Below are 122,963 nucleotides of genomic sequence, written 5' to 3' on the forward strand. Positions count from 1 at the left end.
GTGATTGGCAGGCAATTGAGCCAATGGTGTTAGCGGGTTGAGTGACAGCCGGGTGGCAGCTGAAGGCCCGGACCGTCACTAAGGGTCACGGTCAGAGGTAGCAACAGCACTCGGCGCTGCTCGGCCGCCTCGACGAGATGAATATTAAACATAAAGTTTACATTAACGTAAAACATTCGGACTAAACGCTCTGTAAACTGACCATTCACATGCAAGAATCCTTTAAAAAAAAAATTAATTAAATTAAATTCCTCTCATTTTTATTTTGCATCTTGTTAGGTTTTGTAGTTGTTTTTTCTTGAACACATTTGTTGTTGTTGTTGTTGGAGTAAAGCACCTGGCTCTGGTTTTTAAGGCCATATTGCCCTGAACCGTGATCTTAATGTTCATATAATTAATTCTAAATTAAGTTAAGAATAAGAATAAAGATAAGAATAAGAAATGGAACAACTTTATTTATCCCAAAGGAAATTACAAGAAGGAAGTAACAAGGAAGTAACAAGAAAAACATAACAATAATAAATTATAGTAGAAAATTGTACAGACAGTAAAAAAAAGGGGTGGAGAATAAGAAATACAAATAAACTATAAAGTGTCTAAGTAACAAGTCAAGGCTATAAAGTGTCTTATGGTCTTGAGTACCAGGTGAAAAATAAGGAGTGCATAAGAGTATGAAAAAATATTGTACATGAAGCTGTTATGAAATGAAATATTGCACAGTTATGAATATATATAGAGACGTTAGTTGTTACAGATGTTAGTTGTGTTTCACCTGAACTTTGCAAAATGATTATATTATAGCAGGTCACTAATGGTGGGGTTTATTTTGATGCTTGTTTTCTGTGTGATTTTGGGGTTCCTGGGAATGATGTGGGCATGGTTTTGGTTTTAGCTGTAACAATTAGTCATATTGCAGGCTCGTGTGGCGTGGCTGTGGCCGACAACAGCTATTGCTCATTAAACTGATGTTTTACCGTCACCCGGGTGTTTCCCTGACTAAAACGCTACATTATTTATTTTTTATTCCACATAAACTGCAATGCATACTCTGAAAACTCTAGTTCTTTATGCCAAGAGCCAATCCACAACTGTGAAATAATTTTCTCCAAGACCTTGAGAACGCGATATATTCTGAGGTAATGATATGTAGGTCATGCACAGATATTTTATTTTTATTTTTACATCTTAAATATCACTATCATACTCGCCTTTTTTCTGAACCTCTTAACTTATCTGTCTTTCTTATGAGAAAGCAAGAGGGTATCTAAAAAGTAACAGATACATTTTCCAAAGATCTGGTCATGACATTTTTTCCCCCCCAAAGAGATTAGCATTATTTTTATGAAATACTGAAAAAAGAAAACTAGAAAAGCCAGACTACTCAAACAAGTGACAAGCCCAAAATTCTAAAAAGGAAAAAACATGGATGACAACATACCTGTATAATTGAATAACTACCAACAAAGGGTTTAAGTGACTATCTTGTAAAAAATATATCAAACGGCATCTAGTTGCGGGCGGTCATAAAGAAACTGCCACAAGTAAAATCCCTTCCCTATTATGTGAATGCCACGATGTACTGTTTTCCTGTCATAACAAATTATTTTCCTTTCTTGCAATCTCAACATTATCATACAATTATTTCAAAACAGTAACAATAGTTTATGATAACTGGATGGTAACTAAATTGAGAAAATAAAACTACAGAAACCCCACAAAGCTTTGTAGTTATACATTTCCCTACATATATCCATTACATAATATAGATAGATAGATAGATAGATAGATAGATAGATAGATAGATAGATAGATAGATAGATAGATAGATAGATAGATAGATAGATAGATAGATAGATAGATAGATAGATAGATAGATAGATAGATAGATAGATAGATAGATAGATAGATAGATAGATAGATAGATGGATGGATGAGGGGTTTGGAGGATCCCAAACTTTCTTGTTCTTATTTTCCAGTGGTAATTACAATTAATATGTACAATAGTGTACAATCAACGCTATAAGTGTGCATATCAGCTTTTGTTATGTGTAACTAAACAATGTCAAAGATGACACAATTATTCATTGTGTACAAAGACGATTCATACCAATATCTTATGCCTCAATCCATGTATGTTTATATTGCTGGGCTGTATATACATAATAACTTTGTTTTCTTAGTATTTCATAATTAATGATGTCGTTACCTCAGGGAAAAATGTGAGTGTAGGATGACCTTCTAAACCTTTAAATAGCTTACAATGAAATCATTAGAAAATCTGCAATATAACAAGGACGTACTGATGAGAAAACTTTCTAATCACTAAACTTTCATTGTAAAATGTTGGCTTAGAAAAAAAAGGCATTGTCAGTTTTTCTGGATACAGAAAAAAAAACAAAAATGTATTGTTTAGCCTAATTAATATATTTCTTTTCAGGGGCTTTGTGAAACCTTGCTGTCACAGCTCAAACATCTCTTTTGGAGATGCTGCAACAGGTTCTGTTATTTCAGCTGCATCTTTTGTGTCACATACAAATACTTGAGAAATACTTTAATTAAAATTGTCCTGCACACAAGGCTGTGGAGCCAAACCTAGCTGCCATTTGGCTAAAGATGAAGCACATTCTGGAACCATGAAGATATAAAACTATTTAATCTCTTATTTACACCTACAGACACCTTGTCTGAAGCTTCTATTGAGAGGAGATGGAGAAGCCGAAGAGAAGACACACATGCATTCCAACACTACGCCATCAAGTCACCCTCAAATGCCATCGCTGAAGATATATGATTACATTTAGTATCCAACATATTTTGTAAACGTGCAGTTATAGTTAAGCTCCCGATGTATTGCTTATGAATGTCAAATATGTCATACATTAACCTTTACAACTAACTGTGAAAAAATGCTCATGCAAAGTGTATTCCTGATCAGATTTATGCAAGAATGACATTAAGTGTGCCTTCGGTATTACGAAGACAAAAGGAGGTGACCTCACAGGGCTTAGAGGCAGAGATAAGCCCTACGATGCCAAATACAGGCACCAATGGTAGGTTGTGGTTATATTCTACATCAGTAAAGTCACCTAGTATTTTTACCTCGTTATTTCATTTGTCTGTCTTTAACAGATAAATTGAACTTTTTTTTTTTTTCCTGTTCTCGTGAAACCGCTTCCCTGCAGGATCAAGGTAGTATGACATCTGCTCTCATGCAAGACTGGGTGAAACAAAAGTCACGTTGCCCGTTGGTAGTTCACTTTCTTGGCTGTGTGCGGATATTTGCGATTTTGTCTTAGGTCCAAACTAGAAAGGGCTGTTCTCTTCCCTCCCACTAAGCTAATTTCCCTGCCAGCACTGCCTTTCTGCAGGCAGCATGCTGTGGGCAACAGCCTCTGGGATTAGAAACAGGGATGAAGCTTCTGATCCCATAAAACATTGGAGCAGAGCAGCTCCCATCTCTGTCCCAAACTGGCATCAGAGACATCGACACATCAATGAGCTTCTGAACTGGGTGACAAGTTCATAAAAGTTAGCTTTTTTCGGTCTCCATCCGACATTCAGCATCCTGTCTCACAAGATCATTTGTATTCTTCTGCAGTCGAATGTAGTTCCAAATGAAAGTGCTCCACTTTCTCATTTTATTCTTTCAGTCTTAGGTGAAATTACGCTGTCCAAGTATTTCAGAAAACATAACTAAAATCAACAAAGTATAAAAAGGGTAGTTTTTTTTTTATCATTATTTTTTAAAATCACAAAGTATTTATAGTCCATGGATGTGTGATGATATGTATGTATGTGTTTGTATAGCATAACAATTCTTTCGTTTTATGTGTGTGTGTGTGTGTGTGTGTGCATGAAAATTAATAACAGGTTCCAAAGGAGCCCGAAAAAAACAACATTGGAAACAAAATGTGTGATCATTGAAATTACGAATTTAGACATCCTTTTTTTCTGCCTTTTATATATATGTATATATATATATATATGGGGAATAAATGACTGTCATTGTGACCAGTGATGTGTCAGCCAATAGCCTGTACATGATAAATACACTCATCGATGATAGTGTGTATTATATTTGAATGAATTCGTATAATTTTAATGGATTAACATTAAATGTTGTTTACATTTAGCTTTATTTTGAAGGCCAGTCCCGGCAGCGTCTTGGATTACCCTCGGACTTGATGATGTGTTTCAAAGTGTGCCCTCACAGACTGCCACGTCAAGCTGCTCGAGAAACATTCAGTAAGTTTAGCTTTTCCAAAATAACTTTTTACGTGTTTCTGTGTTTTTTTTTTTAATTTTTTATTCTTGTAAAACATTTGACGTCTGGGACTCCGGCACCGAGCGAGCGGAGCGCTTTCACCCGAGGAACTCGTCCCCGACTGCGGCTCCTCCTGTAAGGCTAGAACTCCTACCGAACTCCTTTCCTGACTCAGCACTCTTCCGTTAAAGCTGTACAAAACTAAACCCCGCTGCTTTTTCGAAGTAAAAAAAAAATACAAGGTGACTTTTTTTTGGGGGGGGGGGGCTATTTTAATTTTTCTCGGGCTTCCCAAAACCTTTTGAAAAGCGTTACGGAACCAACCGTGTGAGTAAGTTTACTAGCTAATTCGAGCTAGCTTGGTGCCGGTCTGACGGTTAAAGAAGCACCGGATCGGTGTCGTGTCTCGTTGCGTGACGTGACGTGAACGTTAGCCTGACAGCTGCTGGGCCGCGGCGCTGTCCCGCACACGCCGCTCCGTGGATGCACGTCACGGATGATCCACGCTGGAAAGAAACCCGTGTAAATAAAATTAGATGAAATGTTGACCGCTACGAGGTGTTAAGGCCCGTCTGTCCCGCTTTAAGTTGTTTTGTTTTGTTTACGGTGCTTTGTGAAGTTTAGCACATACGAGTTAACATGTGTAATATTTTGTCCTCGCTGTCCTAAAACGATCATTTATTGATTACATATCGTAACACTTATGCTGTTATGTTTGCACAAAATAATTCATGATCAATTCATTGACAGATGTCAGGTATTGATGAACTAAAATGCCTTATCTAAATACCAAAAGTGTGATCATTTTAATGTCTACATCCAAAGTAATTGGATTCTGGGTTGTTTCAAGTGGTTGCTATTCTGCTTTTTAGTGGTTTTTTTTTTCTGGAAATACATGCATTTTTTTTAAGAAGAAAGCTTTTAGTTGCAGTGAGTTCCTTACAGACAGTTAACTTGCTATGGATGAACCGTGAGCAGCACTGGGTTCGGGGTCAGAACGCCCTCTGCTGGACAAAACCTATAACCTGCACAGATAATGCGTGCAAATGACTGTCCAGCTGTGTGTGTGTGTGTGTGTGTGTGTAAAAGTGACCTCTGAATTTGTTTGAATTAAAATTTATTTAGAGAGTATACATGATATATCCTAGTGGGTGTCAGGTGTTTACTGCAGCAGCCTGTGTACACATCTGTTTTAGGGCTGAAGTTCAATATCACTATTATTGATTATTTCAAAATACACACACACACATGCTATATATTTGATTCATGATGACATTTAATCAGTATTATAGCCATTTATTATATTTTCAAAGTCTTGGCTATTTATTCACCCAGACTAAAGGCAAATGTATTTTGGAATACACCTGCATGAATTTGTAGACTGTATTCATAAAATTACACAATCTTTTGTTCTTTTGTCCGAATCAACCCCCTCCTTCATTCTGGCTAATAGTCTTCAATCTCAAAGCATCCCTGACACTTTTCTCCACCCATTCCAACCTGCTTGAACCCATCTCTTCACCTCTTTTTTCACACCCTTTGTTGCTCTGGACTGTTGTCTCTTAAGTATGTAAAATCCTCCACCTTCTTTATCTCCACTCCCTGTAGCCCCACCGCTCTACCGGGGTTTCTTTCATTCACACACATATATTCTGTCTTGAGTTAACTAACCTTCATTCCTCTCCTTTCCAGAGAATATCTTCATCTCTGGAGATTTTCCTCCACCTGCTCCATTTGCAAACATGATGATCTATGGAGATTCTTATCTAAACTCATCTGTCAGCCTGTCCATCACCACAGTAAACAGGAAGGGGCTCAGGGTTACCCCCCGATGTAATCCCACCTCTACCTTGAACCTCTGTCACATCTACAGCATAACTCACCACTGTCTCACGGCTCTTACATACTTCTCTGTCACTCCAGACATCCTCATACAGTACCATAGTTCCTTTCTCGACACCTTGTCATATTCTTTTTCTAGGTCTACAAAGGTACAATGCAGCTCCCCTGACCTTCTCTGCACTTCTGTATCAACATTCTTAAAGCAAGTACTGCATCTATAGTACTTTTTCTAGGTATGAAGCCACACTGCTGCTCACAAATGCTGACATCTGCTCTCAGTCTAGTTTCAACTACTTTTTCCCATCACTTCATTGTATGGCTCATCAATGTTATCCCTCTATAGTTACCCTAAATTCTGCACATCTCCCTTGTTCTTAAAACCGGGCCCTATCACACTTCTTCTTCATTCCTCAGGCATCTTCTTACTCTCAAAGATCCTGTTGAATAATCTAATGAGAAACTCTACTGCTGCCATCTCTGCTTCTTAGTGGTCTACATCAGTCACCTCTTCTACCCTTTGCTCTCTTTCATTTTCCTCATTCATCATCTCTCCAAAGTTCTCTTTCCATCTTCCCATCATTCTTCAAGCATCTGTATATACATTTTCCTCCCTATCCTTATTCACCCAAACCTGCGGCAAGATTACATCATCTATACGAGATGTAGTCTACCTGTGTGCTCCTCTCCCAGCTCTTATAAGATAAGACATGAGATATAATAAGATAGGTATCAAAAGACATTAAGGTTAATTAATAGACAGATACATTAAATAGGACAGAGATGACAACAACAATAAAAAGAAGGATGAAAATAGGCCCGAAACTGCTACATGAGAACAGGAGCAAAATGACAGTTGCAGGTATTAGCCAGTGGTACAGATTTGACTCCGGCCGGTCTGAGTTTTGTGCTGTCCAGACTGATGTCGCATAATCTGATAGCAATGGACACAAAGGAGCACAAGTCGAGTAGAAGTTACCCTATGTTCCTGCTTTTTCTGGAAAAAAGTATTCACCACAGCCATTTCCATCTTTTTTTGCCACCGAAGTCTTCCACCATTTGTCCCTCTGCGTTCCTTTCCTGGATGCCAAAACAGCCCATCGCTTCTTCGAGACCTCTGTTTCCTGCACCAACATGCCAGCTGAAGTCTGCACCAGTCACTTCTATCCGCTCCTGGGAATATTCCGCATCATTTTATCTCACGCCAGAATTTCTCCATCTCCTCTTACTCACATCCCATCTGTGGGAATAGCCACTAACCACATTGAGCATCCCACCTTTCACTTTCTCCTGGACACACATTATATCCACCTTCCTTCTCTGCATCTTGACAACCAACTCTGCCTTTTCCTGTCATCGTCCCAATATTCAAAGTCCTTACTCTCGGCCCCGGACTCTCGCCTTTCCTCTTTCTCTCTCTGCTTCCAAAACAGCCTTCCTCCTCTCCTTCTTTGACCTGCAGAAGCCCAATTTCCACTGGTACCCTGTAGATTATCTTCAGGGTGGTCATTGTTAACCCGGGCCTCGACCGACGTGGTATGTTTGATTCACATCGTTATTTTCGGCATATGTTTTACTCTGAATGCGTTTATCCGGGCTGGGGGTGGGCTCAGAGAGACCCTGGCTTGTCTGCCCCTCAGGCTGCATTAAAGAACTTACTGTGCTGAGAGTGCCAAAAATCAAGTTAAAGGAACTGTTATGTGATTTTAACGGGAGCAATAAAAACGGTCAGTGAATCAAGAGGGACAATAGTCACTATAAATTATAATTATTGTGTTTCAAACTCACAAATGAAAAGTTTTATAACACTTAATAAAAGAATATGATATGTGACTCTATTATCTTTAGAATGTTATAAATAATGTTACATGAGTAAAATGAATAATGCATTGTGTTGTATACTTTCAATAAGTGATCATACATTAGAGTTATTAGTATTTTGCGGTATCTTTGTGTTTCATCATTTTATCAGCACAGAGACAAAAATATTCAGATAACATGGTGGACTGACATGAAAAAGTTGATCATCAGATCTTTTTAAGGTTAAGGTTCTATTCAAAGTGTTGGTACTGACAAGAAAAGAAGGTCTTGTGGATAAAAAAAATATTATGGGGGTGGGCACCTGAAAAAATCCTGAGGTTGACAATATTTGATTTATATAGTTGCCTTTTTCTTGTCAGCATTTTAACTTGTTGACTTTCTCTGTGTCTGCAGTGTCCTGTAGCTGTGTGAGGGCAGATTCTGAGGGCTGAGACGCATCATGAGGCAGCTCAAAGGGAAGCCCAAGAAGGAAACCTCCAGGGACAAGAAGGAACGGAAGCAGGCAATGCAGGAGGCTCGGCAGCAGGTGGCAACTGTGGTGCTTCCCACGCTGGCGGTTGTTGTTCTACTCATTGTCCTCTTCGTGTACGTGGCTACCAGGCCTGAGGCTATTGAGTAGAAGTTGAAGACATGGATGCCTGGCATGACAGGGGTTGAACTAACTGATTATGGGTTTTCTACCATCACCATCTAACCCCTGAGGACCCTCTTCTCTCTCAGGGCCACCCGTCTCAACCTCGATCCCGCCTTAATGGAAGCTTCATCCAAAGTGCCTTTCTTTTGCTTTAGGCAGAAAAAAAAAAGGAGAAACAAGAGTGAACAGAGATCACATTGCTGTTGCAGGTAATGAAGACTCATGTCGGCATTAATGATCCAATATCCTCTTTACCAAAGGACTCGTGCACAGCTGTCTAGTTTGACCCCAGGGTTTACATATTTAAGGTGAATGCAACATGAGCCTGCTCTCAGACCTGTTGGTGGTCTCAGAAGTGACCACTTTCAGGAAGCATGTGAAGTACTGAATGTGTCCTGTTGTCTGTTACCCTGTGAGTTAGGCACTGCCTCTCTGCTGATCTGTGATGTAATAATGTGCCTTAACATATCCAAAACTGTATTATTTCAGTTCAATAAAGGGATTTTTTTTTTTATTTTCCCGTGTCGATTTGACAAGTAAGGTTTGGATTTATCCATGACCATATCGCTGCTGTTTCATGGTGCCCATATATACACTCAGTGGTTCCATTGGGGAGGTAGTTAACCTAAGTTAGATAGTCCTTCCTCGTACCCTATTGAACCCCTAGTTGATCTCAAAACTATTCAGAAAAAAATTAGATTATTTGAACTTTGCTATTCCGTGCCTCATCCTGCTTACAGTATCCAATGGAGGATGGATGCAGTTGTTGTAATCAATTGGACATTGGTAGCATTGGAACAATTCTGAATTAGTTTTAAGGAGCTAAATGTGCCAAGAAAACGTTCTCATCTCATCACACTACTTCCACTAGCCTCATTTGTTGATAAAAGACAGGATGGATTCAAATTTTCTCTTTGGCTAAATAATATCACAACCCACAGAATGTCACAGCACAATGACACCAGTCAGCACGCAATGGTTTTTATCTCTTGTAGAGTATGAATTTGGAGATATGATAAAAGGGGATGAAGGAGGTCATCAGATCTCCTCAGAGTTTGTCATGCTGTGAATTTCGCGGCGTAATCTTAACATTTGCAACTCCTGAATATCAGCTTTTAGCTTCACCATGCAATATTTGGTATGAGCCCTGAACATCACCCTATTGAAGAAAGTATTAAAAGCCTGCATTTGAAGAAAGTTTGTGGTTCTGTGGTTCTGGGATGCATCGTAGCTGTCAGTGTCTCTGAAATTTCATCCCTGAGCGATATCTAAAAGTCAAATTTAAGTTGTATTATTAAAAAGTTGAAGTAGTAAGGAACAACAGCAACTCAACAGCGACTTTACAGGCTGTGATGCATTTTGGGTAAATGCTAACAACACTATTGACTCAATAGCTGCAAAGTTCCACAGTTACACGAACATCAGCAAGAGTAATGTGCACTCGGACCTTCACATGGAGAGACTGTCCCCGGTGGAGCTGGTGCATATAAGTATCTCATCACCAAACATAATGCCAAGCATGGGATGAAGGGATGTAAGTGAAATGTCACTAGGATTCATTGAAAACAACCAATCATGCTTCTCTGTCAGTCCGACTTGTGCACACATAGGTTTTTTATATTATTTCTTCCCCACAAAAATATTAAGTTAAAACGAAGACCTTAAAAACACAAAAAACTGATTCCCAAAAAATACCCAAGAATATAAAAAAGAAAATCTAATCTTTCTGAAATCACTTATAAATGACAAGCAAAATGTGCAAACATGGATGTCAAATTACCTAAAGTTCAATTAAGAATAACCTGAATGAAATTACCCAAATAACAGCCAGAATAAATCATGATATCAAGAACATATGACCTTGTTAGGCGCCAGTTCCAGCTGTCAGTCATTTGACCAGCACTATCTTACACCCTGGACAAGTTGCTACATGCTGACAGAGCCTCCCTCATTCAAATCTCTGGACAATATAACAGTTCAAATAACTTCTGCCTTGTTTTTAGACTGCAGGAAGCAGGGGAATGTGAATAGCACCCGAACAGATATGGGGTAACCTGCATGATCCACATGGGAAGGCCCCAGTGGCTTCAACCTTGGAATCATCTGGGCATTAGACACATGAGTGCAGCACTGTACTATCCCAGGAAAACATCCAAAAATCCAAATTGTTTGATGAAAAGTTATGGAGGCTTAAAGCTGGAATGTTAGGACCAACTCCACACTAATGCCTATGGCGCTAAAGAAAGATGTAAAATGAAAATGATCACTTAAGATAAGACAAATAATGACAGAGACAGGTCTGTTTTTTTTCTTGTTAAAACATGGCACATAATTGATATAATAGACAAACCTTCACTTATTATTTGCAAAGCAGTTGTTTTGTAATGCAAAAGTACATATTATACCAATAATTTTTATAATGGAATTTGATAAATTATCTGAATCAGAAATACTGTATTGATTCTGGAGGAAACTGAGTGGTCTCAGATGCTCCATACAGTAAGAGATTAAATCAATACATAGGAGGAGATTAGCAGGAATAAATGAATAAAGGTTATAAAGATAATAGAATAAAGATAATAAAATATATTTAAGATAAATTACTTACAAACACATGGAGCCAGATGGATAGTGAGATAAGAAAAGGACCGAGTTTTACAGTCTGATCGCCATTGGCAAGAATGACCTCACTATTAATGAACCAAATGTGAAGGAAAATGTCAATGTTAAATTTAATTACTATATACTTCTTAATTTCACAACTGGTCCTACAATGCATTCATTAAGGAAAACAAATATTCCAATAACATACTTTCTTATATTAATAGTTTAGAATGTGACACATTTTGTGAATTTTTATTTTGTGCAATGATACATTATTGTTATTGTATTCAACATACAAGAATTAAATAACATAGTACAAAGAAAAATCACAAGATTCAAGCACTTGATTTTGGCATATGATACATGTGGTTGCTAAACACCATCATATTAGGAATCAGAATCTGAGAAACTTTATTTGTCTCTGAGGGGCAATTGGAGGAAATACAGCTTTTTGTCATGTTAAATACGTCCTGTTGTGACGCTAAACTTTTCAAGTCCTGATCTAGTATTGATCCTTACTTGTGGCAGAACAATCAAGACACGAAAATTAGTTGCTATTATTATAAAATCCTTACCTAAACAGCAACACAGCTTAGTAATAATGGTTTTAACTGTACAGCTGAATATTCATAAAAATACATCGACAGACAAAGTCAGATAATGTTTTATATTCTTTATCTACATCCAAAGACAAAAATCTTATTTCAGTTTGAACAATTTAGTGTTTTTTTTCCTCATTTTTTCCCCCCACATCTCAATTAACAAACAAATAAACAAATAGGAAAATACTAAAAGAAAAAAAATCCACATGAACAGTGCAATAGTTCAGTGCTAGTGCAAAAAGATATTTTTTAAGAGAGGGAAAGCAGAGCATTGGAGTTGCTTCTTTATTGCTGGTATGAGTGTAAAGTGTAACTATTTTTTGAGTAATCCTGTAAAAATGGTTAATGACAACAATAAAGTCCACTCAGTTTTGAGAACCTTCTGATAGGCCTGAATGGAGTTGACGCATGCGCTCTCGGGGAAATGCGGTTGTGCCAGCTTTTAAGCGGAAGTAGGAATAATTTCACTTCAAAATAAGACACAGGAGAAAACTTGGGATTTGTTGGGCAAAAGTACAGCATTGGGTGGGTTTATATCTGTGAATCCAGGGTTTAGATCATAAAGGTTTTGTCCTCCCCTTCGCAGGTTTAATTATTGCAGATGACGCTAATGCACAGCGTACAGGCGTAGAAAAAGCCAGCTAGGTATTTATTGATCTCTCACTGAAAACGTCGGAGCTCAAATGACCCAACAGCGCTTAGTTTACAAAAAAACACCCAGTCTCACCTCTGGGTTGGTATTTATTTAGTCGACAAACATTTCGTGAGCCGGTGTGTTACTTTGAAGCCTGGAATTGGAAGTGTTCTTTTTTAACGCGAGCTAGCTTGATCCAGCTCTCCAACACCTCCCATCAATTTCTCTGAAGAAGACTTCCGGTGGTCTTTCATGGCGGTGGCATGGTGAATCCTACAGAAAGGGAAAATACTCGCCCCTTTCGTCCTCTCCCATCGATTCAGGGCACATGTTTATGCATATTTAAGCCTGTCAACTCCGGCCTCACACCTTGGATTTAGCCGCACAGCGCTGCGGTGTCCCTCCACCCGGCCATGGCGGCTCACAAACCAGTGGAATGGGTCCAGGCCGTGATTACTAGATTTGATGAGCAGGTAAGATGGGCTAATATGATTCAGTGGATGGGTGTCGCAAGCTGTAGTAGTCTGGAGGCCCCGCCAGTCTGTTTAACGTTACACTGACTTCGGTTGTATTAATTCCAAGCAGCAAATATGCTTTTCCCGTCTGGAATAGTTTCGCGTCTGAATTGTAGACTGCATTGCTGTCCCCGGCTGCAAAACAGTGAAGATGAGCTCTTTCTAGCTAGCGCCGTCTCCTCACCATCAGTTAGCAGATTGTTTCTTTGCCTTGCTCGCACCGTCCCGGTTAACTACATAACAACATGTTACACACAGCGAAGCAAACGTGTCAGGGGCGTCCGATCTCGACCCAAAGCGTTTGCGTTTAAAGTTCCACGCCGAAGGCTTGCTGTGTTGGAGCTAGGTGAGCTAACACTAGCGGGCCTAGCTATCTAATGTAAACAAATAAGATGTGACAGGTTTAGCACGCTGCCGTCATACAAGCTAACGAAGAAGCTGCACACAAATAACTTGTCACAACAGAGAGGCAAAACTGATCTTCCTGCGATATTTACGACCCCTCCATTCATGTCAAATGCCATTCGAAACTCCTTTGAAAACCACAATACCAACACATGCAGTTGTGAATCCTAAAACCCAGACATTACAAAACATTTCGGACACATGAATATGCATATATTTTGACTTGGACGCGGAGTCGTTCTGAGCACAAGATGTCTTCTGGCAGTAATCAAATTTTGCCTTGCTGGAGAAGCTAAACTCCTACCTGATTTTTCTGCTTGACAGTGCAGGTGAAACATTGTTAGATTTCAGTTTTATTTGTCACCAGCTTCCGTTAAGTGCACCCCAAATATGTTTTAACATGACTGCAATGCATTTGAATTTTTACCATTTGTGCTTTAACATCTCAATATAGACAATTCAATGTTCATACTCTTGTGATGGAAATGGTGTCGCTAATCAGTCAAACATTGCGTCAGATCTAGTGTTTATGCATGAAGAATCTTGCGTCATGAATAAAAAGATAATTGTATACAAGTATCTGTCTGTCAACCCTGTTTATTCAGATCAAGTGTCTCTGTTGTTGGAGGGGAAATCTGACAGCCACTTTATGTTGGGAGGGGAAAAAAAGCAGTGCTTGCCATTTAAAAGTAATTTGGCTCTGTTTAGTCTCCAGCAGCCTCTGCGCCTGGTGTTAGCTGCCACTGATCATGGATTCTAGCTGGGTTTAGCAGCTCAGCTTGGATTATTACAGTTGGAAGAAAGTGGCTTTTGGTCTTATATCTGCTTCTTGGTTATTGTTATCCTAAGCCTTGGCTAAAGCAAGCCCGTCAGTTTACATTAGGGCTTGTCCCCATAAAGCCACCCTTTTTCGATAAACTAATGCCCTTGTTAATTATCTGGGCATCATCTAGTTTCATGTGCTTGCTGAACAGCAGTGACATAGTGGAGGCAGTATATCGAAATTCCTAATAGCCTTTTGAGCTTGGACATAGAAGACTCAAGTCTTTTATTTCCCAATGTCCCGAAGTGGACAAAGCTACTTCATCTGCTGTTATGTGTTCTTAAATTGTACACCTCATCTGTGTGTATTTAATCTATAGATGTAAAGCAAGGAACCCTCAGTTCTGATATAACTGGCTACTCCCAGACTAAGGTTTTTCAGCGAGTCATGACATTTTAAATGTTTGATAACTTTAATGCGGGCTAATTCAGTTTCACTTGTAACATGTATTCTTACTACCCTGGAGCATCCTCTGAAAGACGTCTGTCTTAACTGACAGGTGTGCAACATGGAGAAGATTTGGTGTTCCAGACAGTTTGTTGGAGGGAGGTGTCTGTCCCACTACCCTGTTCTTCCTAAACTCTGCGTGTTTAATGTGTGCAGGACGTGGGTTCGGATTAAAATCGGTGAAACATGATGGCAGTCGTCTAGAGAAGCTGTCTTCTGCTTCTCTTTGTTTTTTACTGAAAGAAAACACATTTGCCTAAAGTCCATCTAGTTTTGGCCATCAATTTTTGCACCACAGAAGTGACGTGGGAGCTCTCTACCCGTGCAGACAGTTACTTTTGGACTTACGGGTGTCAATGTTTCGGATGGTCCATTTCCTTTTGACAAAGTCAAGTTTCAGCATGTGTGGCTAGAACTCCATCATACCATCTGGTGAGTGCGAGGTCCCCGAAGTTCACAAAGTTCAGCCCGTAGACTTGGCCAATTGAGTAATTCATGGAATGTAGACTTAATTATGGACTGAAATGTCACATGTTTTTATAAAAATCCTCAAGGTAGATTTTGGAGATTGAAATATCCAAATGGCTTCTGAATTGTTTGTGGAAAAGTGTTATCATTCAAGTGATTTTCTTACATATTGTTCTGCAAGCCTTGGCAAACCATTGTTCTGACAAAATATACGGTAACCCTCCTCTGGATTCTTGTTTTCTGCCAAATCATCATTATAGTAACCACTTACTGTGAAAATGTCCCGTTTTACAGTGCTGTAAGTCAAAGTACATCTTCCATTGTGCATCATAAAGCTTTACAGATCAATATATTGTTTGAGGAAAATAATTAGCGGTTTATAGGCAGTCTTCCGATTAAATCTGGTGACGTGACGATCGACTGTCGGCTGTACATCATTGTCAGTGCTATGGTTAATGTCATGTCGTGAGTTTACTTGAACAGAAATACAACTGCAAGCAACTGTAGGCTATCTAACACCTCTGCGCAATCCAACGGCAGGCTTTTCGAGCTCGAGAACCGCCACCACACAGGGAATCGGTCCTTCAAGCACAGTCGCTCAATGGAATAGCAGAATGCTATGCTGCTACAGAGCACCCGGGCTTCCTCATCTGCTCTTTCACCCACTTTCCGCTCTAATGTGATTGGCTATCGTCATGTGCAGTTGGGCTGTATACATCGAAAGATGACTCCGTTTCAACGTATTATTTTGAACCCTTTGTGGCTCTTCCCACCAAACAACTCAAACTGACTTAGAAGCGGAGAATCTTCTGTTTGGCCACATGGACGAATTTGGTCTGAATGGAGCCTGACTAACGTCTTAAAGCCAAAAGCAGGTCGTGACACCAACTGATCACCATTTATTCATTTCAAGGTGTTTTAATGCAAAAAGTTTGATCTGCTGTTTTTTAATGTTGTCCCTTATGTAAATATTCCAACAGTCCACAATTAAACATTGACATACAAATTTACAAATAAATCCCGCTGGCTTCTATTTGGCAACTTTTTTTAACTGAAATTGACATTTACTGTCGCCGGGCGTTGAAGACGTTTCCAATAGGACAATTTGTTGGACCCCCTTCTTATGTCCCTACGCTGGCTCCCGGTAGCCTCCCGCATCAAGTTCAAGACCCTGGTGCTCGCCTACCGGGCAGTGAATGGGACGCCCCCGTCTTATCTCCAGGATATGGTCGAGCCACGTGTCCCTACCCGTCCCCTCCGATCTGCAACCTCTCTGGAACCGTCACTCAGAGCCCCAAGCTGCCGACCGAACCGGTCTCGGTTCTTCTCGGTCTCGGCTCCTCGGCGGTGGAACGAACTCCCGAAAAAGCTCAGAACAACGGGGTCGCTGCCTATCTTTCGCCGTGAGCTGAAAACATACCTCTTCACCAAGCACTACCCCACTGATCGCACTTAGCCTCCAACCCCCCCCCCCCCCTGGAAAAAAAAAGGATGAAATGAATGTATGTATGCGTATGGTTCTGAGATGGCTATTTGGTAGAGTGGTCACTTCTGACTTCCGACTACTGGTACGTCGGATCTTTGATGACTGAATTGCACTTTTTGTAAGTCGCTTTGGATAAAAGCGCCTGCCAAATGACTGGAATGTAATGTTGGTTCAACAATGACGATTTGAATGCTACATGAACATCAGATTATTTTTTTTCAAGAGGTTAACGAATATGTTTGCTTTAGCACATATTGCTTAAGAAGTACAGAAATGTGCAGAATACATAAATAATATTTGACCAAGTGAAATTGGAACTTTTTTACTCAAATCGATGTTTAGCGACCGATCGACTGAACTTTTCCAAAGCTTCCGATAACCGAATTACAGGGGCTCTCCCCGTGACGTAGGGCATGCTCCTATTTATGTGATGATTCGTTTTGTTTTGGGCTGTTCACCTGCCCATAACACGTAATTTCGATCCGATTCAAGCAAGAGACGTCTCACAATTCGCCGATAACATTTCATTGTCATTGAAATAATCACCGTACATTCAGTTTATTGATGCCTACCAAACCCTTCACTGATATTAAATAAACGTGGACTCGAATGACTTGTATTACTTTAACACGGTGCTATTCATAATGCTGTACATCACATGTAGCCATCAAACATCTCTGAGCACCAGGATAAGAGCACTGAACATTCAACTGCCTTTTTGGCTCAAGAGGCTTTAAAAATGCAGGCAGGTGGTGACGGCCGCCTACACGGGTCTAGGTCTTCCGCTCGTCCACGTCCAAATGTACATTCAGTAGATGCTGTTGTGTCCTCGAGCTGAGATGAGCAGCTTATGGGAAAGATATGTGTGACCTTTGGAAGAATGGCTGGGCCCGGCTGTTTGAGACAAAGAGCTCACTGACCGCGCTGGAAGGCAGACAGAGGCGAGGCCTGTTTTACATTGTGTGTTATGTGCATGTGATGGTGTGACAGGCTGACTATATTGAGTTCCTCTTCCCAAGACTTCCCATCAGGAGCCCGAGTTTTAGCCCTCATACAGAGGAGAATTGTTGGAAAGTCCTTGGTGAATTCCAGATAAATTTTAAGATTTTTTTTTTTTTTTTTTTTTGGAGGATACTGGTGGTCATATTATATAATGAAAAAATCTAAGTAGGTAAATAAAATATGCATGTGAATAAATGGTATTTATTAGGTTTGACTGATGATGGCCTTAAAGAGTGAAAAGCTATTGGGGATTTAATAGAAAATTCCTTTATAGGTCAGTCAATTCAATTTGTATTTGTAAGGTAAAATTTGCTAATCAGTGCTTCATGATAACTATTTCTTTCTTAACTGATATTCTTTAGCAGCATTTATTTCTTGCCATACTTTTGTTTTCTTAATTTCAACACATGATGGTTAATTCATTTTCAGAGATGCTGTGATTTTAGATATGACTGATGGCAATATATTGACAAAGACATTATATTTTTTTATGTTGATGTCAAAATTTAACTCTGGATTTTCAACAGTACATGAAATAACATCATCATTTTTAAACGTGTTTACAGAAAGTTAGAAGGTGTTTTTTGTGAATTAGCAATAAAACTCAAAATAAAGCAACAGTTTCTAAATCAGTTGGCTGGTACGGATATCCTAAAAGTGATGTCACGTATTCAGCCAAATATCCATATTAGTTGTGGGAAATATGCTGGGAATAGAAACTGCACAATAGTCAAATATTCTCTCAATCAGTATTTTGTGGTGAATCTTAAATTCGTCAACATGTACATCCGTGCAATGTCATTTTTTTTACCGGATCAGTCAGATGGTTTTTAGGAAAGTATTGAGAAAAATGCCCATAGTACGTCAGCTGCCTCACACTATTTTAATCTGGATGTGCAGATCTGTCATGGAGAAGTCTCTAGCTCAACACTGGACATCCCATTATTCCATTGAGTATGAAAAGCTAAATTTCAGGAGTGTGCGAAGTACGTGCCAAGACTGCTGAGCTTCATTTTTTTTTTTTCGAGCTGACAAAGTCGTCCATTAAACTGTATCTGACACTCCGCACCGATATCTGCTGTCAGACCTCCGCTTGCATTTTCCCCCAAACTCTGAACCCGCAGCAGACCTGGTTATCGTTGCTCAAGTTGGACCGAAGGGTCGCGCTGAAAGGATGAGTCAACAAGATGAAACTGAAAATAACGCTGAATTTTTCCCCCAAAAAATCAATCTCAAAATGGCAAATTTACAAGTTAAAGCTTGAATTTCCCTTCTTTTATTCCATTTCCATTTGTTATCCTTGTTATGCAAATGAGAGGACATGGTTTAACTACTGCAGCGAGTTGGAAAGGGCTTCTCCGTAGTGGCACTTAATGTCTCCGTTGGGAGAATGGCTGTTTAAGAGTTTACCAAAGGATTCAAAAGTACAGGAAGAAGTTTTTTTTTTTTTCTTTTTTTTTTTTTTTAATTTTCTTTTCTTTTCGAGGACCGTGTTCTGCTATTGCAGTTGACCGCACCATCGTCAGCTGAACATCTATAATCCTTGCCCCTGTCACCAAATTCTGTGCGGATTTGTTGATTAAAACAAATTTTGGCCTGGCTTCCACATGCTTGTGGTGGCATCTATCCATCTTTGGTTTTAAAAGGATTAACACTTGTTGTGAGGCCTTTATTGGACTCGGAGTAGCATAAGTAGTTGTTGTCACACACAAATGTGCTGAGGAGAGAGAAGAGAGAGAACAGAACTGAACTTCTGAAGCCTCTCAGATGAAATAGTTTGAAAAATCCGAACGAGTCGAGTCGCTACGACAAGATTTGACGACGAAAACCGAAGCCTGAATGACGGAGAAGCGTAACAGACAGACAGTGAGTGTGATTTTTATATGAAAGCAGCAAACGCGCTGTCATGATGCAGGGAAATAAGATTAAATTCCTGATGGTTAAACCTGCTGGGCTGCCAGGCTGGCTGGCAGTTCGCTTCCCTGGATGCTGCAAAAAAAAAAAAAAAAAAAAAAAAAAATTGTAATCTATCGCTGACCCAGTCAGAAAGCTTTTTGACATCATCCAGATCACTCCCCAGGAAATCCATTTAATTGATTTCAAAGTAACTGGAAAATCCCTTAAGTGAATTGTTATTTCTAAAAAATCAGCAAGAATGACACAAGAAAATGAAATAACTGAAAGTTTTCTTGACATGATCTCAAAATCCGCAAAAGAAGTTAACAAAATCAGGAGAAAAAATATTTAAGTACTGGGAAAAAGTTATCACAATCTCAAGTCAAGAAAATGACCTTTTGAGGACAAGAGCACTTTACTTTTATGTCGTACTTTTCTTTACTGCTAAGAAGAAGAAAAAAAATTAAGGGCGAACCGTAACAAGTAGAAGAATAAAAAAATGAAACCTCTTCAGATCTTTGTCCGTGGAGGTTCTCAGTCCTCAATGTTGAATTCTTGTCGTAACAACCGGACTTGAATTTGTTCACTCGAAGACGTTCCAGCCTTCATCCGAGAGGCGTCTCCAGTTCCAGTGGCCTGTGGGGAGAAGCTCGGCCTCAGGAGGTTGTCGTGCCGATGGACGTGCCGTTCATTGGGACAAAAGAGCGAGTTTTCTTGGATTACGTGGGTTGGAACGTGAAAAAGTAAAGCTAAACAAAGGAGCGAAACCTGTTGGATCACATGAACGGAGGCTCACGCGCATCACAACCCCCTTAGACCGAGTTTCTGCCGATCGACCCTACATTTACATAACAAGCCGCTGTAACTTAGACCCGCGCTTATATCGGGACTCCCGTAAGGCCGTTAGAACCGAGGAAGCCTCTCGGATGAGGGCTGAAACGTCCTCAAGTGAAGAAATTCAAGTCCAGTTGTCACGACAAGAAGATTTCGACAAGAATTCTTCAGATCTCTCTGTTTTCATTTGTTATTTGTCATATACATTGGGAGATATTTAAACCACACGCCTCTTGTCAATCGATCCGAATCAGGGTTTCACCCCCTACAATATTATGTGCATTAATATTTGAAAGGCGTTTTTTTTTTTTTTTTTTTTTTCCAGACACTGTAATACGAGCTGAACTTGTAATGATCACTAAGGTGACCACATCCTCATTCTCCCCCGTGTTTGCTTCCAGCTTCCCATCAAAGTGGGACACCAGAACACTCACACCAAAGTCAGCACAGAGCACAACAAAGAATGTCTGATCAACATCTCCAAGTACAAGTTCTCCCTCGTCATCAGCGGCCTCACCACCATCCTCAAAAATGTCAATAACATGGTAAGTCGGGGTGGGCGACTGAGCGGGAGGAGCTGGAGGAACCTCGGACAGACGCTTCCTTATTATGACAAAGTGTAATTTGATTGTGGGACTCACATCCGGGGACATCAAACTCTTCAAGTCACGTAAGGCACATTGAAAGTATAAAGCTGGAATTAAGTCATTTTATATTTAAATCTCATGGCTTTATGTGCTCATTTAGTTTTCTTCATGAAAATAAATGGGAGGTAGCTTGTTATTGTCAGGATGAAACCAAAATTAAGAGGAATTTCCCCCCGAATTACAAAGCAAACGATGGAAAACACCCTCTGCTCCGGGAGGAGAGATTTTATTATAAATAATTGCAAAAAAGTATGCATATGTGCATATATAAATGACCAATAAAAAACAGCTATTTGTTTTTCTGAATAGAGCCTCATCATTTTGAGCATTTACTGAATACGTGTGCTGTTGTAATTTATTTGTTAGACATTTAAGTTTCACCCAATTTAAGAGGTTTTATGGTACATATCTATCATCAATGTGGATTATGAAAAAAATGATCGGCGTCACTCCGACTTACCTAGAATGTAAAATTTTCGCTCGTGCTACCTAATGATAGAAAAAAAAACGCAATACTGCTTTTCATCCATCCAATTTCTGATATTGTGTGTTTTAACATCTGGATTGATATTCAGCCAAAATAATGGGGTCCACAACTTATTGAGATTCAATCTAGGACATGAAAAAGGTGGAGAAGCCCCACCTAAAGAGCCGGCATCGGTGCTTTGACCTCAAGTATGAGGTGTTAAAACAAATAATAGCAACACCGCATGGGGTGACTAATGTTTGGATGGTGCTTGTTTCCTCAGCGAATATTTGGAGAAACATCTGAGAAAAACCTCTACCTCTCCCAGCTCATCATCCTGGACACATTGGACAAGTGCCTGGCCGGGGTGAGTTTCCTCCCTTCCTCCGCTGCTGAAAACAAGCCTGGTTTCTCAAAGTACAATATCAAGTTTCCATTTGGATCAATTTGATGATCAATTCTGTATTCCAGCTCTGACTGCCTTTTTTTTTTTTTTTTTTTTTTTGGGCTACTTTTAATATTTTGGAATCTTAAATTTCTAAAAAAAAAAAAATAACTGAACATGTGAAATAACGAAAAAAAAAATGGCAATTTATAATTCTAAAGTATTAAAAGAAAACATAATGACAGAATCAGAAAAAATAAAACTAAGAAGCAAAATAATATTATTTCTAAAAAGAATAATTGAAATGGAAAAACAACAATGGACACATCTATCTATTTTACATCTCTATTTAGAAAAGATGGACACATTTTTTAATTTCTTGGAAATGCTTGCTGTTTCCTCAAGTTGTGGGGTCCTTGTTCATTCTCTAGTAATTTCTTTTTTTTTTTAATAAGGAAAATCTGCAAATAACTGCAGGGTTTTCTTACAAACGCTTGCATAATGTTGTCCTCTTGTTTCTTAATTTCTCCGTGATTTTACTGTTATTGAGCTGCAATAAATGGGAAAAAATATGCAAAGAACAGAAAAGCATCATTTATTTTCTGAACCAGATAGTTAAAAATTACAGCACAAGCTTTTGATACAAAATAAAAATCAGCAAATCTATTTACTGTTATGCAATATGCAATATTTGGTGTATCCGATAAGTAACCCTGTCTGGCCTGTGAATGTATTGGAAGGGTTTTAGAAATATATTTGAAATTCCATTTATCAGGATAGGTCATGTTTTATTTAAAAAAAAAATGTGCACTGTAAACTCAACTGAAATGCTACTTAAAATATAGTGTATTTGAAGCCCAGGACCTCCTGAGCTGATAATCCTTGGCCACGGTTCATATTTGAATCATAAAGCACAGATGAACGTATTCCTCTGCTTTCTCAATCGCATTTGAGTCTCCACATCCTCAAGTTTGGCAAGTTTTGGAACGTGGCTGTGTAGGAAGACGCGTAGGACACCACCAGTTGGGAAAAAAAAAAATCCCCATTCTTCATTTCCAGCAACTGACTTCCTTTTTTCACAGATTTGGCAGAGTCTACTACTACCTCCCTGTTCTGATTAGCAGTATCCACAGCACCACATGCACATCACAAAACTCATGTTTTCTATTTCACAAAAAAAACAAAAAAAAAAAAAAATTGCATAGATTTGAGAGCTAGGCTTTACATACTACTCATGTTTCCAGGTTGTTTGCTACCACTGCATGGGGCAAAATCAGCAGCGCTTTAGACACCCCGGTCCTAAATGAGCGCTTCTCTTTCAGCGCTGGATAAACTACGTTCTCTTGATTGGCAGGTTAACTCCGGACGGACGGGTTCTCTGGCTCTTTAGCTCTGATTGACACGCTCACTTCCCTTGTTTTTCTACGAGGACACCCGTCGAGAGCTGTAGGCGGCTTGAAATTTGCCTTTGGCGGTCGCCTTGTAGTTCTCCATACAAGAAAGGAATGTTGCCCAGCTGCAGCTGCAACAAGCTGCCAGAATACGGACCCTGAAGTTTGCGCGGCAACGCGGAGGGAGGATTTTTTTCATTATTTTTTTTTTTTTATTGTTCATTGTCTCGTGTAGCCCCCAGTGTCATTAATGACACACATCTGGTTGAAAGTTTGAGTTTAACGGCCGAGAGCGCGGGCTTCTCGGAAATAAGTCCTCCCTGTCAAGATGAGCCAATCGACACCTGAAGCTTAAATTGCGAGTCACCTGTCTGCGCTCCGCACTTCGTTCGCATTACCATCGAATCAAAAGCCACCGCATTTACGCTCGCCCGGGCTCGAACCTCTGCGGATGCACTTATCCGGCATCAATCTCTCTCCGCTCGCCTTCGGAAGGCACCGGGTCCGTCCTGCGGCCTGGATTACATTTGCAGGCGTTTCCTTCGCAGGTTTTTGTCATTAGCCTTTACAGTCAACTGGCAACAGCCACCTCTGTGTTCGTGGTCAAGGTAATGGTTCTGGACTGCCGCTGGTCCAGAACCACAAATTTTCAGTTTTGGGAACTTTAGAGGGAAAGAGAAATGACTCATGCAGCTTTTCCATCCACACGTTACGTCCAGCTTTTGCTCCATTAATAGTCAATACTCTGAAATGATTTGAAACAGCCTTTCAGTGCAGATCAACAGGATTTTCAGCAGAAGAGCGGTAACGTTCATTGCCTGAGTGTCTTTTCGGACGTTGTCTGGATCCAGGAATATAGCTGATCCTCACTCACACAAAGAGCTTCACTGGAAAACAAAAAAAAAAAAGAAAATTAGTGTGATTCAGAAAACAGTGACGTTAAGCCCCCTTTAACAGAGAGGAAATTATTTTCTGCTCACCGTCGATCGACCTGCGCACACGTGTAAAATATCACGTGTGGAGAGGACGTTGGGCTTTAGATGCTATAAACTGATCAGATGTTTCCCATAAAGAGCAACAAAAGCAAATATCATGGTTAAACTCATCTGAATGATGAACGTGTCATTTTGGTTAACATTAATAAATGATATTTTGTCCTGTTGGAATCCTCTATAGTGTAAAATACAATCAAACTTCTTTTGCCGGAGGGTTCCAACTTACATTCATTCACTTGAAACATGATATTGATATTATTGCTGTCAGGTTTATTTTATTGTCATCAAGTGGTAAACCATATTCAATACGAATTTTTCAAATCTCCGGCCAACCGTTGATGTTTAGACGTCCCCGAAATGTGCGATCGGCTCCCGGATTCCACCTCTGACCGCTTTCTTTGTTTTCCCCTCAGCAATCCAAGGACTGTCTGCGCCTGGATGAGACCATGCTGGTCAAACAGCTTTTGCCAGAGATCTGCCATTTCATCCACACGTACCGCGAGGGCCACCAGCACGCCGCTGAGCTCCGGGCCTCCGCCTCGGCCGTCCTCTTCTCCCTGAGCTGCAACAACTTCAACGCCGTCTTCAGCCGCATCTCCACCAGGTAGGCGCTCCCTCAGCCCAGCCCAGCCCAGCCCATCAAGGCCTTTTTTTTTTTTTTTTTTTATCCCACGGGAGCCGCGCTTTTCTTTTTTTATAGTTTGCAACGCGATAGAGCGGGGCACTAAATCGATATCATCTAAATGTGAGGTTATGATGTCATGGTATTGATTCGGGTAAATAATGTGATACATTATTCTACCGTCCAAATCCAGAGCCGGCGCTCATCTCTTTTCCCCTTTGTGCATTGACTAGGTTTTTCAAAATAAAGAGGAAATGTAAAGTCGTAGTCAGACTGCTTTGAAACAAATAAAACAAAAAAAAAAAAGAACACATTAGTCATTACCTGAAAGTTAAGATCTGGTCTGAAAATCCGCAAGCTGTATTTCAGTTTGTTAACTAGCACTGGGATGTGGGCACTGGGACTTTTTAATTCCTCTTCCCTCAGCCGCAGGGAATCTTCAAATCTTTGCAGTTACAGGTAACAGTTAAGACAATTTATATTTCATTGTATTCTTAGTCTTCCTCCTTTCTACTATTATCTATTACTGTTATGTTTTTTACTTGAAACTCTGGCACAACAATTTCCTTCGGGATAAATAAAGTTGATCTCATCTCATCTCATCTCATGTACACAGAGATGATAGATATGACGTGATATTCTACTCAAATATCGGGAATCGTGCTTGAATAATTGAATAAAAACCTGACACACGTGTGTGTTCTCAGGCTGCAGGAGCTGACGGTGTGCTTGGAGGACAATGTGGACGTCCATGACATCGAGCTGATGCAGTACATCAATGTGGACTGTTCCAAGCTGAAGAGGCTGCTACAAGGTTCCCTCACCTTCCCTTAACCCCCTGTTGTATCCTTGTTTCAAGCCATGCCTGCTGCAATTTTATCTTCCTTCTTTCAGAAACAGTCCTCAAGTTCCGAGCCCTAAAGAAACCCGCCCAGCTCGCCGTCATTAACAGTTTAGAAAAGGTCGGTAGTGACCGTTTTAAAATCCACCGCTTTTTGTTTTGTCTTCATCATGGTGGATGTCTTCAGTTTCACACTCGGAGGTCATCACAACACTGTCGTTTCAGTCTCTGCATAAAGCAGAAGTGTAGCTTTAAATCATCAAAACAGCTTCCGCACTTGACTGAATTCTCTTATTTTAAAAGTGTAAAAATTCATCTTGTCCGGCAGCATCATTGACCTTACTATTTTTTTGTTTAATGAAGTAATTTAGTAATAAAAAGTAATTTATTTCCCAAAGGGGATTTTTTTTTTTTCCTATTGATATACAATCTGTTTCCTTTTAACCATTTTCCCCTTGCAATCAGGGTTTTTTAATTCAATTTTTATTTCAATACATTAGAATTCTTAATGAAAACAATTAATGAGTTGTCATTGAAAGGTATGTCTTGCAATGTTTTTTTTATTTAGATTTATAGACCAATATTTTAGTAGTGTTTTTCTTAAACATTTTACACTTTTTATTGATATGGAAATCTTTTCCATCAAATTAAAATCTTAATAGATTTTTTTCTATCTTAATAGAGCACTTTTATACAAATCTAATGGGCCTCATCAAGCAAAAAAAAAAAAGAAGAACATTCTTTAAGTTTTCAATGTTGCATCTCCTTATATTCAATAAAATATTGGAATTTAATTCATTTGATTTCACTTTCCATTTTTCTGTTTAATCCCATAAGCCTGGGTCCTTTTTTTTTTTTTTTTTTTTTTTTTTTTTTTTTTTGGAAATGCACCATGACAAAGGATCCCTACCGATCAATAATACACTTCCCATGTTCTCTCAGGCGTTTTGGAACTGGGTGGAGAATTACCCGGATGAATTCACAATGCTCTACCAGCGGCCACAAGCAGACATGGCAGGTAGGAGGAGAAAGGGAAATGTGACACAGTGCTGTGTTGGACAAAGTCCAACTAAAATAGGTCACGTAGCGAATTACACAGTAGCTGTCAGATATATTAATTTTCAGATCGGTTATTGGCCCATGTTAACGCTGTGTGTGAGGTCCCGCTGCGTATGAACCGCGTGTGTTTACATAGAAGCTGCAGAGAAGCTTTTCGACCTGGTGGACAGCTTCGCCGAGAGCGCCAAGAGAAAAGCGGCGGTGTGGCCGCTGCAGATCATCCTCCTCATCCTCTGCCCTGAGATCACACACACCATCTCCAAAGACACTGTGGAAGACAGCAAGGCCAACAAGGTGGGAGGGGGGAGGAGAGGCACGCTCGCTCGCACACACACACACACACTCCGACCCGCCGACCGAATCCCCTCCCTTGCTCTGTCCGTCTGCAGAAGCTGTTCCTGGACAGTTTACGGAAAGCTTTAGCGGGTCAAGGGGGCAGCAAGCAGCTGATGGAGAGCGCCGCCATCGCCTGTGTCAAACTATGTAAAGCCTCCACCTACATCAACTGGGAAGATCACTCTACTATCTTCTTGCTCGTGCAGTCCATTGTCATGGACCTCAAGGTCTGTGCTTGGCAATTTAAGCCGACAATTTTATGTCAAATTGTAATGTACACCGTATATACACTGCTCAAAAAAATAAAGGGAACACTTAAAAAACACATCCTAGATCTAAATGAATGAAATATTCTTATGAAATACTTTGCTCTTTACACAGTTGAATGTGCTGACGACAAAATCACACAAAAATGATCAATGGAAATCAAATGTATTAACCCATGGAGGTCTGGATTAGGAATCACACTCAAAATTAAAGTGTAAAAACACACTTCAGGCTGATCCAACTTTGATGTAATGTCCTTAAAACAAGTCAAAATGAATCTGTGTTGCTTCCTGAGTGGACACTATGATTTCACACAAGTGGGATTGACTTGGAGTTACATTGTGTTGTTCAAGTGTTCCCTTTATTTTTTTGAGCAGTATATATATATATATGTCTAAAATGTTCCTGTTGTTGAGTTTTTGAGTTTGTCACAGCAGAAACGAAAAAATCCAACTCATTCTTTATTTCTTTTAGCATATTAAATACTAAAATTAGGTGATCGCCGTATTGCTCTTTAATTACCTAATTAGCTGTCTGTTAGGGTGTAAGTGTGTTTAATTTTAAACAAACAGCGTTCGGTTTATTTGTCCTTTACTAGCTCAGTTTGGTGTTCCTAGTTTTTGCAGTTCATCGCAACTGGGATAATTTTGTGATCAAGTTGATATTTTAGAAATTCTGTTTCGTAAACAGAATTTAGAAGGAAATTCGATTGATACGACTGAGTTAAAGTGACGCCCTTGATTATGGCGTTGACTATTTGGCTCCAAATGTAGCTTAGCATGTGCATCCTATCACAAGTGAATTACTTGTACTATGGTGGAAATATAAAAATGGTGTCAATTGGGCTTTTTGATTTCTGTTATCCTCCTACGTTACTAATCCCTAATTTTGATGAATTTCTCAATTGACTAATGCTCTCACCAATCTTTTCGGATATTTCTGAAAAGATTGGTGACTAGCATTGCCGGCTAGCATTCTACGAATAAAATTGTATCGCGACACAGAAAAAAAGCATCTTTATCAGCTAAAGCATCGGGTTGTATTTTTTACCCCTTATTTAGTTTTTTCATTTAGTTGTCCAAGAGTTATTACACCTGGGAATGACAGTGTGACATTTTTTTACAGAAAAAACACAAATATGTACTCCGGTTGTCAGACAAAACACATTTTCTGATTTTGTGAAGGATTTCTTTCTTTCCCCGATGCAGAGTGAACCTGAAAACAAGCATTTTAAAGTCTAAAATCAGCATACGTTTTTCTCACTCTACTCGGCTGACATGTCGGACCCAGAGAATTGTCAAGCAAAAATTGTCGGTATTTTCGAAGACATTGATTTTGGTCCGGTCTTGAAATTTGGTTTGGAATATGCTTCAGACAAATATCAAACATTGATTTTTCTGGATTCCTGGTAATTATAAACACTTCAGTGAATGGGCAAATCATTTTTTTTTTTTTTATAGAAAAAAACAATGATGGACGTTTGTATGTTCACGTTTTTTTTTTTTTTTTTTTTTTTTTGAATAATCATTTGATGGGGGGAAAAGTAAGCATGTAAGGTAATGCTAAATTGGTTAATTTATTCGATTACTGACAGACAATAAAGATTAACTGAACAACTCAACGGGGGTACCAATCTCATTAAATGCCACTGATTATCTTTAAGTATTTTGGTCATTATTTCATATTCACCCTTCCTGTTCCATCAGGCGTTGTTGTTCAACCCAGCCAAACCCTTTTGGAGGGGAGCGGGCAGCCAGAACGCCGACGTGGAGCTCATGATGGACTGCTTTGTCTCCTGTTTCCGCATCAACCCTCACAACAACCAGCACTTTAAGGTGAGCCCAACACCAGTCACGCTAGCCAGTTTGCTTCCACGGTCGCAAATCCCATGTTGTCACCCAGCGGACAGAACTCTGACTTGGCTTGTGTTTGTGCTAAAGGTCTGTTTGGCCACTTCCTCCCCTTCCACCTTTCACTTCGTCCTGGTCAACTCCCTGCACAGAATAATCACCAATGTAAGTCCAGGGAGCGTCTAGGTCCGGGGTGGGCAATTATTTTGACGGGCGGGCCACATTTCTTATTTGATTTTTATATGCGGGCCACCTGGGTGTAAATTGTAATATGAAAAAAATTAAAATTGCAATTAAAAAAAAATTAATTTTTTGACACTTTATTTTTACTTTAAAATCATTGATGATCATATACATGTATATACATGTACTGATATTATTTTGTATAAAATCATCCACACAAAATTAAACAAAAGGAAAAAATAAGGTGTTTCTAAATTCAGTATTGATTAAAAATACTAAAAATATTCAAAGAAAATAGCTTGGCGGGCCGGATAAAAAAGCAAAACGGGCCGCATGTGGCCCGCGGGCCGTAAAATGCCCAGGTCTGGTCTAGGTTGTGGATCAGATTGTTTTTTTTTTTGTCTTTTCTCACGCCGACTTTTGTGCTCAGTCTCACCTGGACTGGTGGCCGAAGATCGACGCGGTGTATTGCTACTCCGGCGAGCTGCGGTCCATGTTCTCAGAGACCCTCAACCGGGTGGTGCAAGGCATCGGCACCCATGCTCCGCTGCGCATGACGTCGGTGAGACAACCACTACGATTCATGTGATTTGTTGTGACTGAAGGTACACGTGTTTGTTAAATCTGCCTTTTATTAATTTTCCTCAGTTGGTTCAGTCATAATGGACAACTCAGTTTCAACATGATGATAAACCCAAAATAGAATTAATATGGTCTGCTGACTTCTTTCCTTAAAAGTGGATGGTAAACTAGTTTAACGAGAGCGCAGTTTTAAAACCCTGAAGCACTTGTTGTGACATTCTGGGCCATTCAGATCTTTGATGTGGGATCATTTTGGCTGTTTTTAGTGCATGTATTTTTTTTTCTAAACTCCCCTTAACTCTTGTGACCCTGGGTCCTCACATGAGGGCATTGCATTTTGATCATTACTTTGACTTTCTGTCCTCCATGTTTAGTTTTTTTTTTTTTTTTAATTTTACGTCCTTGAGAAAGTTAGAAACGCACACTTGACCAATGGTAAATGTGTTTCCCCTTTTTTGGATTTTTTTTTTTTTTTTAATTCATTTTGCTGATATTCAAATATTACAAAATTTCAATTACAAATAGCTTACATTTAATCTGTTTGTAACAAGAGTGATTGTTAACACAGAGTGCAATTTAAAATGCAAAAAGGCATTGCTCAATCTTCACAAAAAGATAACTTTGACAGTATATAGATAAAAATCCTACACTCATTTTATGAGGGTGTTTTTTCTTTTCCTTTTTTTTGAGAAATAGTATTTTGGTCAAACAGAACTCAAAAAATAAACATTTGTTTCTAGATAGTCACTTTTAATATATTTAGTATATGGAGCTATACTTGTCAATGCTAGGAATATTATATTTTAGATCTAAAACGTTGCTTTTAACTTTCTTCAGTTTTATGATATTCTTTGTAATTGAAAATAAATGCAAAACTTTGCACATATTCTGGCAGGATTCATCATTAAAACTTTTTCAGATGTAATTCATTAGTTATTGCATTAAGTGTTAAAAAGATTGTGATTGAAGGAATATCATGAAAATTAATTCACACTTATATCACTACGTCATCTAATAGTTTCATATTGAATTTAGAGCAGATCATTAATCTTATGGAATAAAAATCGGAGTATATTAGTGGTTTTAAGATAATTTTGGTTTCAAGGTAGTGTGTATGTATGTATGTATGTATGCGCAAACGTAACATAATTATATAAGAATATTTCAAAGTCAGAAGAGTTTGCTTATTTCATTTCAAACAATTTTGATAAACAGCTAAATTTCAAGTTTTTTCACATTTTTTTCACAGAATTAAAGATATGTATTCCACAAGTGTCAATCCTAAAATGTCGTTCGAATTAATCTGCGTTTTCCCCGACCCTCGACCGTTTTCGCTCAGAGTCTGACCTTCAAGATGACCACCAGCCTTAAGTTCAAAGAGAAAGCCACAGAACTGGACACCCGCAGTTGCAAGTTGCTCCTCCTCGCTCTGGTCAAACTCATCCATGCCGACCCCAAGCTCATGTTGCATGTGAGTCCCAACACATCTTCAACCAGATGGGAGCCGCTACCGGTGATGACTCTTTGCTTCAGTCCCACATAGACTTGCGTTCACGTTTGCATTTTACGCCGGTGATCCAGTCTTTTGGTTTTCATGTGTATTTTCTAGAGGAGGTCACGGATCATTTGTTTTGTTCTGTGCGTTGTTGTTGTTGTTTTGTGGTAGAACCCGGTGAAGCAGGCTCCAGACATGCAGAGCAGCACGGCGGAGCTCATCACCGGCCTGGTGCAGCTGGTGCATCTCACCAACACCACCCAACTCTCGCAAGAAGCCATGGAGGTCTGAGACGGGGGGGGAAAAAAAAACCCACTACTTGTGTTCATATAAATAATATGAACGTTTGGATTAAACTTGCTTATTGTCCGGATAATAGAATTCAGTTCTTGAAAAGTGATATTTTTAAACGTCTCCAAATATTCAAAACAGACAGGACAATTCGCAATATTCTGACAATATGTCCAGACTCTGTTTCACATCAAAAACCAAGCAGAAACATCAGTGAAGCCCATCTGGAGTTAAATCCTGTTGTACGTCTTGACACCAGTGGGGTACCATAAGAATCCAAGGTCCAAACTTCTATAAATAAATCCTACATCTGTATATCTGTATAGTGAGGCTCAAGTTTGACTCCTCTGCTTAAGCCTCCCAGATGTATTTTTTTTTAATTTTTTTTTATAAAATCTGTCTATGATGAATGTGTAGTAGCTCACCATGTGTTTGTCTCCAGGCCCTGTTGGTTCTTCACCAGCCAGAGACCATTGAACTGTGGAATCCTGACACTCCCATCGAGACCTTCTGGGACATCAGGTGCTTCTGTCCGCTGCCTTTATAAACAAACGACATCGGTGGAAACAGACTGGCCGACCTTTTGCCTAAAATCAAGTTTTTGTTCGATTTGAGCAATGTCATGCTTTCTCAGTTGGGGGTTTGTGTTGTAGTTGGTTCACGTTGACTAAAAGACTGGATAGTATTTTAGCTGTTTAAGGTAAAGGCAAATGTGACCGTATAAAACATAATTGTTGAGATCATTTTTGGTTCATTTTGTGTAATGATGACAGCATTCAACACAAGGAAAAAGTCATTTTGGACTCATTTCATCGATGCAGAGTCAAGGTTTATCATGTAAAATGTTTTTTGTCTCTGGAACCATGATCGTTTGGGATTTCCTCAAACAAGTGCCCAAATGTTGACACAAACTAGCTTCAGCAGTCATGTAGGATGTCGTTAAGTCACATAAAATAATTATTTTTACTGAATTCACTTAATTTTACAGGAATGGCATGAAATGTTGTCATCTTATATACAGAAAGTCAAAGGTATCTTTACTTTGTTAGACAATTTTCTTTGCCATCCAAGTAATTATCTGAAGAAAACCAGATCATCCATTCACTCATAAAAGACACTTAAAACCTTCGATTGAATTTTTCTTAAGAGTGGATAATATGTCCGAACGCACAAGGACACCAAGTTCCCAATTTGACCCAAACTCCTGTTGCTTTGCCATTCAGTTCACAGGTGCTCTTTCTCATCTGCCGCAAACTGATTGGCCAGCAGATGGTCAACGGAACGGAAGTTCTCAAATGGCTGAGAGAGACCCTCAACCGCAGGAACAAATTTCTCCTCAAAAACAAGGTACGGCGCTGTTTCTTCTGATGAGGCCCGTAGATCTATCGCCTAGAAAACACTAAGATGAAGTGAGAAAAAGCAAGGTGGCCCTAGAGATTATTTTGTTTCCTGACATTTTGTGGTATAGCAGGTCACGCTATTTTGATTTTAACATAAAGTTACCAAGTGCATCAGAAAGAGAATGTATGCGGTACATTCATCGCAGCATTCAAAGGGAAAAGTACTTGAAAATTGGATTAAAAAATAGAGTAAATTAGAGTAAATTTTGACTAATACTAAGGTCATTTATTTCCAATGTCGCATTCTTTCTAATAATAATAATAACAACATATATGTAATTGGTGGAATAGAAAAAGTAGACCCTTTAATGCCCCCAATAACTAATTTAATTCCTGGGAATTAGGGAATCTTCAAATGTTGTACTTTATATTTTATTGTATTTCTTATTCTCCCTCCTTAAAACACTTGATAGCCTTGACCTTGACAATTTATATTTTATTGTCTTTCTTATTCTCCTTCCTTCCTACTATTATCTATTATTGTTATGTTTTTGCTTGAAACTCTGGCACAACAATTTCCTGTTGTTGTTGATGGTAGCCTGAGAACCCTGACAAATCATTGCCAGGTCAATAAAAGAAAAAAAGGGAAAAAAATGCAATGTCCAAAACTGAGACTGTCTCATACATTTTGCGCTTGCATGACTTATCAAGCAAGCATTACGCATTCAAGTTGCTCTCACCATCTTCACGTGACTCTTTGTTCCTTCTGCAGGAGTTCGCCACAAAGGGCAGCGCCATCCCAATGTGCCGGCAGGCCCAGACCAAGCTGGAAGTGTGTCTCTACATGTTCCTGTGGAGCCCCGACACCGAAGCGGTGCTGGTCGCCATGTCGTGTTTCCGCCACCTCTGCGAGGAGGCCGACATCCGCAGCGCCGCCGACGAGGTCCCCGTCCAGACCATTCTGCCAAACTACGCCACCTTCAGCGAACTGGCATCTGTCAGCAACATGATGGGGACAGGTCCGAAAATTAACAGCAGCACCGCATTTCACAATACGGACGTCGGCAACCGAAACATGCAAACAGAAACTTTCCGGTCTCCCTTGTCTCAGGCCGTTCCACCCTGCAGAAGAGAGTCATGGCCTTGCTGAGGAGGATAGAACACCCAACACCTGGAAACATCGAGGTAATACTTAATTGACATCTTTTGTGACATCCAGACGCTTTTCTAAAGGCTATTCTGGCCTCCCCACTGAACCGGATACCCCCTTTAATTTGGTATATTCGTTGGCTTGAATTTTTTAATTCAAACAAACTGATTTTTATTATTAATGGTCAAAATTCAAGTTTACTCTTACCCAATGTTCCCTCTAATTTTTCATATATCTGGGCATATCTGAGCACACTGAGGACCGCTGTGAGCACGTTAGATGTGCACGCTGAGGCCACACATCAGTATAACACCTGGGATCATGGCTTCCATTTAGTCCATATTTTTCCATCCGAAAACTCACTCACTTCTTTAACTTCGCTGCATGTTTTGCAGAGCAGACCTTTCTCACCTGAAAAAGAAAAAAATCTCACCCGACTCCACCGCTTGTTCTTCTATTTGCGCGTACTCCGACAGCCGTTCCGACTTAAGAGAACCGCATTTCTTTTTTTACTTTGGTTTGGTGAGTGGACTTCTTACATTCACTGCCTGCTTGTTTTGCCATGATAAGGGGTTAGCATGTTAGCATTAGCATCACTTAACTCCGCCTCAGTTTTTATTGTTATATAGCGTGTATGGGCAGAGCACGTGCGCAAGTACAGTCCATGCCGTGATTGGCTGCGTCGTGTAATTGCATTGCATCGCGTGATTGGCTGGACACCTGTCACTCCCTGAGCTACACAGCAAAATTATACGGAAAAAATGTACAGAAAAAAAAATTATACAGAAAAAAAGTGTGCAATTGTGCAGTTGCACAGCTTAGAGGGAACATTACTCTAAGCTCACTAAAATGTTTTCGGACCTTTTTTTATCATTGTTTTTTTTTCCCCTAAAAATTTGCGACATATCCTCACTTGGTTCGGTTCACTTTTCTTTTTTTAATTGCACACCCAATGAAATTGAAATATGAAATTGCTCTCTGACAAAAATCTTGCATCCAAAGGTTCACCAAAACATTTTCTATTTAAGCTTCACCTCAAATCTGGCACACGGGTTTACTAAAACTCAAAGACTTGAGTGCAGTGGTTGATCAAAGTACATGATAACCTTTGCTTGGATATTACAATATTCTCACTTTAACCTTTTATTTACAATCCAAGGAATAAAAATTATTTGTATCTCACCAAACCTCCAGAGGGCTGGATTGGTTGGTGCGGCAGACCACAATAAGGATCTTATCTTAGACCTAGCTTTTTTTCCTCTGTGTAGGTTGAGATTACTGGCAAAATACTTGAAAGGTATATGAGAATCCAAAACTGATTATATTGCTATGGAAATTTGTGACCAAATCCCAAGTTTTTTCTAACCATTGCACTTCACAAATGCATTCAAACTAATGTTCATGTTGTTTGTGTGTGTGCTTACTCAGGCTTGGGAAGACACTTATGCTAAATGGGATCAGGCCACCAAACAGATCCTCAACTTCCCCAAAAACAAGGCAGATGATGGGCAGGTAAGCGTGCTACTGAAGGGTTCCTCTGTCTCCACTCTCATTTCCCCCTCATTTGCGAGGATTATTTTTTTCTGATTTCTGGTACATTTAAATTCTTTACATCTTACCTTATTCAATCAAAAATCCAATTCCTAAACCTCTTTAGGAATAATAGCTTTTACCGTAACCGTATGGTTTTACCGTGACCGAGTAGTTTGGTCCTCCTAGTTTTTCCACGGCTGCCACCAGCTTCCTATCACAGCCCATATTGTTTATTTTCGCAGATCTTTATCATGCCCTGCAGGCCTGCAATTGCACTGCAACGTTTTATTGCCCCGCCATTGTTTAGCAGCAGGCGGTCTATTAATGGAACCGGGATGAGCAGTCGCCATTTGCCAGATACCGCGGTCAATAGGGAATGACTGACCCCGTGTAATACTGACCGGCAAACAAAAGCACTCACATTATATGGACACGCTAGTGCAGGGGTGGGCAATTATTTCGGCGATAGGGGCCACATTTTATATTTAACTTCTATATCATGTAAATTGAACAATATAAAAACTGTAATTTAAATATTTACATTTTTCGGCATTTTATTTCAACTTAATCATTAACGATCATATAAATGCACCGACATTATTTTGAGTGCAATCATCCATACAAAATCAAACAAAAGGAAAAATATAGGGAGTTTCTGAATTTATCATTGATTGAAAATATTTGTTAAAAATATTCAAAGAAAATTGTTTGGCGGGCCGGATGTGGCCCGCGGGCCGTTAAGTGCCCAGGTCTGCGCCAGTGTGACATCTTCTCCTCAGACGTGTAAGAACTTACAGATATGGTTAGAAGTTGATTGATTGAAAAACATTTATTTTTGATCAAGTTACTGACGTAGTTACTAAGATGGGTTACCATGTAGCGTATATTTTATTTGATCGTTTATTTTTCTCGTTTGGTTTTTGATGTATCAAAAAAGTGCTTTGAAAAAGAAAGAACTTCACAAAAAAAAATGCACCAATCCCAGTCAGTCAGACCAATGTTATCGTACCAGTGTTCGACCCTCGTTTTGGTCCGTATCGGGCTAATTGCTCAATACACATTAATCCAGGTCACAAAACCTGATTTGACCTAGAAGCTGGAAAATTAGTATTTTCCATGCCATCGGGGGGGACAGTCAGAAAGCAGCTACTCGGTATGAGACGCCATTGTCTTCGTTGCACACATTGGAGCTGATGCCCATTCAAAAGAAGTCACTATAAAATAGTATTTATTTCTGATTGTTACTTAACTATTCTCTGCTTTAATGAGATGAGATGAGAACAACTTTATTCATCCCGAAGGAAATTGTTGTGCCAGAGTTTCAAGCAAAAACATAACAGTAATAGATAATAGTAGGAAGGAGGGAGAATAAGAAATACAGTAAAATATAAATTGTCAAGGTTAAGGCTATCAAGTGTTTTAAGGTCTTAAGTACAAAGATTTGAAGATTCCCTGCGGCTGGGGGAAGAGGAATCGAGGGAAATCGCCTAAAAGAGGTGGTATTGTGTTTTGATTTGTTTGTAGTAAAGAGTAAATATAAGGAATCTTTATCTTGTGGGCTTATATGCAATAAATAAATTGAAGATTACAAATTGTACTATTGCTTTGACTCAAAGAAAAAAAAAACAAAAAACATTAACCCAAGCTTACTGTTCTGTATATTTCCTGTGCATCGTGTATTTGCAGGTGTATTTGCTGTCCCTGTGTCCTCTATTGTAAGTCACTTTGGATAAAAGCGTTTGCAAAATGTAATGTAATGTAAAAAGAAGGACCTAAACAATGTTGACACACAGCGGAACTGTGACGACGTCTCGCATCATTTCCACTTGTTTCTGACCGATAATAAGCATCCGGTCGTTCTTCCCCTGGGTCTGCTGAGGAGATTCAAATTAGTCTTAGCGCTCGGTTCCTCGCAGTACATCGATAAATGCACCGCCGTTTTGTAAGCCAGTGTATCTGCCACTAAGTGTGTGTCTCCCTCAAACAGCAGGAGTGGATCAACATGACCGGATTCTTGTGCGCTCTGGGAGGTGTGTGTCTGCAGCAGCGCAGCACCCCCGGCCCTGCCACCTACAGCCCGCCCATGGGCTCCGTAAACGAACGCAAGCATTCCATGGTCTCCATCGGACCCTGCGAGGCGTCCAACCCGATAGCCGCCGCCTCATCCTGCTCGTCGTCGGCCTCGAGCGAGACGCCGGTAAGCCGCTTCGTCGACCGGTTGCTGGCCCTGCTGGTTTGCGGCCACGACCGCGTCGGCCTGCACGTCCGCACCAACGTCAAAGACCTTCTGGGGCTGGAGCTCAGCCCGGCCCTCTACCCCATGCTCTTCAACAAGCTGAGGAACAGCATCGGCAAATTCTTCGACACCCAGGGACCGGTGAGTTATACCTTTCTGAACAAACCCGCATCTGTCCGTCACATTAGTGGCTCCACAGCACTTAACTTTACATTAGATATCCAGACTTGTTCTGGGTTCCAGCGCTTTCTGGAAAAAGATGGGAAAACAGTTGACATGTTTTTGAATCATGTAAAATATGTGGAAAATGGCTGGAAAAGTCTTGGAAATCTGGTTATGTCCCAGTAAATGAAAACATTGTGTTTTCCTACTAAAGACTCCCCAAGATGCACCATCTGGATGGGCTTACTTGTATTTTATGAATATTATTATTATTATTTTTTTTTTTTTTTTTAAGATGTCCCTTATTTTCTTGAAGGGATGGTTGAAAGCGGACGTTCGCATGTTCTCCCCGTGTCTGCGTGGGTTTCTTCCGGGTTCTCTGGTTTCTTCCCACGGTCCAAAAACGTGCAGAGGCTTAATTGGGAAAAAATAAGGAAAATGGCCGAGTGTGTGAACGGGAGAATGAACGGTTGCTTGTCTTTATGCAGCCCGGCGTTCGACTGACGCCAAGTCCTGGTTGTATCTCGTATAAATACTTTGCGTGCACGCGTGCCTGTGTGTACTCATATACATACACACACACACACTAAGGGAATAATGTTAATAAGAAGTAGAGAACGCTTTTGTTGAATCTGTCATTTTTATAAAACCAGATAAAAACATTAAGAATTCTATTTTATTATTATACCGAATTAACACTTTGCAAGAAAACAAAGCATTGGCAATTACAAAGAAAGAGTTTTATAAAAAAAAAAAAAAAGACCATTTGTTCTAAAATAATGACCAAGTCTTTTGCTAATGCAATTTATTTTACATTTCTGGATGATGAATGAAGGGAAGCATTCATGGATAATAGTGAAATGATGGCTACGGGATGTTTAAAGGATTTTAACAAATAAAGAAAGGGGGCAAAAGAAAATTATGCAGAGCAAAAACTGTTTTATGAGTAGAGCGAGAGGGGGAGCTACAGAGTATTGGATTTATTTGTTTGTTTGTTTGTTTAGAAGTTTATTAGGACAGTGTACAAATACATAAAGCACAGAGGCAGAGATGTTTGCTCCAGATTATAGCTCATAGCTAATTTTCATCTGTAGTCCTGGACAATACAAATATAAAGCTGTATAAAATAGACAATATATATAAAATATACAGATAGGCAATAAAATAACTGTACAATATATAAACAGGCAATAAAATATGTATTTTGCAAGTTGAAAGTTTGCAAGTTTTAAATTCAAAAAATGTAACTTCTATCATAACCGCTTTTCATCGCATCATCACTGGATATGTGAAACATTGTCATCTCTAGGTTCCAATCAATGACACAAACACCCAGTTCGTGGAGCAAACCATCGCCATCATGAAGAATCTGCTGGACAACCACACGGAGGGCAGCTCTGAACATCTGGGACAGGCCAGCATCGAAACCATGATGCTCAACCTGGTCAGGTAAGCTCTGCCGGTGAAGGTCACGTGGCGATACGGCGCCTAGGACCCCTACAGATGTCACAAATATTCAAGAAAGAGCTGCATTAATGCCCACCAACCCCAAAAACCGACAGGTACGTGCGCATCCTGAGCAACGTGGTGCACGCCATCCAGATCAAGACCAAGCTGTGCCAGCTGGTGGAGGTGATGATGGAGAGACGAGACGACCTGTCCTTCTGCCAGGAGATGAAGTTCCGGTTCGAGAAACGCCTTCTATTAAAATAGTTGCCCATCCCTGAAAAAGCCTCATTTTACCTTTTTCGTCCCTTCCTTTTTTTTTTTTCAGGAACAAGATGGTGGAGTATTTGACCGATTGGGTTATGGGAACCTCCAACCAAGCTGCGGATGATGACATCAAGTGTCTTACAAGGTATGACCCCAGAGCTGTGTTCTACCCCTGAAACAGATGTTTCCTCACTCATCTGTCTGTGTGTGTGTGTGTGTGTGTGTGTGCAGGGACTTGGATCAGGCCAGTATGGAGGCCGTCGTGTCCCTTCTTGCTGGGCTTCCTTTGCAGCCTGAGGAAGGAGACGGCGTGGAGCTGATGGAGGCCAAGTCTCAGCTCTTCCTCAAGTAAGCATCCATGTCTCAACTCCTTCCAGCGTCATTCAAGACATTTTGGCAAAGCTCTATTTCTAACAAAATGTAAATCATTGTGCAGTCCTCTGCGTGCAGTGGTCACAGTTTAATCTTCCAAATAGCAATTATTAGCGAGTTTCTATATATTACGACGCTTTTATCCAAAGTGACTTACAATAGAGGACATAAGGACTGCAAATAACACTTGCAAATACAAGATGCAGCCTAGACTTGATGCTATGTAGACTTGTCGTGGAGGTGTTTTAAATCTACTTTATGAGTTTTTAATGTTTTGGTGATCACCTCTGAATGTTTTGTAGACGATACGCTATTTTAATTACCTAGTGCTAATTCTAGAATATCTGTTGACACTTTCTATAATTTTTTTTTTTTTTTAATACAAAAGATTGTGAGTTACAGCCCAACTGATCTTTCAACACTTCAGAATATTCAGTTCTACCATATACAAACACAAAATGTAAAGTCCAACAACTTTTTATCGCGCTTATGTCAGCACTTTTGGGTTATAAGAAATCTGAATAACCTAGTTTCATTCTTAAAATGTCAGTGAAATTGAACTTGCACTTTAAAATGATTGTTTACATATATTTTATTATCCAACTGTGATCTGATATTTTGGATTTTATTTTGTGTACCATCATGTCTTGACCATAAGCTGCTGTTTTTTTCACACGGTTTGAAGACTGCAGCTCAAACACTGATAATTTATGGATTTTTTGGGGGGCTAACGAACTTCATGCCGCCAAAACATTTAGCCTCGTCACACCGGACCGATTAAATTTCGGTGAATTTCTGACGCCGTTCAATTCCGGCACCAAAGAAGACGATTTTAACGGTTTTAGTGCGCAGGAGGAAGACAAAGATATCGATCAGCTTGAGTGGGACAAAGAGGGCGTAAAAAAATGGATGGACTTTTCCTTGAGTTATTTATCATTAGTCTTTTCCATCAGTGGTGTTACAGGCACTGTTCGGAAAAAAAAACATTTTCAGTGCATTTCTGTGGATGTTACTGGTATGTATTTAATTAGGTAAAAAATAAAAAACAAAACACATTTTATTTATTTTCAGCTGGTGGGGCTTATATTCAGGTTTGTTCAATTGTCCCGAAATTACGGTCTAAATAATTGTGATCCATAAAATCCATGTCTACGCGCAGACTCGGATCACAATTTCTTGTTTTTCCTCGATATAGTCACTCGATTTTAATGATAGGAGATGTATTTAGAAAAGTATATGACCATTTTTCTTTGTCGCAATTGTTTGTGTTGTGGCGCAGGTACTTCACCCTCTTCATGAACTTACTGAATGACTGCAGCGAAGTGGAAGACGAGGGCCAGGCGGTCGGGGGGCGAAAGAGAGGCATGTCCCGTCGTTTGGCATCTTTACGTCACTGCACCGTCCTGGCCATGTCCAACCTGCTCAACGCAAATGTCGACAGCGGCTTGATGCACTCAATCGGTCAGAATCACGAGCAAATATTTACAGTCTGTGATCGATTTGAGGAGTTTTCAAACAACCGCACCTCCTCAGGTCTGGGTTATCACAAGGATCTGCAGACCAGAGCCACATTCATGGAGGTGCTGACCAAAATCCTGCAGCAGGGGACGGAGTTCGACACGCTGGCTGAGACTGTGCTGGCCGACCGCTTCGAGAGATTAGTGGAGCTGGTCACCATGATGGGGGACCAAGGAGAGCTTCCCATCGCCATGGCGCTGGCCAATGTGGTGCCAGGTTCCCAATGGGTGAGTCCGCCCTCCTGATTCTGCACAGGTTTATGTACAGATATACAAATATTCATTCATTTGCTTGACGGGGATAAACATTTTCGGTCAGGCCGGTCGTCTCTTTTATCGTTTATCGTGTTTCGTCAGTTTTCTTTTGAAACCGGAGCTGTTTTTTTCAATATGCATCCTAAACGTTTGACAACAAACCAGGATCATTTTATGTTTCGAAAAAAAAACCAACATTTTCTTTCTTTGTTGCTATATTCCTTGTGATCTGTAAACAAGACATCCAGGGCTTTGTAATAGACATTGTATACGCTACGGAGTCTCAAACAAAATGCAACGCCCTGCAGTCTCAGAGAGGACTTAGGGTTTCTGCTACTTTTGAATGGTCGAGGTTTTTAGCTACCACAACCAAGCGATGCCATGCTAAACAGACATTTAGCTAGCTTAATTGACCAAAAATTAGGCTGACAGTGAAGAAATGTTTTGCCTCCATTTGCTCTAAATCTTCTGGAAGTGTGTCCTTTTCATGAAGAAAAAAATGAGTTTCAAGAGCTGAGAGACCTGCAGACAAGGGCGGTCAATGTGTTGTTTGTTGACCTGGAAACAAAGCGGCAGGATAAACCGTGCTCTAAATCAGGGGTGCCCTTTATGCAAAAATTAAGCACTTGTAGCGGATGAATTTCCTCGCTTTTCAAGCATATACGTTTGTTTGCATGTGTGCAGGATGAGCTGGCTCGGGTCCTGGTGACGCTGTTCGACTCCCGCCACCTCCTCTACCAGCTACTCTGGAACATGTTCTCCAAAGAGGTGGAGCTGGCCGACTCCATGCAGACGCTCTTCAGAGGAAACAGCCTGGCCAGCAAGATCATGACATTCTGTTTTAAGGTAGAAAGTGGACAATGTCTTCATGAACGTATCGTGTGTGTGTGTGTGTACGTGCGTGTACGTGCATCACGAGAAGCTGCAAAGTCCTTCCTTGATGCCATGATCATATCCCACATTTTATATTGCATATCATCCTGGTCTCAGGCTAACCTAACAACCCTAAAATCTCTGAGATCTTTAGCCTTCTGGTAAAGCCTTCTGGGTAACATCTGAAGGCCCCCGGATGACCAAAGTAACAATACCACAACAATAGCACTTTCAACTTGCAAAATACATATTTTATTGCCTGTTTATATATTGTATAGTTATTTTATTGCCTATCTGTATATTTTATATCTATTGTCTATTTTATACAGTTTTATATTTGTATTGTCCAGGACTACAGATGGAAATTAGCTATGAGCTATAATCTGGTACAAACATCTCTGCCTCTGTCCTTAATGTATTTGTACACCGTCCTTGTAAACTTCTAAAACAAACAAACAAACAAACAAACGTGTACCCTCACTAATGTAGTGACCCTGCATATCTCTGTGGATGTGTCGTCTCCCAGGTTTACGGTGCAGCCTACTTGCAGAAGCTGCTTGAACCGTTACTAAAAGGGGTCATCACCACCCCGGAGCACATCAGTTTTGAGGTGGACCCCACCAGGTGAGCCCACTGGGTCCCTCTCTGACGACGTTTTCTATTTATATAGTTTCATTTCTCAAACCAGAGTGAATAAGAGAACAACCCGGGACAGTTTTTCCTCAAAAATAATAGTGCTGCAGACTTGATGATCCGCGCACAAACACAAACTGAGTTTTCGACGTGATTATCTTTAGCACCAATTTTTTTTTTTTTTTTTTTTTTTTTAATTTTCATCTTTTTTAAAATGAATGACAAATTCACCAGTCATGGAATTTATCGCTCGTTGTTTCTCTCCGCAGACTGGAACAAGGTGAGAACCTGGAGGAGAACCAGAGGAACCTGCTGCAGATCACAGAGCGCTTCTTCCACGCCATCATCGGCTCATCCAGCGAGTTCCCCCCGCAGCTGCGCAGTGTCTGCCACTGCCTTTACCAGGTAAGACCACCACTTTCCCTCCAGCCACAACTCTATCATGGCCCCCCAGCTGCTCACCTGCCCTCTTCCTGTCTGTGTGTAGCGTCACGTGCACATTTCAAGCTCCAGCCTCTCCACTCTTTGAGTTTCCGGACGCTGCACAACTCTCTCGCTCTCCGCACCACACGCATCGCCGCGCAGCCGGACACAACCGGCAGAAATGTCTTCTTATCATGGACCAGGGGTTTTAACCCGAGGGTTTCAAATTCAATGAGTTAAGGCATCGCGGGACTCTAAAAACACGCACTTTATTTGAAAGCAGGGCCTTATTCTCATGATTTTTTTCGGCATTACGACGCTGAATTATTTACACTTCCCTGTCCATGAACAGAATGATGCTTCCCAGTAACTTCCTCAAAAATCTGCTCGTAGGAATTAAAAGCAAATCAGGGTTAAAGACCTTTAATTTAGGGCACCTGAAGCTGCATGACATGAGTAAGATGTTGCAAGGAGCGAAGAATCCAGCACTTGTGATGACAGCCAGCCGAGCTGCTTATTATTCCTAATTGTATTACTGTCTGCATAGCTTTAATTTGTTTTGAAAATTTGATTTGAAAAATCTGACCAGTCTGATTATTGTCTGGGGCAGAAATAGTGACACTTAAAAATCAAATTATTTCAAAGAATGATCATAACTAAGTTGCACTGATTCCCCCTCCTGACATTTTATGAATCAGTGTCATAGCAGTTGCTGGAAAACGGCCAGTCGGAGAGGTACCCTTAATAAAATCAATTGTTTCTGCTGAAATCCTGTGACGGATGGGAAAATCTACACAGATGAAGGGCTGCTTGAAGAGACTAAGACAATAATAGAAGAATTATGATTCTCCTTAAAATACAAGTTAAAGCAAGAACAAACATACGATGATTCCGAGGCTGTGATCACACCTACCATATTTTTTATTTTATTTATACACGTGAAAGGGAAATGACCTCCTCAGCGCGAGTATCCAGCAGCATTTGCTAGCATTCAACAAAATGCCATTTATCTGCAATTACTTAGTTTAAAAAAGTGCAGAAAAATTGCAATTAAATACCAATTTGCATAAAGTAATAAAGAAGGGGGAGCCCAATCTATACATGCCATTTAAATCCGTGTCCTATTAAGTATTTAGTGCATCCATGTACCATTTTGAAATAGATTTATCCAGTCGACATATTTTTTGGGTGTCACTGTATCCAGCTCATGTCATGTTTTGTAGCAGACAAGCGCAGTTCTGTGGGTTTTCTAAAAACCCTTTTACATTCACCCTTTTGGGTGAATCTTTTTTTTTTTTTTTTTTACTAGATATTTAGCATTCAATTATGGGATCCGCTGCAAACTCTTCAGTTTAATATCAAGTCCAAACAGGGTATTTGTGAGATCTGACTCCAATCAGTCCAGTAAAAAAAAAGGAAAAAAGAAAAAAAGCCTTGTTTCAGATTAACAGTAACTTTGTCAGACTGTCCCTCAATATTTTTAAAGTTCGATGTGTGTAAATTCATGCTGTCCTTTAATTTATATAACTGGAAATTTACATTCACCATTGGAAATGTTCATCTTCGAGATCTATCTCCTGAAACATTTTTCCTCATTTTAAGAAAAACAAAACAAAAAAAGAAAGTACTCGGTTTGAAGAAAGCGGAAATAACAGAGTTCTAAGCTTTTCGGTTTTTACCCGCATGTACGTGGGTAATAGGTGTCATCACAGCACCAGGGTGATATCTGACCGGGCAGCGTTGCCAAATAATAAAAACCTGACATCCTGTTCACACCCCAGCACACATGTTCCTCTTCTACAGCGTGACTTTGCTTTCTTTCGCACCTAAAAACGAAGGAAACTTCCTGCTGCCAAGCCGTCTTGGCTCCGAATAGGAAGTTCTACTTCTCTGCGCTCACTCAACAACCCAATGAATAGGCCCCGTTGTTGATGTGGTCAATTTGCTACTAATGTCAAATGCTTTCGATTCCAACACCTGAGGTGGGAGGAGGGGAGGGGGGGGGGGCGTTACGGGTTTCTGATTCTCGGATTGAATTTAACTTTCTGGCAACGACTTTGACTTGGAGTTTGCCATTTTGGATTTTCCTTTTTTTTTTCAGCTTTTGAGCAAAACCTGATTGAAGCGAGCGGGCTAAACTCAAACCACAGCCATGCATGCATGGACACGCTTCCAGCCACCCAAACAGTCATCCTTTAACAGCAGTTCTGACTCATTTTTCTGTGTTTTGCTAAGTTATGTTTATAACTTGAGTGGTTGCGTTAGGGCTGTGCTACTGTGTGAGCGCTAGTTTGTGCGTTCGTGTGTGTGTGTGTGTGTGAACGTGCGTGCGCGCATGTGTACATGTGTGTTTGCGTATGTGTAGCTGGTGCTGTGACCATGATTGTGCTCATCTCTGTTCTGTAGGCTACTTGCCACTCTCTACTGAATAAGGCAACAGTTAAAGAAAAAAAGGAAAACAAAAAAGCAGTAAGTTTGGTGAATCTATTTTCCCTCAGACACTTTTCCCCCCTAAAGCAAAAAAAGTATTTTTTGCATTTAAGTCATTTGATTTTTTTTTTTTTTTTTTTTTTTTTTTTTTCCTCCTTCATTTTTATTTATTTATTTATCTATTCTTATTTTTGATTTTGATTTGGTGTTTCTCTGGAAATGTTGTATTCTTTTTTCCATTTTCAACTTTGTGTACGACCCTCTTTTGAAATCATTTTACTAATATTGGCGCCATTTTATGTACTTTCAATTAACAATTCTTAGGAAACAGTGGCATTCTGTCTTCTCTTTTCTCTTGGGACTCACCGTTTGCGCTTATGGGGAGATTTTCTCGGAACATCAAATCTACAATTCAATCATGTTCCTCTTCACCTCTTGCGAATCATCTTACGGCAAGACACTACAGGCTTAAATGTTTTTATCCGCTCAGGTCAGATGTGAGATTTTGGTGTTGTTTCAGATTACCTGACACGTCCAAAATACCATTTTCTAATATTCCTTAACTGGGAATATTCCATGGCGATGAGTTTGATTTTTGTTTTTGTTTTTTTTCTACTGTTGTTACTTTTCTTTTTTTTTCTTTTTGATTATCCTGCAGTGATAATTTTGTGCTAAAAATTGTAATTCAGTTTCTGTGCATATCTTTGCATAGATCATCCTGTGAGACAATTAATTCATGTTCACAGACATGTGATGAGCTAAATGTCTGTTTGCTTATTCAACCTTTACGTGTAAACTTATACACAATTTTATTCTAAGAAAGGTGTTGGTTAAAAAATGATTATTTAAAACCTGACATCTGGATGATTTCCTTTAAATATCCTGATAAATCGTGAAATCCTCCCAATATCCCTGTTGAGTTTAAGTTACACATAGTTCACATAAGGATTTGCAAAACTGAAAACTGATGGCATGCAAACCCCATTTGAGAAACAGTGGTAGAAGATTCAGTCATAATGTGAAATACCTAAATAATACATGCTACTAACATTGAATACATCGTATATTACGAAACCATATTTAATGAATCATCTGCATAGCACTAAAATATCGGCCAATGTTATCGCTTGCATTGTTGCAAAAAAAACAACAAAAAAACAGGACATTAAGATCAACATAGATATTAGAAAAATTGACTTTGTCCAGTTTCTCGATAGACCAAGACCTGGATGACTGAGAGTCTTCTGAGGCTCGTAGAAACCAGAGGTTTCACTGTGTAGTGAGCAAAAACATCCTCCAAGTGGCAGCACCTACAGGCCTAAAAGGCTGAAACTTTTAAATTTTGGTGCAAGTTTCACATGGAAGGCCGCTTAGCTGTTCATAGTATCATATTCAAAACAACATGTAACAACACAAAATGAACACAGGCCAATGCACCCATTTTTAATTGAACGATGCAAATATAAACATTACAAACAATGAATCCAACAATTAATACCTGTAGTGTCTCGCCAGAATATTTTCAACCGACACACATCTGCACGCTTCACCTGCCTCTGCCCAGATGGCTTTGGATGAAATCTCGTGAAAAAACTGTCCTTCCACTGTCATCTGTTGGATTCCACAGATGTTTATTGCTGTTCTTCCTCGCATATTAGAGCGTAATTTGAGAAGATGATTTCCTTCATTCATTTTCTCCCGTGCTGACATGACCCGCTAACTCTTAAATATAATGTACGCCGCTTTGCTCTTCTTCTCGCTTTGAAATATGCCACTCAAACATTTTGATTTTGTGCTCACGTTTTAAAAAAAGACAATGCACAGTTATGCTCAAATGTTTGGAAACGGTATATTTTCTCCATAGGGTAATACAAGGTAACTGCTTTGTATTTGTGCTGAAAAGACCATGTTCATTGACCCATGTAAGCGGAAATAAAGTAAAATTGAAATTACAGGCCCAGTCCAAATAGAGTTTGGGTCTGAAAACATGTTGCGCGTAAGCATTTGGCAGTTTGTTTTTTTTTATCCGGTGTTTTTATTTGGCATACAATGGCAGTAGTGTGAATTACTTCTCACTCTTACCTCGATAGGTCAAGGTTAAACTGTAGAGGTCCAATGTGGCACTCGGGACTTTTTTGGCCAACGCTTCGTTCACCATTACGTGCACGTATTCAAACGTAAGGCTTGAACCAGGTTAGATGTGACACCGATCACCAAATCTGTGGACAAATCTGTTAATAAGAATAGTGTGTTAAGTACTGTCCAAAGGCTTGTACGGATTAAATGTCTTATTTGGTGTCTTGAGTTAAGTTGCCTTTAATTGGGTGGATTCTGGAATTAGATTTAGTTTATTGTCTCCTAGTAAGTTATTGGATGTTAAAAAAAAACCCTTTCAAATCATTTGATGTGTAGCCGAGCCCAGAGGTGTAGGTCTTAGTTGGTCAAATTTTAAAAATTTTAGAGAAAAACAAACTACCGGTATGTTTTATCAGCAAGTGATGGCAGGAGTTCACCATATTTCGATATCGTATTTACCATTAATTTAAAACCTACCGTATATGATGTATTGGTCGAAATGTTAATGCAATAATATGTCAACTCTAGCATAAAAGTGCTATGATATAATTATTTTGTATGACCATGGAATTAGAAAATGTAACTTCCTGGCAGGTATGGTACTTCCGGTACTTTGTTATAAAAACCGGACAACAGTTCTAATAGACGTAGCCTGAAGCTTGTGCTTCTGAATGTCATAGTAAGCGGTCTGTAACTATATTTATGAGGATTTTACTTTTTGTCCAACTGTCAACTTGTCTGCAATGTTACCGGTGCTGCTGTTGTGAAGCAAAAGTTTTGCAGTGCCCTTTAAACCCCGTGTCACTGTGACATGTTTGCTGTTAATTTTATGATGAATCATTTGTCTGATACAGAAATACATTTATTGTTCAATGGCGGTGGTGATTTTTGCAGCAGCGTCTGCTTTGAATAACCGTGAATGAGAAAAATAGTCACGCGCGGTATTTAAAGGATCGTCAAGAATCCAGCTGTGATCAGATGAGATTAAAAGGAAAAAATCATGAAGGAACTCTTTAGTCATTATTAAAATATATTTTTGGGATGCCTTGCTATAAACCACTGCCTGCCTCGTTTCCCTTAATGGCCTGTGGGTATCATATGGAGCGTCCATGGACTCGAACTTATAAGTATGTTAATGCTTTGCCTTGAGGCGTTGATTTTAATGCTCTCACAATCCTTATGTGTCTCGTGTACTTATAAATCTAGACGTTTCTCAATAAATAGCACTTTAAGACTTTATTGGAAGGCCAGGTGAGAGTTTCACTTAACAACGTTTTGCTCGTTTATCCTTCATTTACTCCGGATTAAATCATCGCATAGTAGTCTAAATATAAAAATGTAATGTCATTTGGGATCATTTATTTTACCTTAATCAATAAGATTTTTTAATGGTACCAGTTCACAATAGTTTTAACTTGTAAACCATTTGCCACATAAAAGTTAATCTGTGTTTGGGAAAAATGGAAATCAATTGACTACATTTGGAAACCAAATTGAAAATGAGAGGGGAGCAATAATGGCAAGGTTTGTTCAAGGACAAACTTCTAATATACTATATTTTCAGCAAAAGATGCCCTTGCCAGATTGCTTGGCTTCCAATTTGGTTCTTTCTTTTAACTATTGGGATTCACATTTAAACAAAAATTAAACCTTTTTTTTTAATCAAATAGATTACCAGCAGAATATTGTATTTCAAATATATATTCATTTCAGATATCACAACCGCAACAAATCTGGCAGCATACTACCTTGCCATTACAGCTTCCAACTAACATTAAACTCATTCATATATTAATATGGGAACATTAAATTTTAATTATATCGTGACTAAATTCTAGAGCCGTCTTTTCTTCTTAGTAAAGTCCACTGACAGGCTCTCATACCATTTTACATCTTTGTAGAATCCATCTCCATCCTGTTTGACTGGCAGAAATGTTATGTTTGTCCAACTTAAGGGAAAAATCCCTGGCGTAGTCACAGCTGTCGGTGTTCTCACTTCGTCCCATGTATGCTGTCCATTTTTCTTCAAAAACCTCATCTGCGCCTGCATTTTTGACAGCAAAGACAGGTGGCCGGCGTCCCCCGTCCACGTCTCAGGGCTGCCACCAATTTAGTCTCCAAGAACAAGTCGGTCTCTAAATGCTGTCATTCCGTCGCCATTGTTTTCAAAAATGACTTGGAAAAACGTCAGTAATTGGGCTGTCACTCCAATTCTTCCTGCTGTCATGCCGCACATTTTGTCAGGGAAAAGGAAAAGATTGAATTTAGTCTTTATCAAGACCGTCCTCTGCACAGTGATTTGCTAAATGCTGCATCTTTTTTGGTCATAGGGTAAGGCTAACCATCTCGGGACGGTTTTAACCGGGTGATAACTGCGTTGATAACGATTATAGATTTGTTTTGCATCGTTATGCTTCTCATTAGCCTCGACTCAAACTGTAAAACCCCCTGATAAAATGATAATTTGTAGTATAGAGGTTTATTTGTTCCGCGGAATGACCGCAATCTTGAGCAGGGTCAGATTTCAAATCTCAGCAGAACTTTACTGTCATCCATCCTGGAACATGTGACATGAACATATGGCATTACAAAAGCGCTTTGCCCGGAAGCCACGCGTGAAGTGCTGTTGTGTCGTTTCTGGATCGATCGTCCACCTGCTCGCCATCGAAACTCATGGCTCCACAGCTGTCGTCTTTTGGCCCCCCGTTTTCTGTTTTGTATTGCAGTTTATGTTCTTCAGGATGTTTTTTTTCTCAACAGAGAAAAGGCAGTTGGGTTCTCTTTCTCTCTCTATCCTTTCTTTCTTTATTTCTTTCTTGTTCCTCTGGCTTTAAGTGGAGTGAGATGCTCTCCTGCTCTAGTTAAAGCCCGGCATGAATTGGGATTATTTGTCAGTGTCTTCATATGTCCTCCTCCTCTCCTCCACCTCCTGAACCCACCATTTTTGGTCACGGCTCACCTCACTCTGCTCTTTCACCTATTTATACTTATTGATATATGGATTTTTTTTTTTTTTTTTTATTCTCATCATTTCTTCATCTGTGCTCCTTAATTTATGGAAATTCATATTCAATATTTTCTCCTTCCCTTTGCCTAAACCCGAACCCGCACTCAAACCTCCTCTCTGTTCATTTGTTCCACATTTCCCTTTTGTTTTTTCCTCTTATGTCACTCCCCTGCCCTTTCCAACATCCCTCATACAGGTGGTGAGCCAGCGCTTTCCCCAGAACAGCATCGGTGCCGTTGGCAGCGCCATGTTTCTGCGTTTTGTCAATCCAGCTATTGTGTCTCCCTATGAAGCCGGTATCTTGGATAAGAAGCCCCTGCCGAGGATAGAGCGGGGTCTGAAACTCATGTCCAAGGTAGGATATGATGTAGCCTATCTTAAAATAATAAAAAAAAAAACAAATAATAATAAAATGTAAAATAATAAAATAATATAAGATATAAAATAATAAAAAAAAACAAATGCTCACAAACCTGTTAGGAAGCGTTTTCTGTTGGTAGCCATATAAATATATGGCGCATGAATAATTGGTAAAGCAACAGCATAGGCAAAAGGAAAACACACTGCAAACTAAATTTGAAAAATTGCATAAAAAAAAAACAAGACCTGATTGGGATGGAAGGTCATTAAAATAGAAACAGCAAGAAATTAAAAAAACAAAAAAAACACATCACATATTCTGCCTCATTGTTGTATGAAGCCGGTATCTTGGATAAGAAGCCCCTGCCGAGGATAGAGCTGGGTCTGAAACTCATGTCCAAGGTAGGATATGATGTAGCCTATCTTAAAATAATTAAAAAAAAAAAACCAAATAATAATAAAATGTAAAATAATAAAATAATATAAGATATAAAATAATAAAAAAAACAAATGCTCACAAACCTGTTAGGAAGCGTTTTCTGTTGGTAGCCATATAAATATATGGCGCATGAATAATTGGTAAAGCAACAGCATAGGCAAAAGGAAAACACACTGCAAACTAAATTTGAAAAATTGCATTAAAAAAAAACAAGACCTGATTGGGATGGAAGGTCATTAAAATAGAAACAGTAAGAAATTTAAAAAACAAAAAAAAACACATCACATATTCTGACTCATTGTTGTAATATTTGCTCTGACATTAAGACAAATCTACTGCTCTAAGAACGGCAGCTGAAATGCGTCAACTATTTTTTTGTTATCAGCATATTAATGTAGAAATTTCTATGAAAATGTGTCCTGTCTGCAAGTCTAGTCACACAACCGGCTCTGTTTCTAAACCACTTAATTATGAGATTGCGAAATGATTATTATGTTTAATTACCATTTATCCCTAATCAATCGACCCCACCTGACACTAGACAAGAAAAAACTCAAATTGCACAGTCTGTCGGAGTTGAAAAGGGAAGATGTCAAGACAGAAGTATCGCGTTTGCAGATGCAACATCTAAAAAAAGCAATCAGGAACTTATTTGAGTGTTGCCTGCAGATCACAAATTATGGCCTTTTGTTTCTGAAGTGCTTTGAGACGTAGATTCGTCGCACTCCCAAAATAGTGAAAGCAAATTTACCCGCTCTTTATATCTTGTCCTGATATATTTTGTGTGACAATACTTGGGTGCCTTGAAACTGTCCTTTTTTTTTATTTTTTGTCGTGTCATCACCAGCACGGATGTGTGCGAGCACAGTGCATTACTCTTCATTTTAGTTTACGGATAAAGAAACTGTACTTTTTTTTTTCTTTTTTTTAACACCTGTATTTTTGAAATCCAACCTTAGATCCTGCAAAGCATCGCCAACCATGTCCTGTTTACAAAGGAAGAGCACATGAGGCCTTTTAATGACTTTGTGAAGAGCAACTTTGATTCAGCCAGGAGGTAAGATTGCTGTGTGTCGACCACCATCTTTAGATTCCAGGCTCACAAATAAGTGCAGTAATTGACCTTTTACACTTTTACATGTGCAATAAATACTACTACTACTACTACTACTACTACTACTACTTCTTCCTCAAATAAACTATTACTGTTAATTATGTTCTCTGATTTTTTATTTTTTTGTACATTCAGAAAAACAGGTTAATGTGCGACTGTCTTTAAATGTCCTTTTTACATTAGAAACACCCATGAATATATGGAAAAATATGGAATTTTAAAAACATTTGGCAAATGACAGACATGTCTTCAAGTCTCAGAGCAGTAACACCACATCTCATTTCTTGTATTATATGTTTGTTTGTTTTTTTTTTTTTGTTTTTTTTTCTACAAGCATTTACTTCACAATGGACTAGTCCTTTATTGAAGGGGGTCTCTAGATACATTTAGAAATAGATGTATTCAACATATCACATTATTGAAATAATTAGGTATTCATTCATTTCTATTTTCAATTTTTTTTTTGCCATTCTTATTTGTTTATTTGCCAAATTGGCTGTTTCAACAAAGCTAGTTGTCAAAGTTTAGACTCCTTAATAGCTGCTACATTTCAGCTGTTCTCTTTATCAAACATGCCATTAGCAGTTTTCCACATTATTGAAATGATTAGGTTTTCATTCATTTCCATTTTCAGTTTTTTTTTTTTGCCATTCTTATTTGTTTATTCGCCAAATTCGCTGTTTCTACATTTCTGCCATACTCTTTATCAAACATGCCATTAGCAGTTTTCCACATATCACATTATTGAAATGATTAGGTTTTCATTCATTTACATTTTTTTTTTTTTTTTGCCATTCTTACTTTTTTATTTGCCAAATTCGCTGTTTCTACATTTCTGCCATACTCTTTATCAAACATGCCATTAGCAGTTTTCCACATATCACATTATTGAAATGATTAGGTTTTCATTCATTTACATTTTTTTTTTTTTTTTGCCATTCTTACTTTTTTATTCGCCAAATTCGCTGTTTCTACATTTCTGCCATACTCTTTATCAAACATGCCATTAGCAGTTTTCCACATATCACATTATTGAAATGATTAGGTTTTCATTCATTTACATTTTTTTTTTTTTTTTTTTTTTTTGCCATTCTTATTTTTTTATTCGCCAAATTCACTGTTTCTACATTTCTGCCATACTCTTTATCAAACATGCCATTAGCAGTTTTCCAGTTTTCACTGTTCATGTTAAAAGGCACCTGAGTTGCTACGTCCAGGTTTAGTGTTGTTATCCCCTCTGCAGGTTTTTCCTGGACATCGCTTCTGACTCCCCACAGAGTGACTCAGTCAACCACAGTCTGTCCTTCATCAGTGATGGAAACGTTCTGGCCCTGCACAGACTTCTGTGGAACAACCAGGAGAGGATCGGCCAGTACCTCTCCAGCAACAGGTTCATCCCACAGTGCTCCGCTGTAGTATTTCCCACTGCATGTTTGCAGCACTTTAAACTCTTCTGTCACAGTATACCCTTGTTTTTCGCGCGGGTTACGTTCCAAAAAGAACCCGTGATAGGCAAAATCCGTGAAGTAGAAACCTTTATTTTTTTTACAATTATTATACAATCAAATACTCTATTATACATCGAAAAGAAAGACTCGAACTGGAAATTGCGAGAGAATTTGCACGTACGTAATGTAAATTTGGCAAGCTGTTTTACGTACGTGTACATATTAAACTGCAACGTAATTGACGCACAGGTAGAGAAGAAGCGGAGTGACTTTTTAGCCAATCGGAATGCAGAACACAATGCACCATGCAAATCCGTGAAGTAGCGAAACCGTGAAAAGTAAACCGCGTTACAGCCAGGGATCACTGGATTTGTATTTTTTTTTTAACATACATTTATAGAGACCACAAGGCAGTGGGCAGACGACCTTTTGACAAAATGGCCACCCTGCTCGCCTACTTGGGGCCGCCCGAGCACAAGCCCGTCGCCGACACACACTGGTCCAGTCTCAACCTGACCAGCTCCAAGTTTGAGGAGTTCATGACCCGGTAGGTCGGCTTCTATTTTCTAAAGCGTAAGCAATGAAACTGTTCTTTATTCGATGTTGTCTGATACAACACTGTCCACTTCCTCAACATCATCCAACACAAACCTGCTAATAGATTCCGGGCATTTCTGTGAACCACAGTTAAATAAAGAAGACATACTTTTCACGAACCCCTCCATGAGTTTCTGTGAAAGGACAGTTTACAACACTTACAAGCAGCTGAAATCAAGAACTTAACTTTAAAATAATGGTCGTGACGCTCTCTCACACCCAGTTTCATTACACAAACTAAATATTCAACACTTTGCTGCTTAGAATTTACGCAACCGAGTCGTGCATTAACAAATTTGTGTTAATTGCTAAGCTAACACAGCTACTGGCGCCGGTCCTACTTCTAATGCTTCCACTGTCACTGAGTGTAAACATTAACAAGGAATTATTAAACTGTGACATGACATGACATTGTGGTCATAAAGGCAGTATAACTATAATCCAGGACACTCTCACTTTGCGCTGTTATTTGACCCCCAGGCACCAGGTACACGAGAAGGAGGAATTTAAAGCCTTAAAGACCCTCAACATTTTCTACCAGGCCGGGACCTCCAAGACTGGCAACCCTGTGTTCTACTATGTGGCTCGCAGGTAAGTTCTCACTTTGGCACGCAAAGTCACGCAATAGTGGAAAAAAAGCGCACGTAGTACAATCCCAACTCGAAGTTGTCATCCTTTTTCTTCATGGCGTGCGGTCTGAAGTCTGCTCGGTTGTCATGGAAACTGATCCGTTCGACGATGCAATCGGCGTTTCAGCTGGTGTGTCGGAGCTGCCGGTCACTCAGATGTTTAAACTATTTGGCTGATATCACATCGTGAGCCTTACAAGTTTAATGCTCCCGAAATGAAATCCTGTGTTGAATCACGGACTGTCACCTGAACTTTCCTGTATCTTGGCACGTTTATCTGCAGTGATTGCATTAAATACTTGGTCATTTGAGCATAATTCACTCAGGTTGTTCGTGCACCAAGGTTACGGTGATAATGATACATGCTGGATTGTGAGGGTTTTATAAAGATTGCATAAAATGTTCCCAGCAATGTCACCAAATGTTGTAGAGTGCACCGAGGGAACATGCTTTAAACATCAGAGTAGACTTGTTATATTCACATTTGTATCATTTGAGGTCTGAATTCAAGGGGTCCCGACTGGTCAGCAAGATTATATTGAAATTCAAGTGGATCGGTTTATGAATTAATTATAATTTCACACATTATAGATAATAATGCACAATTAAATCACAATGCATGGCCGCCTTTTGTTTTAGCAAGAATTTTACAGGAACAGTTGTGTTCTGAAACTTTAATTTTCCTTCCGTTTTTTTCTGAATCAATACATGTTGTCATGTTGTGTTGGGGAAAATGGTATTTCATACAATCGAGACACAAGTCTGTTGGCACAACGTTTTGTCCTTCGTGTTCAGATTTGTCTTTAAATTTCTTCTTAAAATGAGTCAAAGCTGTTTTATTGGACAGTGTTATAAAATCTGAATTTTCATCAATGAGCCACATCTTCATCCTCAGCATTCAGACCAACAGAATCACATATTTGGCAACAAATTAATGGGATTCTTCAATACATGTGAACTTTCACATATTCAGATAGACAGGCATTATGTCTTAACTTTTTCGTCAAGTTTAGGTGTATTATAAGTAATACTTTTGGAATATTAGCAGACATATAAGATGCTTTATATTGTGAATTTGAAGGGCGAGTTCTTTGCTCAATGGCGATCTGTTCTCTCTCAGTTTATTTATAGTATGTTGATGCTGTTGGAAGTCTTGTAACCTCAGTGTCAGCTGTGCCAGATCTTAAATCAAACCGTCGCATCACCATGAGCTCTCGTTTTGAACCGAAACGTCTGTTAGGTTGTCTGTTCTTAATTACCAGTGCGACAATTTCTTGTTTTCTATATGACAAAAAGTTACCTCTGTGAGCGTTCAAGTGTTTGGTTGATTTGGTGCCTGATTCAAAATGAAATGCAGATTCTGAACACCTTTGTCCTTACTTCTCTGGAACACTTTGAACATTTTTCCCATTTAGATTAGATTAGAAAAAAAATGCGATCGTTTTTGGTCAGAGCCATAATTAGTTCATCTGCAAAATTAAATGTGTGTAATCATATGAGAAGCAGACATCAATCATACATCAATGATGGCGGAAGTACAATATACAGCAACATATATGCCGATGCCGCTGCGTGTGAAATAATATTGGCGTGAATTTAAGTGCCTGACAGATTAGTTTAGTGCTAATAGATAATCTATTGGCTGAGTTAAAAGCTAATTTTAAGTTCTTCAGTGATTCAATCATTTACCGTCAGTAAATCAGACCTAGACCGTCAAGCTTTTGTTGTATTCTTGCCTCGTACACTAAAAGAGTTCAATTAGAGTTAGAGTTCAATGTCGTTGCGATTTTGATTCAGTAACTCACCTTAGAACTGCATATATTGAGTGCCGTATCTCTCAAGCTGACTTTGGTTTCTGTTTCTTTTCTTCGAGGGAAAACCTCCCTCGACTTTTCACAACTCCCGACTCCATACCTAAAGATGTACAATTTATGAAAAAAGAAAGAAACTTGTTCTCTGTCATCTCTCTGCAGGCTGGACTTCTCCACAACAGTCCTGTCAGATCTAATGGTACATTATTTAGTGTCCGTAAAGAAGGACATGGCTCGCTGCGCCTTCTTTGCGCTCCCTCCCTGTAGTAATCTCCTGCTCTCAGGTCAGATGCTGAATGCTTGCCTGCTCCTGCAGGAGAGGTGACTTTATGGGGATTGGTTTATAACCATTTCCTATCATATATTATAAAGCGGTATATAGAGGAGAGTTCTGCCTTGTTGATTTCCCTGTTCTGTGTGCGCCTCGCTGAGAGTGGCATCGTTGGTGTGATGGATTTTGGTTGTCTGCACATGTGAATAGAGCATCTCAGGAACACCTTGAGGCAGTTTTCAATTTTGGCACAAAGGTTCGTACCGGTCCGCTGACTCCACAGAGCCCATTTTGCACCGTAACTCTTGAATTCACCGGGCAATTATTGCAAAATAGCATGAAATAGCTGCCCGACATGATCAGACCAAATCGCCATTGCAGGAAGACTCTGAAAAACAGTACTCTGCTGTTACCAGGTGCTGTCAGAGATCCAACAAAATGTTTTTTTTTGTTTTTTTTTTTTTTACAACTATTGTGTGCATGGTTTTGTTTATCTTTTAAAGTAAGTAAAATGCCATTGCATTATTGACCCCTCAAAGAGCAATTTTCCTTGCCCTTGTCCATTAACATTGAACATTGATTTGGAGAAGTCAGGCTGAATTAGAGGGGAAGCAGATAGATCTCTAAAGGTTAGCCATTTGCTGTTGGGTTTAGTCTGGGGTCAAGAAGGAAATGACGAAATGATGAATATCATACCCAAAAGCCTCTTGTACATTTTCAATGTGATGCTCCAGTGCTTAGCAAAAACACTTTTCTTACTATTATTCTACTCTAGGGGTCCACAACCCAGCCATTAAAAAAACAAAACCAAAAAAGGCACATAAACAACATCCCTTTTTAAAGCAGACTAAGCCATACCGGTGCTCTTGCAAACAACAAATGCATTTTAGTCCAAAACCCTCGTTTTTATTGAATGCACTACATTCAGTATTTGACGGAGAAACATGGAGAAACAACATCTTTTTAACCAGAAATTAAGGTCATCTATTTCTTATTCTTTTCCCTTCATGTTTAGTATCAGTGACAACCTCCATGCCATTACAGACTTTCATTTAAACAGGTATGATATGTTTATTGTCAGTTCAATATTTAGAATGGACATTCAGTGCCTTCACAAAAAAAAAAAAAAAAAAATTGACATTGTAGGAATATCGCCGACATAATATGTATTAGTCCTCTGGAGTAGGAGGGGTTTTAATGCTGTATCTTCTTTTAAAGCACAGATATTTACCTCTTGTGCTCGGTTTCATACAAACCAAAGATTTGTTGCATCGGCTCGATATTTATCGTATTCATAATGATCCCACTGCTCATTTCCTGAACTGATAATACTTCTTGACCGATGAATTGTTCTTTGTGTTGCCGCAGTAGCAGAGTGAGTCAAGTTTGGAAGCTCTATAGTATATACAGATTCTGGCATATGGCTTAGCTGTTGCACAAGCGTCAAGTTTATAACGAAAGAAGCGAACATAGCAAACCGTCAATTTTGACAGCAGTATACAGAGAGTGTCGTATTGATGTCATCACACCTATTGATTTGACGTATTTAGAGGTGCTTTCCTTTCCGAGCTCTATTAACTAATCGGTATGTAACCTAGTTTTGACGATATTATCAAGGTGAATGTTAAGCAAGCTGTAAAGGAAGTGGTGAAATAACAGTCATAGCAGTTCTTGGCAAGGCCGGAGTTGTTTGGTCGTATGTTCTCTGTCAAAAATGTTCCGATATGATAAATGTTGTTTTCAGAAGGATGTAAACGCTGTCATCATGACCAAACTATTCAGGACGAGAGTGTGCCGGATCTTACAGAGTTGAGGGCCTTTATTCCATGTGTTCGCCACTTTTGGCTTCTTTGTCGAAGACTTGGGGCTCGCCGTTGTGCTTGTGCGTGTAGACAAACCGACAAAATCGGGCGAGGACGTCCACACAAACGCAATTTGGTCAACTGAATCGCTTATGCCGTTCTCGCCCTGAAAAATTTCGCTCTCAAACAGCGCAGATTTCGCCTGGTAACCGGCCGTGGCCGCCGCAGTTCTGTCGAGCGAGGGAGCGTCGCGCTCATCGCCTTCCCTGTTCACCCAGAGCGGTGGCTCCGTGAAGAGCGCGGCGTGCCACTCCTTCCCCGGCGTCGCCAAATAAGCCTGGCCGCAGACGGGTCTGGTGTAACAGGGGCAGCCGATGATGGTCGCCGGGCTCTGCTCGGCCCATTTCAGGAGCCTTGTGATATTTTCCTCTTCCTCGCAGGCCCAGGGGTTGTCCCCGAGGGTCATCAGCGTTAGCCCCGTTAGCTTCTCAAAGATCCCCCCGTGCATCCAGGAGAAGCGATTCGAATGCAGGTAGAACTGAGCCAACCCGGGCAGTCGATCCAAGGATCCCGGCAGGATCTGCACCAAGTAGTTATGGGACAAGTCGACGCTCTCCAAGTTGTGCGGCATGTTGGTCGGCACCGTCCAGAACCTGTTGTGACTCAGGTTGAGCGCTCGGAGACTCGGCAGCGTGTTGTTGATGAAAACCACTCTCTCCAGCTCGTTGTTAGACAAGTCCAGCGCTCTCAGATTCCAGTGGTAGGCCGTGTCATTTTTATCCAGCGAACGCAGATGATTCCCCACCGCCCGAATTTCCCAGAGCGACCGCGGCAAAGCATGGGGGAGGCTCTCCAGACGGTTGTAGGACATATCCAGAGTTCGCAGGTGGGCATAATGGCTGAGCTGGTTGTTTACATTCTGTAAGCTGACAGGGACAGTGTAACATTTAAAAGAACATCCTCATCATGACGGCACAATTTTTCATCACGTGAGAAGTTCAGTCTGTGGATGAACAATAGGACACATATTGTATATCTATGTATTTGATTATACCTCGATAATATAACATTGCTAATTGAGTGTCGGCCTCCTAAGAGAATCAAAATCGAAGCCTGTAATACTGCAGCGAATAAACAAGCTAGTCTGGCTTTGCTACACCAGGCTTGAATGATGACAGCATATTTGGCAGATAGACTTTGTTTTTTCGAGTACACGTTATAATAAACTCAGGGTAAAGTTTGCAGATTTTGCACAAATTTCCCCTTTCCATGTCTTTCTGCAGGCCCTGAAAGCTATTTATATACACATGCTTTGCAAGAAGGCCTGTCAGCCACTGATGGCCTACCTGTTAAAAGAGAGATTGAGGAAATGGATATTGTACTGCAGGCTGTAGGGTAGCTTGGTGAGGCCCCGTGAAGAGCAGTCCACCACACGGTGACTCTGGCTGCACGAGCACACGGACGGGCAGATGGACAGAACCCAACCTCCCAGGATTCCACACAACAGCAGGAGTAGCAGGCAGAGTGGGTAAACAGTGCAGGAGGGCATGTTTAGGCCTAGGAGGTGGAAAAGGAGAGAATGGGATACAAGATTAGTGCATTCGGACGCCAGCGGAGAGGATTTGCACCAGGCTTAACACACGGGTTACTGCTTTTCTTTGTGTTGCATGTCATAGAATTACACTAAAACCCTATATTTGTACATCCACACCAGTTCAAGGTGCGCTTCTCGCTGTTTTAAGTTAATAAAATTGGAGAGAGAAAGAAGGTCTGGATACTCTCTGTATCGGAACGTTGTACTGGCATTCGAATATAAAGATTAAACCAAACCTCTCTCGCCGATCTGAAACACCAAGCATACCATTTCACTTTTTTTTCCCTCTTTTAACAAATAGCTTGTGACCTTCTCTGCACACGCTAAGCAATGTTTCCTCTTCAGTCTTAGGTCTTATAATTCCATGTTTTGCACGCCAGATCTGCCCACAACCTCTTATTATTTTCACAGATTCACTTATTAATCAAACATGAAAAAAGGGAAAATTTAGGGAAATGTAAACATTTTAGCATTGAAATGTGAATCCCTCTCGGTGGAGTACCACTAGTAGATGCGTCCTGTAGTCATTTGGCTGATTCATTCTTTAAAAGTAGGCTAAATATCCGTCATTGCTGCAGGAGGAGAAAAGCATGCTTTCATCGCGATGTCTGGATTTCTGCACTCCATTTCCAATGACTACCGGCTCACTGTGCGTTAGGATGTGGAACTCCCAACTTCTGGCATAAATACTCCGGCGTCCAGCTGGTTCAGGTTTCAGCAGCAGGATCCCGGGCCCGGGTTCCTCTCTATCGACGCTTTTTGTTTAATAGATTATACTGATCACTTTTAAAGCTCGTCTGGGACCAAACTGCACATCGAGACTGTCGATGTCTTTGGTAATCGAATCCCTGCATCCTCAGGTGGAAACCCATGTGACCGAAAAACATAGAAGCTGGAGTTTTAAGGAGGAAGGGTTTTTTTTTTTTTTTTTTTTTGCCAGTAATGCTTTTGTCTTTTTAGTTTGCAGTTCTGTTCATTTCTTTGTTTTTAAAGGTTTTGGAAGATATTTGTATACCCCCCCCCCATATTACATCACCAATATGGTTTCTGTGTTAATAGTCAATTTGCCGTTCATGCTATAATATGTATGTCATCTGTGAGAACCAGGCGATCTATCTGAAGTTCCCGGAGAGGCTGAGACGCGTGCTTAGTGGGACAGCTAGTTTCTCCTCCTGCTTGTCATGCTTTTTATGGGGGATCCAGGAGTGGTGAGAGGCATCAGCACTGGAGCTCAGAGTGCTGCAGTGAGACCAAACTCCTTCAGGACAATGCTCTCACTGTCTGTCCGCAAACTGCAGACCCAAGTCAAAACATAGAAGCCGCATGCTTTTTCTAAAGAGAGACTACGGAGTACCTTTTTTTTTTTTTTTTTTTTTTTAAAGGTGTCAATCTATTTTTTTCACCCGCCGGACTCCCGACGGAAGGGAGAAATCTGCATAGCGACAGAGCGGGCAGCAGTTACGTAATTTGCTTCACCCGGTCGATTATGACTAAGATGTCGCTCCATCCCGCCCAGGATGATTCGTCGTCACCGAATCGTTCAAATTTAAATCCACTCACCTCGTCTTTCCTAGGGTCTGTCTCTCATCTCCTTTTTGTCCTGCCGTCTCCTCCTGCAGCTCCGGCAGCTTTTCCTCCCTTGCTCTCTATTGGCTCTTTGTTGCAGCGAGGTAATGGTCCTCAGCTCTTATTCCTGGCAGCGATGGATGTTGTGGTGCGGCACTAAACATCCTGCCTGCTTGTGGACCCTCAGGATTCGCACGGTGCTCTGCAGGCTCCCGCTGCAGCTGGAGGTCTGGGTTAGAAAAGTGAGAGACAGAGATATACGGCAGCAGCCTGGCCCATTCTGCTGCTGCTGATGAGGCAAGGAAGAACTGTGTGTGTGTGTGTGTGTGTGTGTCGGGGGGGGGGGTTCCTGCATATGTGTATGTGTCAAAGCAGCCCCCCGAATCCCCTACACATTATGCAAAGTCATATTTCATAATGTGTTGATGAGTCAGTAGCTGCTAATCTGACATAGCAGTGCCCTGCAAACTATAGTGAGCCGGTCTTCTGAAGTGCAGCCGGTTAAAGGGCTCATGTCGATAATGATGCATTTTAGTGGAAAAAAAACAAAAAACATAATCTAAATTCTATGAGACCCAAGACCTACCAAAAGGTTTGAGTCATGTTTTCTTTAAATAATTACAAATGTGTGTTTCCTAGTTACGCAAATTATCGTGCTCTACTTTGGAAAAGCTATATTCAGCTTTCCCTACATCCAGCCACGATGTTGTTAGTGATGCAGGCCTTAAACTGCAGTAAAGAATTAGCGTGGAAAAAATAGAGCCGAGACTTAAAAACGTTCGGTTAATTAATTACAGAAAAAATCGTGCGTCAGGAAGTTGAACACATTTCAACCACACTCTTAATTTGCACCAAACGTTACTGCTTCCAAGGGGACAGACCCCCCCGATAGATGTTGAAGGGAAATTTAAATATGATAGACTTCTAAACAGAAATGTTGTTCTTTGGACTTTATTCCGGAAGGAGCATGCATAGCATAGCATAGCATACATTACCACCTCAACACCAAACGTGTTGGAGCGAGTGCGCAGGCCGGTAATGTTAAATTTGCTGCGGAAGATAAAGGCATCGCTAATATGAGCAAACTGGATTGCCAGTCACCATATGTGAGGATTCAACTTCAGAAACAAAATGTCCGAGTCCACATTGAATTGAACAGATTGGTTCTTCGCTACATGCAAGCGTTTTTATTGTCAAGCATAATGGCGTTGTGTAAGGGGGTGTGTGAATGTCTTTCAGGTGGGTTCGGAGTTCAGGGTGCTTCTCGGCAGAGAGGAAGAAGGAAAAAATAAATAAATGGGGGGAGGACGTGGATAAAATGGAGATGCGAACATTATGAGATGAAAATATTAAACTGACGCCCAGTAAGATTGTCAAAAGACCATGTCAAAATTGATTGATTTATTTGTTCATCAAACACACTTGAATTTGTTTATTTTCGTGTCAAATACTGAAATGTGATAAAATATTGAAATATGGTCAATATGATTTCTTTATTTTGAATTTTTTTTCAAATTTGAATTGAAATTTAAATTAAGATATATTTCAGTCGATTAATTTTTAGTCGATTCTTTGTAATGTAAGTCGATTAATTTTTAGTTGATTCTTTGTAATGTACAGTAATTGCTTGGATTTTAGAGTATTTTAGACACAAACTCAGTGTCTAAACAAACTCAAGTAAGAATATATATATATGTATGTGTTATATATATATATATGTATGTGTTAAAGGCATTAAGATGTTGCTATTTCTTTAAATATCTTTTATTGTGTCACCCTTTTCCCCATGGTCACAGGCACTGAAAGTTTTAACATCTGTGATACGTCAGTCTGTGATACCATACAGCTCCTATTTGATTAAACCAAAGTGTACCTAAATGCACATTTGTAGACGGGATGCTAAATCTTGAAGCGTTGCCTCCGGGTTGGTGTTTTGTTATCAGAACCCACCAGTTTCTGGATTCATACAGCGACGATTTTCACACCACCCTCCCAAAACTTAAACTGCTCCAACAATAAAACAAATTCCAAACATATTGCAAAATTAGGAAACCTACATTAGAAACAGATTTAAATACTTATTGTGTTAACAGTCCCTTGGTGAGCTTTAAATCTTTAAAACACGTTAAATGTGTAGGGTCAGACTCATTTCAATATTATAATGAATGAGTTGATGGTCATTATGTTGGAGTGTGCTGGCATTGTTAGCAATCTAACAGATTCCTTCTCTGTGTTTCCAAAGTGTAAACAAGTTTCTAATCTCGGCCCATAACGCGTTCTAATAATCATAAGTGCTTGATACGAAAAATAAATTCTCAGGGATCCGAGAACAACTCACCCGCGCGTTGTCTCTTGCTCTTTTACAACTATAATTTGAATCTACGGTCTTCTGCTGCTGCACCCTGGCAGCTTGGGAAAGGTTTAACTGAATCACAAGCCGGCTTGTTGCTCATCCAGCTGGAGCTGCTCAGCCACACACGGGTCGCCCAACATCCGTCCTCCAGTAATTCAGCTCGGTTTGGTCTGGCTTGTTCTTTTCTCTGCTTTTCTCTCACCATTTTAGTTTCCTGTATAGCCTCTAACAGTCAGCACTATAGCAACTGGGAGAGAAAAATGCTGAGCTTGGTGTGTGCTTGTGTGTGTGTGTGTGTGTGTGTGTGTGTGTGTGTGTGTCCGTTCTTTGTTTTATGATTGTGCTGCTCACAATCCTTACAGTGCCAAAGATGAGCTTTTTTTTTCCTCATAAAGCAATATTGTTAAGAGAATTCAAGTGTAAGTTGAGTATACAAGAATTTGCTTTGTAAAGATTCGATGTCTTGTATACAAAATGTTTTAGATTCATTATACATAAACAATGTAAACATCCCTGATAGATTTGTTGATTCTGGTGGTTTCAACACTGAATACATCCATGCAGTTACGTTTGTACATCAGCTGAGTCCAACTCTTAGTCTTAATATAGCAGATGTTATACATTCATGATGCTCTCTTTAATAAAACTATATAATTACCTTGCAATTCTGCAATACACTAAGATTTCTACTGCAGCACTGCAGTAACTCACTCACTTCTACTGTTGGACCTGCGGCAGATGCAAGTCTCACTGCCATTCGGTTGCAGTGCATCTGTAAGCTCTCGTACACTGAAACTGCTGGAACGTTTATGGTAATTTGATGATTTTTTAATTTGCAGCCTTTTTTTCCTGATTGATTCAGATGATTTTGCTTTGGACTGAAAATGTATCACCGGGCCATTGGAAATTTTATTTGACTTTTTTTTTTTTTTTTTTTTTTTTTAATTGATTAAATAATTAACCGAGTCCAAGCAAGATCAAGTCAAAACGACACAAACTCTCCATAAATGTTGCCATTTGTGGCGTCTGCGATTTCTCAATACATTCTTTTGAAAAATGTGACCCTTTGGAATCTGATGGTCATCCGTGACCTCTCAAAATACACAGATCAAGCGCCTGATCTTTAGAAAGACACTGTAACTCAGAGGGGTTGATTTTCTTTTCTTCAAATTCTCCAGATTCAAGATTTTGGGTTAATGAAAGACGCAACCTTTTAGCAACAGAATCATTTATTTAACTGCGATGGAAATCAGACAGAATAGCGATGGAGCAGTCACCAGCCAATCATGCAACACTTCAGACTGTAATTGAAACCATCACCAAAGGTACAAATGTCAGATTGCTTTTACACAGGTTTTTTTTCCCTCCCTAGACATAAAGATGCAACAAATGTCTCCATGTATTGTTCTTTTTTTTAAAGAAAACCCAAATTATTTCAATAGTCAATCATCAAAAGTGAACAGGCAGAAAAGTACTTGCAATGATTTCACTTGAATGCATTATCAGAGCGGTCTAATAGACAACCAGCACTCTTCTATTCTTGTCTATCTCGAACCCCCTACATGGTTTTTCCTTCTGGTCCTCAGCCGACTGATTCAGACATGCACATGTTATTCCTCAAAAATGGTGCTAAAGCAATAGAACTGTATTGGCTGTTCATTAATTAGTACTCAATTTTAAGAGTTGTAATGATCTATTTTGGTCGCCCAGATAGTACATTGCAATTGTGAATCATTTTGGACTCGTTTCTGTTTACATGACCGTAACGTTGAATATTTTTGATTTTTGAGAATCCCAGTGGATAGAAAAGAGGCCCTCTACAAAATCTATCACTTCCCGTACAACGCCCTTGTTGAGTTGTACATATAACAATGCACACCTTGACATTGCAACCCATTCAACCAAATTGCTGCACAATGTCTCACTCGTTTATCTCATTAACATAACAAACCCTCTCTATTTAAACTGATCACCTTCCCCGACCTTAGATCTGAAGAGGCTTCTTGGATGGAAATGAAACGTCTTCCATGACAGAAACTAATAAGATTTGCTTGAATAATTATTCACAAAATGATGGAATAAGAACAAGTGGTGTAAACCAGAGCCCTTTGTTCCTGGTTCTGCCGCTGTAAATGTGCTTCGGCTGGCTTCTTTAAATATGATTCACTTGTGTTCATGCATTCAGATTAATACTGTGAAAGGTACGTTAGACTTCATATCAATTTAAATGTCCAGTGCTTTCGATTCTTATAAATGTCAAAGTGTCCGGATATATGCTATGGTGGTGGTTAGCAACACATGCCATTTGATCAAAGAAAATTTGATTTGCCTAGTAAACCGCCATCTTAGTGTAAATCAATTCTGTGCTCGCCATCCATCGCCATCCTAGAAAAATAATGAATATAGTGGTTAATGGCTGCTCCAAGCCTATTATATTTGGACGTGTACGTATATGTTTCAAAGTTGGTCGCTTGCTGCAGCCCCTGTGAATAGTTACTCAAAACAATGTCCATTGAATATTCTTGTATTTGTCCTTACCAGCAGCGTTTGCCAAAGCTAAGTAAGACCGGGAAAAGAATGATCCGGAGTGTGGTTTTACTTTTGGTTGCCATTTGTAGATGTTGGGTCCCGGCTATCTTCAGATTCAGCATTTTTAATTATCTCTGGTACATCAGCAGTAGTTGTCACTTCTGGAGTGTGAGCGCCGTTGCTTCCCTGCATGTCACCGCTCTGAGGTTCTCCTTTGGCTGTACTTGTTTGACATTTTCCGCCAAAGGTAGTATTAACTGTTATGTTACTTAACTCTTCACCTGCTTCTTCTGGTAATAACGACATCCTTTTGGACAGTCTCTGGGGGAGAAAGCTGTGGAGAGAAATTCTGTGACTTGACCTCAGGGTTGCTTGATCATTGACGGCACCGTCCTCTAAAAAAGGTGAAGGTCCGGCCCAGTCGTTTGTCGTAAACTGCCTCTCCTTAAGCTTTCGTCTCTTTAAGTAGACCACCAAAAGTCCAAGCAGCATCAGTAGCAGGGCTGCCCCGATTAGACTCGCCACCACTGTGCTGTGATAGAATTCATTATCGGGCCGCTTCTTTTTAGGATCTTTATGTTTCTTTGCCTTGGTGATGCGAACAAACGGGCTCTTTGTTGCAGTTGTGGATGATTTGTACTCTTTTGTTGATTCTGTAGCATGTGTTACCGAGGGTGTGGCAATGAGGCTTGTAGACTGTGACGCCACTGTTGACGTTTGTTCGGTCGTGAGCAAGAAGGGTTTTCCTGCGTCCCGGGTTTGGGTTGCGCCGCTTAGCATCGGAGTTGTACTCACAGAGACTTTACTGATTGCAAAAGTTGTCGCTGAAGTTGCAATAGATCTCATGCTTGTTTTAGGGATGACAGGAGTGGTTGGAGCTGTTTTAACCCTGCTGTCTGGCGAAAAACTTCTAAAACTTGTTCGAGTCATTGGGAGGGAAGTTTGAGGCCCTTCTGTGTTTTCTCCTTGTTTTCTACTCACAGCTGTTTGTGTAACGCTTTGACCAGAAGCCTTTGACAAAATTGTTACGCCTCCAAACACTTGGGTGAAGTTGTCCGTGGTGCCAAATGTCACTGTACTGCTTGAAGTCAGTGACAACATCCATAGAAATGTTATACTCATCAAAACACCAGCCATTTTGTTGATGAGACTTGGTAGCTGAAAGAGAAAAGTTATTTAATAAGAATAGTGTATAAAAGCCCCACTGACATCTCACTCACAAACACATATTTCAGTTAGTGTGTTTCGATGAATCAGATTGACAAGTTGTAATAAAAATGTATGATTTATTTTAGTAATCTGACATGCGTTGATTATGTGTAAGTGACATATCTCTAATATTGAAATTAAATCATTTCTGATTACAGACTAATAGATGTTGAAAGGAAGAAAAAAATGTTGCTTTTTTGTAGTGAAGCGTTTGTTTCATTTTGTTTACCGTAAATGTATTCAAAACTTCACAAAAAAGAACAAATATCACAACTTTGTACTCTCGTACTATCTGTTATCATTCTGGCTATCATTTGTTTATATGCTGTGATAAGGTTGTTCAAGGTACTTAAATGAGTTTAACCACCAATGAATTCATTTTTCTACATATAAGTTAATTGATTCTTATTCATTTTTTGTGAAATGTATCTAGATGTGTCTTGAGTTCCTCACCATGCATACCGCTGCTACGTGGGTGTGATATGGTATCTAACTGCAGTTGATTTTGTCTGACAAACTTTAATCACATGAAAACAACAATTTAGTATATTATTTATTTGACTAGAAATAAGATTATTTCAGATTGCACAACGTTAAGGGTTGGGATGTGTTCAATCTTTCCAAAATTTCTAGCTGTTTTTTTTTTTTTTAATTCATGTACTCTTCTAATTTCTCGACAATTTTTTTTTTTATTTTATCTATGCAGGTTTTTCACCTTACTTTCAGCTTTAGAGTGATTTCAAAATCGCCGGCATATTCGGTCGATCACATTTACTGATGATTATTAAAATGACTAAAAATGTACTTACGAAGGAGAGATCCTCTGTAAAAAGTTATCTGTGTCCTTCAAAGATCTCCTCAGAGTTAAAAATGTTCCTATTTACATTGCTTTAGCTGCAGATTGATTTCAAATAAAGCAGAAGAGTAAAGAAAATGCTTGTTCTCACTGGTGCCCAAAATTTTGTCAGATGTCTCACTTACAGGAAGGATCAGTTGCGAAACTGATGACTACCATCAGCCCTCTTCCTGTGACGTGCTAAAATTAGCAGATCACACAACAACCCCAAATTCATCTTGGAAAAACTTAAGAAAGCTTCACCATTGCTGCTTCTTTAATGTACCTCTTACATCCCACCATGCACTTTTTGGCCATTTTTAGCCATGTTTAGATGTGGTCTGCAAAAAATCTGCCTCAAATCTTTTTGTGCACTGTCTCATTGCAGTCTCGCTTTTGGAAATGGCGATTGTACTCTCAGCAGTCTCAGACTAAAGGGTTGTCAAAGACTCTGTTCAGTCTTTTGTTTAAACCTGAGGTGTCAAACATCCGGCCCGTGGTCTGTGAACTGCTTTAATCCAGCCCGTGAGATAAAATGACCTGTGATTTTCAAAGAAATGTTATTATGCCATGATTTTACCCATCTGGTCCACTTGAGAATCAGTTTTCCTCCATGCGGGCCCATAAGCTAAAATAAGTTTAACACCCCGTGGTTCAAACCCTCTCTTCTTTATGTAAATATCCTCCATTTTCACCGATCCGCTCCCCTGTCTACTCTCTTCACTCCTGTCAAATTGCTTCACCAAAAGAATATTTAACATTAATGAAAGAACAAGGAAAAGCATCTTGAAATAGAGATGTTTTTTTTAATTCTCACACACCCTCTAAAGTACCCAGATTGTGGTTTCTAGAGAAGAAGGCCTACTATCATTCGAATTTCACCAGTGGGAATCAATAAAGCATCACCTTATGTGAAAGATATTATGCAAGACTGAAATGTTTATGCTACGTGCTAATCCTCTCAAACGGCTTGTAAATAGCCATAATTGAGCAGATAAACAGTGCTTGCGATCTTAATGGAAATGTTTTGTTTCTGCTCACAACCCAGATCGAGTTTACCCCGCTAATAGTTTGTAAAATTATCTATTTGTCCCAACTACACTTGCTCAAAAGGAAAGTGATGACATTTTCAGTAGTATTACAGATATTGCAAAACAGGATATGTCCACAGGTTGATGTTGTTTTTTTAATTTGCACAAAGTCATCCAACTAAAGTAAGAATACAAAGTTTCGAGTGGGAAGAGCCGAATTGACCAAAATAATGATCTCGTTTTGATATATTGATAAAACAAAAGTTGAACAGTGGAAACATTTACTACAGCTTTCACCTCTGCAAAGGTTGGGTTTTTAGAAAGTCGCATTCTGTCAGACACATGTGGAATCTTGTTTGCCAACATTCAAATGTTTAAATAAAGAAAGCAATCCTCATTTTTTAAATGTATTACTTTTTTATTTTATTAACAGCAAGTGTTACATAGGTTGGGATACATTTCGATTGGGGCATCATCAGACAAACTGTTAAAATAATTTACAGGTGCCTTTTTCAGTGAATTTTTAGACTAAATTTCAACCATTCAGAGTCCAAAATATCATCACGCTCTCATAATATCAGCTTCTGCCTGCAGAAATTACTGACTTCCTTATTTTGGTTCACTCGTATAGTTTTGACAGTAAGATAAAAATAATTGTAGCTAGTGATTGCACAGCTGTTGGAATGCTTATCAGATTAGATTAGATTAAATTTTCCACACATGGATTTATCAGCAGAGGCCCGATGATATTTTAATTTCTTTATTGTAACTGTATCTGATTAGGTTTTCTTTTAATTGTAAGTGTGTTGGGGGGGGGGGGGGGGGCATCTCATATTAAGGGCTGCAAAATGAACAATAATGAAGTTATTATTGAGAAATTGAGAAAGAAAACGCTCATGAATACTAGTCAATTTGGTGACTGACTACAAAAGCATTATTTGAAATATAAATAGATATTCAATGCCCTGAATTTTGTGCTATAATGGTGAAAAAACAAGCCTTTTTTTTTTTTTTCCAGCGGTAGCCGTCAGAGATATTTCGCATGCTTCCCAATTAAATCATGCGCATGAAATAGTGAAATTCAGTTTTTTTGTTGAACCATTTTATAAATCACGCACATTTTTTTTTTCTTCATCTCGAGAGTTTAAATTTTTTCTTCGTTTAATGTGGAAACAAAGAATGCGCAGGTAAAAAAAAAAAAACTGCTGTCGTGTTTTGGAAGTTTACAGTCTCACACGACAAGAGGCATGTCTTGGAGATCTCTGGGAACCTCCTGGTAGGAGTCCTTGGTTATTGAACTCCGCAAGTGACTTGCCCTTCCCTCTGGATCCAAAGCCACTGCAGGAGCACCATCTTCAAGCCCTGCACCAGCTTCTTCTTCCTCTTCCTCTTCTTGTATGTCAGGCTCTTTCTTGTTCTCCAGCTGGCTCTCCGTCGTCACTTCCTCCAACACCGCGCTCATGTCACATGGCCCGATCAGTCCTACAGCCTCAGGTGGAACCGGACCCCAGTTTCCTGCCGCTCCCACCAGGCACATGTTGGAACGGGAGGTTCGCGGGATGTAAACCAGGCGCTGGCTGCGGTAGACCTGCCAGGCCAGAACCGCCACGGTCACCAGTAGGCACGCTATCAAACCCCCCGCGGTGCCGATGGCAACCAGACCCATCTCGGTGTTGATGAAGCAGTCAAGTCCGGTGCCGTTGTCGCCCTCGTCGAAAGAGCCGGCGCGGTCATTTGTAGTTCGGTTGAAGGCCGTGGAAAAGACCGAGCTTGTGTTTTCCGTCCGGTGTGCAGACCGGTGCATGTTGGAGAAGTCTTGGTCGGTGTCGGTGAGACAGAAGGGCGGTTGGTGAAGCAGGAGACAAAGACACAGAGAAGCTGCCGTGCTCTTCATTGTGTTCTGAGAACATTAATAATAGTTAGTAAAAAGTGACTTCACTGAACAGTAGGTTTTTTGGGGGGGGATTTTAGGAATGAACTATTTCATGGTAACAATTTTTACGTTTTATTCGGACTGCTTTGGGAGAAGCGTGATTTTGAGTTGTCTTTACTTACTGTCAGTAGTCTCATGTGCTTTGCTTAATAAGGAATGGGAGACTCTGCAGTCGCAGGGCGAAGGTGCTCTGATGCCACTTCCTGTACCGACTCTGGATGTTTGTTTGTTCTGCTTATTCAGTATCCTCTGGTTTGTCTTTGCAAAAAAGAGGAAACAAAAAGGGAGATGCGTTTGTTAATTCCACACTCATGGTCACATATGGACCCAGCCAAAACACATTTTTTTGTTTTTCTTTTTTCCCCCAGGTTCAAAACTGGACAAATTAACGGAGACCTGCTTATCTATCACGTCCTCCTCACCCTGAAGCCCTACTATGCCAAACCCTATGAGATTGTAGTGGACTTGACACATGTGGGACCTAGCAATCGATTCAAGACCGACTTCCTGTCCAAATGGTTTGTCGTCTTCCCCGGCTTTGCCTACGAGAACGTGGCGGCCGTATACGTGTACAACTGCAACACTTGGGTCAGAGAGTACACCAAGTACCACGAGCGGCTGCTGACTGGCCTGAAAGGCAGCAAGAGGCTCCAGTTCATCGATTCTCCGGCCAAACTGGCCGAACACATCGAACCGGATCAACAGAAGCTTCCCGCAGCCACACTGACCCTGGAGGAAGACCTTAAAGTGTTCCACAACGCCCTGAAGCTGGCCCACAAAGACACCAAGGTTTCGATAAAGGTAAGGCATCCAGGTGCTTTTGAACGCCTCGATCCAAAGGCGTCGCGGTTTGTTGATATTCCGAAACTTCTCTTTCTCGGTCGCCAGGTCGGCTCCACCGCGGTGCAGGTGACGTCGGCCGAGCGGACCCGGGTTCTTGGCCAGCCGGTCTTCCTCAACGATGTCTACTACGCCTCCGAGATCGAGGAGATCTGCCTCGTGGACGAGAGCCAGTTTACCCTCACCATGGCCAATCAGGGCACGCCGCTCACGTTCATGCATCAAGAATGCGACGCCATCGTGCAATCCATCATCCATATTCGGACGCGATGGGAGCTGTCGCAGCCGGATTCCATCCCTCAGCACACAAAAATCCGTCCCAAAGATGTTCCCGGCACGCTCCTGAACATTGCTCTGCTCAACCTGGGCAGTTCCGACCCCAGCCTCAGGTCTGTCCTGCAATCCGATAATCCGATCCGTCAAGACAACACTTACTGAATTGAAAGCAATGCCAGTCTCACCTCGTAGAATGAATAATGAACAGAATGCAAAATTGAGGGTAAAATTGTAATTATTTGGATTTTTTTTTTTTTTTTTTTTTACTTTTCCCTTTTCCCAATATATATTATTAATTCCACTGTGGGCTAGACAGTGCTTAGATAGGGACAGGCAATAAATCCTTAAACATTTCTCATTGATTCTTATTTATTACTTATTTCTTGTTTCCAAGGTTTTTTTTTTTTTTTTTTGCAAAGTCACACAAAAAGGTTTGTTCAATCAATCTAGAATCAAACACTGAACTACAAAATCCCTATGGGAGTGGGGGGGTGGAATTTATGGCATAATCAGCACTATTTTCTTAAAATAAAAGGAATTTTCATGAATGAAAAATGTAATCAACACATTTGATAAACTGGATGTCAGCTGAGAAAAACGGTTCGTAGACAACTAATCAGTCACTACTGCTGTAATATGTAGTGTTTATAAAAATGTAGTGTTTTGAGGGAGGTTGTACGATATTTCTTGATGAGACAATTTAGTGTAAATATGATATCATCAATTAGCAATCAAAAAAACAAAGTTTCTCGCTTGTGTATTTTGTACTTTAACCCTGAATACGAATATATGTACTTTACAGTCAGTCGGGTTAATTGATATAATATGTGTGGGAAATCATTTAAAAAGAAAACGTTTTTCGATCACTCTCCATAAAGAGTCAGTTCCTAATTATTCTTGAATTAAGAAAAAATGCCATCATGCAAAAATGTATTCATATGCCAACATAACAAGTTGTCTTCTATTTCTCTATAAATACAATTCCCAGAGGCTTCAAGTCACCACTTACAGGTTTTTGTGAAATGTTTTCTTCGGTCAAGAAATTGGATGGGACAATAAAAGTACAAATATTCATTTGCATCCAATGTCACAAAAAAATATATCTGGCCGGAAGAGGACGATAAGAGCCTCCGGTTCTGATTTCAGTGCACGATATATGCCTTTTTTTTTCTTTTTTGATCCACTTGGCAAAGCGGTACCGTTCTGACCGGCTTCTGACTCTGCCTCCCACACAGATCTGCTGCGTACAATCTATTGTGCGCTTTGACCTGCACCTTTAATTTAAAGATCGAGGGCCAGCTGCTGGAGACGTCCGGCCTCTGCATCCCAGCCAACAACACTCTCTTCATCGTGTCCATCAGCAAGACTTTGGCGGCCAACGAGCCACATTTGACACTGGAGTTCCTGGAGGAGTGCATCTCTGGCTTCAGCAAGTCCAGTAAGTGCCTTCAGCCCGGCCGCATTTCGCTCCAAATTTCAAGGTGTTTTCCCTGCCAGCTGAAGAAGTGGATCAACGGAGATTGCGCTAATAATAAACATTGTTTAAAGAACTTAGAATCAGCACTTGCGGTTTAGCATGAAGGTGATAAATCTTGTGTGATGGATTATTTCTTTTCTCTCCTTCTCAGCTCCTTATTGCTTTAAATTACAGTTATTTGATTTATTTTGGTGTTTTCAACCAAACAAGCAAGTACTAGTCCAGCGAAGCTTCTTCATATTCCATAAAGCAACGATGCGTTTCTTTTGTGAAGACAGGCGTTGTTTTTATTATTTTGGATCGATTGATTCTTCAATCAAACATCCTAAAAAAAAAAAAAATCAATGTCTAATGGTAAACAACAACAGACAAATTACTGCTTTTTGTGATTTAATTTTAGAACTCGAATGTCAAGACAATTTTCAAAGACATATTTTACTGAGTTAATATATTTGTAACTGATGTGTGAAGAGAATATCCATCATTCTATATCTGTAATCATAGCTGGATTAATCGCCGTAAAAATTATTGCAGTAATCTGAGATTTCCCAAATAGGAAAGTCGCTTCAATCTAAATTGATCAAACTGGTTTCACTGAAGTATTAAAAAAGGTCCGTCCTCATTTTCCCGAATTCATTTTAAACCGCCAGAAATGTAAATTTGTATTTAAAAACAGGCCAATTTTAAATGTAAGAACATATCAACTCACAATTGATCATTTGCATGAATTCATTTTAAAAATGAGCACTTTTATGTGTTAAACTGACATATTTCAACCAGCTGACCATCTGAATTTTCTTATCTTTGATGGATTTCTAATTGAGTTTGCTTCAAAATAAAAAAAAAATCAAAAAAATGTAAGTACTGCATATTGGTTTGTCACTAATTTCCTACATTTGATTTCGTAACCATTGGAAGTCATAAAAAATGTGTTTGTCGTCAAAGTTAAGAATGAGGTAAAAGGGGAAGAAAAATAGAGCGTTTCGTCCTCTTCCAAGGTCGCAGAACGCTCTCCTTGCTCACTCATGCTTTGCTGCTCAGGTATCGAATTGAAGCACCTCTGCCTGGAGTACATGACGCCGTGGCTGCTCAACCTGGTTCGATTCTGCAAGCACAACGATGACGCCAAGCGCCAGCGCGTCACCGCCATCTTGGACAAGCTCATCACCATGACCATCAACGAAAAGCAGATGTATCCATCCATTCAGGCCAAGATCTGGGGCAGCCTCGGCCAGGTGAGAGAGCATCGCCTCCGCGTTCGAGCGCGTCGTCGTTTTGTCCGGCATCCGGGATGGTAAGAATACTCGGCGTCCTCAGATCACCGACCTTCTGGACGTGGTGTTGGACAGCTTCATAAAGACCAGCGCCACTGGGGGGCTGGGATCCATCAAGGCCGAGGTGATGGCTGACACCGCCGTCGCTCTGGCGTCAGGAAATGTCAAACTGGTCTCCAGCAAGGTAAGACCCCAAGCTAAATCACCCCGTGCATTTTCAACCAGATACTTGTAACTAGTGTAGAAAATGACTCTTTAGTTTATTTAGGTAATTGTCCGGAAATGTTAGTGCCATTTTCCCTTTTTTGTAATTTAGTCTCAGGTTTGGATATAATATTATTGCATTATATTTTGGTGATTGTTGATTATAGCATAATTATTTATTATTACTTTATTGTATTTAATTTTGCTTTTTTTGTTGAGTACATGCTTATTCATGGCATATGTATTTAACCAAATAAGGCTCGGAGCAGGCGCTGAGCTATGACGTGATCAGTTCAAATGTGTATAAAAGTAAAAGTGTTGGATACCGGGGCCGATTCAGTAAAGGACGGAGCGAACACACTGTTTTCTACCGTCGTCAACGGTAAACACGCGTAGAGACTCGTTCTTTCCGTCTTAGAGTGGTTAAATGAGTGAATACTTTGGCAAATACTTAGAGGGAAATTTAGCCACTACAACTAGGGCTTTGCGATATTGGAAAAAAAATACGTAAAATGACAAATATCACATGAAATCCCAAATGCGTATAGAATATTTGTCTATTTGTCCATTTTTATTTAATTGCTATTAATTCTTAGGTAATTTGATCATTTTTGGTGTCATTTCTAGTTGCCTTCAAGTTAATTTCCTTTTTTAACAGGAATTTCTTTCTACTGATGCTCATGAGTTTGCTTTCCTTTTGCTTTGCCTATTTTTAGCAAATTTAGGAAGGTTTGTGACAATTTTGAACGTTTCTAGACCGTTAAACATTTTTACTTAGATTTTGACAGGGACATTTTCTGCTACAATTTCTGATACGAAACAATTCATGAAACAGTATCTCAGTTACACCGTGTTTGAATAATACTTGTCGTCTAATAATGATTTACTCAGCTCCAATCGTATCCATATTTTTAAGCCACATTCCTCTCGTAGCAGATCAAACCGTCTCTTCATTCACACACAATAACTGTTCCTGGAAAACCAGACTAACAGCATTGCACTGTTTAAATTAAGATACTCACCAATCCGAGAAATGTCCAAAGAAGGAAATCCGACCGTGACTTAAGAGATCCACGTCAACCTGCTCATCCTCTCGCCATCCATCATCTGTGCGCTCTGGGTCAGCGCTCGGCTACTCAGACAAACAAACAAACAAACAAAAACACAATAGAAAAGCCGGGCCGTGGCTCGGATCATGGCATACCCCAGCACTGCTCTGAAAGGCCACCATTGTGGGTGCGTTTCTATAAGAAAGTGCGATTTGTGTGAAACTGCAAGCCTCCTTTGTGGTTTCCTAGCGCCTTACCAAAGGGGTCACAGTGGATTTCCCTATCTTAAAAAAAAAAAAAAAAAAAGGACTGTGCACCTTCAGTTGTAGTAAAAGCCCGCAGGAGTCATTTTTCTGGTGTTTTCACGGGCATCTAGACTGATGTCATGGCCGGACATCTGGGGACAACAGAGTCTTGTCTCCGACTTGAACTCTGCGTCACCCAAAAGTTTTCTTAAGGCTTCGGCTTTTCTCGCCGGTAATGACCATTGATATATTTTCATCCGTACTGTCACGGATCCAAAGAGGCTTTTGTAAAATGTTTACCGAGGTGATTTACTGCACTTTGGTTAATCTGTTCTAGTGTCTCAAGTCACACGGTTTCCTAATATCCTGCTCCAGTTTTTAAGTTTTCTGTCAGCCGGAATTGAGCCATCTGGCAAATTGTGAAAAAACTCAATTTTTTTAATTAATATATAGTGATTGATATCATTTGAGACAAACAAGAAACTGAAAGTTTCCTTCATACCGGAATAAATTAAGTTAATAATCAACCAAAGTGCCTTTTTGGTTATTTTTCAACATACAAGGGGTCCCCGAACTACGTCATCCAAGACTTTAAATGATTTCAAAGATAAATTTTGATTTGAACCAGCGCAATGTAAAATTCAACATTGCGCGGGGGAACTTGTTTGTAAGCGTGGCAGACGAATACGCCGTTACGCCGGGTTTCGTTTGAGAGAGGCGGCGTCGCCCCGTGCTTCGTTGACATCCGCTCTCACGTTCTGGTTTGTTTTTTTTTTACTTTTTTCCCGTCAATATGGCTTCCAAACATAAGTGAGATACTTCAGATGGCCGTGCATCGGAGAAAAGGAAAGCCATTGACATTGGAAGTGAAATTAGACGTTACTTTAAGGCCAAAATATGAGAAATGCCAACGATACGGAATGTAAAGTTTATTTTCCGATCACGGAGATGGTTCTCATTTAGATGTGTGATGTGACAGTTTCATTTTTGTACATTTTCTGTCCTATAATTATGTTTTCCTGTGACCTTGTTGTGTTTCTTGATATATATATTTGACTTTGCAGGTGTTATAGGTTATGTAAGTGACTTAGGCTATGTTATTTTTGACTTGCGTCAAAAAAACACATCGGTCGGTAGGAATAGATCTCCGACGTTACTCAAGGACCCTCGATATCAGGGGTGGGGATTATTTTGGCTTTTTGATTTTTGTGCGTGGGCCAACTTGGTGAGCGAAATAAAAATTTAAAGTTAAATATTTTATTTTTTTGGCATTTTATTTCAATTTTAACCTTCTCCAGGCAGATGTTGCAGATTTGCGACAGCCAAATATCAGATTTTTCCTGCAACTACAACTTAATTTGAGCCTGAGAGGGTTAAAATCATTAATGATATTATGAATGCACCAAGCAACATTATTTTGGAAAAAAAATTAAAAAGGAAAAAAAAAAAAGTTTCTAAATTTTTTTATTTTTTTTTTGCATGGAGGATGAGGTAGGACTGTGGAATAATTAATTTTTTTTTTGTTTTGTTTTTGAACATTTATTAGAACAGGTTCCTTAACAGAGTCACACACATTCTTACAAAACCTCATAGCAAGATACGGATTATACAATATTCTTTATAGGTCACTTATTTCCTCACTAGCAAGCGAAAAATAAACTTAAAAAAAAAAAAAAATCTTAATCAGTCAAATAGAGATAATATCTTCAACTCTTCAAATATTTTTTAATGGGTGCCCATTTGTCAAGATATAGGTCTGAAAAGTTTCTAAATTTAATATCGATTGAAAATACTTGTGAAAATATTCAAAGAAAATAGTTTGTCGGGCTGGATAAAAACAGCAAAAGGGGCCAGATGTGGCCCGCAGGCCGTAAAATGCCCAGGATCCTCCGAGTAAAACCATATCCTGCTACTTTTCCCCGTGCAGGTCATCGGTCGGATGTGTAAAATCATAGATAAGACCTGCTTGTCCCCGACACCGACGTTGGAGCAGCATCTGATGTGGGATGACATCGCCATCCTGGCACGCTACATGCTCATGCTGTCTTTCAACAACTCGCTGGATGTCGCAGCTCACCTGCCTTACCTTTTCCACGTGGTGACCTTGCTCGTGGCCACCGGGCCCCTGTCCCTCCGGGCCTCCACCCACGGCCTGGTCATCAACATCATCCACTCCCTCTGCACCTGCTCGCAGCTCAACTTCAGCGGTGAGGACTCGCTCGGACTCGGGCCGTATTCACGGTTCGGCGTTCGGTTCCGGTCAACGTTTGCTTTTCTACCGGCTGATTTCAGAGGAGACCAAGCAGGTTCTGCGGCTCAGCCTGACCGAGTTCTCCCTGCCCAAATTCTACCTGCTGTTCGGCATCAGCAAAGTCAAGTCAGCGGCCGTCATTGCCTTCCGGTCCAGCTACAGAGATCGCTCCTTCTCACCAGGGTCCTACGAGAGGGAGACCTTTGCTCTGTCTTCTCTGGAGACGGTCACCGAGGCCTTGCTGGAGATCATGGAGGTCGGTCACTTCCAGGCTTTCTTATCATAACAAACTGGTCATGAAAACAATAGTGTTTTAATGTTATGTTCAAGATCGGATATGAGAGTATTCAAACAAAGTTTCTTTTACCACAGTCACCTATATATATATATTTTTTTTTTTTTGCTTTGGGTGCCACTATCTTATCGTGCAATTTCTAGTGGAGAATGAGAGAAATAACCAAAGCGCGTGTCTTCTTTCAGAGCTCTCCGCCTTTTGTGTAGCTGTTGTGAGCCTTTAAATTGAATATGCGACTTTTTCAGGATGTGATCCAGAAAGGTTTTTATCTCAAAACGAATGAGCTTTTACCACATAGAAAACACAATTTGAAGATTTTGAGTCCTCTACATGAATGCTCTTCGGTGATTTGCCTGATGGATTGTATCACAAACACACTGTATGAGTGTAAGAGGTGAGGAGCAGCAGGCTCCGGGTATTTGAGCTCATAGTGAAAAAAAAAAAAAATGTTATTAAAAAATGGATTATTCATGCTATGGGAACACAAAACCTCAGTAATGTATATATTCCGTATTAATCATCCTGGTTTTTTTTTTTTCCTCTCCAGGCTTGTATGAGAGACATCCCAGCATGCAAGTGGTTAGACCAGTGGACAGAGCTGGCACAGAAGTAAGAAGCTCTGCTTTGTCACAATGCCAACATATTGCGTATTTGAACGCACGCGGCGATAAGAGCGCATTTTCTTTCGCTTCAGGTTTGCATTCCAGTACAACCCGTCCCTTCAGCCCAGAGCTCTGGTGGTGTTCGGCTGCATCAGTAAGAGGGTGAGCCACGGCCAGATCAAGCAGATCATCCGAATCCTCAGCAAGGCCAGCCCTCTGCTCAGCATTGATCGGGTGAGAGTGCAGAGGAAAACACTCAGAGATTTTTATTTATCTATTTGGTCTTCATATGGTTTTTCTCTTTCCTTTTCCCGACCATGTAGGGCCTGGAAAGCTGCCTGAAGGGACCTGACAATTACAACAGCCAGGTTTTAATAGAAGCCACAGTCATTGCTCTAACCAAGCTGCAGCCTCTTCTTAGCAAGGTAGACTTCTACAGGATAATTCAAATAATCGCACGCAAACCACTGCACCATAATAATGATACGCACTCATTCACTATGTCCATAATATATGCATCATACTAATGCTCAAGCAAATACCACAGATGATGTGTCACAGCTACCTAATTTAAAGCATATTTAATTTTTTTTTTTTTTTTTTTTTTCGCTCGGACTGGATGTTGGATTCCCTCGATAAATCAGCACAACGCTGGTGCCGGATGCAACATTTGGGCGGGGAGTTAGTTCCCGGCCAACTTCCAAATTGAGATTACATGACAGGAAACAGCAATTTAATCTTGGACCTCTTTTAGGCTCACCAAACGTTATTAGACCAAAGTGGATTCAATCACGAAAATGACCAGAGTCATTTCCGGTGGCTCGCGACAGTGTAAGTCTGCACCCACCGTTTTCTTTTACCAATGTATCATTTTGCATCACCAAACAGTCTGAATAACGCGCGGTCAGTAAAGTCAAATTCGATTTAGAGCGCGTTGTAAACATCCAGCTCCCACCCCTGGTAAGAATCCTCAGCCTAATACTTTAGATGTTCTCCATTGAATTTTAGCCTAGTTATATAATCAGGGCATATAAGAATAAGAAAAAGAACATTCATTCATTTTCATTTCATTTATTTATTGATTAAAGGCCACACAATAGTGTCGGTGGAATTTGTTTTGGGTACAGCACATAATGCTCACATCTCTCCTGCGTCAGTTCCATCGTCAACAATACATACAGAAAATCATGATTAGCAGACACGATACATCAAGACATCGATTGATTCAGAGTCCGTATAGTTATTGGGAAAAAGCTGTTTTTGAATCCGACAGATTTGGCTGTTATAGACCTGTAGTGCCTCCCGGAGGGCATGAGTGTGAACAGCTGATGTGCAGGGTGTGTGTGGTCTGAAGTGATTTTGACTGAACGTTGTGTGATGCGTCTTTGATACAGAGTGTGTATGGAAGGGAGAGTGTGAGCCACGATTCTAGATGATAATGCATTGAAGTTTTGAGCGTGAGCGGCTATCCAAGTTACCATACCAGACTATTATTGATGAGGTCAGGATACTTTCAATTATGGCTGTGTAGAACTGAAGGAGGATACATTGATTTTTTTTTTTAGTTGTCTGAGGAAAAACAGTCTTTTGTTGGCTTTATTTATCCCAAAGGAAATTGTTGTACCAGAGTTTTAATTAAAACACAACAATAATAAATAATCGTAGGAAGGAGGGAGAGTAAGAAATACAAATAAAACCATAAAGTGTCAAGGTCAAGGGCATAAATATATTACATTACATTATATTACCTTTGGCAGACGCTTTTATCCAAAGCAACTTACAATAGAGGACATAAGGACTGCAAATAACACTTGCAAATACAAGATGCACAGGAAATATACTGAACAGTAAGCTTGGGTTAGTGAGTTTTTTTTTTGTTGTTTTTTTTTGACAAAGACGTACACAAACGTACACACACACACACACACACACAATAATATAAATAATATGAATATAAAGAGCATCTGTAGTATTTCTCCGAACCAGGAATGAAAGTAATAACACACGATCAACAGCATTCAAGGTGTGTTTTACACCAGCTCCTCAGGAGGCAATATATGTGTATACAATAATAATAATAATAATAATAATAATGATAATAATAATAACCTTTATTTATACTTGTAAGACCACTGAGGTCTCCCTCATTTTCAGGGTCAACAAGTTTACAAACAAAGCAGAGCACAGCACAACAATAAAATGAGATCAAAATAAAAAACAGGAGATAAACTAAAACAGGTGCAAATGTGATTAAATTAAAGACAGTACGGAAGCAGTAGATAAAACTCGAAACAAGTAAAAATGAGATCAGATTAAAAAGTACAAGGGCAGGGGATAAAGCTAAAAACAATATATATATAACCAGAAAAATGGGGTTCCCCGCTCTCATCCAAAGGTCGGCGGTTCAACCCCCGGCTCCGCCCCCATCGGTGCGTGAATGGACGAATGCGAAATTAAGTGTTAAAAGTCACCTTGGAAGTCAAAAGCATGTAGCATGAATCCGTGTAATCGGCCGTTTTAATTCCAGCGGCCACGCCTGCTCTCAACAAACCGTGATAATCGTAGTTGCGGTTTAAAATTGAAACGTCATTGTCAAAATTTCACAATTTGATGATGCCGCCGTGATAAAATAGATCAAGATCAAACGGCTGCATCTGACGTTTCAGTTTTTACATTGACCTCATTCTTGACGCAAGGCTTCCCTCTGCCGGTTCCAGGACTCGCCGATGCACAAAGCCCTGTTCTGGGTGGCGGTGGCCGTGCTTCAGCTGGATGAGGTCAATCTGTATTCTGCCGGCACGGCCCTGCTGGAGCAGAACCTCCACACCCTGGACACCATGCGCGTCTTCAATGACAAGGCAAGTCACGCACATCGGACTTTCTACGTCAGAGGTTTCCAACCCTTTTTGGTCCCGTTTTCCACAGAAAACAAAAAGCTGGGAGCCACAAAACGCCTATATTGTTTTTTCGCCTTTATGCTATATTTACATATTTATATAAGAACTACAACGTGCTGTTATTATGAAGTCAATAAACTGCTCCAGAGAAAATACATTTTATTTCTGCATGCGACAACGTATTTTGAACTCCGGGAAAAGAAATGACGCTGGCTTGAAGGTTATTTTCAAGACCGAAAAAATTCATCCGCTTCTGTGTATCGTTGTCGTTTCAATCCCGCGTATGACAGCTTGGCGTCAGCTTTCGACCTGATTTAACGATGATTATTCTAATGAACAATGTAAAAAAAACATGTTTGGAAATTAATAGCTGATTAAAATGTTTGCTAACAGGTTAATGGGATTTCTGCTCCTGAACCTAAGCGCAAAGCGTTTGCACGTCAAGGCCGTAAAAGCCCAATAAAACTCCGTCGCTGGCAGGCGTCGCGCATCGGCGGTTGCGGCGCATGTTTTGAGCGATATAGAAATCATACACACTTGATATTAAATGCTGCTCAAACACTATAAGCTTCAAATTTAGAATTACATGCAATTGAATACTATTTCATACAAAAACGAAAATAGATATGAATTAAATATTCATTGTTTATCTTGCGAGGCAGTAGTAAGCCAGAGCAGAGGGGTGAAAAAGCCACATGCGGCTCCGGAGTTGCGAGTTACCGACCCCCGAACTGGACGATTGTCAGAGCTTGGAATTCGGAAACTCATACGGCATCGTAGTAAAACACCCCGTGTCTAAAAACCCTGTTTTTGCCTTCCCCAGAGTCCGGAGGAAGTGTTCATGGAGATCCGCCGTCCCTTGGAGTGGCACTGTAAGCAAATGGATCATTTTGTGGGCCTCAACTTTAGCGCCAACTTCAACTTTGCCCTGGTGGGACACCTGCTCAAAGGTAAACCGCAGCTCTTCACGCAAAAGACACGCATGATGAAGGGAGAACGAGCCGCAGGCCGCTGAAACGCAGCGCCGAGCGCAGGGCGGACCGTTGAATCGCGGCGTTCCTCGAAGGACAGAGGCGCAGTCGCGCTGAACCGGTTGCAGTTTGTATCCGCGGACACCGAGGTTAATCTTCGTGTCAGTTGGGTCAAAAACAAAAAATCTCATTGTGGTGATTAGATGATCGGTGAAACTAGAGTCAACACATGTTTCGCTTTGATAGACATAATAGAATTCTAAATACTCACACTGCTTTTTTGGCAAAGGATGAAACCATGAATATGTAACCCCTTTTTTTTAATATCAAGTTACATAACCACTTTGAGTTACACACAATGCTATATTATTTATTTATTTATTTATTTATTATATTATTTATATCATATTATTATATATTATTTATTGTGCACAGAGACGTTACGGACATTTGCAGTATTGATGTTACAGCTACAAGTCACAATATATTTCTCTTCGATACCATTTTGGAACTCCTTTTCTTGCAATAACATATCACACCTTCTACTACTTGGCCTTCAAGCAGGAGAAATGATGCACAGCCAAGAGTTGGCAGAAAACTTGTGTTTGTGTACACTTCGACCACTCGAGGTCACAGCAAGAGTGAAAGTATATAAAAAAAAAATGCTGTTTCATAGTTTTTTGTTCATTTTTTTTGGCGTCTTGTCACACTAGGTTTTTCAACATATCAGCTTTTTTGTAGTTCGTTTCTTGCTTCTTTCCAATATCGATTTTTTCTGTCATTTTTAAGTTTTTCAAATAAAAATACATGTTCAATCACCTGAACATAACAGCGTATTCCAATGTATATCATTTATACCAGATCAGAATGCGTTGACTCATGTCCAGCACAGTGTGTATCTGTGGCTCTTGAGACACTGTGTGTGTTTTGTTGATTGTGTGTGTGCAGGCTACAGACACCCGTCAGCCACCACCGTAGCACGGACAGTCAGAATCCTGCATACACTCCTGGCTCTCATCAGCAAGCACCTGAAATGCGACAAGTTCGAGGTCAACACCCAGAGTGTGGCCTACCTAGCCGGTAGGTCAGACCGCCAAACTATTTTCTTTGAATATTTTATATTCAAATATTATATATATTTATTATCAAATAATTTTAAGTATTTTCAATCAATACTGACTTTAGAAACGCCTTATTTTTTCCTTTTGTTGAATTTTTTGTGGATATATTTTATATACACTGCTCAAAAAAATAAAGGGAACACTTAAAAAACACATCCTAGATCTAAATGAATGAAATATTCTTATGAAATACTTTGCTCTTTACACAGTTGAATGTGCTGACAACAAAATCACACAAAAATGATCCATGGAAATCAATTGTATCAACCCATGGAGGTCTGGATTAGGAATCACACCCAAAATTAAAGTGTAAAAACAAACTCCAGGCTGATCCAACTTTGATGTAATGTCCTTAAAACAAGTCAAAATGAATCTTTGTTGCTTCCTGAGTGGACACTATGATTTCACACAAGTGTGACTGACTTGGAGTTACATTGTGTTGTTCAAGTGTTCCCTTTATGTTTTTGAGCAGTATATATATTTTTATAAATATTTAAATTGCAATTTTCGTTGTGTTCAATTTATATGATACCTAGTTGGCTCGCGCTTAAAAATGAAATAAGAAATGTGTCCCGCCACCCTTGCAGTAGGTGGTGCCTGACATGCAGGACTAGTCATCATGCGGCCTAAGTTGGCACTCACGCGTTTTTTTTTTTTTTGGTCATCCCGGCAGCCCTGCTCACGGTGTCCGAGGAAGTCCGGAGTCGCTGCAGCCTCAAACACAGGAAGTCGTTGCTGATCTCGGATCTGTCCATGGATCCCGTTCCCATGGATACCTACACCAGTCACATCACTGATCCCAGCTGCAGGTGAGCTGATGATGACAGATGCGCTGGACTCATTCGGTTCGTTCGACATCTGAGCACAAGGAGAGCAGGGAAAGCAGAACTTGTCAAATGAAATTGTAGAGGTTAAAGTGGAAATGGGAGATGGAAAATCTCTTCATTTATTTTTTGCGAATTTATGGAGGATGTCCGTCGGAATCAGAAATATTTATCTCGGAGGAAATTAAGTGTTCCACGTTGCTCCCTACAGAAAAGAATAGAATATAATATAAAAAGATAAAAGTGAGTGGATTGATAAAGATAAAATGTGACTCGTCTCAACAGATATCAGTAGGTAAATGATAATTAGGTTCAAAAGAGCAACTGCAACCGGATGGAAGTATTGTTGCAGAACAATGCAGTTTACAAGTGTTTTTCTTTTTGCGAGCGGCTTTAGTGACACCAATGTTCACATTTCTTAAAAAGATGAAGAGAAATTTTTTAAGGGAAAAGAGGGAAAATTAATAAAACAAAACATCAAAAACAAAAAAAGCACTATTAATTGCCTGTGTAATTCTTTATTTTGACTGGTTTAATATATACAATGTATTTCATTCTGATATCATCACTATACAGTAAACCCTTGTTTTTCGCGGGGGTTACGTTCCAAAAAGAACCCGTGATAGGCAAAATCTGTGAAGTAGAAACCTTTATTTTTTTTTTTTTACAGTTATTTTACAATTGAATACTCTATTATACATCGCTGCTGTCGTCCTTATGTTTTTTTCTTCCTTCTTTATGGAACGAACGGAAGATTCATTCATTCCGTAATGCCGACCTACAGCCGCATAGCTTTTACCTTCCCTTACAATGTCCAGAAGTTTAACTTTATCTGCGATAGATAGCATCTTCCGCTGCCTTTTGGAAACTCCAGAGTGTTTTGTCAACATTATGGGTTTTAGAGAAACTCGAAATTGCAAGAGAATTTGCACGTACGTCATGTAAATTTGGCACGCTGTTTTACGTACGTATTAAACTGCAACGTTACAGTGCACGATGCAAATCCGTGAAGTAGCGAAACCGTGAAAAGTAAACCGGGTTACAGCGAGGGATCGCTGTATAATAACCGTGTTCCTTTTTGTTTTTCTTTTAAGGAGGTGGAATTGCTTCTTATCATTTTCTTGTAAAAGTGTTTGGTCGAACTCTCTTGCTCCTTATTCTCAGAACTCTGCGAGAGACCCAGCCCTGGACGTCCCCGCAGGTTTCGGAGCGCTATCTCTCAGCCCATCACTATCCCACCGTAGGTCAGATCAGCCCACGCACGCGCAAGTCCATGAGTCTGGATATGGGACAGCCATCGCAGGCCAACACCAAGAAGCTGCTGGGTAAAACCTCCCCTCCGCACGGACGGGCAGTTTGTTCGTTTGTTTGTTTAGAAGTTTATTGGAACAGTGTACAAATACATTAAGCACAGAGGCAGAGATGTTTGTACCAGATTATAGCTAATTTACATCTGTAGTCCTGTGCAATACCAATAGAAAACTGTATCATATAAAATATACAGATAGGCAATAAAATAACTATACAATGTATAAACAGGCAATAAAATATGTATTTTGCGAGTTGAAAGTTGTGATATTGTTACTTTGGTCATCTGGTCATCAAAATACCCGTCTGGCATTGTTAGTGTGAGCATGTTTGGTGCTCCGGAATGCAATTTTTAACGGCCCGTGTAAAGGTGTGTAAAGGAAAGCCGCTGGCCGTCATTATGTACTTTGAAAAAAAAAAAAAACAGTCACCTGGTTGTGTTTGGTTTCAGGGACCAGGAAGAGCTTCGACCACCTCATATCAGATTCCAAAGCACCAAAGAGACCGGAGATGGAGTCGGGCATGACCACGCCGCCCAAGATGCGGCGCGTCGCCGAGAACGACTACGAGATAGGTGAGCGCGCGGGTCGGTTGGCGTCGTTCCGTCCGTCCGGATCCGGTCCGTCTGACCGAACGTCGATGCCCCGCTCTTCCTCCAGAGACGCAAAGAATCGGGAACTCTCACCTCCGCAAGGTGTCCGTGTCGGAGTCGAACGTGTTGCTGGATGAGGAGGTGCTGACGGACCCCAAGATCCAGGCCCTCCTGCTCACTGTGCTGGTAAGGAAGCGCAGCTCCGTAATTCCCTCACGGAAGCTCGAAATAAAGTAATTGGTCACGGCTACTTGGGTTCTTACTGGAGGGTTCAGGGGCGTCTTGATTTTTCTCCTTGAACAGGGTTGTAAAACTCAAAATACACTTCGGAAACAACCGACGGCCGTTCTGGCCAGTTGTTTATTGAAAACTTGTTAGGTTGACACGCAAATGCACTGGCAGTGCATTTGTGCGATTTGTGCGATATTGTTGCAGGCCAGCTCCAACAGTAATTCTATATTATGATATGGACCAAAGGTAATTCATCCAATTGGCTGGATTTGCTCGGCGGGTCTTGAGTTTAACGTGCACGTGTACAAAATGACTTCAGATATGCTTTTGGGTTGTTAATTCTAACACACATCGATCGTTTCCAAGGCCACCCAGGTCAAATACACCACCGATGATTTCGACCAGCGAATTCTGTACGAGTACCTGGCCGAAGCGTGCGTGGTCTTCCCAAAGGTTTTCCCCGTCGTGTGAGTATTTTTACCGATTCGGTGTTTATACTCCGACTTCTAAAAACAGACTTTCAAAATAAACCGTTCGTCCTGTTTGCAGCCACAACCTGCTGGACTCCAAGATCAACACTGTGCTGTCCATGTGCCAGGACACCAACCTACTGAACCCGGTCCATGGGATCGTGCAGAGCGTGGTCTACCACGAGGAGTCGCCCCCCCAGTACCAGCCTTCTTATTTACAGAGTAAGAGACGCCGCCTCCTGTAAATTTCTCCGAAGAACGCTCCTCATCGAAATGATTTCCTACCTTTTCTTCACCTTGTACTTCCCAGGCTTTGGCTTCAATGGGCTGTGGAGGTTCGCCGGTCCTTTCTCCAAGGTAGGGATTATAGAATTTCTGTGCTTTTTCGTTACCGTAATTTCCCGGACTATCAAGCGCGCCTCAATATAAGCCGCACCGGCTGGACCAGGGGGTCGGCAACCCACCGCGGCTCCGAGCGGCTTGGGAAAATCAATTATAAATATCTAATTGACGTGTATTTCATTTGCGTTAATTCCTTTTTTTTTAACCTTAAGTTCTAAGTTGGAAGATTATTGTGATCTTGAAATATTCAATAAAATTATATTTATTGTTTTTCGCCGCTCAAAATAAACGTCACATTCGCGGAAGCCGGTAAAGTCCCGATTTGCTTTTGGTACAGAGAGGACCTCTCAGAGTACATTAGACGGTAACAAATGGATCACGGACTAAACGTACTATGTGTCTCGGACATGGTTGCCATGGCGCCCCCTCAGGGCGAAGCCCAAGTTTCTGCAGGGCAGAAATTCGTCTCTGTATCGCCCCAAACGGTCATAATCAACATGAAACCATAGCTGCAAAATTCTGTCTTGTTTGAACGGGAACGCACGACAGAATTGTGTCGCTTTTGCAGCCAGAGAAAAAAATACGAGTCTCCTGTTGATCGGTAAAAATCACATAATTGTAACACTTCCGACTAAAACGGCTCCCGCTTCATCCATATTCACGTTGTGACGCCCCCTCCGAATATGCGCACATTGCGGTAAGAGATGTTTATAAATGTGAAATGTGTTGCCGCACTAAACGCCGATTCGTACTCAACACGTACGTACGGAAATGATTTCACCGCCGGTTTTATGTTTAAATTCAACCCGAGCTTCTCCTCCCGATCCCGACCCGCAGCAAACCCAGATCCCCGACTACGCCGAGCTGATCGTCAAGTTCCTGGAGGCGCTGATCGACAGCTACCTGCCGACGGCCGAGGAGGAGCGAGGGGAGGAGCAGCTGCGGACGCCCACCTCCCCCTACCCTCCCACCAGCCAGAGCCAGCTCAGCATCACCGCCAACCTCAACCTGTCCAACTCCATGACCTCGCTGGCGACGTCGCAGCACTCGCCAGGTCAGGACGGGAAGCGGCGTCGGTTAAAGACGGTTCGAATTGTGCGCGATTTACGTTTTCGAGTTACATTGAAAAATGGAAGAGTTTTAGATCCTAGGCTTCGCAACTCCGGAGGATCCGCGGCTCGGGGTTTGTTTGTTTGTTTCGAAGTTTATTAGGACGGTGTACAAATACATGAAGCACAGAGGCAGAGATGTTTGTACCAGATTGTAGCTCATAGCTAATTTCCAGCTCTAGTCCTGTATAGGGGTGCAAATCGGAGCCATCATGACGATTCGATCCGATTCGATTTCTCAAGGCGACGATTCGATCATCTTCGATTTTTTTTTTAGCTACGATACGATTTTTTAATACGATATGTTTTTGGCCCTTTTCGAACTGCTCGGTAACTTTTGTGGGGAAACATGTACTCCGCCGGGCAGGGCGCTGTGCTTTTTCTGAACGTTCGCCTCCAACAACACCACGCCGTCTTTTCAGGTGAGCCGACAAATTCGAAGTGTTGCCACGGTAGCGAACTTCATTTCGACATTCTTTACATATCGCCACATCCTTTACCAATTCTTTCCCGTTTTTGCGGAAGCCGAAATACTTCCACACGAACGATTTTAAACCTACAGGAGTGTGTAAGTCGGCGTCCTTCTCAGCCATATCAATGTCCGCCTTGTTGAGCCGCATTTTGTAATAACAGTGCATTTTGTAATAAACGCCCAAAATGTAATAACTTTTTCATTTCATTTTGTAATAAAGCTGCATTTTATAATAAACTGCCCCGACGCATTTTTTTATAAATTTTGCCGCATTATGTAATAAGCTACATATTGAGAAGATTATTACAAAATGCACTTGCAACTTTTTTATTTTCTAGGAAATGTAATAACATGGTGCATTATATAATAACAATGCTAAAGCATAAGTTTGTTAATTGTATTTTATTTTACTTTAAAGTATTTGTAAAAGCTAGGCCTATTATTAGCATCACTGTATTAGCCTAGTAGCAGTACTTAGCAATTACTATCAGTACACTATTCAAAGGCTGCATCAACAGAGAATATTCTATAAATTCCATTTTATTACATTTCCTAGAGAGTAAAAAAGTTGCGAGTACATTTTGTAATAATCTTCTCAAAATGTAATAACTTATTACATAATGCGGCGAAATTTATCACAAAATGCGTTGGGGCAGTTTATAACAAAGTGCGGCAGTTTATTACAAAATGCAGCTTTATCACAGAATGCGGCTCAACACGCCTCCCGAATGTTTAAATGCGAGTGCTGTGCCAAAGAGGGTGTGTCCGCTGAAAGAGGGGAAGGGAAGCGAAGTAGGTGGAGACGAAGTAGGTTACCGTGAGAATTACGCCTCAGAGCAGACGAAAAATAGGCAGGTAAAATGCATACATGGATTGTTACTCCTGCGTCGATGCATCGGATCGTCAGCTGTCGGATCGATATGTCGATACGTATCGATTTTTTTTTTTTTGTTACACCGCTAGTCCTGTAGCCCTTCACGTGCGCGCTGTGGTTCACCTCTTCTCTGGTTCCCTTCAGGCGTGGACAAGGAGAACGTCCAGCTGTCTCCCAGCTCCGCCCTGTCCAGCGGCGGGCGAACTCGCCACGGCTCCGCCAGCCAAGTGCAGAAGCAGCGCAGCGCCGGAAGCTTCAAGAGACCCAGCATCAAGAAGATCGTGTGACGGGGGCCCCCCCGCCATCGCTCGCCATCGCCGCCCTACACCTCCGACCCCCCCCTCCCTCCCTCCCTCCCTCCCTCCCTCCGACCCTCATTCTCTCTCACTCGGTCACCGTCGCTGCTTCGGCACGAGCGAATGTGTGTTTTGCATCGGGGGAGGGGAAGGAGGTCGCATCCATATAGATGAAGCAGCTTGGAGAAGGTCACGCAAAATAACTCCCCCACCGCTCCCCCGAAGGCTGGATGTCGCTTTACACACACACACACACACACACATACAGGGTGTGTGTGTGGGCTAGTTATCCCGGCCCTCCTCGCGACTGAGTCCGTGACAAACTTGGACCTGCTTGCACCCGACCGTCCCCCCCCCCTTTGTACATACTTTACATAGACAAATAATGTATAACTAGTCCTAGTGTTGATCTCGGTGTTGACGTTCTCTCCATGGTGTGCCTTCGTCAGGGTTTTTCAGTGTGTAAAATTTGTAAAGTCAAACCTTGCCGGGGACAAAGAGCAGGTACTAATTATGGAGGCGTGCCGTCCACATTGCCCCCCCCTCCCCTCGTCACCTCGTATACAATCATCCATATACCCTGTTGCCTGAAAGTATTTATCCTGTACAGCTAGATAGTACGAACACGAACCCGCTTCTTTTCACTTTCCAAAAAAAACAACATAAAAAAAATGAAAAATCCGCTTCTTTTCACTTTTATCACACGAAGTGAAACACCGGGGGAATGAACAAGTGACCGTGTAAATAGCTCCAAGCTTCTTTTTTTTTGGTTTGTTTTATTTTACCCCCCCCCCTTTTTTTTTTTTTTTTTTTTTTTTTTTTAGTATGAACTGTATTTTCAGCGTCATCTTATTTTAAGTTGTTTACACAGTAAGAAGGAAAAAAAATGTCCTACTAGGCAATAATCCTCAACCCTCTTGACTCCTTGGCAATCGGTCCAGCGAGCAATATGACGCCACCGTCGCCTAGCAACCAGCAGGTTTAGCTCTTACTGGTCGCTTTGGATGAACCGAGACGAGGAAGCGTCGGGTCCCGTTGCGCGTAAACGCACGACTCCCGAAGAAGGAAAAAAGTTGTCGGAACTAGCGTGTCATAAAAACACAACATTTTATTCATTTTCGCCCCCGTTTCAATTCGTCCGGAGTTTCCGTAAAAAAGACCCGTTCGTGTCCCGTGTTGTCGGAAACGTCACGACCGGAGCCACTTTATTTTCGTAAACCTTAAATGTGGGTTCGAACCCCCCCCAAAAAAGGCCAGTGCTCTGGGGATTACGGCTCGGCAAACAGTAAAAAAAAAAAAAAAAAAAAACTAGATTCCAATCATTCGACCACCAACATTTCTTTTTGACCTTGTTTTAATAAATATATATTTGATTGCAAAAGCTTCAATTTCAACAAAAAAAAAACATGACATCCATCTCATGCGACTGAACCAAATCTATTATTTTTGAGATTTTTCTCAAGAGAACGTTCACCCCTCAGCACAACGTGGGCCCGAAACTCTAAACGATTACGTTTTTGTCATTAATCCCGCTAGGTTTTTTTTTTTTTGTTAGACTAGTAAAAACTCAAGTGTGTAAGTGGCCTTTTAGTTTATCACTCCGTTAAAACAAGGTAGAAGGAAACAGGAACCCTCGCCTGAGTCTGACCTCATTTCCTGTTTGGTTCCGGTGGCTCAAAACAAACAGTCAAAGGCGAATATGCAAAGAACATCATCGTATCCAAATGTCTTATTTTATCATCTGAATCAAGATATCTTAAAGACAAACTAAGCGTCAGCGTGATCTTCTTTCAGCTGATGTGATTCTCCCTCGCTTTTGTAAAAGGAAATGCAAGCGTTGTAAACAAAAGCGGAACGGGAAACCGCCGACTACTTTTACGGCCACTCAGATGCCCTGATAGAGAGAAATACATCCGGGAAAAAGTTTATTAATCCCTGAATAGAGAGGCGCGCTTTCAGGCATCAGTTTGAAAAAAGAAAAACAATATTAAAGGTTAAATTTGTGCATGTAAGCTTTGCACGAAAAGCCAAAATCACCTCGCCACTAACACGTCCCCTAGTAGTTATCAGCAGATATATTTGTCAGATATTATATCTCCCAAAAAAAAAACCGAACATTAATTTGGTATTAAATTTAATATTGTTTTGTAAATTCCATCTTCGGGGCCTTAAAATAACCGGAGGCTAAATTCAGAACAACTCTTCAGATAATACTTCAAAAAAACAAACTGAAAAAGTTGCTGACTCTTTTAAACTTTAATGCTGTTAAACGCAGATCACCTCCTCTATCGGAAATTAAATTTGGCGACAGAAACACGAATCATGCGAGGAAGATGAGGAGAAAAACCTTAATTTAATCCACTTCAACAAACCAACGCCATCACCTTTGCACCTGCTCACTCTTCTTCCGCAGTTGTTATGACAACCGCCTCAGCAGTCGGTGTTACAAAATAGTTATCGCGACAAAGCAAATGGAAACGCGCTCTCTTGCATTTCTTTTTAAACCGTCTTCTGAAAGTTCTTTGTGAAGCCAGTTGCACATGTGACTCACTATCATCCCCTCGTGGAAACGGTTGGTACGACCAGACAAGACAAGAGATAGAAGCTTGTTCAGGCTCTTGCAGGAAGTCATCAAATCGGGCTCCAGCATCCACTTTATATAGTTTTAAGCCCGGAAGAAAAACAAATAAGTCACATCTGTACGTGTTGGGCGAGTTTTTTCGGTACAAACCTGGGAAAATGTCAGGTGTGGATGCAAGAAAGGGGATTTTGAACAAAAAGAAACCGTACGCCATGTAACTTATTTTTCGTTCTCGCACGTGATCGTGTTTAATTCAGTTTAATCCGATTCTTTCTGTTAGTCGAGATAATTAGTCCAGGTTCTCGTTTTCGTCGTCTTTACATCCATCGACTCTCAAGCTTGGTCACACTTTGTTTTTTTTTTTTTGTTTTTTTTTTAATTTTATTTTTTTAAGCATCTCCTCCCTCCATTACGTTGAAGCTGTGCTCCTTGATCTCCTCAAAACACGTCCTCCAAGCTCAAAATCAGTGAGTGCACCTTTAACACCCAGTCAGGAAAAAAAAAAACAAGAAGGCAAGATCTCTTTTTAGTTGGTTTTTTTTTTCCCTTTTTTTTTTTTTTTTTCTTTTTTTTTTGAGCCACGTGTAACCAGAAGGTGTGAATGGAAATATTATGGATGATGCATCCATAACCTCTTTAAACAAGCAGTTGACTTGCACTAATTTAAAACTGAGTCATGGGTTTGTAAAGATGAAAAAGCTCAAAAATGCGGCATGTTTTATTTGATGTTATGCAAAATTAATGTCTGTAGAGTATTAGTCTGGTTTTTGTTTTTAATGCAGTATGTGTGACAACTGTAAATACTTTGTGTACAATTTGAGATGGTATATTTACTACACTGTACATACATGTGATATTGTATCATTTTGTTTTTGTAAAGCAGTTAGTTTCTGTATAATAATATACAAATTGAACTATTCCAGTGTTAGTAATAAAATGTTTTGCTCTCCAGTGTTGTTTCAACATACTTAAGAAGTTTGAAAAATGAAAAAAAGTGTGGCTTTTTTTTTTGTTTTTGCTTTTTTTTTTTGAGACGTCAGCTATAGACGTGCTCTTTCACTCACCATTCACTCACATTCACAAAAAAAACTAAAATCCACTAAAATTTCTTGGAATTATTTCCTGTTTTTTAAATAAATATTAGAGTAAATATATGTGTGTATATATATATATACACATACATTTTTTTATAATTTTATTTATTTTTTTTTTTTATTTTCCTCCATTATCTTATTATCTTTTTAATTTGTCAGATTTATCCTGCAGCAAAAGAGCCCAAACTCAGACCCGCCTCTTGCACCACTGCTTGTAGCCACTTGGAGGCTCCCTTCAATTTGTAGCTAAATTACTCCTGGTTTGTTTTCTTTTATATTTAAATTTTGTCTGATTTATTTTGTTGCAGGTGGACATGCATTGCGACAGCAGGAGAAGACACTGGACGAAGACAGTTATGTTTCCGAAGTAAGAATTCAGTCAGCTTTTCTTGTTTTTATTATTTCTGTAGACGACGTACTTCATCGTCTGGTCTCGCTCGAGATTTTAAATATTCAAGAAAAAAATCAAGTGCTGTATTTTTTGTTTTTATAATGAATCTGAGGTGGACAAGCAGAGCATTACGTATTTATAATGTAATTAGAGAGCTAATGTAAACCTTTTCATTTACTTATTTATTTATTATTTTTATTCTATTTTTATGTGTCGCAATTGATGATTTGCCAGAACTTGCAGTTTTCTTGTCATTAACAAATGTCTGGATTCCAAAAAATACCATGATCTCCATTTAGCCAATGTTTTGAAATGGAACAAAGTTTGATATAGATGAATGGAGATTAATCACCTGACGGCAATAATTATACATTTAAATTAAATTTAAATGTATAATTATTATAATTATTTAAATATTTAATTTAAAGTTCTCTGTAAAAATCCTTTTTTATTCTTAATAGCTTTGTTGATGTATCTTAAACGTGCACGGGTGAACAAACGTGCATATGAACCATATCACACTGTACTCCCTTGTGGTGGGGAGGAAACTGCTCTTTTGGTTATCATGGAAATAACTTGTTATTATTATTATTATTATTATTATTAGCAGCAGTATAAGTTGTAAAAGTAGCAGTAAGCGTGGTAACTTTTTCAAGCTAAATATAAATATATTCATCGCATATTGCAAACATCAAACTCCCTCAGATCCCCAAATATCGCGCCTTCTGTTTCTCTGGGACTGAAACTATCGAATGAACTTGCAAAGTATTGAAAGATGTTTCTCCCCAATTAAACTGTTTCTAACCTTTGACCTCTAGAAAAACACACCTTGAACACCCGTGTGAACCAGTTTCACGATAATGTTAGTTTTGAAGTTGATTAGAAGAGAGGTGGGGATTTAAAGATAAAACTAATATTTTTAATGTGATATTAAAACATAATTATATTCTTATTTATTATGGAAAGACACTGTATACAGGTTGTGGATTATGTCATGGTCTATTTGACAAACAGCCACACCAAATGTTTTTACCTGAAGCGTGAGACGATGAACACCAACAGCTCAGGTTGTGTGAAAATTCCACAAAATGCTGTGATATGAGGAGTTACGTTTCAGTTTTTCAATCATGCGATGGAATGTGGCTTTCGGTTATACAGAAAAAAAAAAAAAACTACAGATGTCCCACGGACACTAAGATGATGGGGAAAAAAAAAGAAGTGGCACTGGTGCCGCTTACTTTATGCAACCGTCTGCAGGGGTTGGAGGTGCAAAGATATGCTTTTATGTGTGTGTTTTGCAAATCGTGACTAGTACTGTTAATAAGAATGATTTTAAACATTTTTTTATCAAGATTTTCTATCTATCTTGCTCAAATTTTAATCAATCTAGACATTTCCGGCACGGTCGGCGTGTCATTTTCGTGATCATCGCGGGTAAAACAAATGAAACGACTGAAGCCGAACAAGGAAAATACATTTGTTTTTTGTAAATCTCAAATTCTTCTATTCATATATAAAGGTTTATGAAGCGCAGTAATATATTCTTGGAGATTAAACCAACCCGTTGCGCGTCTTATCTGGAACCGGGTCCACTGTTCCATTCATAGACGGTGCAATGAGTTCTTTATCGTAATGTTTTTTATTTTTCCTATCAAACAGAACGACGCCACAAAAGAACTCGTTCTTCAGTTCTGGAACTCCTAAACAGCTGACACTCGTTCTTCTTCTTTGCATTTTCCATGCAGCGCCGCACATGGAACCACTGCCATTTAAACTGCGCACACTGAGGTTTTAGCTGCACTAGAGGTTTCACTCGCACCGTTCAAACTGTGTTAATAATGTTCACACCACCTATTTATTGTCCATACAATCCAAAATGCACTGCAGACGGCAGAGTTGGAATTTAACTGCACGCAGAAGCACGTTTCCCATACAACACTTTAAATCTTGAATGTGTTAATCATTGCTTTCCGAGCCGGTTGGACTGTTGGTTTGGCCCGAGGGGCTGAAGTGTACAAATGTTGTGTGGTTTCTAGGACATGAAAAAAGCAGCTCTCATCAACAAGAATGTTAAAGCTTCAGAATTAATGATCTGTCCATCATTGTGATTGTGAATCCTTGGAATGCAGTCAGGCCAGTGTTTGTTTTTTTTTTTTTTTTTTCTTTTCTTTTGGTGCCGTCAAGCTTTAATAAGCTTCGTCTATCCGTCTTATTTTTACAAATTTTTTTTTATTCTGTCGTGATTTTTTTTTTTTCCGGAAAAAAAATGTCTTCAGCGTCGCCACGGCGGCAACCTTTACTGCTCAAAGAGCCATTCGGACCCGTTTCACCTCAGTAAAGAAAATACCGGGAGCCACGCGGTCCTTTTTGAAATTTAAAATGAATTAACACGGCATATAGTGTTTTTTTTGTTCGTTTGTTTTTTTTACCTTAATGCTATGCATAAACAAAATATCTTGTTTTTTTTTAATGAATGAATAACTGCAGAGAAAACAATGAAATTACATTTCTTTATGCACCAAAACATTTTGAACGCCAAAAAAAGACTTTGCTTGTGTTTTTTTTTTTTTTTTTTGCCTTAATGCTTTGCATAAATAAAATCTGTCGTGTATTTTTTAAATCAACCAACAACTGTAGAGAAAACAACAAAATTACATTTCTGCGTGCAACAAAAAAAAGTTGGATAGAAGGTTACTTTTAAGCAAAAAACTCAAATGTCAGTTCGAATCCTTGTTTTTAGGAAAAAAAAAAAAAAAAAAGCTGAACATGTTGTCATCCTTTTACCGTACAGTCGCTTATTAACAGCGACAAAAATATTGTTTTATTTAGATGTTACAATAAACTCACTGACTGATATAAAATACAATTTAAGTAAATATTTCTTATAATTGTTTTGAAAAGCCCCGGGGAGTTGTGTCAGCCGCAGGTTGTGTTGCCAACCAACTCCTGCTCAGGACCTCCAATTCCAGCATCCGTCTACAGATATATTGACTCTCCCTCTTCTGTCCGTGACCCGACCATCTCAGAGCTTCTCTCCAAAACATCTCGTAGCGCCGCCTCCATCCCGGCGTCGCTTATTCCACTGTTGTCTCGAAGTACTTGTGGTAAGAGACTAATCACACACACAAATTAAAAGTCATCAGTCGGGCAGGTCGGGACTCCGCTTTGACTGCACTTGTGAATAAATGAGTCACCTTAAAAAAAAAAGAACATGTGCTTGGCGTCAAATCGCTGATCAGGCACTGGGTCAAGTCTCATGCCAAACACCTGAGGATTCCTTGGCACAGAAATGTCAACACAGCTCCTTATTTCATCAGCGGCACATGCGGAAGTCTTGCACAAGCACCTGGTTATGGTTATTATCCACCGTTTATTTAGTTTTTTATGACCCAGATTATTCTAATGGATCCCGTCAGGCTGAGGATTGTTAGGAATTCCACACGGAGGAGAGTGTATATTATTTTTGGTTGTATGTTATGCTTGGATCTATTTTTATGGAGGAGACGATAGAAAAATAAGACAATAATAAAAACCGTAACAATAATGACAACCCTTTTGTCTCACCACCGTCTCCTCCACCTTTCCTTTCATTCTGGCTGATGTTCTTCTATCTCTTCGTACCCCTGAAACTTTCCTCCACCCATTCCAAGCTGCTTGAACCCCTTCCTTCATCTCCCCTCTACACTCTCCACATTGCTCTGCAATGTTGACCCAAATGTCCTAAAATCCCCCACTTTCTCCTCCTCTTCTTCCCTCAGCTTCACTCTTCCACTTGGGTTCCTCTCATTCACACACATATATCCTGTCCGGCTGTAACTAACCTTCATTCCTCTCTTTTCAAGAGCATGCGTCAGCCCCTCAAGATTTTGCATGTTCCCTGCTGTCACTATAGATCACAATGTCATCTGCAAACATCATGAAGATTCCGGTTTAACCTCATCTGTCAGCCTGTCAAAACCACAAAAGAAGAAGGCACTCAGAGGTGATCCCTAATGAAGTCTCACCTCCACCTTGAACTTCTCCGTTACACCTACAGCACTCCTCACCGCTGTCTCACAGCGAGCATACAGGTCCTGCACCGGTATTACCTACCTCTTTTTTCACTCAAGACTTCCTTATACAATATCTCTCACTTGGCACCCTGTCATATACTTTTTCTATTACTACAAAAGTGCAATGCAGCTCCTTCTGATCTACTTCCCTGCCAATATTCTTAAAGAAAACACTCCATCTGTGGTTCCCTTTCCAGGCTTGAAACCATTGCTGTTACCCATCAATGACGGCTTCTCCTCTCAGTCTGGTTTCAACTACTTTATTGTACGGCTCAACTTTAAAGATGTTTTGGAGATAAACGGAGATTTATGAAAATCTTGAACTGTGGAAGCCTCCCGGATGAGAAGTCAAGCCTCTTCACGAAAAGAAACTCCAGTTGCCACAAAGTTATTGTAGCTCGTGCCAACCACCCAACTTTTGCTGCCTTCGCACCTCCAGTGACGTCTCTCACACGAACACAACAGTCGGGTAAAGTTTCATATATGAACCAATTTGTCCATCACCGCTGACAGCTTAACTTCATATATAGTTCATATGCAGTGCAGTAGCACTTGATGGGATAGAAGTTCAAGCCTTCGGCGTGGATCTAAATTACAAACACAAGATTTATCCGTCATGACAAGTATCTGTTTTTCCTTTTAAAGAATACGGTTTGATTTCTCAGCAGAGTGATTACAATCTTAGATCCTTTTATATTATATATATATATATATATTTATATATATATATATATATATATATATATGTATTTGGGTGTGTTGAGCAGCATTTTGTAATAACAGTGCATTTTGTAATAAACGTCCAAAATGTAATAACCTTTTCATTTCATTTTGTAATAAAGCCGCATTTTGTGATAAACTGCCACATTTTGTAATGAACTGCCACAACGCATTTTGTAATAGATTTTGCCGCATTATGTAATAAGTTATTACATTTTAAGAAGATTATTACAAAATGCACTTGCATCTTTTTGATTCTCTCGGAAATGTAATAACATGGAATTTATAGAATATCCTCTGTTAATGCAACCTTTTAATAATAATAGTAATTGCTAAGTCCTGCTACTAGGCTAATACAGTGATATTAATAATAGGCCTTGCTTTTACAAATACTGTAAAGTAAAATAAAATACAATTAACAAATAAACTATGCTTTAGAATTGTTATTACATAATGCACCATGTTATTACATTTCCTGGAGAATAAAAAAGTTACAAATGCATTTTGTAATACTCTTCTCAATATGGAATTACTTATTACATAATGCGGGAAAATTTATTACAAAATGCGTTGGGGCAGTTTATTACAAAATGAAATGGAAAAAGTTATTACATTTTGGACGTTTATTCCAAAATGCACCGTTATTACAAAATGCGGCTCAACAGGGTGTGGATATACATACTGTATACATAATAATAAATGATAAAATTAACTGTATTCTTTGGTTTTTGGTCAGTCTTTCTTTGTTTTGTTCGACAGCGTCTTTCTTCCAGCGAGCATCCGAAGCTCCGGAAGCTTCTTCGCGCTTCTTTCTGTGCAGCTTCCCGACCGACACAGAAAGGTGAGATCCTCCTTATGCGTCGGAAACCAACATTTTCACATTTCTGTGGGTTTGAGTCTGGAACTGGGGTGGATCTTCCAACCATAAGTCCAAAAAGTTTAACCCGACCCTGCCAATCACAGGGTCAAATATAAGGATAAACAACTATTGTCATTTACCTACTTCATCTTTTCACATTTCAGACACGTTCAACTTTACGCTTGTAATTTTTAGCAGCCAATTCCACGACAAAGCGTTCTGCCATTAAATGGACGCCTGCAGAAACTTCATCTGAAAAGGAGACTGCAGTGGTGACCTCATGCAGTAAAAAGCATTAAAGTGACATCTCGCAACGACTGAGAAAATAAGCAAAAAGCCCCCGAAACACTTTTGGATTTACCGGATGAAGGTTGGAATGTCTCTACCGTCATAGAAATATTTACTTTACCTGTCTGTTGAGATTCACTGCTGTCACATGTTCCGCTGTGGGCGTCGACCTCCTGCAGCCCGCCGCATTTATTAGTTGCTTCAGAAAAAACGGCTTCAGCACAAGAGAACGATCTTTCATTTTCGGTGAGTACCTTTTTTTTTTTTTTTTTTTCCCCCAGAATTTTTTTTTTTTTTGTTTTTTTTTGTCTTGAATTCTTAAGTTCATCTCAAATTTTAGAATATTTACTGCAAATATATTCAGTTTTTATGTTCATTTTTTTTTTTTCTCTGAAATGCAAAATTTAAGCTGGAAACATGATGAGTTATTTCTATTTTCTCAATTGTTTATTCACTTATAGGGTATGATGAGATGCTCAGCAATGATTTACAAGGTATGAGATGATGTTATTAAGCTCTTAAATGTTTTATTAATAATGTGTAAAGCATTCAGTTGATCATGTCAACCCTGCACTGTCTCCAACCTGTAGTTTGGTTTTGTCTTGATCGCGCTTCATTTTGCCGGTGAGTTTATTTCAAGAAAAGATGATGTCATCCACATAATCTTGTGTCAAGGTTTATTTTCTGTAACATTTTTTTTTGCCCCTAAACGTGAATATGGATAAAAAAGAAATTGGTTTTATCTTTTCAGCTTGACGAAATAGCCTTGACTTATATAGTTTTATTTATATTTCTTATCCCCCCCCCCTTTTTTTTTATTTTTATTTTTTATACTGTTTATGCAATTTCCTACTATTATTTATTATTGTTATTTTGTACTTGAAACTCTGCCACAACAATTTCCTCGGGGTAAATAAAGTTATTCTTATTCTTATTCTTAAACAATATTGTGATTGGTCAGATATTCACAGTTTGTTTTGTTTTTTTTGTCCATAAATTTTTTCCTGAAATATTCTCAGATGTGAAATTACACTAAAGCAAATTTAGTACCAACCTGCCCGTTTTTCACGCGTTTTATTTAAAATCAGCAAGTTTCAATCTACTTCTAATCCTCAGAGTCATTGTGTTATTTAAAAATCCTGGTCTCTAAAGTTGGAAATTATTCATTTATACTTTATTAATCCTAACTGACAGCAGTTGCGCCGCCCTTGTTATGATTAAATTATTTATTCATGAAAATGACATCACCACACGCCCATATCTTGCTCTTTTTAGAGAACGACGGTCAAGAATCCAAGCCGAAACTTGATGAAAATAATGGTGAGCCACATTTTATTGTCGCCGAGCGCCGGATGTTGGGTTGCGATCAGAGGTCAAAACTCAAGGTCATTTGGCAAATTCTAAGAGCGACGTGTTTTCTGGAGGGAGAAAAATCACCTAAGCATGATTTTATCAAAACTATTCATTACCGTGAGCTGTGAAAATTGAAAACCTCACATTTATCAGAGTGAAAAACAGCGGGGAATTCATATTAGTGAAGAAGAAGAAGAAGAAGACGTCTTTTTTTTTTTTAGGTGATCACAACAACCCACCATAACACTGTTTAAGACAATGGAAAAACAAAGGACATGACATTTGGATAAAAATAAATAAAGTCAAATAAAATAAAAAAAAAAAAAAAATCATTATATTAATAAGAAGCATATTATTTAGTATTTTTTTATTTTTTTTATTTTTTTTATTGTTTTTTTTTGTCATTCGTTAAGCAAGTAACGTTTAGTAAGTTAAGTAAGTTAAGCAAGTTTCTTCCCTCAGCTGCAGGGAATGTACAAATCTTTGTAGTTCACAGTTAAGACAATTTATATTTCATTGTATTTCTTATTCTTCCTCCTTCCTACTATTATCTATTACTGTTATGTTTTTACTTGAAACTCTGGCACAACAATTTCCTTCGGGATAAATAAAGTTGTTCTCATCTCATCTCAAGTAAATCAAGCAACATGTTATCTTATAAATTAAAGAAAAATAGGGGAAAAATAATGCTATTATGAATGGCGCCACTGGATAAGAAGGTTAAGAAGCAGAGATATATTTTATCTTCATTTCGTCGCTCCGTATGATGGTTCATTTCTTTTGAGCTCATCAAACTTAACTTGTCAGATTATATGCACAATTAAATTCAAAATACTCGGGATGTTTTAAATACGTGGAGGGGTGAGATCCGGGCCGAATGCAACGGGGTTGAAACCTCTGATCCAAACCGACATTTTGCAAAAAAAAAAAAAAAAAAAACGGGTCACATTCTTAATTTCCCGTGTTTCCAACATGTGAATCCGTCGCCTCCTCGGACGTTTGGCTCCAGAATGTTGGAGCGAGTGGTTCAGTCGAGACGACCCGAGCGGAAGCGGCGACTGGGAGACGCTTCACTCCCTGCGAAGAGAAAACCCGCAGAAAATCTGCAGTTATCCAGTTAAAATCCAGGCGGAAACAACATCGGGAAAAAGCGTGGAGTCGACGGGAGATGTGATTTATGTGTGAGTAGCCGTTAAACCGCGTTCGTCTTCCTTGCAATTTTTGAGATGTAATCGACGGTTTTGGAAAAGCTTCGTATCAGTCAAACTGTGTTGACAAATTATCCTGATTGAATTTTTTTTTTTTTTTTTTTTTTTTTGCAGAGCCGACACGACCACCGGATTTATCTGTAAAAATTATCAACAAGTGCGGGGAAGATGTAACGATTATCGTGTTCGTTTCATGTGCCCCGTTGATTTCTGCTCTCCAAACGGTAACTATGAAAGAAGTATTAATTCCACAGCTTCGCATACAATAGGAAACTCCTTTTTTTTAATTTTATTTTATATTTTGAGCATTTTCTGATACCATCAACTACATTTCTTACTTCTTTTATGGTACTTAAAAAAAAATGAAATATAAAAAATGATATTGAAATTGAGATTAATACTTTATTGAACATACAGTTTTTTTTAGAGCAGATATTTTACGTAGATTAGTTGCCATGGAAACGATCGTTTCAGTCTCATAGAATGGAAATTGAAGATTTTGAAATTTGAAATTTGAAATCTGCCATGAAGATTTCCTCAGCTTGAGTCTTGTCAGATTAATTACGATGCAAAAAATGTGATATTTGATTTGAAATTTGGATTATTCATATTCCAAACTGTAACCAAACTCATTTTTCCTTTAGATACAATAACTGTATCTGTTACCTAAAGTGATAAGATGAACTAAAATGATCAAATATATGATTGTACTTTGTGTGTATTCATCATATGATTAAGAGACACACGAAAAATGGATTTGTTAGATTTAGAAAAACACAAAAAAACCTCATGATGATGCTGTTTTTCACAATCCACCTGGAACAACAGGGAACCCTGAGGGTTGGAAAGAAAGTTTTGTCACGTCACTTGAGTTCATAATTAAAACTGCATTCCATGTTCAAGGTTCTTGAACAAAGAAACCTGACAGTGAGAACAGATGATGAAGGACATTTTTGGCTCATATTGCAGGTGTGACAGAGAAAATGTCAGAATAAAATCAGAGAAAAATCAGAGAAAAATCAGAATAAAATCAAAGAAAAATCAGAATAAAATCAGAGAAAAATCAGAATAAATTGGTGAAAAATCAGAATAAAATCAAAGAAAAATTAGAATAAAATCAAAGAAAAATTAGAATAAAATCAGAGAAAAATCAGAATAATATCAGAGAAAAATCTGAATAAAATCAGAGAAAAATCTGAATAAAATGGCTGGAGAATAAAAAGCGTGGAGTCAATGTTTGTTTGTTTGTTTAGAAGTTTATTTGTACGGTGTACAAATACATGAAGCACAGAGGCAGAGATGTTTGTACCAGATTATAGCTCATAGCTAATTTCCATCTGTAGTCCTGGACAATACAAATATAAAACTGTATAAAATAGACAATATATATAAAATATACAGTTTGGATCTTTGGATCCAATGTTTGGATCTTTGGACGGTTTCTGCGTCATTTTTGTTTTGATCGAAAGTCCAAATAACTCGGCCAATAAAGTTGATGTCGGTGATTTAGATTAAAAAAAAAAAAAAAAAAAAAAAAAAAAAAGATTTCGTTCATTCGTTAAGATATTAGAAACAGTAACACCTACTGGGGCCACTTCGGTCGCCGTGTAGATTTCGGCAGGCGGCGAAAGATTGAATTAAAAGCCAAACGTTCCTTTCCGACCAGAATGCTGGACGCAATGGTTTGATCGGGACAACCCGTCCGGAAGCGGAGACTGGGAAACCCTGGACGCTCTGCGCCTCGAACACCCCAATAAAATCTGCGAGGATCCCCTGCAGATCCAGGTCCAGACCACTTCTGGTCTCAGTGTTGATGCAACAGGGAACGTTGTTGAAGCGTAAGTCATAAATGTTGCTGATTCTTCAAAAAAAAAACAGTTTATTTTTGTATCAAGAAGTTATTTAACTTGCGATTGACCGGCGTAACCCAGCATCTTGATGGATGGATGGATGGATGGCTTGAAATGATCCAAGATCTTTTTTTTTTTTTTTCTTTTTCTCTCATACATTGGTGGGAATCTTTTTGCTGACTTTTAAAAATGCAATTTAGGATGAGCTCAAACTTGGGTAAAAGACCTTAAAACACTTTATAGCCTTGACTTTGACACTTTATAGTTTTATTTGTATTTCTTATCCCCCTCCCCCCCCCCCCTTTTTTTTTTTTTTACTGTTTATACAACTTCCTATTATTATTCATTTTTTGTTATGTTTTACTTGAAACTCTGGCACAACAATTTTCCCTCGGGATAAATAAAGTTGTTCTTATTCTTAAAGAAATATGTCCGACGTGCATTTGAACATGACAAATGTTCGGGAGGATCAATTTAATTTCTCCCTTGGACAAAAAGTAATGCTGCATTTTTAAATTGATAGAAAATTGGTTGCAAAATATAGCATAATAAAAGTTTCCTATCAAAAAAAAAAAACCAATGTGAAACATGATGGTGTTTGCAAACCAGCAGAACGTAAACTTTGTTGTAATTAGCGTGTTATAAACGGCACATGTTTTTTTTTTTTTTTAATAAAAAGACAGCATCCAAAATACAGGACTGTCTCTTAAAATTAGAATACTGTGATAAAGTTCTTTATCTCCTGTCATGCAATAACAAAAACAAAAATGTCATACATTCTGGATTCATTACAAATCAACTGAAATATCGCAAGCCTTTTTATTATCTTAATATTGCTGATCATGGCTTACATCTTAAGAAAACTCAAAAATCCTATCTCAAAATATTAGAATATCGTGAAAAAGTAATTTTTGTTTTTTTTACTTGCATTACAGAAGATAAAAACTTTATCACAATATTCTAATTTTCTGAGACAGGACTGTCTCAGAAAATTAGAATATTGTGATAAAGTTGTATGTGGTAAGATAGAAGTACTGTGAGAATTTCTGCTTCCCTCCACAGACATGACACCACCACAGGGTTCATCTGCAAGAACTCTGACCAGTTGCAAGGGACGTGTAGTGATTTTCAGGTTCGCTTCCAGTGTCCGGGTGAATTCTGCTTCGAAAAAGGTAGCGATCGTCTTCGTGCGTTCTATGCGTGTAACTCCGCGTTACACTGAGTTGAAACGGGTTTGTTTTGTAGAAGCTGGAAAATGACATGTTTGCTGCAAGTCAGCTGTTAGAGCCATTTACCTGCAGGCCCCTCTCATTGTTCCTTTAAAATTTTAGCTTTTTTTTTTGTTTTCTTTTTTGTTTTTCTCATACATATGCCAACATAAAATAACCCAAAAAAAAAAAAAAAAAAAAGAACCCCTTACTGTAATTCTCAATGACAGTATTCCAATAGAATTCAGTATTAACCAAATATAATGGGTCAGTTAATGTAAATACAGTCACGCAGTATTTTAAATAACCAAAAAAAAAAAAAAAAGCCTGACTGTAATTGTCAATGACAATATTGTAATAGAATTCAGTATTAACCAAAGATAATTGGTAAGTTAATGTAAATACAGTCACGCATTATTTTAAAAAATAAAATCATCATATAAAGTCAGTGACGCATTTGACATCACCATGATAACAAAGTCTGTTGTTAAATCACTATATTTCAGATATTTTGTATTCAATGACATTGGTCTTTGCTCACATGTTGTTTGAATGTGAAAAATCAAATAAAAATGTTTAAAAACAGCAGCCAAAGGAGTGAAAACATTGAATTATTGCACATTTTCGATGAGTCTTTCCGTCCTGCCTGCTCCAGAATGCTGGACCAACTGGTTCGACATCGACGACGACGACGACGGCGACGGCGGCGACGACGACGTCGGAAGCGGCGACTGGGAAACACTGAGCGTGCTGAACCGCGAACACCCCGATGAAATCTGCAAAAGTCCTCTTGAAATCGAGGTCCAGACCACAACGGGGCGCAGCGCCGCTTTAACAGGGGATGAAATTAAAGCGTAAGTCCTCGCGGGTTCGACAAACGTACAAATAAAAAGTCAATTCGCGTCGAGAAAAGCGACGCGGTCGCGAAACATGGATGGTATTTCGGTAGATCTTCTGAAGGGCGTCTTGTAACCTCGCTGTTCTTTCATTCTCCTCCCAGATCTGACACTATTACAGGATTCGTCTGCAGAAACGCGGATCAGGAAGGCGGGCGTTGCGAGGATTATCGCGTTCGTTTCAAGTGTCCTCTCGATTTTTGCACCCCGGAAGGTGAGGATGACGTTAAAAAGTGCGACGTTGAGCGTCGCTTTCGATAAAACACCTCGATATCATAAAACCTCTTTGCGACGCCCCGAGAAAATTGATTAAAACCCCCACGTATGTAGCATTAGCACGTGTCCCAGACGTGTCCTGCCACCCGGTACCACTTTTAACGCTCATATTATGTTAAGGGTCAATTTGACCCATTGGGTCAATGGGTGAAATGGGTCAAATTGACCCTTAACATAATATGAGGGTTAAAAAACAATAGCTAAAGCATCAGATATGTTAAAATCCCGTTTGATTTCCAGAGCTCGGCCTCATTAATGTACAACTTTTTTTATCTGCCGCTGTCACTCGGTGTAGTTTTAGCCCGGCACCTTTGGGTAGTTGTACGTTCAGGTGAGGTTTTCTACTTGGAGACAAAGAAATCCATGTTGCTAGTTACCATTCAGACCTTAATTATGCTTTGAAATTATCAATGTTTTTCTACACATGAACAGTATTTGTATTTGTGTCGCCTAAAAACGGGCCAGACGACTGCTAAACTCAAGATAAGGACCGCTGACAAATGCTCAAACTGCTTAAAACTGCTTAAACGTTTCCACCGGGCTTATTTATGGGGGTTTTCTGGCGTTATTTTCGAGAAACGTGGGGTTGTTTGATATATTATACCATCGCATTTTAATTCAGGAAGCAAACTACGCAGTATTGTAGTATTGTATTGTATTGTAGGACGATGACAGTAAGATAAGATAAGATAAGAACAACTTTATTGATCCCGAAGGAAATCGTTGTGCCAGAGTTAAAGAAAAAATAACAGTAATAAATAATAAAAAGAAAAAGGCAGAATTAGAAATAAAAATAAACTATAAACTATAAAGTGTCTCAGTGAAACTATAAAGTGTCTTAGTAAACAAGTGATAAAACTATAAATGTCTTAGTAACAAGTGAGGTAAGGAGTGCACAATAGTATGATAAAAGGAAACATTTTAGTGTATTGCAATATTATTATTGCAGTATTGTAATATTGCACAGTGAAATGAAATATTGCACAGTTTTTGGTTTTTTTTTTAGGTTAAAGATAGGTTTTTATGGTTGCCGGCTGCTGAATGGAGAGGAATTAAAATGGAGAGGAATTAAAAAATAAATCCGGGATCTGAATCCGAACAGTATTTGTAGCCGAACGGCGTCACGGTGTGAAATGACGTCACAACGCAGCTAAAAACAGGGGTGGAAGGTGACTTGACGGTACTTATCGATTTCGATCGCAGCCAGAAAATGTCTTACAGCTCCTAAAAGATTAAACGATGAAATACAAATTTTAAGTCCTTATCCGTTTGCCTCTCAGACTGTTGGACCGGCTGGTTTGATCGAGACAACCCCTCCGGAAGCGGAGACTGGGAGTTCCTTCCCGCTTTACGCAGAGAATACAGCGGGAAAATCTGCAATAATCCCCTCGAAATCGACGTTCAAACCGCAACCGGGCTCAGCGTCGATTCAACGGGGGACGTTATTTCAGTGTAAGTACCGGATGAATCGCTAATTTCAACTCGGACCGTCTGGAAACGGTGGGCGAGGGGAAGGCGAAAGACAAATTCCAGCAAAATCCACGGCCACTACCTGCAACTGACGTTCACTCACGTCCTCCCGTCGCAGTTTATCCCATTTTTATCCCCCTATCGTTCATTTTTAATGTCTCTGTTTATAATTCTTATTATTATTTCATGTATTTTTTCACCCGTGCTGCTGCAACACCTGCATCCCCCCAACGGAGATCAATAAAGTCTTATTTTAACTAAAAATGAAGGTTTAATGATGAAGTGCGAATTTTAAGATTTTTGCGACGGTCGAGATGATTGTTGCCCCTCGACCCGGCCGTGCACGAGGTTGTAATGCACGTGATAGAGCTTGACTGTACGGAAACAGAATTTCACCAAGTTTCGAGGCTAATATTCATAATATTTAAGAAAAATCATTCGAGCACTATAATGACAATGTCAAAGATGCTTTAAAGAGATTTAAAATTTGAAGGTGGCTTTTTTTTTTTTTTCTTGACAGACAAATGAAGAATGGTGTCATCAGAAAAAAATGGACACTAAAATCGGGAAGAATGATGTTATTTTTTTTTAAACGTTAAAAGTAGTGTTCCAAGGACAGATTGCTATCACATATAAAAAAAAGACACTGCCAGAAAATGATGTCGCCGATTCTTCATGTCTTCATTGATCGCGCGCATAAAGTACCGTCATTCTTGCAAAAACTTCAGCTAAAAGCTAAAAGTGCAGATGTGTAAAATATTCCTGATGGAATTTATTTTCCTGCCGCAGATCTGACGTGAACGTTGGATTCATCTGTAAAAACGCCGACCAGCCCGACGGCCGTTGCGACGACTACCGTGTTCGTTTCAAGTGCCCTCACTCTTACTGCCAGGAAAAAGGCAAGTGCAAAGTTTTTAATTTCAGAAATTTGCGGAGGGGGGAAAAATTTTTTTCAAAAATTTTTTTTTAAAAAAAATCCCTGTTTTGGTCCAACGGAAATGTAAGTTTTGATTGTTTTGGTTTTTTCAAAATAAATGAACACCCAATAGAATCCCAATTGAAGAGTTCCTAATTGAATTATGTGAAAAGCTAAGAGAAGATGAACTAAAATTTATTTAACCGATGTTTTATGTCCCGTCCTGGTCGGCTCCAGCTCAGACATGTTGGACCCAGTGGTTCAATCGAGACGATCCTTCCGGAAGCGGAGACTGGGAGACTCTTTCCCTCCTTCATTGGGAAAACCCAAATAAAATCTGCAGCAATCCACTTCAAATCGACGTCGAAACCACGAGCGGGAAAAGCGTGGCCTCGACGGGAGATGTGATTTTCGTGCAAGTATTTTTACTTTTGATTTGTTTTCCCAGTATTTTCTAGCTAGAAAAGCCCTCACGGAAGTCCAGCTGTGTTTCGTCAGATCTTTTTGTGGGATTATGTGTCGCTTACAAAACCGGGCGTGAAGAACGAACTCTCGCGAGTTCAAATCCGTCGATAAATTTAAATGATTTTTTTTTTTTTTTCTTGCAGATCTGACACCTCTTCTGGATTCATCTGTAAAAACTATCAACAGAGACGTGGTGTATGCCAGGATTATAGAGTTCGATTTATGTGCCCGGACCAATTCTGCTATCAAGAAGGTAATAAGCGCTTTATAGAAATCCGCATATTTTTAAAGTGCATTGGAATAAGATTATAGAAAACAACCCTCACGTCGCAAAAAGTGATGACTTTTTTAACCCGGAGTTTTAACTGCAGAGATTTGACAAACCAGGAATTAACAGTGGTTAAGATTGTAATATAACAGTTGTTTTTTTTTTTTTTTTTTATGTTTACGCAACAGACTTCCATGTTTTCATGTATACGTCATATGTAATTTTTAATTAAAAGTGGACATACATGTCAAATATCAGTCTCTAACTTTCCAAGATGCAAAACTTTATAAAAATTAATTCTCTTTCAGACAACGGTACTTCCATTCACGATCATGAAAACATTTATTAGCCTCAGTTTGGCTCTTAGTGAGTCGGGTTAGTCAACTTTAACCTGTTTATATATTGTACAGTTATTTTATCGCCTATCTGTATATTTTATATATATTGTCTATTTTATACAGTTTTATATTTGTATTGTCCAGGACTACAGATGGAAATTAGCTATGAGCTACAATCTGGTACAAACATTTCTGCCTCTGTGCTTCATGTATTTGTACACTGTCCTAATAAACTTCTAAACAAACAAACAAACAAACCTTCCTCCTCTTGGGTAAAAGGTCCGGTTTGTTGGACCGAGTGGTTCGACCTCGACAACCCTACCGGAGAGGGAGACTTCGAGACGCTCGCCGATCTGCGCAGAGACAGCCCGCGAAAAATCTGCAATCGTCCGCTTCAAATCGACGTTCAAACCACGACGGGACTCCATCCGGAATCGACAGGAAATGTATTTTACGCGTAAGCGCCGGACGATATCTTGTCTTTTCTCGCGCCAGATATACCGAGAAATACCGAGAAATACCGAGTACCGTCTGATGACCGACCCCGTTCTCACGCTTCGCTTCAATTTCCAGAAGCGACGCGCGGACTGGATTTATCTGCGTCAACTCTGAGCAGAAAGACGGCCAATGCGAGGATTATCGTGTTCGGTTCAGGTGTCCGATGGACTTCTGTGACAAAACAGGTAACGATATGATTATCGTTATTTCCATTTATTCTCTGTATGCCGTGAAGAAACGGGTTTAAGCAGTTTGGAACAGCTCGGGATAAAATCGGCCAGAATGAAAGAAAAGATGTACGGATTTTAGTGTTTTAGTGTAAAGGAGGTAAAAAGGTAAATTATAAACATCTTTAAATGTAATGGACTGCCCCCCCCCCCCAAAAAAAAGTATTAAAAATGAATATTAAATGAATATTAAAAAAGAAATGATGAAATGACACCCTGAAATTTTGTTGAGTTAAAAGAGAAAATCTTGTCACTGTGAGAAAATTTGCCACTAGAATTTATGAGAAAATCGATTGTTAGCATTTATAAGAGGAAATATAATGTTTACAAGGCTAAAGGTGGCTATTCTTTACATTATATAACATTCCCGTCATTTGGGAGCTTTTATCCAAATCCGAATTCAGTCACAGAAGATCCAAAGTACCAGTAGTTGGAAGTCAGAAGTGACCACTCGACCAAATAGCCATCTTTAAACATATACATACATGCAGGACTGTCTCAGAAAATTTGAATATTGTGATAAAACTTTTTTGGGCGGAGGACGCTAACGAGCTTCACGCCGCTAAAACGTTTATCCTCGTCACATCGGACCGATGAAATGACCGGGAAATTCTGAGTCCGTTCAACTCCGACACCGAAGAAGACGACTTTGACGGTTTTAGCGCCCGAGATAGCGACCGGCTCGTCCAGGGGTCGGCAACCCGAAACACCCAAAGAGCCATTTGGACCCGGTTTCCTCGGAAAAGAAAACTCTGGGAGCCGCTATTACTTTTTGACGTCTAAAATAAAGGCACCACTGTATACATAGCTTTTTATTACCTTTACACTTTGTATAAACAAGTGTGTAGTGTGTTGCTTCTGAAATTCACAAAGTATTACAGAGAAATTAAATTTTATTTATGTAATGAACTCATTTTGAGCTTTGGGCTTTCAGAGCGTTTAGCGGAGCCTTGACCTGAATTTTAAAAATAAATTGGGAAAAAAAAATCACTGTGTCAGTAAACAATAAAAAATAAATATTTGCAAAATATCTTCATAAATATTTATTTTACCTGGTTTATGGGACTTCTGCTCCTGAACTTCTGCGCACAGCATCTGCAAATCGGGACTTTACCGGCTTCCGCGAGTGTGACGTTTATTTTGAGCGGCGAAAAATAATAAATATAATTTCATTTAATATTTCAAGATCACAATAATCTTCCAACTTAGAACAAAAATTAAAAAAAAAGGAATTAACACAAATGAAATACACTTCAATTAAATATTTATAATTTATTTTCCCCAAGCCGCTCGGAGCCGCGGTGTAAAGACGAAAGAGCCGCGCGCGGGTTGCCGACCGCTGGTCCGGCCGGTGCGGCTTATATTGAGGTGCGCTTAATAGTCCGGGAAATGACGATACCTCTTTTTCCCGGACGATAGACGCAGAATGTTGGACCGACTGGTTCGACCGAGACGACCCCTCTGGACCGGGAGACACGGAGACTCTTCCCGAGCTGCGTCTGGAAAACCCTGAGAAGATCTGCGTGGTCCCGTTGTACACCGAAGCGGAAACTACCGACGGCCAGAGTGTGGATTCAACAGGAGACGTGATCCAAGTGTAAGACGCCAACATGCATCGAACCTTATGTTGTCTTAGACTGCCGATTTGTTGTTATGTCCGTAAAGCGGTGGCGTTTTATTTGCAAACACCTCAAGACGCCTACAGTGACCTACAAAAGTAACGCGGACTGACGTTGTCCCGCCTCAGAACTGTGCAATATTTCATTTCGGCTACAAATACAGTTCGGATTCAGATCCCGGATTTATTTTTTAATTCCTCTCCATTTTAATTCCTCTCCATTCAGCCGCCGGCAACCATAAAAACCTATCTTTAACCTAAAAAAAAAACAAAAACTGTGCAATATTTCATTTCATAACAGCTACACTAAAATGTTTCCTTTTATCATACTATTGTGCGCTCCTTACCTCACTTGTTACTAATACACTTATAGTTCTATCACTTGTTTACCAAGACACTTTATAGTTTCACTGAGACACTTTATAGTTTATGTTTACTTCTAATTCTGCCTTTTTCTTTTTATTATTTATTACTGTTATTTTTTCTGTAACTCTGGCACAACGATTTCCTTCGGGATTAATAAAGTTGTTCTTATCTTATCATACTATTGTGCGCTCCTTACCTCACTTGTTACTAAGACACTTATAGTTCTATCACTTGTTTACTAAGACACTTTATAGTTTCACTGAGACACTTTATAGTTTATTTTTATTTCTAATTCTGCCTTTTTCTTTTTCTTATTTATTACGGTTATTTTTTCTGTAACTCTGGCACAACGATTTCCTTCGGGATTAATAAAGTTGTTCTTATCTTATCTTATCTTATCTTATCTCCTCTCGCAGCTCTGACACCGACACGGGATTCATCTGCAGGAACTCGGACCAGAAAGACGCGCCGTGTCACGATTACCGCGTTCGATTCATGTGCCCGCTGGATTTCTGCGATGAGATGGGTAATCATTTCAAATGTTGCGCTAACTAACTAACTAACCCTGCCTCCGCCAACCCGACGTTAAAAAAAGATCTCTGATTTATCGAAAGGCCGTCGGTGATTTCAACGGCTTCTATAAGTGAGAACGTTAATTCCATCTGCCCTGTTCCTGGATTACAGATACGGGTTGTTGGACCGGCTGGTTTGATCGAGACGATCCCAGCGGAAGCGGAGATTGGGAGGTTCTGAGTTTGCTGCGTAAACGCCACCCGTTTCAAATCTGCGACGAACCTCTTCGAATTGACGTCCAAACTACATCCGGGCTCAGTGTCGCCTCAACAGGGGACGTGATACACGTGTAAGTACTGGATGCACCGTGAATATTTTTTTTGCATTTTTGAGTGAAGCAGGTCACTTCTTTTTGCGTTTGCGATGAGCTCGTAAAACCAGAATCACACACGAGTCCGATTTTATTTAAATTGTTTTATTTTACAAAATTATTAATTAAATTATTTACAGAAACCTGATTACTATTTTGACAGAATAATCAAGATTTGGAATAATTAAATAATACTAAATCACTATAAATTATGATAATTAAACAACTCTAAATCATTTTACATAACTATAAATAATTATAGTTCATAATACTTATTATAAATAATAATACATTCTAATAATTAAATAACTATAGATAATTATAATTTATAATAATTAAATAATTATAAATTATTATACATTATAATGATTCAATAACTATGAATAATTGTAATTTATACAAATTAAAGAATTCTAAATAATCATGCATTATAATCATTAAATAACTATAAATAATTATAATTCATAATGTTGAATAATTACAAATAATTATATGTTAGAATAATCAAAGAACTATAAATGATTATAGTTTACAATGATTAAATATTTATAAATAATTGTACATTATCATAATCAAATTACTATAAGTAATTACAATTAATAATAATTAAATGATTATAAATAATTATAAATCTTAGTAATTAAATAACTATAAAGAGTTATAATTCATAATAATTACTTGATCATACATTATAATAATTGAATAGCTTTGAAGAATTCAAATTTATAATAATTAAATTATTGTAATTATTTATAATTATAAATATCAGAAACCTCCATGAGAAAGCACTCAGCAACAGTGATGGAAAACCTGCATTTCACCAGAGCAGAAACCTTCCATGGATTCCAGCCTCCGGCCTCCGCCAGGGAGGGAGAGAGAAACGCTTTGACATCCGTAAAATAAAAAACAACAACAACGTCGGACTCGAGAACTTGTAAGGGAAGAAGCCAAAGGATTCCGGAAGGGAAACGAGGGTTCGTCGGTGAATAACAAAGAATGTTCAGATGACTCTTCGGATGTTTATTTTACAAATCGCGCCGAGCGCAGGGGTCGTCTTGCAGGAGATCACAAAGAACAAACAGCGGCGCCGGGTTTTTCTACATTCAGAGGAGGCGCCATCTGGAAGGACACATTCCAGCAGGCATTAAATATTTCCACAACACCTTCATGCATTGAGTGTTGAGGGAGAGAAGCGCATCATGGGATGGAAGCCTTGAGCAGCGAAACCTTCTCACGGTTTCTCTTAAGCAGTGAAGTCTTGTAATCACTTGTAAAACTCTCCTGTCCTCCTGCAGGTCCGATGTGGTCCAGGGGTTCATCTGTAAGAACTCGGACCAGGTCAGGGGGATGTGCGGCGATTACCGCGTCCGTTTTATGTGCCCGAAAAATCACTGCAACCAAAAAGGTACCGGCGATTACGTCGGTCCTATACGTCGGATTGATTCGAGTTGCTAGCGGTTAGCCGCCGAGTCTTTTTAACTTTTGGTTTCTTGTCCCGATTTTCCAATCCCGTCAAGAATGCTGGACTCCGTGGTTCGACAGGGACGATCCCAGTGGGACCGGAGACTGGGAGCTCCTCAGACTCCTAAAAAAGGCCAACCCTGGGCAGATCTGTGAAACGCCCGCCAAAATAGAAGTCGTCACCAGACTCACCAACACCCCGGCTTCCGCCACCGGACAAAAGTTTGCCGTGTAAGTTGACGAAAATCAGGAAATCAGTTACTCTGGTTGTTTAATTTAAAAAGTAACAAGGTACTTCCGCACTTCATTTTTTCTCAGTTTGGACAATTTGTATTATTTCGTCCGACAAGACGGATTTTCTCAAAATAGCTACAAACCAAACGATGAAATATAAACTCTTTCTACGATTAATTAACTCTTTAAAAATCGTATCGTGGCGAATTTCCGACTGTTTGACGAGACACGAGGTTATTATAATTCAGCAAAATAAGTGTTACCAAACATTCTATGTGACAAGCGAGTCACTCATGACCTCATTCTGTTTTCCAGAAATAGTCCAACGCAAGGATTCGTCTGTCTCAATAATCAACAGAAAGAAAAATATTGCAAAGACTACAAAGTGCGTTTTGCATGTCCGTGTCCCTGATACCGATCACCGATCACTGACTGAAGGGTTCAACAAGGATAAATATCGATTCTCTTCTTTCTAAACCATTTCTTTTTTGCCCCGACTTTCCATTTTGACATTGGGAATTCTTCAAATCTGTTAAGTTTTATTCCACTCCCGTCCTCTTGGTCGCTAAAAGTCCACAGCTGGTTCAAGCGGTTCTCGAACTGTTTGGGTTCAATATGTTTGCTGTCACTTTCAGAATAAACAGCTTATTAACCAACTTATACTTTGCAACAAATGGGAAAAAAAAAATTGAGGGCAAAGACGACATGACAATATTTGCATATTTGCAATTTTCTTAAATAACACATTTTCTGATTTTGAAAAAATACCCTGTCGATAGGCAATAAAGTCAATAAACCCAAATGTGTTGTTTTGTATGTTTTTATCAACTTGTACCCGTTGCATTGCTTATTCTTCCATCATTTACCGGAAAAACCGCAAGATTTCAAAATTCTCCCAATATATTGGTTTACAAATGCATTTTAACCTTTGTTGTTTTAATTACATTGTGATGAAAACCAAAAAACAGGAGCAAAATATAATTGACAACCGGCCTGTGTGAGAAAACGACTAAAATACTCATCGATTAGGTAGAGCGAACCTGAAATATATTCATTTTTCACTTCGAAAACATCAAAAACACAAAGATTTCGGCAAAAACAAGAGAAGAGAGTGAATGTTTCATTGACTACAATGCCTGTTTTTCAGGAATAATTTAGATTTTACCTTTGTAGTATCATATATCATAATTTTAATATACTATAATGCTGATATCAAAATATTGCAAAGTATTTCGGTTTCGTTTTCCTATTTTTTTTTGGACAGATGATTTTGTCAGATGTAATGGACACAATGTAAATAAAAAGAAACGCTTAAAAAAAAAGAATTTTTAAGCGTACAATGACAAACCTCTTATTTGAAATGGAAAAATTTGCATTGAACCGCCAAAAGTGTTAATTTGAAGTTTTCGCGACTCACATTCGAGATTCAAGATTTTTAATTGTCGCCGTGCAGAAACAGTGAAATTTTGCACGTACAGGATAATTAATAGGCAAGTTCTATACATAGTGCATAGGTGTCATTACAGTATATATAGAAGAATGTGTGCATAATGTACATTTAGCAGCAGGATGGCCTGAAATTTAATTGCCTGTTTATATATTGTACAGTTATTTTATTGCCTATCTGTATATTTTATATATATTGTCTATTTTATACAGTTTTATATTTGTATTGTCCAGGACTACAGATGGAAATTAGCTATGAGCTATAATCCGGTACAAACATCTCTGCCTCTGGGCTTGATGTATTTGTACACTGTCCTAATAAACTTCCAAACAAACAAACAAACAAACAAACAAGAGCGATGCGAATATGACCGTGATTTTAAAGCGCGGGTGTGAGATTTTTAGGTGGGTTTGGGATGAAGCTGTTTTTCGGATCCTGTCCCACTGAAGCCATAGGAGAAGATATCTGGTGTTTAATTCAGCGATCAAAATAAAGTCTCATCCAGTGTTTTTAGAACACGAAGAATGAAATGTCCGGCTGTAGGTTCTGGCAGTTGTTGTGTTCTCCTGCCGGGATGCATCCCCCTGCAGATTGTCCTGTCCTTATCTGACTCCTGACGTTTGCGGTTTCCTCAGAGCGTTGTCCCGTTCGCAGCAAACACACACACACACACACACACTTCCTCTAACTAAAGAACCCTCGGTATCCTACCTGCTTGGATTTATCATCTCTTGGACTTGTTATCCGTTTCTATACAATCGTGTTCTTGACGCCAGGCCGTCTTGTGCGGACCGTTATCTTCTATCTGTACTTCTTCATCCCGCGCTGCCCGTGCACATGATATTGTTTTGGTTGAGGACACGTTGCTCTGCTGACGCGCTCCTGTTCTCACGACCTCTTCATGCACTTTAACGGCTTCATTCGATTCGGCTTTGGGAATTTTATTGCAATAAAAGACTAATAGTGTGTTGATAATGATGGTACACTTTTGGTGGAAGCGATGTTCCTGGCCTTCCTCTGCAGAAAGAGCAGCCGAGGCCGCTTCTCCCCGTGCACGCCGTCCCGAAGATGTCACGTAACCGGGGGCAACAGATGGACCGGCAGTCGCTATCATGAGGTTCCTTCCCGTGATGAAGAGAAGGGGCGATGCGGAGCGTCCAGGTACGATTCCCTTCTCCGGGGTTTAGCAGTCGGAACCGGACGCCTCCGAGGTAGCTGCCGACCGATCCTCGTTTCCGGTCTTTGCCACGCTATCGATGTCTGAGTTGGCATCCAGGGTCCGGTTCCCGAGGATGCAATCCGGACTTTGTCGCCCCCAGAAGTTTCCTCATGAACTTGAAAGGGTCTCGGGTGAATTGAGCTCTTTTCTGCTTTTCCGAATGCGTTTCGCTCTCCGATGTCGTCAAAGATGTTCCCCGAGTTGACCGGTCGGGTCCTTGATGCCCTTCCTTTTCCTCAACGGGCTTCTTAGGCGATCCCTATCTCCTCTCCTTGGCTGGTTTTGATGTTTTTCTTAGCGCTTCTTAACCAGATTGTATGTTTTTGGCGTTCTGATCGGCTGTTCCCGCTGGTGCGGATTCAAGCGTATCGTCGAGGTCTCGGTCAAGGTTTTTCTGTGGTGGAATCAGAAGGGTCTCGACATCTTGAAATGCAAAGAGATCCCCAGAGCGTCCTGCCTCTCCCCTGCACCTCTTTTCCACATTTGGTCCGGCTTTGGTGTATTTCAAGGCCTCTTCTGGTCTCGCAGGTCTCACTGAAAGTGTTGTTCGGGCGAGTCGTCTTTGTCTAAGTGGTTCGTTCCCGGCCTTAGCCGTTATATCCGCCAAAAAAAACAGTACGTTCTTAAAATAAAGACTTTCACCTCTTATGAATGTAGGGAAGTGTTTGTTGGCATTAGTCAAATCACTTTTTATTTGGTTATCAGAGGCTTTATATAGCTGTACAATACAGTTTAGCTGTAAAAAAATAAACAATAACTATAAGATCATTCGTACGTGTTCCAGTTATTGTTTGGTCTCGTCGGATGTTCCAAGTGCTCGAAAAATTCTTGTGATTTGCAGAGCAGATGCAATTTTTTTTTTCTTTTTTTTGTGAAGGTAAAGGAAATAAAAAAAGAAACACAGCATGGCAGCAACTGCGTGAGAACGTCGTGTCCTGCGGCAACGCATGGACACGATTAGGCAAGATCCAAATCAATAATCATAATAATTATTATAATATGTCATATAATGTATAATTCATAACTTGTATTTTTTTAAAAATGCAGCTTGAACACAAAACGATGTCATATGAAGAAATTTTCAACCAATTTTTCTTTGTTTTTTTTTTTTTTATTCTTTTCAAATGAGTTTTCCTTCATATCGCACTGATTTCAAAACCAAAACAAATCAAAAGTATCCTATTGCACTTTGTGATTGTGATTTATATTGTATTAACGTGAGTGCAAACCTTTCACGACACATGAAAGTACTTGTGGCTTAACAGTTTCTGATTGAAAAAAATAATACAAAAAATAATATATATATATTTGTGTATATATATATATATATATATATATATATATATATATATAAGGGTGGTCGTATTCAAGTTGTTGTCTTTGTTTTTTTAGCTTGCAATCACATTTTTTTGCAATTTAAAAAATAAAAATAGCTCCCAACTTGACTTTGGTCACAAGACATTGGGCTCAGAAAGTTTTTTTTTTTTTTTTGTTATCTTCAATAAAATAAATTGTAATCACATGAACACGTTGGACTATGCATAATCAGCAGTTAATTAACCCTCAGAGCATCCGTCCATCGTCAACAAATTTGGTTCGATATTAAAAAATAAAGGTACAAAAATAGCTTGAGGAATCACGTGGTGCAGCGTGGACACAGTCACTCGATCGAATACGTTTGTCTCATTTCATGATCAGACGGCAGTGATAACGCGGCGCTGTATAAAAACCACAAAAGGTGCAACATTCGTTCTCTTAACGTTGATTAACAGATAATATAAAGGAAGATTTTAAAAATAGGTGAATCACAAGAAAGCTTAATTTACAACGAT

General features: G+C 39.6%; 5 protein-coding genes and 2 long non-coding RNA genes across 7 annotated transcripts; 4 read left to right on the plus strand and 3 right to left on the minus strand.

The window, feature by feature from the left end:
• Positions 1-4,177: 4,177 nt before the first annotated feature.
• Positions 4,178-9,071, plus strand: LOC147235229 (uncharacterized). Its single transcript, XR_015109169.1, has 2 exons — positions 4,178-4,399; positions 8,318-9,071. It is a non-coding gene; the product is annotated as an uncharacterized LOC147235229 (long non-coding RNA).
• Positions 9,072-12,632: 3,561 nt separating this feature from the next.
• On the plus strand, positions 12,633-93,033 carry nf1a (neurofibromin 1a). Its single transcript, XM_086141414.1, has 57 exons — positions 12,633-12,871; positions 20,676-20,819; positions 21,671-21,754; positions 24,572-24,762; positions 25,488-25,594; positions 25,675-25,742; positions 26,564-26,639; positions 26,817-26,974; positions 27,070-27,243; positions 28,990-29,118; positions 29,224-29,298; positions 29,747-29,878; positions 31,238-31,369; positions 31,565-31,678; positions 32,127-32,206; positions 32,908-33,031; positions 33,797-34,043; positions 34,136-34,209; positions 35,603-35,686; positions 37,695-38,084; positions 39,415-39,554; positions 39,668-39,790; positions 39,880-39,963; positions 40,050-40,166; positions 41,470-41,651; positions 41,724-41,935; positions 42,647-42,808; positions 43,362-43,459; positions 43,738-43,873; positions 46,298-46,360; positions 51,601-51,759; positions 53,163-53,260; positions 54,561-54,707; positions 55,166-55,312; positions 55,843-55,953; positions 73,294-73,726; positions 73,814-74,154; positions 75,277-75,479; positions 76,560-76,753; positions 76,836-76,976; positions 80,218-80,497; positions 80,583-80,797; positions 81,384-81,445; positions 81,531-81,672; positions 81,762-81,863; positions 84,156-84,296; positions 85,159-85,285; positions 86,255-86,386; positions 87,101-87,236; positions 88,416-88,576; positions 89,011-89,133; positions 89,219-89,337; positions 89,749-89,849; positions 89,932-90,074; positions 90,163-90,209; positions 91,032-91,248; positions 92,794-93,033. The coding sequence occupies exons 1-57, from the start codon at positions 12,812-12,814 to the stop codon at positions 92,934-92,936; spliced, it is 8,325 nt and encodes a 2,774-aa protein (XP_085997540.1). The 5' UTR covers positions 12,633-12,811; the 3' UTR covers positions 92,937-93,033.
• Positions 58,519-63,167, minus strand: LOC147235231 (oligodendrocyte-myelin glycoprotein-like). Its single transcript, XM_086141376.1, has 3 exons — positions 63,030-63,167; positions 61,222-61,432; positions 58,519-60,801 (listed from the first exon to the last, which is right to left on the minus strand). The coding sequence occupies exons 2-3, from the start codon at positions 61,422-61,424 to the stop codon at positions 59,814-59,816; spliced, it is 1,191 nt and encodes a 396-aa protein (XP_085997502.1). The 5' UTR covers positions 61,425-61,432; positions 63,030-63,167; the 3' UTR covers positions 58,519-59,813.
• On the minus strand, positions 66,600-70,093 carry evi2b (ecotropic viral integration site 2B). Its single transcript, XM_086141388.1, has 2 exons — positions 69,936-70,093; positions 66,600-69,075 (listed from the first exon to the last, which is right to left on the minus strand). The coding sequence occupies exon 2, from the start codon at positions 69,052-69,054 to the stop codon at positions 67,984-67,986; it is 1,071 nt and encodes a 356-aa protein (XP_085997514.1). The 5' UTR covers positions 69,055-69,075; positions 69,936-70,093; the 3' UTR covers positions 66,600-67,983.
• Positions 71,390-78,129, minus strand: LOC147235233 (uncharacterized). Its single transcript, XM_086141402.1, has 3 exons — positions 78,019-78,129; positions 73,048-73,183; positions 71,390-72,892 (listed from the first exon to the last, which is right to left on the minus strand). The coding sequence occupies exons 2-3, from the start codon at positions 73,060-73,062 to the stop codon at positions 72,224-72,226; spliced, it is 684 nt and encodes a 227-aa protein (XP_085997528.1). The 5' UTR covers positions 73,063-73,183; positions 78,019-78,129; the 3' UTR covers positions 71,390-72,223.
• Positions 93,034-93,306: 273 nt separating the features above from the next.
• LOC147235234 (uncharacterized) lies at positions 93,307-102,848 on the plus strand. Its single transcript, XR_015104357.1, has 3 exons — positions 93,307-101,532; positions 102,543-102,624; positions 102,807-102,848. It is a non-coding gene; the product is annotated as an uncharacterized LOC147235234 (long non-coding RNA).
• A 1,320-nt stretch (positions 102,849-104,168) lies between these two features.
• Positions 104,169-119,257, plus strand: LOC147235235 (mucin-5AC-like). Its single transcript, XM_086177930.1, has 19 exons — positions 104,169-104,250; positions 105,293-105,464; positions 105,606-105,715; positions 107,158-107,329; positions 108,404-108,513; positions 109,205-109,403; positions 109,550-109,659; positions 111,002-111,173; positions 111,981-112,090; positions 112,345-112,522; positions 112,716-112,825; positions 113,458-113,635; positions 113,752-113,861; positions 115,323-115,500; positions 116,304-116,413; positions 116,572-116,749; positions 118,066-118,175; positions 118,288-118,462; positions 118,781-119,257. Exons 1-19 carry the CDS (start codon positions 104,169-104,171, stop codon positions 118,875-118,877), a joined length of 2,661 nt encoding a protein of 886 aa, XP_086034056.1. The 3' UTR covers positions 118,878-119,257.
• The last annotated feature ends 3,706 nt before the right edge of the window (positions 119,258-122,963 follow it).

Source organism: Fistularia commersonii, chromosome 3 (assembly GCF_037954325.1).
Source record: "Fistularia commersonii isolate RoL2024-O1a breed Wild chromosome 3, RoL_Fcom_v1.0, whole genome shotgun sequence".
In the NCBI taxonomy this organism is placed as follows: Eukaryota; Metazoa; Chordata; class Actinopteri; order Syngnathiformes; family Fistulariidae; genus Fistularia; species Fistularia commersonii.

Coding starts and splice junctions, on each gene's coding strand:
- nf1a (XM_086141414.1), top strand. CDS start 12,812: ATGGCGGCTCACAAACCAGTGGAATGGGTCCAGGCCGTGATTACTAGA. Junction 42,809..43,361: donor TCATGACATTCTGTTTTAAG/GTAGAAAGTGGA, acceptor GTCGTCTCCCAG/GTTTACGGTGCAGCCTACTT. Junction 88,577..89,010: donor CAACACCAAGAAGCTGCTGG/GTAAAACCTCCC, acceptor GTTTGGTTTCAG/GGACCAGGAAGAGCTTCGAC.
- LOC147235231 (XM_086141376.1), bottom strand. CDS start 61,424: ATGCCCTCCTGCACTGTTTACCCACTCTGCCTGCTACTCCTGCTGTTG. Junction 60,802..61,221: donor CTCAATCTCTCTTTTAACAG/GTAGGCCATCAG, acceptor TGTCCCTGTCAG/CTTACAGAATGTAAACAACC.
- evi2b (XM_086141388.1), bottom strand. CDS start 69,054: ATGGCTGGTGTTTTGATGAGTATAACATTTCTATGGATGTTGTCACTG.
- LOC147235235 (XM_086177930.1), top strand. CDS start 104,169: ATGACATCACCACACGCCCATATCTTGCTCTTTTTAGAGAACGACGGT. Junction 105,716..107,157: donor TGATTTCTGCTCTCCAAACG/GTAACTATGAAA, acceptor CTTTCCGACCAG/AATGCTGGACGCAATGGTTT. Junction 112,826..113,457: donor CCAATTCTGCTATCAAGAAG/GTAATAAGCGCT, acceptor CTTGGGTAAAAG/GTCCGGTTTGTTGGACCGAG.